Below are 113629 nucleotides of genomic sequence, written 5' to 3' on the forward strand. Positions count from 1 at the left end.
GCATTAGAGCATACTTGAACTCCACATGTGTTGTCTCAAAATTGCAAGAGCTGCAGAACTAACCATCTACTGTTTAGGTAACCTTTTTGCCACATTACCATCCATTCACGAGATTGATGCACTGTAATAAAACTCATTTGTCTTCATTTCCTTCACAGTGGCTATCACTCTATAAATAAAGGAGCTTTCCAACACCTTTAGCTGTAATTTTGATATCTTTGACAAAGTTATAGTGTAGTTAATAGTCTGTCTTGATAATGATGTGCTCAAATATATGAATTTAGTGACATTGTAGTACAATGACTTCCACTCTCGCAAATCAATCACTACTTCCATTTCCAATTCAATGAGAATAGTGCTAACACCAATTGCTAAAAGTGATTTACCATTACACATATAATTGGGTGAACCCCACTTTCTATCCTCTCCTATATGTATGGGGATATCCTTCTGTGTCTACTTTTAGATCCATAGGCACAAGTCAACACTATGGCCTGATTCATCACATAGCATAGTGTTCTCTTTTTCACAAAAAATCCACTATCATGCAATGTCACAATAATTGTGCCAATGCATATTACAATGTCAATCACGTCAACAAAAGAGTTTTTTTCCACCTGACACATCTCTAAGATGCTTTTTCTAGCAAGGACAATTTTTGGGAATGATGTATCCTCATCCAGTATAGTAAACTCTATACCTTTGTTAACTTGAATCTCCCAGGTCGCTTTAAATGGTGTGTATGCCTGATTAAAACATTGTATTCCACCACTCCCAGAAAATGAATACACAGTGGTTTGGAAAATCTTATCAGACAAAGCCACCACACAGTCATCGGAATTGACAATTCTGTTCTCTGTTCCTTGGACATCAACAACATTAAATGACATTATGGATCCTGACCTTTTCATGTTGAAATGTTGACTCTTACACCAAATGACCATCTGTAAGAATGGTCACTGATTTCTTTGATGTATACCTCTTTTATAGCAGCCTTTTTTGAGCTCTCTCTCTATAACAACTGAAACAATCTGGAGATCATGTATCCAGAATGATGGGCCACTAAACTGTTTGTAACATGTGAACTTTTTTTTATTGTATTTTGGGGACTGGCTCGGAGTAAGGGATTAAAGTAACTTTTCCGTAGACACTTGAACACGTTTTTGTCCCTGGCAAGTTCAAATGTTATATAATAGTTATTTAGAATGAAAAGCCAGAAAAGGTTTTACCACTTTCATGTCTTGAAGGACAAGGTTTGTGTGTGTGCACTTCCATACTCCACCATCCAAGAAGCATGCATCTGATACAATTAATGACCTGCATAATCATTTGTGTTTATTCTGCTTTGTAAATAAGAAAACACATTTACTGTTTCCCATTTATCTCGAGGAAAGTGTAGTTCAGGAATTTCACAAATGAATTCAGACAGATACCCCACAAATCTATTAAACCTGAAACTCGATGTGATGCAATGGCCTCGAGTGTTTTATTGTCATCTGCAACAGAAATTTTTTTTGTCAATCTATGTTCGTAACACATAACACCAGTTCCTCATTTGAATTTTCTTTCACTTTTCTGTTCCCATCATCTGTACACTTCATGGTTGCTCATGACAGTTGCTGGCTGCTAGGATATAAAAAGTCATCTATTGAAAAGCATTCTCTAAACTGCCATAGTTTGCGTACATATTGATCAAACCATTGGCAACCATGTTATTTCTACCTTGATATATAGGGAAACAAATAAAAAAGTGTTGATCACAAATCATTGTCAAAGTTTATATGGAAAGAAAGAGATGCAACTTATATCTATAACTCTTGGGAACAAGCCACAAGCACTCAAGGTCAACATTTGCATGTCACATGTCACATGTCACACTGGTCTATCACTAAACCTTAACTAAAAAAACAGAATGACACCTTAAATACTGACTGACTCACTCCTGACAGCTTAAAGCCTGTTGCAAGAGATTGAACAGGTGTTTGGAAAATTTAGGAGGATGCAACAGGAAGAATTCCAGGCCGTTGGTACCAAAAGAGAGCCTTACCCCGTCTTATCTATTTCACATCCTTCAATAGTCTAGCCCATATTCAGGCAAACATAGATACATTGTCTTTTAAAGGTCGCTTGGCTTGCTATCCAGTTCTCCCTACATTGTAATTTCCTGCTTTCCAAAACAGGGAACATCTTCTTGGCTGCAGTGTATGAACAACTGCCTCATTGTTCTGTGGAGCATCCTTCTGATTTGGCAGAAAATCAGGTAAGTCAGTAGGCATGCACTTGATCTTTAGCTTCTTATACTGGTTGCTGTCACACCAACTTTTCTCTTTTCAGCCTTTCTTAGGATCTATCCTTGTTAGTCATATTTATTTCTTTTAGCATCTGGTTTTATAAACGATTTTATTGCTATTTATGCTACTAGTTTAGATCTTCTTCATGAGAAAACTCATTATCATCTTTCTCGTGTTCAAGCTTCTCAATCATTCTGCAATTGATCATTTTTATCACTCTAATCTTTCTTTTTTAGTTGGATCAAAGGTTTAGCTTCTTCATTATTATTAAAACCTTGTAACAAGTTAGATTAACATGGTTCACTGTTAGGGTAAAAGATTTATACACAGAACTTTAACACGTAACTAAATATTCATAAGATAAGTTTACTAGAGATGAAGATTAAATGCTATTTTTTTTATAGTGTATTAAGCATTTATGGAGAGAGCTCTTTGAACTCGTGATATAATTTTATAAACACCTTTGCAGGTCCATAGAAGATATAAGAATACTTGATGTATACAATCCATGACACAAGCAAAGTGTATACTATATTTTTGCTCTAAGCTGTTGATAGAAAAGACATCAAGGATATATCCAAACCATTTCCTCTAATATGGAAGTTGAATCTTTCCAGTGTTAACTCTACAATAAAGATAATTAACTTTTTTCTTATTTATATTGTTTTTTTTTTCTACATTACAGGATCTCAGCAATATTCAAAAGTGGGCACATCAAGAGGGACTCAATCTAAACAAGTAATAATTACTTCATTTGGACCTAACAATGGAGTGTGTGATGGCTGATGTCACAGTCCCATGTTATATTGAGAGTGCTATGCTTACAACAATATCAATCAAGTAATGATTCTGAACACTAGAAATTTTTTATAAAATAAATATTTATAGTAATATAGCTTTGATATTATTGAAGTATCATATAAATTAATTTGCCCTCTTTAAAAAGTTTTGGATTTAGAAAATAATCAATAGTAAAACACCACCACTTAAAAGTTACAAACACTCAATGTTGATGTTGGAAAACTATTTAATAGTATAGATAGTTCATCTCTTGGCAATATATTTATAGTTATAAAAATAGATTGATCTTGGAAAATAACTTCTCCACCAAAGCCACGAGATATGCAATTACTAATAATAAAATTAAAAGCTTCAGAAATATCATCTTTAGTAATATTTATATTTTGATCATGAGCTTTCCATGTTTGTACTTTCATCAAAATTCTATAACTCTTCCTTGTGTTACATAAGTAATACGATAAGGTGATCTTGCCCATTGTAAAGTTAATTGACGTATAGAATTACATACAGAACCCATGGAAACTTCTCTATGTGGCTCTCTATCATAACATCTTTCTAAAGCTGGACTTGAATAACCAAGGCATTGTAGAACAAAAATATATAAAATTATAATACTAATTAAGAGTTTCATTTAGAAATAGCCCTTAAAAGAAAATATTTAATATTTATAGAAATTCCCATTACATTGAGCATGTCTTCTATAATATCCAAATGGCACAGAAATAAATTAATAGGCTCTGTTATTAGGGGTGGGCTCTATTCTTAAGTGGATGATTCTTGTGAAGAAGCACACAAGCACTGGTCCCAGGAATTCACATCAATTAATGCATCTCTTCCTTCTAGCTGTACACTCCCAACACTTGTCTGAAACAAAGGAGAAAAAGGAAAAGTACAATTTTATCCTTGACACCATATGCACTACTTTACCTCTTTTTTTTCCTCTAGAGGAAGAAGTAGGATTAGTGTGATTTGATAGTATATTAGCTCCTACTTAATTAATCAATCCAATTTTGTTCTCCAAGCAAAATGGATTGTTAAAGCATAGTGCCTATGAGAGATTTTTGTTGGCTAAATTTGTAATTTAAGTAGTTAGCTAGCAGCTTTTTGGTTCCAACAACTTCAAATATGCTGCTCAATAGATTTTTTTCTTCTATTATCTCAATGAGAGATTGTTGTTGGCTAAATTTGTAATTTAAGTAGTTAGCTAGCAACTTTTTGGTTCCAACAACTTCAAATATGCTGCTCAATAGCTTTTTTTCTTCTATTATCTCATTCTTTAATCCCATTCCTCTCAAACGAAAGTAATAAAAAAGGTGGTGTGAATTAAGGAGAGCTCCCAATTAATTGTGTTGCTTGCTAAGCTAGGAACCTAAGATGTTCTGTCAAAATTGATAGCTTCCTCCAATCAAAATAAAGACTATCAATCCATCTAAATTTCATTGGAATAATGCCAATTTGATAATTTTTAGATTTAAAAATATGAGAGAAAGAGATATTATACAAGAATAGAAATTAAATTGCTTCCATAAGTTTTTGCTAATGTAAGATTCTTTTTCATGCCTAAATGAACCCACTACAAGGCAAAAGAAAGTTAAAACATTATAGCGGGCAAGGGTCCCCCTTTGAAGGGTTATTTACCTATCTAATGTTCCTTTTATGTATTTTTGTGTGACCAAAAAATAAAAGAAAGATAAATAAATAAATAAAATTCTCACCACTATGAACAATAGACAATAAAAAAACAATGTTCTCACAATATAGAATGCTTGAAAAAAATACTTAGCAATCCAACTTCTCTAAGTTAAGAAAATAATTTCCCTAAAAAAAAAAGGAAGCAATCCCTTTAACCATTTTTGCCAAATATCCTGATCTTAACCATCCTTATTAGATCTAAAGGAAATCAATTATCTATGATTTCTAAAAATGTTATTGTAAATGTACTCCTTCCACATATACTTTCATTAGTTCTTACAAGCTATAAAATCCTCTATCAAAGTTTGGATAAACACTCATAAGCCTAATAAAAAATTTAACCCAAATATGTACTCCATGTTTTTAAGGCTTTTAAGTTTATTTTCATCTCAAATTTAATATAAACTAGCTATAACACTCAATGGTCCTTCAATTTAAGTCTATTTCATTCTTTTATCTTTCACTTCTTTTTTCAATTCTTTTTACATCACTTTTCTTTTCCTTTTTTGCTTCTTCTTCTTTATAGTTGAATACTTTGAAGTTGGATAGCTTGGAGTTAGATGGGTTGGAATTAATTTGCTTAAAATTTAAAAACTCTTAGTTGAATAATTTAGAGTTTAATGCCATAGTTTGTTGGCATGGCTATGAAAGAGGCATTTAATATAAAAAGAAGATGAATAAATATAAAAATATTGAATATTTAAGAGAATGATGCTCAATTGAATAGAAAAACTTACTTAGGATGAAATTAGAATATAGGATAAAACATATCTTGTGAAGACAATTCTATAACATTTTGATCTTCTTGAAATATCCCAACTAAACCAAAATATAAACCAAACTATAATCATATGATAGGTTCTACATAGAACCAATTGGTAAACCAATCAAATGGTAAACCAATCAAATACGTGTAAGGAAGAAACTTTAACCTGCAAGTTAATGCCTGCCACCCTACACTGCATGAAACACCTCTCCATGTTTGGAAAAAAACTTTGGTATCACCCTGGCTATATATAGAGATGTCTTTCCAGCACCTTGTAGTGCCACTTGATTAATAACATAAGTGAACAGAATAAAATACTATGTGATTTACCTATGCAATGGAAAACGCCAGACATGTAGAATTGCAAACCAGTTTTGCTGCACCACTTACGCTGTCACCAAAACTTTCCACAGCCAAGTCGAAGTGTGAGTCTCCAAGGCTAGAGGATCCCCTTGCAACTGAAGTGGTCCCTCATTGCATTTATGCCAGGCTGCCAATGGCTCCATAGACAGTAGCTCGAAGCCACATGATGTGTGCATGCCAGAAGAGAGTTCACATGTGTGAATCCATGGTGAAGTTGTAGAGGAACAATTAGCTTCTCTTGAGAGGACATTGCATGACATAGCCGGGGCATCGAACCAGGGCTTCCTAAATTGCCAGATTCCATATTGTGATAGAACATCAAATCACAGAATGTTTTAGAACTTTTGAGACTGCTCATCACCAATGGATCGACATCTTGTCAATGTTCATTACTGTGATAAGAAGCCTATCACTGTCATTGGCACAGATTGTTGTTCCTGGGAGCTCGCCATTGATAGTAATAATGTTCTTTGTTCTTCCCACCCTCCTAACCATCAATCTTAGTGGCAATCAATGTGCTCCGTCCCGAGGCGCAGCAAGCTCTTCTCCACACTTTCTTTCACGTTTGCTGCGTCGACTCTCACAGTCTTTCCACTGTCGCGGAGGTAAGATGATGCATATTTAAGCAAACTGACCTAGAAGTGGTAGACTTTGGTTATTTCATTCTGAACAACTAGATCATAGCTCCAGGAAGTGAGGAAAGACAAGATTAAAACTGCAAGGCAAGCACTTGAGATCACGCTTGTCACTCCTTGTCCACGCTTTGTGGGATGCTAATCTTGTGCTGCAAAGATGCCAGGCTCCACAAGCTCCTGGAAAATCTAGTTGCGTAGCTTGTGTCATTGAAGAAGGGCTGGATCGGAGTGTTCTTTTCTCTTTTCTCAAATGCATCAATAGTGTCAGAATTGAACCAGGACCAGCACCTTACAGTGGGACTAAATGTGCACTCATGAAAGAACCAAAGATTAAATACAAACCAAAAGACTATTAAATAGCCACAAAAGAAAATGAATACTTTGATCATAAGCATGTTATGTCTTACATGTCTTTCGTTTCAACACTGATTGAGACTTTCTTTGCCAAAAAGATTTTGGTCTTTCATTGCATTCTAGTGTTATCAAATGTGTGTGACAACTTATCAATTCACTAGATTTGGATTTAAGTGGAATTTATGCCCAGAAAATGGCAAATGGCTTAATTCACTTGTCAAACAAGTTCTGAGTTTCTTTTCATATAAAGTGGAAAAAAATTGCATACCCAATATACCAAATGACTCACTATGCTCAATCTTTCCCATGCCCAGCATGTTGCTTGAATCACCTAATTTTCCATCACCTTCTAGAAATGGTACTATGAAAAAAAGGGGAAAGATAGTGTCATATGAAAGAAAAAAATGAAAACAAACATGTAAAGTTTACCTATCAATAGAAATGTACTGATCAGAACATTTAAAAGGAAAGTCCTCAATGTCCCTTAATCCTTGAGCCTCATTCAATTAACCCAGTTAGTTTACAAAGCACAAAGCTAAAGAAAATATGAAAAAAATACACACCTTGTATTGCCGGAGGCTAGGATGGCATAGAAGAGATCCCATTCATCATGGTTCTTTTGGATTTGCAGTAGCTCTGACCTAGCTGCTATAATGACTGGTGGCTTTAATAAGAAGTGTCAAGAGGGACATAGTTCAGCTATAAAAACTTACCCAGAGGCTTACTACCATGATGTTTGTCTCTACTAATAGCCTCAACTGCCAAAGAAGAGGGCTCCTGGAAAGAGAGCAAAAAAAAAGCACACATGGAAAATTTGACTATGATCAAGATTTTTCCGGGACTCTCATTTGCTGCATTCTAATGGCAAACTTTTTGTTTTTTTGAAGCCCAAATACAAAATAGCAACCATGCACCTTAGCCAAACACAGATTTTGTCCCCTGGATATGTGTCTATGAGAGTGAGAAAAGAGCGTGCAGGGGGGGGGGGGAGGGGAATTGAGATCAGTAGCTTCCAACCAAAATAAATTCCAGCTTTTCTACCATTCAAGGTGATGATCCGGGAATAAGAAGGGAGACTTGCAATACGAAAAACAGGCAACACACAAGCACCTACAAGCTCACTCATGGGCAGAATAAGAATCCAGAAGTTCGACATATTGAACTTGCTGAGATAACGCATGAATATTCGTGCATAATAGGGCTAAGCATCATAAAGCGTTGTCATGTGTTTAAATCTAGGCTGTTGTTTCAAAGTCTTTACATATCAACCGTTAGATTATAAGTATATTCATAAATAATATTCTAAAAATGGAATTAAAAACTCCAAATGCTATATGCCAAAAATAAGGGAGTATGATAACAGATAACATCACGCAGGTCAGAGATGAACAGAGCAAAATGGGTCAAACCAATGCACTTTTTCTCAATTCGAGGAACTCCTTTTTACAAGGCCGTTTTGTTATTGCTCGCTCTGTTCTTGGTGGTCTTGGAGCCCGTCGTGGAGAATGCAGGGCTGCTCTTGGCAATCGAGAGGAAGCTGTCCTAGTCATAGTCACCACCAAAGGCCGGTATCAAATGTTATCGACCTGGATGACAAGCCGGACTTTCTTCTCGGCCTGCGCTTTGAAAATCTGGCCATGTCTACTTTAGGACCACAAAAGACACGTGTCCAGCATTTCAGCTGAATTGTCCAGTGAAATGGTCGTTGCGTAGGAAATGCAGCGGAACATCAACCAGCAGGAGCAGGAGTTCGCGGCGGTTCTTCGATTTTGCAGCAAAACCAGGGATCTGTCTCGGGGAAAAGAGATTTACAGTCAAGTTCGGCGGAGTGGTGACTGTGCAGCGAGCAGCTATCTCGCGAATTTGACAATCCAGATGTTTGGAAGATGCGGGAGCTTGCAAGAAGCAAGAGAGATTTTTGATCGCATGGGCTCTGCGAGGAATCGCTTCTCTTGGAACAACATGATCGCCGCTTATGCCCAAAACGGCTATGCGGATCAAGCAAACGAACTGTTTGACAAAATGGCAGACAAGAACATTGTAGCCTGGAACACAATGATCCAGGCTTACAATCAGGTGAGAGATATTAAAAAAGCGAAAGAAGTGTTCGATGCAATGCCAGAAAAGAACGGAGTTTCATGGACTGCCATCCTTACGGCATATGCCCAATGCGGGCATTTGCTAAAAGCAAAGCTGATCTTTGACTCGATGCCTAGTAGGGACATCTTCCCCTGGAATTCAATGATCCAAGCGTACGGACAAAGAGGGCATCTCCAGGAATTTCGCGACCTTTATGAAAGAATGCCCGAGCACGACATTGTGACGTGGAATTGTATGCTTGACGTCTACACTAAGCATCGGCACCTCATTCAAGCCGACGCCATGTTCCACACCATGCTGGAGCGCAACGAGATCTCTTGGACGATAATGACCGTCGGCCACGCGCAAATCGGGCGGCTCCAGAACGCGAAAGCCATCTTCGAAAGGATGCCGGAATGGAATGTGGTGTCATGGACGGCCATGATCGCTGGATACGCTCAGAACGGGCACATGGCCGAGGCACGAGGGCTGTTCGATGCTATTCCGGAACGCAACGTCATCTCCTGGAACGCGTTCATCGACGGCTGGATCAACGCCGGAGATCTAGAGGAGGCCGAGCGCTTGTTTCGACGAATGCCAGGCTGGGACATGGCCACAATGGCGACAATGATCCGCGCCTACGATCTAAGCTCCAACCTTAAGTCTGCCGTATTGCTCTTTCACGTTGGTATGAGCGAGCACAATTTGATCTCTTGCACGGCGATGATCTCCACCTACGTCGCTTCTGGAGATCTTGGGGCCGCGATCACGGTCCTGGATGGAATGCACGAGACGAACCTCGTTGCTCTGGACGTGATCCTCCAGGGCTACGCCGCCACCGGCCAGCTCGAGGAGGCCAAGTATATGTTTGACAATGTGATGCCGGAGCACGATACAATGTCGTGGAATGTTATGTTCCAGGGGTATGCCCGGCGGGGGCATATGGAGGAGGCCAAAGCTCTGTACGAGAGAATGCCCGAGAAAGACCTCGTTTCGTCCACCTCCATGCTCCAAGCTCTCGGCGAAAACGCATGCTTGCAAGAGGCAAAGCACGTCTTCGACGCTACTCCTCACTGTGATATCGTGCTGTGCAATGCGCTTCTCCAGGCCTTCGCGCAGCACGGCTACCTTCCAAACGCCAAAGCTCTCTTTGATTCCATGGCAGAGAGAGACGTTGTTTCGTGGACTACCATCGTCGGAGCCTATGCCCGGAGCGGGCATACGATCAAAGCCAAGTGGATGTTTGCTGCCATGCCCGGGAAGAAAGATCTCATCGCCTGGAACACACTGATCACGGCCTTGTCACAGTGTCAGGATCACGGACGAGACACCATCGATGTCTTCACGGCGATGCTCCTCGAGGCGTTTGATCCCGACCATTCAGCGTTTGTGAGCGTTCTCGGTGCTTGCGGCCAGCTCGGGCTGTTTGAGCAGGGATGGAACTATTTTCGAAACATGGCCGACGATCATCGTGTCCGAGCATTGGGAGCGCATTACTGCTGCCTTGTGGATCTTTGTGCTCGATCGGGTCAGCTAGCCGAGGCCGAGGATCTCATCTCCAGCATGCCTTACGTCCCAGATGGAGTCACTTGGATGGCGTTTCTCGCTGCTTGTAGGCTCCAAGAGGATTCACAACGAGCAACAGCGGCTGCTTGCAGTGCCTCCACCCTCGGCAGCACCATGTCGTCACCGTATGCTCTCCTGTCCAGCACCTACATCATGACGTCGAGCCCAGCTAGGCCATAGAGCTAAGCCATAGAGTATTTTTAAAATATTCTTGTGATTTGTGTCCCAAGAACACCTCAGGTAGCCGTAACTGCTAGATGATAGTGGAGATTTTGCAATAGCAACTGGGACAAATGGCTAATAGCTTGCTAAAACCCTTTTTTTATTTTTAAAAAAATAGAAGAGCTAGAATTTAATTGTCTTGTAAATATTTGGTAGAACTTCATTCATCTGCAGTAGTTTGTTTTTAGCATCATGATTCACAAAATCATGAATTTTACACTCATGTAAAATTTCATTGAACATTTCTTTAAAGTTATATATAATCTTTCTGTTTTCATAATGTGTTTTTATTCTATATGAATCTCAAATCAATTACACAAAAAAGAGAAATAAAATTATTTCAAGTTCATTCTTTATACCAAAAAACAGAAAAAAAAAATATTAGTGAATTTGATTGTTGAGGCAAAGTCTTTCTTGTAAACTTTGTTATTACTGTAACATAACAATTTATACTTTAATCATTAGTTTTTGCCCATGATATCATTCTTTGTGCTGGCATTTTTCCTTTAGTGTAAAATAATAAATAATGAAACAATAATATCATATATAATGAAACACTTTGTAAAAAAAATTTAATTTAATTTTCTTTCACAAAAATAAAAAATAAAATTCAAAGATCACTAAAAATCAGGAGTTAACTTACAATATTTGTAAAATAACACTTAATTAGGTGAAGTTTAGAGGGCTGTGAATTTTTTAAAACAAAATATTAAAAGTAAAATTAATATAAATAAAATCAAGTGAAAGTAAAATTGAAAGTTTAAAAATATTTCTGTATTAAATAATGTTGCAATTAATTAATTTTTATAGGAGTAAGAAATTTACCTAGAATATCCAAGTATAATCTAGAATACTCCTCAATCCAACGGTTAAGATTTTCCGCTATTATACTTTTCTCTAATTCATTATTAATTAAGGTTTAATGCTATTTTTCTTAATACAGAGCAAAATAAAAACTCTGAGTTCCATGGGGAGCTTATTACCATGGCTCTTCAAAATATTAATGAACATCCGCCTCTTTCACATCCCTCAAGTAGCTAACAAGGCAGCCTCTTTCTTAGTAAATCATAAATTCGTTTGTTGCCCAACCCTGGGATAAAAACTGTGACAAAGCTTACCATGTGACTTTAAAAGTTGAGGAGATTGAATAGCTTATATGAACGTATAAGGCTGGGTTGCAATTGTAAGACTTGCTCCACCTTAAAAGTTGACAAATGCCTTGGTCTAAAATAAATAGCAAATGGGACGACTCATATGAAGATTACACAGACCTAATGTAGCCAGCCCAACATGTCCCCAACATATCGGAGTAGATCATGTGTGTGTACTGCATACCACGTGTGTCAGAGTGCTGATGAAGCACCTAAAGAGCATATTGTGTCATGTATTTGCCACCTAAGGCAAAAGAATACTTGAATGGAACAGGATATTTGTTAAAAATTCTAGAAGTTGTCTTTGAGAAGCTGAATGATCATTATCACTGAGATTACAGCATTCACCTTGGACCAAAACAAAACCAAACGATCACTAGTTCCAGATCCAAAACCAAATGTTAAAAGGACTTCTAGATGCTCAAATGCTTGCGTTGAGAGACACCATATCTCGGGCTGTTGTCAAAGTGCAAAATCCTATCATCGTGTATCCTCGCCACCTGGAGCATTGTCGAGTCTATACACAAGTTCCACGAAACCACTCTCTTTCCTTGCATCAAGTTGAAGATCTGGTGAGCGGACTGGATGTCGCCATTCTGTGCGTCTGCCGAGAGGAGGATGTCGCTTGAGAATTGATTGGGCTGCTTGATCTGATAAAAAACTAGGTGAGCTTCAGACAATCTCCCACAGTGTGCTTGGTGTGACGGATATTCTCAGCGAGTGCAAGCTAAGTGCATGGTGTCAAAAGGAGTCTTTCCAGTATTAATTACTTGAAAAATATTCGGTTTATGAATGGATTGGGATCAAAGGAATGTGACTGGAGCAAACCAAGCTTGCTTGCAAGTTCTTGGTGCCAGTCCGTTCTACTTCAGTGCAAAGCTTGCTGAGAACCTGAACCACCTAATGCATAAGAGCCCAAGCTGGTGAAGCCATCTAGATATCATCATTCATTATCATATATATCATGATGATGATAATGATATATTGTTTATTGCATGAGACCAACAAATCTAGAAGTGCTATTTTGAAGAAGGTATCAAAGCAATGGACTTGTTAAGCTGATTTTTTGTAATCATAGTTATCCCCAAACCCAGCTATATTTCCAATTATTTAAATATTTAAAATAATAGTATATTCAAACAAACTTTCATAATCACATGTTATTGATTAAGATAGTAAAAAAAAAAATCTTTTACTTTTGGTCTACTTGCCTTTTGAAGTTAACTTCAAGTGGAACAAAGTGAAAGTTTATTGAGTTATGGAAACACAGTCAAAAACATTGATTATTATTATTAAAATAAATTTAGTTTAGAAAAAACATAAAACTTAATTTAGTAGTGTGATATGGAAAGGGAATATAGAAAATGTACATATTAATTAGCCCAGAAACCCTAATTTATATATAAAAGTGAGTGGTTTAGATTAAAACCAATCTGATGGCTACCAAAATCCCATTACGCTAATATTAGTATACAACATTGTAGCCATACACTTGGACCTCATATTACCCCCTCTTCTCAGAATAATGGAAGACTATCAGGGTTCTCTTGTAGATGGGTCGAAATCTGAAGGAACGTTAGGAAGAGGCATCGGTAGATCTGTAGGTGGTATTAATTGTTCTTGATCCCTTTGTATGAAACATTTTAATTGCTACACATGCACAATTTCTAGAGGATTGATGTACTGAATGTCATGCCGAACCTCATAAACTTACAGTCCAACTTGCCACAACACCTGATATAGTCCTTTCCACTGAGCAAATAGCCCCTTAGATAAACCATGTACCGTAAGATGGGGAAAATAGACTAACACCAAGTCATCCATTTTGTACTTTGTAGGTGAACGATGATGGGAGTTGTAGCGCCATTATTGTCACACTTGTATATGGCTTAAGTGTTTAGTAGATTCTGCTCGGACAAGTGGAAGAATATTTATCAAATACTGATCCTATGACTTAACATCGGTAACTCGTGACAATTGCGAAGGTAAACCCAACTCCATTAGTAATATTGGATCATAACCATATAAAAATTTATATTGTGAAGCACTAACAGAACTTTGCACCTTTGTGACATATGCATACTAAAGAGACGGCAAATAACCATTTCAATCCAAATGCTAAAAGTTCATGTACTTCATGATCATTCATTTGAATGTCTGAACGAGCCGTTTCACCAAACCGTCTCACTGTGGATGATAAGCACTCGTGAAATTGTGGCATATTTTCAACCGAGACGTCAAAACATGAAATGCCTCAACCATAAATGCAAGACCATTATCCGAAAGAATTTGCTCCAGACAAGAATGTTGAAACACCACTTGATTGAGGAGGAAGTACCCAACAGCCATTGCAAAGGCACTAGCATGAGCACCAACTTCCACCCAACGAATCAAATAGTCTGAAGCAATAATAACATATTCATTACCAACAGTCGATCGTGGAAAAGATCCCATAAAATCAAATGTTACCAACTCAAATAAATAAAAAATTGCATAAGGGGGATATTACGATTTTGGCACCAAACGCAACTACGCACATACTGGATAACATCACATTGCATCTCCGGTCAATAAAAAGACCTATGCAACTTCTCAATCACACAATGATGTCCCAACAAAAGAATCATGGTAGACATGAAGAAACTATGGAATAAAGACAGAAGGCACCACCAACTGTAAAAGATCATTAGGATATGTCCCTACAAAATAAAGAACAAGGAAAGAACAAAAGAAAGGAAATAGAAAAAGCTAAATTTAGATGATGTAAAAGTTAGATTTAAACCAAAATAACCAAATCCAAGCATTCCTCAAAGACAATGAAAGGTGCCTCTCATCTTCAACAATGTGAGTACTTGGAATATAAAAGGGGAATACAGAAAATGTTCATATTAATTGGCCCAAAAACCATAGTTTATATACAGAAGTGAGTGGTCTGGATTGAAACCAATTTGATGACTACCAAAATCCCACTACGTTAATATTAGTAAACGGCATCGTAGCTGTACACTTAGACCTCATAATAGAATATAATAATAAAGGTTATTACTATATATATCCTATGAAACATGATGCTGTAACAAGTAAATTGCAAAATATAAGTGAAAAATTAAAATCCTTAAATAGTATTTCAGAAGCTATAATAAAGTAATTACATAAATTTTCATTAACTACTATATTGTATGTAAATTTGAATCAATATACTCAAAATTAAATTAAAAATATGTTTAAATTATTTCAACATTATAATAGCTTACTTACTAAAAGATAAATTTATTTTATAAAATTATTTAATTTTTCCTATTAAATCCATTATCACTTATAAGATAATAAAATTGAAAAGTGTAAGTAAACCTTCTTGAAACTTCATTTACAAATTAAGTAAATTAAGCAAAATATAAAGAAAGATTATTTTGTTAAATACAACATAAAACTATTATCATTTCTTTAGAACCTTAATTATTATTAATTATTTATGTTGAGGAGATATTATAGTTTACTTTGATTAGAGGAATTTAACAGTTAAATTTAGAAAAAGAATGAATTAGAGTTTTATGAGGAATATCTATGATTACTAAGTAAATCTTACATAAAAATTTATTATTTACACTTTGTGATTCATATAAATATGTGTGATAAATATTTTTTTTGCTGTAATAAATTTAATATTTCAAAAAATGTAAAGTTTTATTTGATAATTAATTTTTAATAAAGTATTTTTATTTTTTATTAATTTTATTTTTGCTTAAGAAAACCTGTGATGAACAGCAGTGGTAGTCAATCTCTTAAAAAAACTTTGATATTCTCATATATTCTAATATCTAACTATATTTATGATTTATAAACATTTTTATAATTTATAAAATTTCCTAAATATTTCTAATTTATTCTAGTTTATTCTACCATTTAATGGTTAATAGGAAATAAGACTAATCATGTGTTTATAAATAATGAACATATTTATAATTTTAATTCTTTATTAAATCAATTAGATTAATAAATAGGAATAACATTATAATTGAGCAAACCAAGCACTGCTATATGCAATACATAGTAAATTATTTCTTTATATAAACTATTATCTTTAATATAATATTTTTAGTTTTAATTTAGAATCCTCTTTAATATTAAGGTTTTCTTAGAGTTTTATTTTAAAAAATAGAGGGTACTACTGTTTTCCAGTTTTATGTTTACTCTACTTGTACAAGATGGTCATTAAACCTAAATATTATTCTTTTTAGAATTTGAAATATAAATAAAGCTCACTACTTATTTACATATATAACTTTAGTAAGAAACACATAACAAATAATTAATATGAATAAAATATTAGAGACTTTTTTTTCAAAAGACTTTGTTGTATAGATCAAAGAAAGTTTCATGAAAAAATAGGTATTCTTACACTAGCTTTAGTCTTGTCTAATTGCTCTTTTACAATTATATTCACAAAAGTGAAGGTTTTGGTATAGACTTTGAAGCCAAAAACTTTCACAAGCCTAATGTTGAATATTATTTTGTTATAACACACTATCCATATACTAAATCACCTCAAATGCCTGATGAAGATAGTGCATTATAAAGTTGAAATTGTTTAAATAGTGTGGAGCCAAGGCATTGAGTAATTTGTCAAGTGTTAACAAAATTTAATATAAAATGTGTAAGGATGCTTACTAAAAGCAAATACTAAACCTGACTCTGTGGTGATAAATGTACTTTTGTTCCTACCCCTATGTTCTATCGCGAATGAAAGCAAGAAGGATTTTTAGATGGTGTTAACTATATTGTTAGAACATTGATTTGAACCATATGAGGCAGCTTAAAGACACTATAGTGATGAACATAATGCAATATCTAAAAAGTGGTCAATTATTAATAAGGTTACACTCACCTCAGATAAAATTGAAAATCTCAAGAAATTTGTTTTTAATATTGAGGGGATGAAAGTTAGAAACAAGAGCAACATAATTAATATTGTTCCTACGTAAATGTATAAAAGGCCATTAAAGAAGGTAAGGTGATTAAATTTATTAGTACCATCTCTAAGTAGAAGTAAAATAAGATAAGTTTAACTCAAATGTTTGAGTGAAATTCTCTATAAAATACATCACTGCACTTCTAAAGGAGTACAGTATTAGAATAAAAGGTGAATAATACATAATTACCATTCAAAATTAAAAGGTAAAGAGTATATAATTGCTATTCAAAAATAAAAGATGAAAAGTTATTGTTGAATTGTAAAAGACTTTTGACATTTGCTAAAACTATTATTGTTTATTCTTTATTAATAATATAAATTTTTTATATGAAAGATTTAACTAGATTAGCATATATAATCATTAAATGAGATTTGGATATAGTGTTATTATATATCTTTAGAACCTTAGGAGATAAATAGGGATAAAATAACCACTAAAGGTTCTTTTATTAAACAATTATTTTTTCCCAGTTAGTTTAAGAGGAGAAAGATAAAGATGCTATATATGGTATTAGAAGAAATGACATGGGTTTAATTCCCATTGATTAATGGTTACTTAAAATAAAATATACCCTTAGTATATTCTTACCTCTAAATTGAAATCATATATAAAATGGAGATGCTGTTACATTGATCAATGAGATAAGATTTAGATATACTATCATTGGACCATTTAAATTTAGCTTAAAGGGAGAGAAATAATATTCACTTTGCAATAATAATTCTATTTTTATATTTACTATTCTCAAAAATATTTTATGGTGGTCTTTCAAGGGTGTGATTATATTACAGTTTGTCATAAGAGTGTATAGGTAATTATTCAAAGTTAAGTATTATAATTTTTTTAGGCAAGTAAAAGGATGATCTTCTCCACTCAATTTATTGCATCTTTTGTTATTACATTATCTCAAACTCATACTCATTATCCTTATTATATTTGTTTATATTTTTTATATGATTTATTTATACTGTGCAATTGGATGGCTATTACAACTTGTAATCCTTGAATTACTACTATGAGAAGAAAAATTTAAAAATTTAAAATTACTATAACAATAAAAACTATAGACATTTCTGTGTATTTTCCTCTCTTTTTTTAATAACAATATTAATGAAGATCCATAAATTCTAGATATTATGTTATGTTAAACCTTTATATATATATATATATATATATATTCTAGAGAAGAACTAAGAATTTCTTTTATATGCAATAAATTTATATCGATAGCTGTTTTTTACCCTTCTAACTAATATATGGCAAATTTAATGATATTTAAAAGCTAGAAAGCATATATAAATCTTATTTTATTTAATTTTTTTACAAAGGCACCTAATAAATATTAAATTCTTGGATATAAGTCTCTTCTAAACAGCTCGAGAGCTCCACCTCTTAAGCTGAATATAACAATGGAACTTGCCTTACTGTTCCTACAAACTCTTCTTTAACTATTTATATGTCCCCATCAGTTACATGCTCCCATGGAAGCCTCTCAGGAACTTGTTGAACTGGCTATGTATCTTGTAAAGAAAAAGCAAGGCAAGATGCAGTGCCCAAGAATAAAACTTTTCATCGCCTGGAAAGCAATTGGCAGGTGAGAAGAGCTTCACAAACACGAAAAAATCAGTCACCTATCAACACAAACCATAAGCAAGCCAGTTCCCATAGGATCAAGAGTCCCAGCATCTGTCATAAAGTCGAGGTTTGAAGCTTCTGCTGCTGATGCGTCTTCTTTAGAGAAAGATTCTGACGTCGAAGAAACTTCTCCAACTCGTCCAGCTCCTGGTTCCATTGAATTTTCTCCCGATGATTGGGAGCCCGAAACAAGTTCTTTGATCTTACGCAGAGGCTGTTTGTGATGAGACGCCAAATAAGAAAGTGGCCGATACTTTGACTCCAAAACCATATGTGATAACTCGGAGCATGAAAATGCCGGAAGAATGGGACGGACCTGGAATTGTTGTTTTTGATAGACAAGCCTCACGGTATGCGTATTCTTTACAAGGATCAATCACTCATGTCGTGTTTTTGTGTTTTTCTTTATGCTGTCAAAAAATCTTCTTTTCTTTTTCTTCTTCCGTGTATGGTCGGGAGACGGAAGTTTTTTCTCCTAGCTTTGGGCTCCTTGTCAAGCGGTGGAACCAACGCATCAATGTGATCCTCTGGGAAATACTTCCTCTCCAACTTATCCCCGAACCGCTCAAACGCTCCTTTCTCCCACGGAAATGCCAAGAGATTGTAGAAGTAGAGTGCATGCTGCTTGGCAAACTCACTCTCGTACGTGCATAGCTCGGGATGCCACCCTTTGTCCGACTCCTCCTCTTCGAGCTTCTTCGAGAAATACCTCCTCTTTCTTTCTCGCTTGGGGAAAGTCACCCGGAGATATAGTCGAAAGGATGATTGATACGTCGTATTCCTCGCAGCAATAAACCACCACCTGGAATTTATCTACAATCCCTGCGCCTAGAAATCCCTTCCTGGATCCTGGCAAGTCGCCATAAAACCCCACATTCCTTCTCTCGCACCTCCAGGGCGGATTGAATCGCATCGTGCATTGCTCTCGAGGTAGAAGGCGCTGCTGTTGCGATCGATCGCCGACGATAGCGCGCTCCTCCAAAAACCCTAGCACAGTGTTTGAGCAAATGCCCCGATCGCGCTGCATGAATAGCCCGTCTTTCGCCTCCGCTACTGTGACCTTCATGGTGGCTCGAGCGCTCCCTTTGCTATCTCTGCGAGGAGGGCAGGCGATTGCACGCGCAGCTGATCGAGATCGGTCTCGACTGGTAATTTGCTCGTCCAGATGTATGCCAAATGTGGGAGTGTAGAGGACGCGCGATCGGCCGAATCTCTACATGATTGCAGCGCTCGTCCACAACGGAAGAACACCGGAGGCCAGGGTGATCTTCAATGCGGCACCGCGGAGGAATCTTGTGTCGTGGAACTCGATGATCGCGGCGTATGCCCGGAATGGGCAGATGCTAGAGGCCAGGGAAATGATTGATCGACTACCACAGCAGGATGTGGTCTCTTGCAATCTCGTGATGCACGGGATCGAAGAGGCGAATGAGATCTTCGGTCGGTCGGATCGACGCGGCCAAGGCGATGTACGTTCTATGCTGGAACGCAATAATCCTAGAAATTTTCCAGTCTGGGCATTTGGATAAAGCCAAGAGCGTGTTTGATAGAATGCCGCAGAGAAACATGGTCGCCTGGACTTTGATCATGGTAGCCCGGGACTTTGATCCTGCGTGATTTTTCTCTTTGGATCGATGCGGGAGCGAAATTACATTCCGTGGACAGTTCTTACAGCATTTTCCGCGGATGGAAATCTTTCGCGGGGCGCCCGGTGCTGGATCGAGTGCCCCACAACGGCACCGTGGCGTGGAACTCGCTGATCCAGGGGGTGATCTGGCACCGGTCGATCGGCTGCCCGAGCGAGACATTGCGAGCCACAAGTTTAGGCCTCGCCCTTGCGGATCTTCTCGCGAATGCTCCTCGCGGGCTTCTCCCAGTCCTGCCAGATCGATCGCATGCCCGAGCGAAGCCCCGGGTCGTGGAACACGATGATCAACGCGCTCGGCCCCGGGTCGCGGAGATGGATCTCGAGGGCGCGCGCCCCGATTGGCTGGGCTTCTCGGAGGCGCTCGACTCGTGCTCGAGCGTGGCGGGGACGGCTCATGCGGCGGCGGTGGAGATGCGGTTGCTGCCAAGGGAAGTTGCAGAATGTGGAGCTAAAGCATCCGTGTCTTTGCGGCAGATTCCTCGATCCGAGAAAGCAGCCAGAGTTTGAGTTTGCGTGACTCTATATTTGCTTTCCAGTTTGGAATACGCTTATGAACCAGCAAACGACTTTTACGAGCTCGTTCTTGGGAGCTCTTTCAATGCAGAGGAGGTGGCAGCATCTGCTAGCGAATGCTCATATGCAACTCTTGCTTCTGCATCCCAGGTATCACATTACAAGGCTCAGCTTTTACCTCTCCGACTTCTACATTTCTTTGCAAGGTACGCACTGCCTACAGGAGGACCGCCAAGAACCATCCAAGTAAAGACGGAACGACAAACCTAGCTCAGTGTTTGTTTGTAACGTCTTGTATCATTTTTTGACAGATTGTGAGTGCCTACGAACGTATCAGAGTGACGGGCTTTACGGTGAGCAAAGATTATGGGTACGCTGCAATAGGTGGCAACGTCAAGCATTCAGTACTCCAGTAGTAATTGAGAGCTCTAACGTTCCCAGGGAGGTGTTAGACAGATTGACCCTGAAATTGACTCGCTTTTCCCTGCACGAACAGCCGGGAAAGGTGAGTGCTAGGGTATTTGGATCAACTCCCACTGGACCTGGGTGACGAGATGGTGCAAGAACACGCGAAGGAGCATCTTGGCGAGCTCAATTGCGAGGGCCCACGCCAAATGGAACGTAAATGTATGGGATCAAACCGGAGCTCGAATAGTCGAATCGCTCTGGATCAAACTTGTCCGGATCCACGAAGAACGCGCTCCTCTTGTTGCTCTGGAAGACGCTCCAATGGAACTGGATAAACAAAACAAGGTGTAAAATCTTCGCGAGATCAAGTAAATGGAGGAACTTACTCGCCAATCTTTTCAAACTGTGAAGTGTCTTGTCACCATAGACAATGTTAAAAGCTTACCACTAACTACAATCTTTGTTCCAAAAGAAGTATAAAATATATCAAACAATTCAATGTAATCCCTTTAGGAGTCAAAGATTAGCTTTGCTTTCAGAACTTGTCTGGCATTGCTAAGTAGTTAGCAAAAACACACATTCTCGGAAAGTCAATGTGTTTAAGGTTCTTTTAGTTAATAAATTATTCTGAAATTCAATATAGATTATATTAATTGTGTAGAAGTTGTGTAGAAGTGTTGGTCAATTGGAATAAGATAACCTTGACTGTGAGAAGAAAGTATTTGCACACAAAGTTATTCAGATGATATATATCTTGATAAAGCAGTATATAGTTAACCATATGTAAAAATATATTTTGACAAGTCTAACACGATCAAAAGTTTGACCTTGAGCTTTTGAAATGGTCAAAAAATATCTAAGATGAATTATAAATTCTATTTTAAAATTTTTAAAAAGCATCTGAGCATCAGAAGATCTGAGGGTGATCTGTGGAATAAAAACTAGAACCTTTAAATTGTCAATATTTTGGGATGCTTGCCTGATAATAATACATATGTCATTGCATAAACCCTGTTAGTAATGACATTTCTAAGCAAAATCAAAATAATATTTTATTTGAGGATCAGTTTGTGTGGGGTAGTTCAGATGGAGTGGTTAAATTTAGAAATTCAATTTGAAACTCTTTAAGGTAGTCTCAACAGAATCAATCCTCAATAAATATATGGTTCACCTAGCAATCTTTGAAAGATATTATCATTTATTCTGAAAATGTCATCATTGAGTAGAGTGAAAATGACCTTTGATACTATTATGTATGTAGAATAATATCTTTAATATTTAGAAAAAAAAAGTCAATAATAGATGTTAAACTACATAGTGCAGAGCATATTTTAATTATATCTCATAGACTTGAATCACTGTTTCCAACTTTAAAAAGCCATTTTACAAAAGTAATATATTTTGTAACCTACCTTACACACTCAATGGAAGAACTATATTTTCTATAAAGGAAAGTGTTTTGAAAAGTGATTATAATCTATTCATTTTGACTGAGCTTGACACAATATAGTTCTATGGTTGAGGAATGACTGAAAGTGTTTGACTAAAGTCATCACTTACAATAACTGTAATACCTCCAAAAAGGTCTAGAATTTAATTTGAGATATTTTATATATATGTTGATAATTGAGAAGGTATGTGTATGTACCATATTAATTTCATCCTATATGATAACATTAAATTTTTTTATATTAAATATTATCAATTATTAAAAAAATATAGGAGTTTTATTTGAAGGAATAGAAAGTTTAAATATTGTATGTAATGTTTGACTATATTTTAATAAAATACTTGCAATGGTGCCCTTAATAAGGGTAGATACCCCAAGTGTACCTCCAGAAATTTCGTGACTCACAGGAATCATTTTTATCAGAGTCTAGCGAGACTAACTTGGTTGAATCTCACTTTTCGGAGTGAAATTTGGTGTTGTATTTTTATTCCTCTAGCATTAAGGGCTGCCAAAGCAACACGGATGCTGTAATCCCACTTCTTCCAAACATGGATTGCCAAATTCGCGAGTTAGCTGCTCCGTCACTCCGCCGAATTTGACTTTCCCCGCCCTGGTCGTGCTGCAAAATCGGAGGGCTCAGCTGATAAAATCTAGGTCGTGGACACCTCATTCGTACAAGTGTACGAATGAAGGGCGATGGCGATGGCGATCGCTTAGGTATGGCCAATGTAGATCGATCGAATCCAATGAGTAGATCGGAGCTCTTGGCTGCAGGCGCAACGATCAAGAGGCCGCTGAGAGATGAAGCAGTCACACCTGTGGCGGTTTTGTCAGTGAAAGCGCGATCGGTGGCAAGCGATAGTAAATGCTATGCTAGGCGCCGCAGAATCCTTCGCGATGACAACAAGAGCGAAGAATGGATGCCTTCGACATGTCCGTCGAAGAGGTTTACGTGAGGTTTTCTCCGTCTTTTTACATGGATTTTTTTTGCTTCCAGGTCCAAGAAGCGACGGCATTCGAGCACCAGTTTGGAGGACGATTTTCAAGATCAAGACCATGATTCCACCGAGTTGAAAACTCGTCACGTAGGTGTCACTCTCCACGCTTTCTTCTCTTGGTTACTGATTCCGTCTCTATTATTCTACAGAGATCTAAGAAAAGTCGTCGAGGTAGAGCAAGGACACAGAAGCCAGCCAAGGTTCCAAAGAACTTCGTCCAGGAGCAGCAAAAGTACTTCGCGGAAGTGGATGCATTCGAGCTCCAGGAGGAGGAATCTGCGGAAGAAAGCTCCTCTCACGAGCTGGATCAAAAACTCCAATCGGAGGACGAGAGCTCCTCAGACGACGAGGTCCCACAGGAAGCAGGACCCGCCCAAGAACTACAACCAGAGTCAACGAAGGACTCTTTCTCGGAGCCGGAGGAGTCGGAGTCGGCGTCGGGATCTGGATCGGAGGAGAGATCGGACTAAACTCCATCGCGTGTAAGTTTTCTCATATTTTGTCGCTATTGCAGAGTTGTAAAAAAACACGCTGATCGTGTTGTGTTTCGTTTAGATCTCCTTTCGGCGCAAATGCTGCAGGTTGGTCCCGGGTTCTTTCGAGCTATGTCACAACGAAGATTCTCCATAGACGCGGCCAAAAGAGAGAAAACATATACTTCCGTGAACGTTATTGGCCGCCACGTGGACGACACCGATTGGCGAATGGGAGCTACTAACTGACACGTGTACACTAGACAAATTATTGTAGCCGGAAGTATGGTATCTATAGTTTTGTGGAGGCGCGTATACAAGTGGCCACATTGGTGTGTTCCTCTGATTTGCTAGGGTTTGGGGGGCGCGGTTGATGTGAAATTTCGAAAGTTTCTTTCTTGGATCGAGCACGATGATGAGCGCTGCGAAGCTGGCCGCTGCTGATCGGAGGTATGGAGTGTGAATGTCTGGGAAAATCTTGCCAAAATCGAAATGCCTGTGCTTGATTACTTCAGTATGGCGCGTGAGCTAGCGATCGCGGAGGCGCCGCCGTGCAGGAGGTGCTTCCCACCGCCGAGAAATCTCCATTCGATCATCTCTTGCAGCTTGTCGGTGCGACGGCGCCAGAGATCAGCGGCGCTGGTCGTCTCTTCCTCTCAATTCTCTCATGAATCCAGGCACAGGAACAGGAGGAAAGACAGCCAGATTGCAGAGGTCAATGCTAGCTATGCCGATTCTCATTTGATAGACGAGGAGGAGATTCTCATGGCCGGGCGATCCATTTCCAGGAGAAGCTTTAAGATCATCACTGCTGGCATTCTCACCGTGGTTCTGGCCGTGAGTAACAAGGTCCTCTACAAGATGGCTCTAATTCCGCTTAGGGAGTACCCATTCTTCTTGGCACAAGTGAACACGTTTGGGTACGTACGCAGCCTATCTAGATCACTCTCTTTTGCAAACTTTGTTCTCACTTTGTCACGGATGTCTCAGGTACGTGCTAGTTTATTCGTCGATACTACTCGCCCGATATCGCTCGGGAGCTGTGACAGCCAAAATGCTGGCTCTCCCAAAGTCTTGGTTTATAGTTTTGGGAGCGCTGGAAGCACTTGGCCTTGCGACAGGGATGGCGGCCGCAGGTGAGGTGTTGTCGCAGGAAATTGTTCACAGGTTTTTGACATATGTGTGTATGCAGCCGTGCTTTCTGGAGCGATTATTCCAGTCTTGGCGCAGGTATTCGTTCCATTACGTGTTTATTGCTTATGCAAAGATTGGATTGCTCTTGATGCAGGCTTATTTAGTTTGGCAACTTCTACTGTCTTCCGCGTTTTTAAAGAAGAAGTACACATTCGGTCAAATTTTTGGCTGTCTTCTCGTGCTTGCTGGTGTTATTCTTGTCGTTTCAAGGTAGAGTTTCACATACTCGCACTCAACAGCGATATTTAAATAGCTGGCGATCTTTCGTTTTCTTTTGCAGTGGAGCAGGAAGCGAATCGGCAGTGCAAAGTGCCGGATACTTTTGGCCTCTCGTGATGGTCGTATCATCTGGATTTTCTGCCGGTGGTTCTATCATCAAGGTGAGGAAATTCTTAGCCAACTCTAGTTTTGTTTGACGAGATTAAACCGTTTGTGCATAGGAATTTTTGTTTCGGAACGCTGCGCACCATTCAGAAGGAAGATCCGTGGATTTGTTTGTTGTGAACACTTTGGGCTCAAGCTTCCAGGTGCGCTTTACGTTTTCATTGAGGGATGTCCTCATTAAGCTCTTTTGTTTACAGGCACTGTTCGTGTTTCTGCTGCTCCCGGTGCTTTCGAACATGCGGGGAATTCCTTTCAGCCAACTTCCACAATACTTGCTTGATGGATCGGCTTGTTTCTTCAACATTGGCGGCAGTGGTATCATTTTGTTGATCTGTTTTGTCGTTGCTTATACTGTGCCTTACAGGTTGCCATGGCGCACCTTTGATACCTTTGCTCTATGTCGCTGTCAACCTGGCTTTCAACATTTCGGCTCTCAATCTTCTAAAACTGTCGTCGGCCGTGGTTTCATCTTTGTGCACAACTCTCGCAGGTAAAACTAGTTCTTCTAGAGCTACATTCTGCTCGCTTCGCTTCTTAGACTGAAAATCGTGAAAACTCTGCAGTGCCAGCGTCGATTTGGATGTTCACGCTACCACTTCCGTTGCTGGGTCACCCGGTTTCAATCACTCCAGGCCTGTATAGAGGAGCTACAACTCTGGTGCTGGGCTTGGTTGTATATAATTTTTTTGCGGTAGACAGGAAGAATAAAGAGCAGTAACAGAAGTTGCGCTCCCTCTCAAAGTCGTTTCAATTTAGAACTTCGTTTCTAGGGCTCTTTCTCATTCCGGCTCATTCCGTGGCTATGGCGAGCGGCGGCTCCACTGCGCGCAAGGGCGTGGTAAAGCTCTTGAGCGCCACCAAGAGCAGCGTGTCAGCGCTCTCCAAAGGCATTTCTAAAGCTCGCAAGGACTACGCCAACAAGCACGAAGACGATGTGTTGGCGGACATCCGCCAAACAGGCGTCAGTGTTGTGGATCTCGTCTTTCAAGGTACTACTAACGATCTCTTGAGAAGTTCTATATATCAGATCTTTGTTTTGCTTCTCCAGCGCTGCGAAGGATCTACTTCCTCTACATGGCTGGATACAAGAGCGAGCTCGTTGCTGCGGCAGTGGAAGCTGGAAAGCGGCTGGTTAGTTTTAAGTTGTAGCTAGAAACTGTTTGACGCAAGCAGCACTAGACCGAAGCGGACAGTAGCAGCGTCCCTCTCGATGCGGTGATGGTCTTCGAGAACACGCTGCGTGAGGAGGCTCGGAAGTATGGAAACTTTGACAAGGAGAACTCCATCTCCATCCAGAGTTTCGTCAACCGGAGCCGGGCAGGCAAAGAGCACAGTGACAGGACTTCGGTTGCTCACGACATTTACTACGCTGTTCTAGCAACAGCACGGGTACAAACGAAGCTAGTCTGCCTTCTCACGAATCAAACATTTCATGACTGCAGGCTTATGGATCGGAGTGGGACAAAGTGGAGCAAGTTTTTAGAGATGCTAGCTCTCGCGTGATTGGAAATGCAATTCATGCCACAGACGATACCAAAGACGCGAGGTCTGGGCTTTGTTTTTCTTGTGTAACTTAACGCTTGCTTTCTCTCTTTTGGGCGCGAAGGTCCAAGGCTGCAAAGGCTCTCTTCATTTTTGGGTGTGAGATCAAAGCTAAAGTCGAGGAGGCATCGTCGAGGCGGCAGAAGGTTGTCCGAGACGCCGAAAACGTTCTCCGAAAGGAGCAAGAAAGGCTGCAAAAGCTCTCCGTTTAAATTCGAAAGAAAGTGGTATATTCCTAGCCAGTGGCATATGCTTGAGCATGTTTTTTCGATTCGCGGAATCATTTTCTGGTTCGTTTTCTTCTAGGGCTTAGCTATGTTGGAATGAAGCAGCGATCGCTTGGCATCGCTGTGTTGTGGCGCAGATGGCGGGCTGGATGGGGGCGATCCACCGGCAGCTGGATTCATGGCAGCGCCTGCAATCCCAATGGCAGCAGTGGCCGCCATGGCCGCTCCAGTTCACCTGGAAATGGCCGTGGCAAGATGGGGAGCGCGAGAGGAAGCGGCTCAAGGAGGAGTGTGAGCGGCGGCGTGCCCAAGTGGAGACGCTGTGCAAGACTGTCAAGGCGGATACCCTAGCCGAGTTGCAGGAGCTGCTGGGAGCCATGGTGCTCTCGGAATGCGTCTACAAGGTGCTTTTTTTTTGCTCTCCTTTTCTGAGATAGATTTTTCTTTCGTGTCCTTGTGATCTAGAAACCTGATCACGACGTGGTACGAGCAGTGAACAAGTTCAAGGCTGATTTTGGTGGGCAATTGGTGTCGCTGGATGGAGTCCAAGCTTCTTTGGATCACGTCCCTCACCGGTTAGCAAGAACAAGCTTATTCTTTATTTTTTTCTTTTCGTACTGCTGGCTACAACTTCTCTCGGCCATTATCTTACAGGTATTTATTGGCGGAAGGAAAGGACACGCTCTACGCTTCTTTCGTGGGAACCAACCATTACAAGTGAGCATGCTTCAAGTACTATACACTAGCTTTGATGTTTCTCATACAACAAATAATCTGTTGATAAGGAACTTATGTATACAGGGATGTCATTGCCGATGCAAATGTGTTGCAGGGAGCAATCTTTCATGAAGAAGATCTGGCGAGTTTGACTGGCGATGAGGAAGCGAATGAAGCGGAGCCTGTTGTTAAAGGACTTGGGGCGGACGCATCACCGTTGGTGAAGCAACAAAAGTTCAGCCCAAAGCCAGCTGCGCACAAGGTTAGCAAGTTTCGCGTTTCTCTTTTCCGTAGCATAGGCGAACATTCAACCTTGCAGGGATTTTTAGGCCGTGCGAAAGGGATCCCGGCTGTAGAAATCTACCGACTTGCCCAGGAGAAAGATAAAAAACTTGTTTTGTGTGGCCATTCATTAGGAGGAGCTGTAAGTTCTCTGTCTTTCTTTTGTTACAACTAATGTGTTACGTTTCATTTAGGTCGCTGTCTTAACCACGCTTGCGATTTTGAGAGTATTTTCATCGCGAAATGGTGGAAAGCTTAATGTTAAATGTATAACTTTTTCCCAACCTCCAGTTGGGAATCGTGCACTTCGAGAGTGAGTCTCTAGCTGTAGCTTCAATTTGGTGTCTGATCTTTCTTGTGTTTCGTTTCAGCTATGTTCATCGAAGTGGATGGCAACAACATTTTCACACTTATTGCATTCCTGAAGATGTTGTCCCTCGTATACTGTCACCAGCGTATTTCCAGCATTACCATGAAGCTGGTCAAGAACAAGTTCCCGTAAGAGCTGAACCGGATTTGAAAAAGTCCGCTGGCAACGAACGTATGGCACTGGGCTTAGGACCAGTTCAAACGTCACTTTGGCGGTTGTCAAGGCTGGTTCCCCTGGTTAGCGCTCAAAATACGTTGCAGTGGCTGAAGGGCAAGAAAAAAAGCGTAGCCCTTGCTGCTGCACCACCCTCTATGGAGACGAAAGCAGGAGATGATTCACGACTTGTAGAGCCGCTTGAAATTCGAGAAGGGACAGAAGGCGTCTCTCTTGTTCCTCTTCGTCCAGACGATTCTCCTTCTACTGAAGGAAAATCTGCTGCCAGCAAGCAGCCCGATTGGCGGAAACGAGTACTTCCTCTGCCATCATACATACCGTTTGGGCAGGTTTTTTTGTTGTTCCTTTCTACTTTCTCTTTTGGCTGAACTTTTGGAGTTTTTGCAGCTTTATTTGTTGCAGAAGCTATCTGTGGAACCCTTATCTGCTTCTGAATACACACGTCTGACTTCGGTATGTTACTCGCTTTTCCTTCTTGACAATGCCTTTAAACAGTATCGACTTTTAGGTGCAATCGGTGCTATTGGAATTGCGAGATCGTTTTCAGTCACATACCATGAAGTCATACCGCACCCGGTTCCAAAAGTACGCCATTCCGATGCATGATCGTACGAGCTTACATGCAATTCTGTTACAGAATCTTCGAACATTGTCTGGGTCCAGAAGCACCATCTCCAGTCTTTATGATGGAGCACCTTCCTCACTTGCCTCACTTGCGGCAATGGCTAGGTGTTGATGGAGCTGGCATGGCAGAGCTAAGAAAAATCGCAGGACCTTTAATCATCCGGACAGCTACTTCTCTTGTTCCTCTCGGTTGGCGGGGATCTCCGGGGGAGAAAGGATGTGAACCTCTAAAAGTGGATGTGCAAGGATATGGTTTACATCTTTGCACTCTTGTGCGTGCACAAGTGAATGGCCGCTGGTAATTATCTTCGTCTTCAGTTCTCTTCGGGTAATGGTTTTCTGTGCAGGTGTGCTACAAAAATTGAAAGCTCACCTGTTCCACCAACACCATTTCCGGTGGTCGAGGAAACAGGATTGCAGACAATGAGAATACGCATTGGTGCACCACTCTCCGCAAAACCTGATGTAGAAGAGGCTGCCGTGGACAGTGAGGGTGTGAAGACCGTCAATATTCCTGTGGAAGGTCTAAGTCAAGTTACTATACAATGTAGCACTGACTTTGTGACGTCTTCGAAGAGCGTGTCTATGAAACTAAGACGGGTACGACTTTTGGGATTGGAGGTAAATCACGTAGTTTTCGATTCTGTTCACTTGTGTTATTAATCAAGTGGCACGACAGGGTGCTGGAAAGACATCTCTATATTATGCACTGATGGGCCAGGGTGGTGGTGTTAGCATGAACACTGATACCGACGGCTTTTTTCCAGACATGGAGTGGCGTGAAGGCGTTTCATGCGGTGTAGGATATGTAGATGCGGCAGGCGTTAACTTGCAGGTAAAAGTTTCTTCCTTGCTTGGCTTTGATTGGTTTACCGATTGGTTCCATGCAGGACCTGTCATACGAATCAGAACAGCTGAAGAATGAGTTGTCGAGAGCGGATCCGTATAAAAGCCTTGACTTGGTAGTTCTTGTGCACAATCTGGCTCACAAGATTCCCAGGCTGCGACAACAGGCTGTCGATCACTCTCGACCAGCTCTCGGCACCCTCCTGGACGAGATCACTACTGCTGATGTCCCTTTCGTTTTAGCTCTCACGAACAAGTTCGCTGTGAGTGCCGACCGGCGTCAGCTTGCAAGCGTTGCAGCCATGGATGCGTACAAGTCCACTCCCGACTTGACAGTGGTTGTCAACTCGTGCCCCTACACTGTTCACGGCCGTGGTGGAACGTCCGAGAGCCTATTGCAAAGCAACTCTGGTGGTGACAAAGTCCCAGGAACGGCGCAGAGAATAATCTCCGCTCCCATAAACCTCGTCCAGATGCCATTTCGAAGGAAGGAGGAGGTCCTTCCAGTTGAAGGCGTGAAGAACTTACGAGCTCTCGTGCATCGTGTCTTGCTGACGAGAGAAGAAGCCGCTTTCGAGGTTTGTAGCTTCTTCGTTTTTGGTTTTCTAACTTCGCCGCGGCTGTGTTTACCTCTCAGGAGCTTCAAAGAGCGACGCTGGAAGAGCAAGTGAGAAGAGAAGTTCCTCAGCAAAGGATTGGTTTTGTTCATGGAAAATCTGGGAATGGCACTGCCGCAGCGCTGGGAGCTGCGCTCGGCGCTGGATTTGGAGTTGTAGTGGCGATCGTCGTGGGAGCATCCGCAGCGCTTGGCAAACCATAAAGGATTTGACGAACAAACAACAAACTCTCTTTGTTGTTTGAAAGTCACCAATCGTTGATTTATAAACAAGGTTACATAATATTTCTAGCTCTATTTGGATGTGAGCTCAGAGCTTAGGGCTTGTTGGAGCCATGGAAGCGCTATCGTGTCTTCCAGCTTCATCTTCCTCTCGCGGCAGATGTGGAGCCGCTTGCTCCAGCGCCAATCCGGTAAGCGATTGAATCGATCATCGAGTGAATGCCAATAGATTGAGAATTGTGGCAACATACAGAGAATACGATCGCAGTGGCAGATGTCTCTGGGGAGGAGACCCCGGCATCAAGTAAATTTTGCTCGATCCTTGTGTCTAGATGAGGTAGAGAGCCCGCATTTTTGGATATTTTGCTCCAATTTTGTTGTGTGTGTAGGAAATCGGTGCCGAGTATGGCGAGGGCTTTTCCGGCTATAGGCCGCGGGCACCTCTTCATGTGGATGTGGTTAGGAGCTCCCTCTTGAGTTTTTTCTTTGTGATGTTTCTTCAGCAGCTCTTTCGTGAGCTTTGTGCAGGATTATTTGAATGATAGGATGCAAGAGAGAGGTCTCCAAAGGATAAAGTACGCATTAAAACCAGACCAGGCATTCGGACTTATATATTCCTGGGACAATGTTTTGGTATGTATGATTTTGTTTCCATTTTTTTTTTCACGTTACTTTTCTGTTTTTACAGGCAGATACGAGAAGTGTTAGACTAAGAGCTTGGGAAAGACTTGCGCAGGAGGAAGGTCTCTTTTTTCATATCGATTTTTTGTTTTCACCACAACGGCTTTTTTGCAGGAAAAATTATTGGAGATGATCCGGAGAAGCGGCGATTGATTGTTTGTAATAGCGCCAAGCGTGTCCTGGAAAGGGTGGGTTAAAGGAAAAATGTCTGACGAGGTGAAATGTAACTTTGTTTTCCCAGCTAGCTTGGGCGGCGCATGGCGATGATATATGGCGATTGATGAATCGGCTATCAGAAATATACTGTGAAGAGCTATCCAAGGTTCGCAGTTTGTCATGAAACGGAATGAGAACACCGTGCTTGTTTGCAGGTTGAGGCAATGGCTGGCCTACGAGAATGGCTGGCAGCTCTTTATTCAGCGGGAGTTCCTTGTGCTGTTGCGTCCACATTGGATCGGATTAGCTTGTTGGATGCACTCGTCAGAATGGGTCTCGACAAGTACTTCCAGGTGAGTGAGGCCTTTTAGACAAGACGTGCATGGTTTTAATACAATCGTTGTTGAGTCCAGGCAGTTGTCACAGAAGAGGATGGAATGGACTCCATCGCGCACAAGTTTCTGTCGGCTGCTGTGAAGGTACTTAAAACCGCTTCAGTTTCCATATTATGAAGTTATTTCTTTGCAGCTGGACAGGCCCCCAGCAAAATGTGTTGTTTTTGAAGACGATCCAAGGGGAATCACCGCTGCTCATAACTGTACCATGAAAGCTGTCGCACTGATTGGTCCGCATCCCGCGTAAGTTGAAAGTTCTTATTTCCTTGCATACATGTATCTCACTGGTCGACTCGTGTAAATCAGCTACGAGCTGACTCAAGCAGATCTTGCAGTGAGCAGCTTCAACGAACTGTCAATTATCAACCTCCGCAGGCTGTTTGCAAACAAGGGATCTGAATTCATGGACTTGCAAAAACAAAACGTGGGAAAGAATGTCCAGCGGAGGAGGGTCACCGTAGACACGTTCTGAAATCTAGACTAACCTCGCCCCTGCTTTTGTGCATGACGAGATGAGTGTATACTAATGTAATCTTTGTTTAACTGCTTTGTACCTATCTCGCTAGGAAAGCGGCTATGGCGAGCTTGGGCCTGCCTTCTTCATCATCGTTTACGGTTGGGTCCTCGCGATCGCTTCCAGGTACTTTGGGTTTTCAAATGCTGAGCTTTGCTAATTGAAGACTTTCTCAGGTAGACGAGTGTTGATTGAATTCGGAGGAGCCTGGACGAGACAAGGGGTCGGGCTTCGTCTGCGTTCCAAAGGGTCATTTGTTGTCTACTCGGTTGCGGCTACAAAGGAAGTGGTCCCTGCAAACCTGGAGAAAGAACCACACAAGTATTTCGACCAAGTAACTATCATCGTGCGTTCCGGTGATGGAGGTGATGGAGCCATCCTCAGCATGCCAAAGCCTCCCGCGGATAAGGAGGAGGCGAAGAAGAGAAAGAAGCTCAACTGGGGACCTCTTCGCAAGGCTCCAGACGGCTCGATTTTACTCCCAATGGGTGGTCATGGTGGTGACGTCGTGATTGCTGCCGACGAGACTGCGGACTCGCTCCTTGAGTTTCATAAGAAGAAGAGATACAATGCGAGGCGGGGCTCCGATGTGGGTGCAGTGAAAATCTTGACTCCCAGACTCCGCGATGCTGGTGCTGCTCCAACTCTTAAGCTCTACGTGCCTGTTGGTAAGGAAAGCTATCTATGGTTTTCTAGTGTTCATTTTTTTCTTTTTTATTTTTCAGGGACTGTTGTGAAGCAGAAAACAGGCTCCAAGCTCTTGGCCGACTTAACCAAACCAGGAGACAAAATTCTTGTAGCTCGTGGAGGCCGTGGAGGAGTGAGTTTTTCCATTTTCTCATCTTTCTTATGTTTACGTGCACCTTTAGATGAGCATGTTGAACAACCCGGTCAGCAGGAAAGTACCACAAAAGTTAATAGCACCAATCGTGACTGATCCAAGGGACAAGGTCTGTCATTCTATGCAATCTCCAGCTTGAGCTAACTATCGTGCAGACGCTGATAAAAGGTGTCCCAGGTGAAGAGCTTGTTCTGGAGCTGACACTACGAGTCGTTGCTGATATTGGACTAGTGGTAATAAATTTCATGGTTTACGAGCACTGTTTTTAAGTCGGAATTTCCTTTCCAAGGGACTGCCAAACGCAGGGAAGTCTTCACTACTAGCTGCAGTGTCGCAAGCTAGGCCAGACATTGCAGCATATCCATTTACAACTTTGATGCCAAACCTTGGAAGACTTCAAGGCGATCCCGAGACACCTGATGGAGGTTTGTGCGGTGGAGCAACGATGGCGGACCTTCCGGGGCTGATTAAAGATGCACACCTTGGTAAAGTACGAAGCTCAAAACATCTCTTTCCTTGGGTTGTTTCACCGAGTGATGTGCAAACAGGGACTTGGACGCATGTTTTTACGCCACTTACGAAGGACAAGGTTGATTCTTCATGTGGTGGACGCTTCAGCTGACAATCCCGTGGAGGACTACAAAGTCCTCTGTGAGGTACACGAGTGGTGCTTGCTAGCAACTTGACGAGCAATACTTTTTCATTGCAGGAGCTTCGCATGTATAATCCGGAGTACTTGGACAGACCTCACATTGTTGTGCTGAACAAGCTCGACTTGATACAAGTAACTCCTTTCTATTCTCTTGTTCCAGCCGTAAAAACACATGCTGGCTCTACAGGAAAAGGGACGTGTAGAAGCGATCAAGCAACGAATTCTGGAAGTACCAGATGTCCCAAGCATGCAAGATGATGATCAAACTGCCAGAAGTTATCCTCGAGCAGCGGCTGTTGTTGGCATCAGTGCACTGTAAGCAAGAATGAACTGCTCAAAGACGTGCTCAAAGTTTTTATTTTTCTTTTTTCAGGAAACGAGAAGGCATCAGTAATGTGCTCAAACAAGTCCGGCGTATACTAAAAATTTTGGAACAAGCCGAGGAAGGAGATCAAGCATAGAGATCGATCCCCCAGAACCTTGCAGGCTGGTTGCTTCGGAGCTTCTTGTCCACCTGACTGATCTTCTTTATTTCTTCGTCAGAGAGCTGGAAATCAAAGATGTCGATGTTCTCTTCCAAACGCTTGGCCTTGCTCGACTTCGGTATCACGCTTGTGTTCCTCTGAAGACCCCATCGCAGCATAACTTGGGCCGGAGTCTTTTCATACTTCTTTGCCAGTTCCTGAAACACACAAAGTTTGTAACTTGGAAGAAAGAATGGAACAAAGGTTTGCTTTTTTTTCACATACCAGGAAGAGCGGATCTTCCAGAGGACTTTTGTATCCAAACCACTCCTCGTTTGCAGCGCCGCCACCAAGAGGAGTGTGGGCAGTGACAACAATGCCGTGCTTCTGGCAAAATTTGACAAGATCGTGCCTCTGGAAGTAAGGATGGGTCTCGATCTGGTTCACTGCCGGCTTGATCTTGGAGTAGGCCAGACAGTCCGCCGTCAAAAATATGTCATAGTTGCTGCAAAATGATCCAGCGTGAGTTACTCATGGCGCAAGGATCACACACCTTATCCCAATGCTGCGAACGATACCAGCTTCCACAAGCTCCTCCATGGCGTGCCAGGTAGATTGCAAAGAAATGGTCACGTCGATTTCCAGCATGCCATCCTCGCCTACTGCACTGCCCGTCGTCCCAACACCTACATACATACACGATTCGCATACGGAAATTCACGCAAAGCATCCATCTTGCCTGTGTGCTTTGTCGCCACCGGGAAATGTATGAGGTAAAGATCCAAATAGTCCAGCTGCAGCTTCTTCAAGCTATCCAGACACGCTTCTTTCACATGCCCGTGATCGGAGTTCCACAGCTGCGGCAAACAAAGAGAGTTAAGAAATACAGCGCTCGAGCTCTTCCTTCCCACCTTGGTTGTGATGAAAACATCCTCCCGCTTGACAAGCCCCTGCTTGAACGCGAGCGCCAGAGCTTCGCCAACCTCGGCCTCGTTCTTGTAGTCGGCTGCCAGGGCGAGACATTTGAGAAACAGGCCTAGCTTCTTCCACAAAGAGAAAATGACTGACCAGCGCAATCGAAATGGCGATACCCCAGCTCCAGCGCCCGCGGGATGATCTCCTTGAGCACCTCCGGCTCCGCTCGCCACACGCCCAACCCCAATGCCGGCATCTTGTGGCCGCTGCTCAGCTCCATCACCGCTCCAGCCATCACTCGAGCCCTACAAACAAACACCGCAGCTTTATAGTGGTGTTTTGTTTATATCGCCGGCTAACTATTGAGGAGGCACAAACCCACATTTCTTTGTCCGCCACCCTGTGTGTGCCTTGCGACACTCTTTTATATATTTCCCGTCAGCTAGTATACAAGGAGGAGATCACAGCTCCCAAGAATCTCTTTCTTCCAGCGAATGAATGGGAGAGTAAAACAATGACAAATCGACGAACTCCACGATCAGAGGAAGAAACATTACCTCGCATGTGTAAAAAAGTTGGCGACTTGTTTCCTTTTGTGTGTTGTGTGTTCTTCACGCTCTGGCGTGACCCGTGTTGCGCTTGTGCCTGCTAAAGTCGGACACGAATCTAAACGTCTTGTCACACTCGGGGCACGAATACGGCCTCTCGCCGGTATGGACTCGTATGTGCTCCGTCCTCGCCCACGCCCACTTGAAGGACATTGTGCATCCCTGCCACGGGCACTTGAGCGGCCTCTCGTCCATATGAACCCGCCGGTGCTGCACCAAGTACTTGTGCGAGAAGAAGCGCTTGCCGCACCCCTTGAACGTGCACTTGTTCTTCTTGTGCTGCGCCAGCTCTTGCTCCGAGTTGAAGCTCATCGTGCACCCCTCTACGTCGCACGGGAACGGGTTGTTTGCGTCGTCCATCTCGTCCGCCGCCACCACACCCACGTTCCCACCACCACCATTTCCTGCTGCTGCTGTCGTCGTCGCCGCCGCTGCTCCTGCTGCCTTTGCTCTCTTCCCGCCACCTCCCCTTTTCTTACCACCCTGCGGCGTTTCAGATTTCTTGCTCCGGTAAGTACCACCTGCATGCTCACCATCAGTCATGCAAATCCCACAACAATATGTGCTACTTACACTCGATTCCTTCCCAGCCCGTTTCCGTGACACACGAGAGAGGGAACGAGTCCTGGTTCTGGATCAGCGCCACTTCTTCGGCTGGCGCAGCGAGCCTGTTAAGCAGATTCTCCCACGTTGCACGCTTCACCCGCGACTTGCTGGAAGACCGCTTCCTGCTTGCAGCAAAGCACGGCAGCGCCTTGGGAGGAGAGGTGTCGGAAGCACTTCCGCTCCTCAGAAAGTACTCGTCAATGTCACTAGCACTCTCGTCCACCACAACCTCATCGTCCTTGCCGTCCTCTTCAGACTCGTCGGCATACGCGTCAGTGGCAATTAGCCCCGAGACGCTGTCCGGAATGTCCTCCATGAGACTGTTAAGCTCGTCTGAGTTTTCTACGCACTCTATCCTGGCTTTCTTCGACAACACCAGCATTTGACTGTCGCCACTCCTCCTCTTCAAACGAGCAACCAGCTTTCTAGCTCGATCGGCTGGCCTCTGATCCCACTCTTGCATCTCGTCAAAACCGGTGTCCTGTTGAGATGTGCTGCATATGCCATTCGGAGATATGTCACTCGACCATTCATAGGCTTGCATGGGAGGGCCTAACGACGGAGAACACGATACTGGAACATCGTGCCACTTAACCAGCTCGGCCGAGTCAAAATCTGAGTTTCTTTGGCACCCTGTCGAGGAACTAGCCGGATTAAACGAGGTCTCACAAGTAGTAAGTAGCCACCCTTGTACGTTCGTTCCTCCGTGATTCTTCGTCGAATCTAGAGAAATAAAATGAAAAAAAAACCTTCAGAAAGCCCGCAACTATCAAAAAGAAAATGCGTACCTTGGTCATTTTGCTGGTTTTCACTAGAGTTGCATTCTAGCGAAAACACAGCCTGCTTGCAAACGCCATGCTGAGCTTGTTGTAGCCGGGCTTGTAAACCATCAAACTTTAGTCTTTTCTTTCTTCCTTCCCGGGCGACAGCATTTCGTTTTGACTTCCGCAAAATAGCTGCTGTCATTACTCTTTCCTGCTGCTCCCAACCGTCTTTCCTCAACTTCTTCAATGGTTGACTAGATAGTCCAGGAAAACTATTTCTAATCTTCATAGCCGGCTGCAAACGTTTCTGGATTCGTAAGACTTGGCTCAGTAAATGTGCAGCACTTTTTCCACCCCCTAACAGTGGATGCACCTGACTTGCTTTCCACTGCCTTCCGCACCAAATCATTTTCTTTTCCGCTTCGGGTTTCGTTGTTAAAGGTATTTCCGATTCAGCCTCAGCTTCTGTTTTTCGATCCTCCTGTTCTAATCTCACTTCCGAGCTCACTATACCAGCAGTACCTTTCCTATTTCTTCTGCTTCCAATCCCCATCTTCGCACACCAGTTCCAGCCAAGGCTGTTGTCTATCTTCAAATGGATTGCCTTGTTTACTATCTCGACTTCTGCTTCAGATGCCTCGCGCAAAGGTATCTGCTGCCAGTTGAAAATGGCGTGCATTCCTTGACCCAGCTCTTCTGCTTTTCTTTGAATGGAACCATAATCTGAAAGACAGACTTGAAACAAAAGTTAAAAAAATACAGTAACGTACTTGGATGGCAGATAACAAGAACAGTTGCTCCACCAAGGGGTTGTAGCTTCGTCACAGCCTCCACCGCATGCTCAAGGCATAAGACATAAGGTCGGGCAGAGCCCCTATAGAACTTCCATGCTCCAATTGTCTTATCCACATCTGCCTCGTTGTTTGAGCAAGAAAGGATCGGATTTGCAGCGTCGACCTCGACCGCGGAACAATCTTCGTCTAGTTCGTTGGTGGAGAAAATGTTGTTGGATTCACAGTTGAAGCTACAGACTGGAGCTTGAACAACAGGAATTTCCGTTTCTCTGTGACTATCACATTCTGTCACGTTCGTAGCAGTGGCCGACGCGTTATCCAATATATCAAGATCCTTCGTTGGCTCTTCTCCGAACCACAAGCCTTTCGAAACAAATATTGCCGACAGCGACCGGCCTGCTCCAGCTTCCACCACTGCCTGGTTTTGAAGTTCCTGGTCCGAGTCTGCGACACATGGCTCATCTCGAAGGACCAGCCACGGTGCGTCGACAGATGTTCCCACCTCATCCGTACTTATGACCGCATCAGGAGGAACATCGGGTCCACACTGCTCGATGTCTTCCTTCAGATCATCCTTGTACATCTCTGCTAATAGCTCGAGAGAAGGCCGAGTCAAACGGGTTCTAACTTTCAGGAGTTTCTGGAGCGCTTCACTATCTGGGATGTTGTCATCGGAGAGGGAGCTCAGTTCGGGTAGCATGTCGCAGTCCCCGGCATCGGGTTCTTCGTGCGCACTGTTTAGTTGGCATATTCCTGCAACACAAAAGATATGAATTTCACAAAGGACTTGAACATCGGGCTTACCTGAAAAATGAGACAGTTTTTTCTGAATTGACCCCGTGTCTACCTTCGGAATGTCGGAAACGTCCACGAGGCTGGAAGGTGGCAAAACTCCTGCCTGACTCGTACGGCACTTTTGCGGCTGCTTGCGCTGGCGATAAGAAAAAGTTGGAGTTGCCGTCGGTTGCACCAAAGCCATGCTTGCAAAGCATAAGATTCCACAGGCTGCACAAGGTAGTGCACCCCACGGAGTAGGCAAAGGAGCTATCCGAGATGCTTCGTTCGCATTTCCGTATCTATCTGGCGAGAAAGATTTACTTTCCACGGAGAAAGGCTTGTCGTTGTTTTTCTCTGCGTGGAGCGAGCCAGTGTCAGAATGACTTGTCTGTTGCGTTTCAGTTTCGCAAGCCTGAGACGCGATCATTGTTTCAGCTGCCGTTGCCTGTGGACGAGTGCCAGGTGTTTTGCATTCTCTCAAAAAGACGCATCCTTCCACTCCAAATTCCAGCAGCTTGGCAATGACCGTGTTGTTCTGCTTAACTTCGTTCACAAAAGCCGTCTTTACCGCGCTTTCAACCTTAAATGTCGATAGTTGAAGCTGCGGGCTGCTTGGACTCCTGTCAAGCCACTACGCATTTAGAGGCAAAGGGATAAGAAACGGACACCACCACGTACTTCGCAAGCGACATTGTAAATAAGTAGAGAAGTTGTTCGTGTGAGAGCATTGGGAGATGACTCATAGATGCTCGTCTTGCTGCTGCTTCGCGCGCAACCTCCAGCCACGCAGGTGTAGCAAAGTTCGCAGCCTCTCCACAGTTGAAACCTGAAAGTCAAACGTACGAGATATTCACGTCATGTACAGAAACTTTTACAAACAGACAAACCATGACTGAAGCCCAGATGGTAAGCTCTTGGAAACGTAATGACGTACTCTCCCGGATTTTGCACGAGCCTAACATTACAAAAGAAACGTTGGCATCTGGGTAGCGATCGACAATCATTGACTACCTGCAACATGGTACTCCCGCGGCAACCAAGACTTCGGGCGAGAGTACAGTCGTCTTCTCTCCCAAAAGAGTGAACGCGGCTGCCAAAAAGAAAGAAAGTGATCGTCAGCCTGAAACAATTTTATAGAGAGACAGACCTCGGGGCTTCAAGCGGCTGCCATAGCCATACAAACGAATGACTTCCTCCAGAGCACAGGCTGCATCCGATGGCACCGCATACCACGTTTTCCGAGCACCCGTGTGCAGATAGTTGAGACTGTGGAGCTCGTGGTCCTCGACGTGCCAAGCAAACCAGCTGAAGAGCATACCAAGGTACACCATTGGAGTGGTGACGCCAGGGACTTCATCCGGCATGCACTTGAGTAACGAGCCGTGGGAGCGGGCAATGTTGCGGATGTTCCACCCACTGCCGGCCAGCTCTCGGCCATCTTCTCCTTGGAAAGCTCCAGCACCCGAGTCTAGAAACGCAGAGCCTGGAATATCGTTTGCGTACTCGATGGATATAGGCTTGGAGAACTCGGCATTCCAAAAGAGTGTTTCCACTGCCAGCGGGCTCAAGTCGTCGCAGCCAGGGCCGAGAGTGGTAGAGGAGAAGGCCTTGGCCTTGTCCTCAAACTGTTCCAGTGTGTAGTATTCGCCACTCTCCCAGACCTGCTTTTGCGCTCTGTACTGCGATCCCCCGCGCGGTCTCCTCGGGTTCCATCCCAGCTGCTGCCTCCTCGTCGTGAATTTCGCCGTCGAATCCACACTCTGCGGCATGACAACCCGAGCGTCTCCTTCTCCCCCGACGGCGCTACACATGCTACGCGCCAGAGGAGTGGCGGCGTGGATGGAGCAAGATCCCGGAGCCGTGGCGGCGGCAGTGGTAGCGTCTTGGGTGGCCGCGAGAGACGCATTGAGGTTGGACAGCACCGTGTTCTCGGGGGCCCGGCTGTATGGGGGAACGATTTTGCAGATACCATAGTGACTGGCCTCCTGCTCAATCTTGAGAATGTAGGCAATGGGATCCACAAACTCCTCCTCGCTGGGGTGGAACTCGGGCGCCAGGGGCAGCGACGCCAGCCAAGGTGCTACATCTACGCCTACCATGTCTGGCTTGTCTAGGCAGCCTCTCCTACGCGCCCCCAATCGATCCAACCCTGCGCCCCATCAAACCCTGATTTCACCCGCTGTGCTTGCTGCCCCAGGGATGAGCGCCTCCAACGCCGCCGCGCCCACTGCCATGGACGCTCCAGCTCCGCCCACTCCAGCTCACCCCCAGCCCTAGCGGCCTCCTCTGCTTTCCTCTGCTCGTGACGGCCGCGACGGCCTGTGAAGGGCAGTTTGAGATATTTCTTTTCTCCAGGGCTTGAGCTGGACAGGAGTCGAACCCGTGGTCTAGGGCTTTTAGGGGTCTGCCAGTGGCAGCCATGGGGAAGGCGCCGAAGCCGCCCAAATTCGCACAGATGAAATCTATGGTCAAGCCGAAAGCGATTCGCAAGTAAGTGAGATCCTGGAACTCGCAGCTCGCCTGAGAGGATTGAGCTTACACATTTCTTCCTCACAGGTACAAGGAAGAAGTGCTCAATCCATTCAAGAAGGACAAGGACAAGGCGAAGGAGAAACTCGTCAAAAATGTGTAAGCTCTCACTTCTTTCACGACTCGAGGATTTCTACTCGTTTTTTTTCCTCTTTGCTATCGCTGCAGTCCAAATGTGTCGTCCGCTCTGTTTTTTAAATACAATACAGCGCTTGGACCACCTTACCATGTGCTTGTCGACACAAATTTTATAAACTTCTCTATCCAGAACAAGGTAGTCCCGCATTCTTCCTTTGCTCACTTCACATTTGTTCCTGTGTTTGTTGTTCCTTCGCAGCTGGACCTTGAAAAGGCGATGATGGACTGCCTATACGCAAAATGTGAGACTGGATCATGCATACTTTAGCCTGTTCTCCAAACTCATGGTTTTAACTCCAAGGTACTCCGTGCATTACCGACTGTGTCATGGCAGAACTTGAGAAGCTTGGCACTAAATACCGCGTGGCGCTCAAGTAAGTGGAACTTAACTTTGTAGTATTTTCCAGCTGAGGCTTGATTTGTAGGATTGCCAAGGATCCAAAGTTCAAAAGGATACCTTGTACGCATCCAGGAACTTATGCCGACGACTGTTTGGTTGAGCGTGTGACTCAGGTATGCGGACTCCTTTTTATCTTTTTTTTTTTGTGTCCAAGGCCCGACGGTTGCTTTTTTGGTGGTGAATGACAGCACAAATGCTACATTGTAGCGACATGCGATCGTGATCTCAAGCGGCGTATTCGGAAGGTGAGGCATTGCAATCGAAAATGCTTTACTAAACGTAAACGCTGTAGATTCCTGGCGTGCCTATAATGTTCATCACTCAGCATAAGTACTCAATAGAGAGATTGCCCGAGGCCACCATTGGAGGAGGTAACGAGAAAGCCTTTTCTATTCTATTCTCATCTCACGTACTTTGTGCAGCTCCGAGAACGTAATAATGGCCATCATCGGCTTTTCCTTGCGGATGTTTCATCGTCAGAATTTTGTATCCGGGTTCCAGTTTTTCTTTACTGCGTTGTGTTAGGTTACCATCCATGACAATGTGTAAGATGTCGCGGGAGCTGAACCGAAAGCAGATCAAGCAGTCATTGCTCAAGTGATCACTTTTTTTGTTCAAGTTGAGCTAGGTGTGTGTGATCGTGATCGGAATAATAGAACATGAGAAAGATTGATGGCCCGCAGCTAGACGCTCCAGGAGAATGTCAAACGTTTGGCTTGGTCAGAGATAAGTTTTCGTATTCGTTTTCTCATTCGACTTTTTTGTTACCATTTTTCAAGGGGATCATCGCTCCGGCTGCTCCAGTTGCGTTCCATTGACAGCTGAAATTGCTCAAGAGTTTCAACGAGCTGCTCAAAGTCAGGGCGCGCGTGCGGATCCAGAGACCAGCACCTTTGCATGAGCTGACTTAAAACAGATGGACAATCACGCGGCACCTCCGGTCTTGCGTTCTGCAAGAAAGTAAATGAGATATGGCTCTCGACAAGGAAAGCAAGACACCAGCAATGTACCTTGTTGACAACTGCAAAGGCAGCTTGAACTGGAGTCATGTCTTGGAAAGGAGTCTGGCGTGTGAGCAGCTCCCACAGCACAATGGCGAAGCTGTAGGCATCCACCTTGCGCGAGTGGGCCTTTCCGTTGACGAGCTCGGGGGCCATCCATCGGAAGGTGCCAACATCGGAGGTGACGCTGTCGCCACACTCGGACTCGAGGGCCGCGACGCCAAAGTCCGTTATCTTGACGTTGAATTCGTCGTCGAGTATCAGATTCGCGGATTTGAGATCCCGGTGGACCACCCCTTGCGAGTGCAAGTATCGGATCCCCCGCGCGATGTCCAGGGCCATGTCCACCACCATCCGGAGCGGCAGCGCCGCGCCTCCGTTGGAGCGGAGGAAGTCCTTGAGCGAGCCTCCAGCCAGGTACTCGGTCACGACGCAACACACGGGCGGCCTCTTCCATGCGCCTACGAGCTGCGTTCTAGTGTAAGAATGGAGAATGGAGAGAGAGGCATCATACAAACTCCAAGGCCTCTCACCTGGACAACGTTTGGATGGCGGAGCCTCGAGAGTAGGGAAACCTCCCGCGCGAAGAGCTTGTCCAGGGTCGTGGTACCAATGGTGGCGGACTCGCAGCCTTGTGGGTGCCGGGTGACTTTAACAGCCACGGCCTTGCCTTGGTAGATGCCATGGTAGAGGCGGCTGTGCGCGCCGGATGCAAACCTCGGACCCAGCAGCAGCTTGGACAGATCAATCATCCACTCCTCAGCGGCCTCCACGGCCTGCTCGTCGCCCCGGGGCTCCAGGTAGCGCGACCACGACACGAGGCGCCGGAGCTCTCGCTTGGGCTGATGCTCGCCGCATGGCAATGCAGCCGACGGCGATGAACACTTACCGTCGTCGCTGCCCAGCACAGGCAGTGGACCCGAGAGGGACTTGGCATAGCTCGCTTTTGGGAGACTGTGCCGACGATCTGATTGGGTGCGCACCGGAGGTGGAGTCCCTGGCGCTGGAGCTGGAGGGGCTGGAGCTGCTGCCACGGAGCTCATCTTTGACTTGCTCCTGGGGCTCTCCTCCCCGTGGCCTTCCTCCTCGTCCCTGGACAAGCTCAGCAGATCCATGCGGTGGCAAACGGAGCGAGAGAATCTGTAGCGGCTCAATTCACCCATCTGGATGGCTAATCGCTGATCGCCCCCAACCAATGCGGCTTCTTCTTGCTTCTTGCTTAAGACGCTCCAAAGAACCAGAGGCTCCTACAGCCTTTCTTTAGCTGTGACACAAACACACACACACACACTGTGCCTAGGAGGCTAGCCAAAACAACAAACAAGTATAAATATACCAGTGCCTTCTGCCCTCTTTATCTATCTTGTTAACTGCTACTTTGTTCCTCCCTGTCGTACACCCCAGGCACGGAACACGGAAGGGTACGACACCGTAACACCACAGCTGGATGGGAAATCCCTCATTTCCCGCTACTCTACTGCCACACCCCTCCAACAACACACATGGCCTCTTTGATTGCGAGCAAAGCTTTGACTCTAGTCAAATATCGGTCAACGTCAGCTTTTTTCGTGTAGAAGCGAAAGAATCAGCGCTAAACAAAGATCCAAACATGCATGTGCACCGCCCGCAAATGCTATTTACAAATCACTCGGACTAGACCTAGATTGGCGCTGGCTGCTCGTGCTCGAGATGATTGTTGAGGAAGTGAAGCAGCGACAAACTGGACGCCAAAACGTCATCGTCACTCACACTCTCCGCCGGGGAATGGCTGATCCCGCCTTTGCACCTCACAAACAGCATCCCAATCTGCCACAAATGAGGCGAATTCTCTAAGCCACCATGACAATTTCTAAAGCGTTTAGCTACCTTGGTTAGATGGGACATTGCCATTGCGTCGTGGCCAGCTCCGCTCATTAGGCTGGGCACTAGGTCGTCCGCGGCCGGTGCATCCACACCACCTCCTCCAGGAACCTCCAAAACTGTGGATTCAGCAGCTGCTTTTAAGCTAGCCATCAAATCCTTGTCACAGCCAACAGCCTTGGCCTCATGCTACGTACCACCACTAAAGAATATTAGCCGAGGACCGACATGCGACTGTTAGACGACGCAAGAACTTTACCATTTTGTCGATGGTGCAGGACAGTCCCCGCCCCCTGCAGATGCTGCGAATAGATTCTTCAACTTCCCCCACAATTTCCTCCCGAAGGGAATCGTCCGTCGCTCGGAGATCGATCGTGAACGCAACCTGCTTGGCGGGTCCAGCAAATCCATTAAATCAAGCTTTTTCTTTCTTTTCTGGCGGTGTTTCTCTTGTTCATTACCTCCCCAGGTATGACGTTGCTGGCACCGGGCCATGAAAATATCTCGCCCACCGTGCACACAAGCCGGCCTCCACCGGGAACTCGAGCCAGCGTGGGGCTGTCCCTGCACAACTTTTCCACCGAAACTATGGCTTGCGCTGCTCCCGGCATGGGATCCTTCCTCATTGCCATTGGCACCGTGCCGGCGTGGCCTTGTGCTCCATGCAGCCGCACCTGATACATGTGATCAAAATGGATGGACTAAATACACTGAAAGCGCTGTCTACGTACTTTGAGCCGGGTCTGGCCCGCGATTGCCTCCACAAGTCCGAGTGGGATCCCACGGGCCTCCAACACCGGACCTTGCTCGATGTGCACCTAAAGCAGCAGCGACGAAAGTTACTCAAGCCACTCTCTGTCACTTTGTCTCGCTTAATTTACCTCCACGTAGCCCCACACCGATTCCGGAGAATATCTGAGCTGCACAAGGCTGTCTCTGGTCCCCTTGAAGGAGCGTGTTTTGAGAGACGTCTCCAAAGTGACACCACTGCAAGCAATGAACGAATGACGCTCAAAGTCAGAACCACAAACAACATCGTATACGTAGCAAAAGAGGAAGGGAGAGCAGAGCACCTTCGATCTCGAATGGACAAGATGTCGGGTCGGAGCACCCCAGCAACGGCAGCGCTTCCCAGGAATGTGGACTGGAAACGAACGCCCTCCTCGTCACAAAACGCGATTATCTGCAAGCAAAAAGCCAGGAGGAATGATTTAGAAGTGACAAATTGCATGGTACCTCAATCGGACGCACGTAGCTCCGGAGCTTGCCATTGCTATTGAGCATCTTGACGGCGGCGATGGCCGAGACTATCCCCAAGGCTCCATCATACTTGCCGGCGTCGATGACGGTATCCTGCACGAGAATCTCATCAGAATCCCTTAGGAATCTAGTGGAATCCCCAAGTATCTGTACCAAATGAGACCCCATCAAAAGGGCTGGCGCCGACGCATTAGCACCGTCGGCCCGACCGTGAATGTTGCCGATGTCGTCCATCCATCTACACACAAACAAGGCAAAAAACAAAGGGACCATTGCAAAACATGTCCGGAAAAGTCGATTACGTGTCGAGGCCCGCATCTTGCATCCATTCTTGCACAAGCTTTCCTGCTCGTATCGCGGCGGGGCTCAGAAAGGTTCGCTCCAAAAACTCCTTGGAATCACTTGTCTGGAATTGTAGAGCGCGATTAGGATCCAAACGAGACACCGAAAAAGATGATAGGCAAGGGCGCAACCTTGCCGAGCTGGTTGAGCCTGGCAACGGCTTCGTCCCTGAGAGTTTTGATGGCATCTAGAGAGTCCTCGGATGTGGCGATTTCTGTCAGCACGACGCAAAGCAGGGGCAAAACATTAGAGGGGCGATTTGCATGCAAGCGGAGATTCCACTTACTGGCCAAGAGAAGCAAGACGAGTAGCAGACCGCATGGAGCGGCAGCCATCGCCACAAGAAAGAGCTTCCCTACAAGCGAGAGAGAAAGGAGAGAGCGAGTTAAATAAAAAGGCCCGACGCCTACCACTTGGGGGCGATCAACGCCGTTGGGGGCCCAACGGGGAAGATCCGTGCTCCGGCGAGCTGGGAGAGTAGTCACTCACTGCTGTCAGCCTTTCTTCGTTTTTGTCAATATTTTGTGGCCGCAGGAAAGATGCTTATGTCAGAGTGCGTGTGTCTCGTAGCATCCTCCGCTAGGTGGTGCGTTTCATTCGGCTTTCCTTTTCGTCTCTAAGCCAAGGTTTTAACATAACAAATTAAACGCGTTCGTTACAAAAAAGTTTCTTCAGTATGAACATTCTTCATTCTCGCTTATCTTGCTGCTCACTGTCTTCGTCCAGCCGAAACACGTCGCTACTCACTATCTTCTTCTCCTTTCTTTCGGGTTTGATGTTAGCACCCACAGCCTCCGGCGGGATTGTCATCTTCGACGCTGTGAGAGGAATGGACTCTTCATCGCCGTCGTCGCTAATCTCTTCCGAGTAGGCATACCTGCATCAGTAGCAAACATAGTCAAGCGCCGCTTGGCATCGATAGATAGATAGATAGATAGCTCACTCACCTCGTAGAGTTATGTGAAGGAGCCCAAAGCGCACAGATGACGCACAGGATGCAAAACGTGAGCACGTTCCAGAAAGCTGAGATTATCCACGCGCTCGACCAGTGCTTCCCATCCGAATCCGAGGCCTTGAAATACAGCTGCGCACGCAAAGAAGCGGTCATCACTCCCGTGATTACAAAGAGACACTCACCTCGAATCCTATCCAAGCTACAGCCACAAGCACCGCAATGGCCAGAGAGTTTGTAAACTTTCGGTACAGGTCCAGCTTCGCCGATTGTTTCTTCACCTGGAGCGCATCAATAAACACATGTGAGATGGAAAGAAAGAATCAAACGTTGGTTTTAACCTGCAGCTTCTCCAGCGTCCTTGACAGCGATGTGAAGATCCACAGGATGAAGAAGGCATCCAGGACAGCCACCGGCAAGACGAGCAGCAGCTTCACCCGGTAGGAGATCTCGTCGATCCGTCCAACGTGCTCAACCACATCCAAGCACTCTGACGCCACGAAGAAAGTTCCACCCAGGAACAGCACCTTGGACGTGAGACCCCCCAGCGTAGGCTGCACCACACCATAGCCCATGGAGACGATGAGCACCAGGATGCGGGACAGCGTCTTCTTGACAGCGCCAATGGTGACTGCCCACAGCGTTATGCCCACCGGCCGCTTCCCGGTGGCGTTAAAGTTGACGTAGTCGAAGTACCAGGTTGCCATCTCGGCCATGCCCAGGCCGATGACGAGCGTGATGCAGTTTTGGAGCTGGAGAATGTCTCGCCAGAACCGCGTGTACTGGACGAGCCACACCAATCCCAGCGCCAGGTACGCCACCGACATCAAGGCGTAGAATGGAACCAGCGGCGTCATCCTCCCGGGCAAGTAACCCGACGGATTCTTCCACACCGTCTTGCCGGTCACCTCGGCGGCCTCGAGCGCGGGATCGCAGTGCACGAAGTAGAGCAGATACATGCCCGTCTTGGTGATGACAATCTCCTCGACCGGCATCCGAGCCTGGGTGCTGGACTCGTCGAATTCCACCCGGACAACGCGCGGAGAGCTCGGGTTGTCGGTGGAGTTCCGGTAGATGATCTCACCTTCCTTGCAGCCAACTTCCCTGGCAAGGTCCGCGCTGCAGCACAGATCCAGGCGACCGACGTAGGCCGATCCGCCCAGATCGTCCCTGTCCGCCACATCGAACGCGAGAGCCTGGATGAAGTGCCCACTCCCGCCGGCTGCCTTGCGCCGGAACACAAGCGATTGATCAAACCTGTGCAAGCAAGCAAGCACGCAAGCACGCTCACTCAGAATTTCCACGGAGAGAATTCCACTTCTCTACCTGATGTACGATCGGCCATTGGCGAGCCCGGATTTGGCAGATCGCGGCGCCGATGCGTAGAGCCCCTCGCTGCCGCCGAAGTAGACAAAAGCATTACCCTGCGCTTCAAACCGGCCGTGGGAGTAGTCGTGGACCGACGCATCCACGAGGAGGAGGAAGAATGCCGCGCCACACAGCGCGGCGGCAGCCAGCAGCCGCAGCTGCTTCTCCATGGATCACCAAGCCCTAGCCAAGCCCTTGGCACAAATTTTCATACTTAGTAGGTCGGCCCACTTAAGATTATATAGCCAAAATGCATATCCAGCGACATCTCAGTCGAATGGGTCGATCCGGGGGTCGTGCTCGCTGGCCAGAGCCATTCCCGTGCACAGGCAAGTCGGGCACATCACCTGTATCCCCGCTTAAGTCACGAAAACACACAACAAAAGAAAAAGGTCCATCACCTTGGCTGCTCCCGAGCAATTGGGACACCTCTGCGTGGTCGTCCGGCGGATTTTCGATTTTCCTCTCGCTGCTGCTGCTGCTGCTGCTGCTGCTGCTCCTCCTCCTCCTCCTCCTCCTGCTGCTGCTGGCACTTCTGGCGAAGCTGTGTCGGGCAGGATCAAGACGGTTCCAGTTCCAGAGCAGCGCGCACAGGCGAGGTAGCCGGTCCCTACGCAGTACTTGCACCGCTTGTAGTCCTGCTGCTTCACGTTGTTGATCTCCACCACCATTAGAGCCGAGATCACGCCCACCGCGCCACCCGAGAAGGAAGCCACAATTGGATCCACCTGGCTGGATTTGCAAAAACACCACCTTTTGAGTTTACTGCCGCAGCTAAGTACCTGAGCTGGAGCGGAAGATGCAGCATCTGGATAAAATCCTTGTACGAAGAACCGCCCAGTCCCAGCTTGAGTTCCAACTGGAGATCAAGAGCTCAGGGTGAAAAAGCCACGTAATAGAAGAAGAGAGAACTCACGGAAGGGGCGAGAAGGCCTCCAAAAAGCATGATGCTTGCGATGAGGCCGAAGCAAATTGCGTAGTAGAGCTTCAAGGTCTCCGTTTTCTGGAAGAAAAGAGACACGAGTTTGGATTTGATTCCATGCGACGAAACTTACGAGTGGAGGAAAGAAGGGAATGGACGATGGATACTCGGGCGTATCCCTGTCATCTTCCACTCCTTGCTCTGCGTTCTTGATTCGCAGCTGGATCCGCAGCCTTCTCACCTGCGGAAACACACGGGTTTGCTCAACATCGTACCCATTAGAATCGAATCCCACACTCGCCTCCTCCATGAGCAGAAAGATTTTGTTGCGGCGGCTCATGATGTTGTCACGAATTTCCTGCAGCTCCATGGCTGCAAAATCCTGCACTGTGTTTGGCCCTTCGATGATGCAGAAACCCGCCACGCCGGCATTCTCCGCATCTGCTCTAGAGAAGAAAGGAGGAGCTCACAAATTCGTCCATACGCTGGCTTACCTGGAACTGGGGGGAGGAGGAGGATCCCCAGCAGCAGCAGCAGCTATGACACCCTTCGGGCCTCTCAAGGCAAGCCTGGAACAACAGTAGGCATGGCGGCGGAGGTGGTGGCCACGCGCGGTGAAGAACAAGGACGGATTCAATTTCGTGAGGCTAGCCATTCCTCGCTAGCTACGAACACGGATGAAAGGTCATACCTTGGGTTTATTCCCTTCCTAGTTCACTGTTTTAACTCGCTCGCTCACCTCCCTCTCCTCAAACTCAAAACGCTTTACTTATTTGCTTTGTTTGTGCCTCGAGAACTCTCGTCACGGCTCAAGCCCCGCACTAGTGGCAAAGCTGCTCAGGCAGATTGCAAACGCCTGGAACGCCGACAGCGGGTAGCAAAAATCCATGGTATAGACGTTCTTGTCGATCTTGCCCAGCTGCAAGATTATCGTGTTGTTGTTGTTGTTGTTGTTGTTGCTGTTGCTGCTGCTGTCGGCGCTAATCAGCTGAAAGTTGTGCATGGATGGCATCGTTGCTCGGCCCTTGAAGTCGAGCGACCAGCACTGCTGCTGGGCATCCCATGCAGGAACTTTGCTCCGGAGCTCCAGGTGATGGCAGCCCTCCGACTCCACCTCACTCTCGTCTCCCTCGGCTTGCATCATCACCGGCATCAAAGCAGCAGCAGCCGGAGGGAGAGCCACCGCCGCCGCAGCCGATCGGCTTGTGGCAGCAATCTCCAGCATCGACGACCGTCTACTCCTCCGCCTGATCCTGTTGCTGCTGCTGCTACCGCAGCTCTTGAAGCTAGCATATGGGGAAGCACAGCTCCACGTGAGCAGCCACGACCTGACCGACGCAGGCATCAGCCTGCGCTCGTTCCTCAGCCTCCGCCTCTCGAGAACAAAACTGAGGCCGCCGCCAGCTTTGCATGGCTGCGGGAGAGCGCACTGGATGCGTCTCTGCCGGATCCCGTTCACTATATGCTCTACAAATCTCAAGCTTACCACCGGAATGCTGCTGGTCTTGCCGTCGTCGTCATCCGCGTCGTCTTGCTTCTCCCACAGCACAAACTCGGACGCCCAAAAGTTGGACTTGAGCTTGCCAAGAGTGTCCGGGCCCTGCTTGTCCATGAGATCTTGCGGGTCCTTCCCGACGATGTACGAGAATCCAGTCGGGAGCCATCTCCGGCGGGCAGCCAAGAGGAAGTGCTTGTGGTCGCCATGAGCACCCGCATCCGACGCGTCCACACCACTGCTCATGAGGGTCTGGTACAGAAGAAAGTGGTTCCCCTTGCGCGTGAGCAAGCACTGGATCGGAGGATGATGACCCCGAGGCCCCGGCTGCATCAGTCTCCACGGGAACTCGATCACTGGGCATGAAGGCGGGGCGGAAGCGGCCCAATCCCCAACCTTGCTACCCTGCCGCTGGACGAAGCCAAGGATCTGGCTCCTCCACGATCGGCAAACCCCGGCCATTGCAACCACGCGCCTCGCTTGGCCTTTGCTCTGCTGCACCCTCTCCACCACGTTGGTCAGAAGCTCGGGAGCCAAATCCCCCCATGTCTCCAGGTCCTCGTCCTCCTGATCCAGGTCCTCGATCATCGTCGTCGTCGCCTCCATTCCTGCGCACCCTCTTGGATGGACCCAACCGGAGGAGAGCCCCGTCACTCTCCGCCGTTTAGGTGCCAACCAATGAATCCATCCCTACATTTGAGCCGCACCACCGGATCCCCTGACGGCCCCCTCCCACCAGATGAAGGGATGGCGAGCGCCGCAGTCCACCAGAAAACAAATGACTGCCCATCCTATATGAGGCCGAGCCCGTCTGTATGACATGAGCATGAGTTAAAAAAGTTGCAAAAAAGAATATATTTCCCCCCTGCCGGATCGCCTGGCCTTGAAGCTAGCAGACCTTTCACCGGCTATTGCCGTAATGTGAAACGTGGCCAGACACACCCCGGAAAAAGCCAGCCGACCATAGCAAGAGCATGACACCACCACTGCAACTGAGGAGGAGATGATCACCCCCTTGTTTTTTATATTTGGTAGTGGAGCCCCGTCTCTGTCACTCGAATGGAAATCCTAACGAACACTGACGAGAGAGCAAGTCGAGAGCTCCTCGCTCCTCCTCCATCACAGCTGCTGCAACTGGGCTGGCAGCCGACAAAGTGGCTTGCCCCCACGCTTCCGTCGGCAGGCAAGTGAATCGAAGAGACAAGTGATCGACTTATCAATCACTCGAGCCGATTCCTCGAGTTGAGCCCCCACCAGCGCCATCTCTCTGCGGGAGCTTAGCTCGCGCAGCAGTTGACTCGCGGCGGCTGCTGTGCAAGTTTTCTCAGTGGACGGCTGGGGCCTGCCAGTGCTTGCGCTTTAGCTGTGGAAACAAATCGACACTGCGGAGCTTTTACCTCAGTGCATGCATTGCCGAGGGCAGAAGTGGCTCTAAAGTCACGCAAGGGACCGCATCGTTCCATGCTCGATTGGCGCGAATCTGGGAAGGGACAGGTGCTCAAAGCAAAAGAGAAAAGATATGCTTACGTTGATGCGACTGAGCATAGCCTTGGAGTTGGTCCAAGTTCCATCCATCAAAATGAAGTGAAGTGCACACGCAGCCTCCTCCTATAAAGCATTTCGAGTTATGCCCCCTCGACGTATCCTTCAGCTTTACCTCCGACCGCTTTGATGCCTCCTCCACAAACACGTCTGCAATTGGAATCTCGTCGACCCGGTATCCAGTTTCATCCCGTCCCGGATAGACACACCACACATTCTCGTGGCCTGTACACACAAGGCAAAGCTCAATAAGTGAGTGATACTTGTCTGGTCCATCTATCCACAAACCAGCCTGCTGAAGAGCGCTCCACATGGCATTCTCTTGCTGCTCCACGCCAAATATGCACAGCCTCACCGCCTCAAACCCAAAGGTTTGCCAGAGCAGCTTCCCGGTATTGTTCTTCCTCAGGAAATCCTGCACAGGAGAAGCACGAGTCACTTGAATCACGCCAAGTCAGCAGGCAGGCTCATACCAAATAGCACAGCATGCCCCACACTCAAAGCTGAATCCTTTAACGAAGAGCGCGGAGAGAGTAAAAAGAAACGACACGAAAGGAGCGACACTACCTTGGGATGCATGTAGAGCCAAAGCTTGATACCGCGCCACAGCGATGCCTTGAGGATCTTGTTGCAGATGCAATCTTCCAGACGAGGCAGCCAGCACTAGAAATAGACAAAGCACCAAGAAAAAAAAAAATTACGGGCGAGAGAAAGATCGCATACCCCGTCACACAGGTAGCCATCGGCGCTCAGCAGCCGGCACGCAATCTGCCGGGAAGAGAAAAACTGCAGCTTCTGCTCCGAATCCGCAATGCTTCTATAAACAGCACGATGCCTTTTGTCCTCTTCGAGCTGCAAAATTCCAGTATTACTCGTCCACTCCACTCAAACCACTCAAACCACCTCGACTTTGAGAGGAGGGCCGAGAGACTCAATCTTGGTAGCCGTCTCCTCGACGAGCTTGACGAGCATGGCAGGCGGCGGCTCGCAATCCCCGGTGAGAGACTGCCATCTCCTGAGCAATGCCTCCTTGTGGCTGTGCATACCTCGAGCTGCGGCGACGCTCCTCCGCATAGCACATACAACCAGCTCTGTGTAACCCTAAAAATGCGAGCGTATCATACTTAGTAAAAGCTGTATCATGCAGTTTGGAAGTGTGAGTGTTGCTTAATTTGACATGGCATCTTAACAAAGCAACATATAAACATGCAAAGGGGTGGCAGCAAGCGTCAGATTTGGGACGGATTTCGGGCGGGTATGCGGCACTTCGTGTGTCGCTGAAGGTAAGCGGCATCACCCAGTTGGAGATAGATTCTCGAGTTGGATTGAGAGAGATCATAGGGCCTTTTCTCCGTTTGTAGGAGGGGCGGCGACGATGACGGACGCGGGGAGTCCCGCGAGCACAGACAGCCGCAACTCGGACGATGCCAACTGCAGCAGCATCCGGGAGCAGGACCGCTTCATGCCCATCGCCAACGTCATCCGGATCATGCGCAAGGTGCTGCCGGCGCACGCCAAGATCTCCGACGACGCCAAGGAGACGATCCAAGAGTGCGTGTCCGAGTTCATCAGCTTCATCACCAGCGAGGCCAACGACAAATGCCAGCGCGAGCAGCGCAAGACCATCACCGCCGAGGACCTCCTCTGGGCCATGAGCAAGCTCGGATTCGACGATTACGCCGACCCGCTCTCGCTCTTCCTCCACAAGTACCGGGAGATTGAAGGCGACCACAGGGGCTCCATACGAGGCGAGCCATCCTTGCTCGTCTCCACCAAGAAACCATCGTCGTCTTCATCCTCGCCCGCTCCCTCGGATCATCTCTACGCCGCCGGCCTCGGCTACTACAAAGACTCTTCCGCGGCACCACTATCTTTCGTCCCGGATCCTTACGGCTACAAGTAGGAGTAGAAGAGAGCCCAAGTTTTCCAGAGAGCCAAGTTTTCCATCGGCCAAAAAACGCTTTAGGACTCCACCCGATCAAGTATTGTATGATGGTGATGACGACGATTTTATGATACATACAACCCCTCAAACCTCAAATGCTCGCCTCCGGTCGCCACATCTTCTTCTGAGCGGCCACAAACTGTTGCTGCTCCTCCTGGTCCTCCACCTCCTGTGACGACTTTCGTGAGGAGGAGAGCACCTTCACCTCCCAGTGCAACGACTTGACGATCGGTTCTAGTTCCTTCAAAACTTCTGGCTTGTCTCTGATTAGAGCCCAGCCTTCCGGCCTCAAAATTCTATCCATCTCCAACAAAACATGACTGGCGTTACAGCTGCAAGAAGAAGCCACACTGCTGTTAGAAGGAAGAAAGCCAAAAGAGGAAGAAAACGAAAGAACGAGGAACTTGCAAGAAGAAACGAAACGGATTACCTTGTTCCCAGCTGCGAGAACAAACCGTCCGCGTGGAGGAGGTCGTAGGTTCTCGGATACGTGCTGAAGGACTCACACCAATCGTGGTAAATCCCGAAAAGACCTCGATCAAAAACAATCGGTAGCGTATCCTCGCCATTTGCAGGAACCACGTTCATCACCCACACTGGCAGAGTAGCCAAGGCAGCTGCAAACCTGCAGGAGAGAAACTTAAAAACGCTTACAAAGGAAGAGAGAAAGGTGGAAGGAGACTATACCCGCCATAACCCGCTCTCATATCCATTACGTTCCTTATCCCATCCCAGTCGATTCCAACGTTCTTCTCGTACGAGTTGCGAACAACACCCTTCCAATGCTCGGTCTCGGAAGCAAACTCCTCTGCAGACGGACCGTGGAGAGATTTTGGAGTGGCTTCCAGCCGCCCTGGCCACGCGTCAGGCCAGTCTACACGAGCTTTTCCAATTTCATGCATGCACCCTCCAAGAGGATTATACCTGTCATGGTGCAGTTCGGATAAGGTTACTACCAGGAGTAGCAGGAAATAGAAAAGAGCATACCATGCAGCATCAGGGGAGTCCTCCTTCTCACAGATTGGAGGCTCACTGGCAGATCGTTGACGGTAGCATGTATCATCCCACGGCTTTTGAAATACTGCTACCCCGATACCAGTCAAAGGATCTTTGGTTCTAGCCAGCCTCTTCCAGCACATTTTCGATGCCGCCCTAGTCGTCTCTGTAATACTCGCAGCCACGGGTTAGAAGAAGCGAGAGTCGCACAGAAACAAGCACCTTTCCATATCTGAACGTCCTCAGGCTCGTGTTGATAGACAGGGGTGGCGGACCAGATGAAATACCCTCCGGGGCGAAGAACCCTGTTGAGCTCCAACAACAGCTTGGCGCCTGAAATGCCGAGTTGGATTTCATGCCCGAGAGTCAAGACGTGCTCACCTTCAACATGCCATGGTACTCTGCAGCGAGCACAGTGTACTGCATCGTAAACATTGCTAGGAAAAGGAAGCCGCGTTGTTCCCATCACCGCTGAGATTGCGGGGATTCCACGCTCCAGCGCAAACTGGACCTGCGCTTCGTGCTCGTCCTTGGGAGCGAAAGACATGGTAAGCACGTCCTTGTCAAACAGGTAACCCCCAAAGCTAGCCACACCGCAACCAACATCCAGAACAACACGAGTGTGCGTTCCCCAGGCAATGGCTGGCAGAGTCTGCAGACAATCATCTTCAGCTGGCACCGTCAGCAAGATATATCGAGCGTACCTTCTCCACAAACTCGATATATCGCGTCGCGCCCTTCTTGAACTGTGTCCCTCCGCCGGGGAAGACAAGCACGTCATCCTTGCGCATCACCCACTGCTGGTCAGCTTTGTACGAGACTAGACCCGTGTGTGGAACATTGTAATACCAGATCTGCAACCAAACAACTCTATAAGATTGTAGAGGTAGCGTAAGAAACAAAGAGCTGGTTACCTCGCTTCTGCTCCTGGGCCAAGGAATGCGAGGCCGGTAGCCGTCCGGAAGCGGCACTAGACACAAGCGGCTCCCCTCGTCAAGGGGGCAGTGCCTCTCCCTGTGCTCGTAGTGCTTGGTGCTCTTGAGGCTCTTGATGGCCCTGACGTTGTCCAGGCATGGGATGTAGTCGGATCCAGCAGCGGACGAGCACAGCTTCCAGTCGTAGTGTGGGACTTCCAAGGAGCCACTGTCTAGCCTCTGGTTTTCTTCCTTCTCCTCCTGTGATTCCTCGGCTTGAGTGGCCAAGTTGCCGTCGATCTCCTTGTTCTCCACTGTGAGCTCGGCATCCCCGTCGGAGTGAGCTGCCTCCTCAGCTTCCCTGTCCGACCCCCTGGATTCCGGATCTGACGCTTCCGAGTCGCCATCAATCCTGGAATCCTCAAAGACTTGTGTGTCAATTTTCGCCCCCGAAACGGCCACCTTGTTGAGGAGAGGTGGTCCAGATCTAAGCGTGGCTACGCGCTGGGGCGTGGCGGGAGCAAGCAGCATCCAGGCGGCCACGAGCGCGAAGCTGACGCCAATGCAGATCGCCGCTGGGACGACGGCGGAGCGCTTGTCGGCGCGCTGCTGCTTGGCCATGTCGCGCGCATATCAATCTGTGTAGCCCAGCGTACCTCTTTCTCAGCTGCGCAGAGCAAATCTAGGGCAGTGCCTCAGTGGGATCACTGCTTAAATACATCGCATTGCTTAATGTGCCACACTTATTAATCTGTGAAGTTTGGAGCAACGGACTGCCCTTGACGGGCCGAGGGGGATGGCTCGACGTGCTTGGCCGGAGCAACGTGAGGCTTGGTCAGCTGCGCCGGAAGCTTGGCGATGCCCTCCAAGTAGAAGGTGTAGAAGAGCTTGGTCGGGAAGATGATCTGCTGCAGCTTCACCTGGCCGCGAGCCCCGTTGAAGATGCCACTCCCGCCGGTGATCGCCATGTACGTATCCTGGTACGTGATGTAGGCCCCCTGATTCCAGCTCTCCATCACAACCCATATTCATCCGGAAGAGGGATCTATACCTGAACGGAGATGTGGCCGTAGTCCCCGAAGTAGAAGCTGTAGGTGGCCTCGTATCGATCTCCTTTGCCAGGAACGTGTTTGATGAGCACACACAGGCCAGCAGTGATCCCCAGCCGCGTCTCCAAGCAACCATCGTAGAGCTGCCATGGACATCATCAAGAGCGAGGCAAAGTTCGTGTAGCGGGCTTACTTTGTTGGAGAAAGGAACCAGGTCGCCCAGCGCATTGGTTGGCTTGGCTTTGTCCCCCTTGAGAAGCACGGGGCTGCCCCTGTCCAGCTCGTTGATCTCGTACACGGACAGGGTTTGCACCTCACGCGGCTGCTGCGCTGCGGCCAATCCATCCGACACACAGACATATTCGGACAAGAGAGCTTCAGTTCTTACCTTTGTCCCCAGAGAAGATCCCAAAGAAGCACTTGGGTGAGGGGACAATGGCAGCTGATCTCGCCGTCAAGGGAACCAAGCGGATCCAAGAGGATGCAAGGCGATTGGGCGTGCAGAAAGACGAGCGGAGCAAGGTGGCCTTGCAAGCATTCGCGTTGTGGTCCCCTGTTGCCGCTCCCAGCCCCAATGGCGCCAGGGAACTTGCCATGCTGCTAGCTAGTGCTGTGATGCGGGCAAACTCCAAATGGATTGGAACTCTTTGGGCCAACAACAGTGATGGTGCTTGGCCAACAACAGTGATCGTGCTTGCCAGACAGGACCACGTGTTACTAGTGGTCGTCCAGCTCATCCATCCAGTAGGGCTAGCTCAGTACGCTAGGGCGATAGAATGATCCACCAGCTCGCCCTCCTCGTTGGTGTGCTCTCCTTCTTCCACAGCTCCGAGTTCGCCCTCGCGTTGCTCATCCATGGCCGCCATCACGTCTCCTGGAAGTGTAAGATTCCCTTGTTTCGCAAGCACGTTGACTTAGTAGACAGGCAGCGTTCCTCTTTAGCCGCGACTACCTCGTGGCCATGGCTGCGGGCGTTCTGGAGCATCTTGCGGAGAGCTTGGTGGTTCCAGGAATCAAGGAGCACCCGTGGATGAGCAACGCGGGCCTCGCTCTCGTGGTCGCGGGGGAGATGATTCGCAAGGCGGGAATTCTAACCGCGTGGAATGGCTTCACTCACGACATCAAGACTCGCCGCCATGACAATCACATCCTCGTCACGCACGGGATTTACAGGTGCGTGATCGAAGAATTCATGCCGCCGCGCCCGTCTCACTGACCTGTGCTCCAGCTTCCTTCGCCATCCTGGCTATGCCGGCTTCTTTCTGTGGTCCGTGGGAACACAGGTGATGATGCTCAACCCCTTGTGCACCATCGCCTACGCGATTGTCACCTGGAGATTCTTTCACTCTCGCATTGCGTATGTTGCCTCCTTGTTACTCTTTTCCTTCATAACACTACCTGTCGTCAGCTGCGAGGAGTACTTTCTCCGCCGCTTCTTTGGATCCCAGTACGAAGATTACGCTCGGCGTGTTCCATCGGGAATCCCCTTCATCAAATAGCTACGAGATCGATTGGCTTCTAGTTACCGCAGACAGAACATCCAGCCACCCCTCGAGAATTCTGGGAACTTCGCACGGACTTTCTGTGGGTCTGGCATAACAGCAAACTAATATCAGTACGGGCAAGAGACTTGAGCTACTCGTAGGTTCGTCGTCACCTTGGAAGAAACTCCCGTCCAGCAACCAGGACGACGTCACAGACTTGTTCCACAAAATCCTCCAAAGACGGGACTGCAGTATTGACCATAAGCAAGCTTTCGACTGCACCCTGGCTCACGCAAGAGAGGGAATATCAGCGGTGGAAGCATATCAAGCGGAGTGCTCTCACCGCCAACTGAGTGGCACTCCCAACCTGCAGCTTGTAGCAAAGCTGCTCTAACAAGTGATTTTTCCCACCGCAACGGTCCGTAATCTGCACGAGGTGGAACTTTGAGTGTTTGAAGCAATGCATCGGGCATACATACATCGTGCTGTCGGGTGGCGGCAGCGTTGTTCTCCTTGTGCTGGAGCTCGTGACACAGCGAAGTCACTTGGGAGCGCAAGGCGCCCAGCTCCCAGGCCATTGTCGCCTTTTGCTTCTCATAAATGCCCACCTGTGGTCTCATCAGCAAGCAGGGAGAGTCGGACCACAAAAACTGAAAGTCGACTTTACCAGCTGTAACGGCTTCAGGTCTCGGGACAGGAGATTCCAGTCGAGACCACCGCTTGCTCCTCGTGCCTGGCGTGCTCGCATGACCTTGTTCTTAAGGTTCCTGTAGCACTCGACATCCTTTGACCGCTGGCTCTCCTCCTGCTTGCATGACCGCCGACCATGGATTTAATCAATGTCTCCGGATCCATGACATAGAGAGAAAGCTATGGCCACCTTTTCAATCGATTCCAGCAGCCTCGTCTGGTACTTGCGAGCGTCCCGTTCTTTAGACCGGCAGTTGTGTTCCAGTTGGCTGCTCCAAAGGAAAGAAACTATCGAGTTGATAAACGCACCATGACATACCTACAGCGCTGTTGGAGGTTTGAGTTGGTGGCCTCGAGGGACTGGACCTCCCTCCGAAACCTTGAGGCAGCCTTGGCGGCTGCAGACAGAGCTGCCTGCGACCGTTGCTCCGATGACGCCAACTTCTTCTTCCACAGTTGCAGTTCGCCATCCTGCCGTACCAAGAGAAGGTTGCTCTGCTCCTCTTGTCTGCGACTCCTCTCCGCCTCCTCTAAAAGCTCCTGCAAGGAAACGCTAAGGGACATGCGGGAAACATTTTGTGAACCTGAATAAAGCTCTCTCTTCGTACGTATTCCCGGGCGAGGTCTACTACAGTTCCCAGCAGCTGCTCCCCGGAAAGCGGTTTTGTGATTGGAGGGAAACCCGCATCCGCGAGTAGAGTGTTGGCGACGGGGAGCAGATTACAATCCGACGATTGGCCGCGGTTGAAGGGGACGTCTGTGGCAGCGCTGCTGTCGCTGCTACTACATGTGTGGGCAGCCGCTAGCACGGAAGTTGGCGAGGCTGGCCTATTATATGAAACATCTGCGACTGGGCTACTGGTGTTGCGCTCGAGGCGCGAGACAGCAGCAGCCGGGCCTGGGGAAAGAATCTTGTGTGTACGGCTGGCAAAGGTAGCAGTGATACCTTGGGCCGCAGCCGATTCCTGGCAATCATTATATCCTTCGGTCGTACTGCTGGTACTGCATTCAAGAACGCAGGGCAGCACAGGATCTTGGCTCGGGGCCATGCCAGCATCATCCCGAACGTAGCGGTCGTCGTCGTCGTGCTGCTTCTTGACGGAGGAGGTTACCCAACGATGTTCTTGATCCTCTTGACTCTCGGACTGGCTCTGCTGCTGTTGCAATCCATACCTCTCTGCGAGCGAACGAACAAAGGTCTCCCATTCCTCCATGGCTGCTTCGCTTCGCTGCCGACCTAGCTGACCTGAGCTGATGAGCTACCACTTTCTTGCTTCCATTCTTGTTGCAAAGAAGCGGGAAAGAGCATGCCACGTGGCGCGGGGACCGGTGGACAACGTCATAGTAGAGGACGTGCAAAGTGTTTAATGCAATGCTTCCTCTTCTTCTATCCACCGTTGTGATGGAGAGGAACAATTCTCGATTTTTTAAAGGATTTGCAAGTCGAGCAGCAGCAGCAGCAGCACCACCACCACCGCCACACGAATGAAGAGCAATTGCGTTGAGAGCTATGTGGCGCCGTCGCCGTAGCAAGGATTGAGGTAGCGTTCACGACTCACGAGTCCCGGCTGAAGAGAAGTTTTCCATTTTGTGCGAATAATCCCGTCGCTCTCGGTTGCAATTGCGATTCCGTGTTTCCGTGGCCGCCCCTTCTCAATCTCCGCGCCCTCATTGATGCTGATGGTGTTTCCGCAGATTCTTTCCAGGAAGAAAGAGGCGTAGGTAATCAGCATCCGAATCAAAAGCGACACTTGACACACACGCGCTTGATGCTTCCCATCTCACCTGGACGTTCTGTGGTTTAAATTCACCTGCCTAGAAGACTTGAGAGACGCGCGCGAGAGGCTGGACGAGGGTTGCTGCTTGTTCTTTTAGACTATCTATTTCCTAGTAGCTGCTCCTCCTTCCATTCTTCTTTTTGGTTGTGGAGCAAGGGCGTCTTGTCTTGCTGTTGGTCCTAGCCTAGCATCCCCTAGCAGGAGTGACTACATAGCTCTCTCCCTTCTCTCCCTTCAAGCTCCTCTTCACCTTTCTTGAAACAAGAAACGTTTAGACTTTGCTTTCTCTTTCTTTCTTTTTTGCTGCGGGCCAAACACGTATATCGATCGATCAGTTTTGCCGGCTTTGAGATTGCGTGTGTGCGCAGCGTGAGCAACATATAACATCATGTCGGGCGTGTGGGTGTTCAAGAATGGAGTGGCGAGATTAGTCTCCAATCCGCTCATGGAGCCGATCGACAGCGGCGAGCGCGGAATTCTTCGCAAGAAAGTGCTGGTGCATGTCCCCAGCAACCAGATCATCTCCTCCTACGCGCACCTCGAGGCCAAACTCTTGGATCTTGGGTGGGAGCGCTACCCCTACGAAGAGCCCGATCTTATCCAGTTCCACAAGATCTCCTCGGTCGACCTCATCTCTCTGCCCGCAGACTTCACCAGGTTCAAGACCATCCACATGTACGACATTGTTGTCAAGAACAGATCCTTCTTTGAAGTACGGGACTTCTCATGTACTTAAAAATTCGCTCCCTTCCCCCACCAAGACAAAGAAGAAAAATACAAACCATGATAATAAAATGTTGCTCCCATTCTGTTTAGATGGTAGCTTTCTGAGACAGGTAGTGTTCTAGCATGTCGTCCTCGTCCAAGTCTAGAGCCAAAACAGCCAGCCATTTAAAAACCAAATCTGAAAATCTCGAGCGAATTCCCCGTACCTTCGTCATCGTAATCGGCATCGAAGTCAATGTCCTCTTCTGCCTCCTCTTCGCTCGATTCAGCCACGGGTTTGCCAACTCTCTGCATCTCAAAGGCACTGTCACTGAGCCACCCTCCCAAGCCCAAGGAGGAGAATACGTTTACCACAGCTGAAGCTCGACCACTTTCAAACCAGGCCCTCCCGCTCAGCCGCTTGTCCTTGGTGGTGGTGAGAGCCGACTCGGGCATCAACCTGGGACATGAAAAGTGATTCTAGACACAGGAAACGAGTACAGACAACCAATACCTGGCTCTCTCAAGGGCTAGCTCGGCCTCAAATCTTTCTCTCCATGCCACAAACGTTTCGACAGTTACCACCTCCCCATGCGGCTCCACGACCTTCAAAGAATCATGCTGGTGTTAGAATTCAGCTGATAAGATCTATTCAACCTCGTCTATTCCAGGTGCCTCTTCTTCATCTTCCCCGCTCCCTTCGTCTTCTTGAGCAAACCTTAGAGACAGCCATTCCTTTGCTGAAGTAGCCAGTGTGTACATCATGGCCATTCCGAGGCTCTCCGTGGCCTGCAAAACCCGGATTGTCAAGCCAGCGATTCCAGACTCTGGATGACAGCATGCAAACCTCTGCTTGGAGCTTTTGTTTGAGCTCTTTAGCTTCGCTGTCCCTGACGCCCTTGCCACTGCCACAAAAGTGTCGTTACACAGTAATTGGAGAACTCAGTATGCAGCTCACCTACGGACATCCAAAAGGGGTGGCTCGTCAGGATAGTTTGGTGTATGTGCAAAGATTAGATTTACCTGAGCTGCACCACAAAAGTTAAAAAAGGAAAAATCTCATTTATTGATTCAAGAACTGACCAGCCTCCCCCTCATCCTGCACAGAGATTCATATATCTAAAAATCAAGAGCCTAAACGAGCAGGAAAGCGCACCCATACCTCCGATGTTATTTTGATCTGGTACGACGGACTTTGAGTGTCCTCTAACACTGCAATTGTACTAAGTAGTGAACATAAAAGAACATGCTCATCCTCGAAAAGGATACCTTGAATATCATCCATGAGAATGGCTTGCAGCGCCTCAACCTCCATTTCCTGTTCTTGAGCGTAATCTGCACAGATCAAAGCTGCTGGGTGAGCTCCAACCTACTCCCATCGCCTTACCCATCGATCGCTAGCTCTAGGGTAGCCAAAACAAATTAGGGTTTTTGGTATTCATGGTTTTTGAAGAAATCACTCGATCCGCTTCTTGGCGAAAGGATACGTGTAGGGCATGAGGCGCACTAGCACAATCAACGGGATGATGAGGTAGGGCACGTAAATGCTGAAGAGCTGGAACTTCGTTGGGACTTGAGAGCACAGAATATCGAACAAGATTGGTATCTGTCGACCAATGAGCCAAATTACATAGCCAAAGTGGATCCAAACTTACCATCGTTGTGGCTGTGTGAACTCCATAGATAATGCCGGTGGTTCTCCCCCAAGGCTTTCCTGGAGGCCATGGTGAGAGAGAGAGAGAGAGAGATGAATGCTCGATTTACCGTAGTAGAAGGCAATGGCGTTGGCAATGTAGAGTGGGAGCTGCACGAAGATCTCGCAGAACACAAGGCCAAGGAAGAATGGGGGCTTGTCGCGCATGAGGTAGTCACCGGACGTACGGATGTGCCACCGGACGAGCGCCTGGATCGCGGCCGGGAAGCAAGACATGGGCAGTACGGCCGTGGAGTCCACAAACAAGACGAGGGGCACGTTGAGCGCGAAGAAGATCGCCAACCCGACATCCAGCCCCCGGCTTCCTCTACACTTCCTCATCTCGCGCGACTCACAGCCACAGACCTAAAAATCTCCTGCACGTTGTTGTTTATAAAAGTCAATTTCATCTCGTCATCTCGAAATCCGAGGTTGCGTTTGATCCTGGAACATGGCTTGTTCTATTGCTCACAATGCGCAAACCAAGGGGGGAGGGCAATCTGTTGGTGCCGGCGCCCAGATTCCATCACCGACGTGTGGAACAGATCCATTCCTTCCGAATCAAGCCGACGGATCTTTTGTGGGGGAGGAAGACAAGAGAATGTCAAGATAGAACGGAGGTGGTGGATTAGATCGCGGGTTTTGTGATTGCTGAGTTGACTTTGTTGTTAAAGCTTACAACTAACCTTCCCTTCCGGCGTCAAGCTAGGTAGCGAAGCTGCGCCACGCGTCCCCGTTGTGCATCGTGGCCGTTGAGAACGAAATAAAGTCAAAATACATTCTCTTGTACGTTATAAATAAGATCGATTCGAGCTGTACGAAATCACACAGAGACCTTATACGCAATTTTGCAACACCTTGGCATTTCAATTCTGCTCTTTCTTTCAGCATATTACATCTATCTATTCCCACTTGTGCCAGTTGCAATGGCCGACTGCAACAAGGTACTTACAACATCCATATCTTTGTCTTCCCTCCTTCTAACGAGATTCGATTCGTCTATTTGTATCAGTCATCAATTGAAGCCTGGGAGTATAATCCCGGGGACGAAGAGAACTCCAAGCTTCCTCACAAGTTCTCGCCCAATCGTCCAGTGCCGCTTTCTCACGTTCACAGTCAGTAGACAAATCCTTCTTTTGTTCTTAGCTTTAAACTTGTCATACACACACAGGTCTTGGCGTTTTAACATGGAAGCTAGACGCCGACAACTGGGAGAGCGACCCCAAACTAGAAGAGATTAAAGTCGAGCGAGGATATAACTACTGGGTGAGATGACAGACGCTCAAGTGGAAGGATGAAATCGTTTCTCATAATTTCCTGCCGTCCTGGGACAGGAAAAGATCACTGTATCTCGGGAAGCTATGGCTGATTTTGATGCTCGAGTCGGGGGATTCTTTCAAGAACACATGCATTCTCAAGAGGAGATACGGCTCATCCTTGACGGAAGTGGTACATGCCCGATTTAAACATTTTTTGAAGTTTTGAATTGCTTAAATGCCGCTGCCTCAGGCTACTGGGACATTCGGGACTATGATGACAAATGGGTGCGTTTCCGTGTCCAGAAAGGAGATCTGGTAGTGCTACCGCCAGGCATGTATCACCGCTTCACGCTCGACACAGGCGATTACATTGAGGTTCGTACGTTGGGGTTCTGTTTCACCAACACTTAACAACGAATGTTCTTTTCAATGAGCCAGGCCCTGCTCCTCTACACTGAGGTGCCAGAGAGAACTCAGCACCAACGAGCGGAGGACAGCATTGCCCGCAAGAATTACGTCAAGCAATTCCTCGACGTCCATACGTTGCAAATCAAAGCGCAGTGATCGTGGAACATGGAGAATTTTGCTTGGAGCTGGAGATGATTTGGAGTATATAATTGTTTCCGCTTGCTTGTTACTTGTAAAACGGGGAGAAGAGCTCTGTGAATACTTTGTGTGCTCCCCCGTCACTGCCATTAATCTTCGAAAGTAAACTATTTTCCGCTGAAATTCCTCGTCGTGTAGCGCGTTGTGCCCGAGTCTCCGTCGATGTAATGTTACGAACGTGGAGATTTCCAAAAGTCAACCCCACGCTCACAACAAAATGATATCAAGAGGTCCAAAGTCCACGGCGAGGAACAGTAGCTTGGATGGCCCAGTCAAAGCTAAGGTTGTAATGAATCACTGAACGGAGTCGTGAGCGTTATGTACAAATTCCACCTTCAAACTCAAGTTGAGGCAGCATGCAGCTTCTCCCTCCTCTTTTCCCTACGAGAGACTATCTCCGCTGCCCACGCTTTGCCAATATCGGTCTGAAACTTGCCTGCGCCCCACAAGGTTTTAGAAGAACTCGTCGACAATGATCTCGGACGCTATAGCACACTCACCAGCAGTTGACATAAAAAAGTCATCCAACTCCTTGTCTTGAGCTGCGAGTGACAGGGAAGGCAATTGAATCATCACTTACGACTGATTCCTAACGCTTACGTACCGCTCTCGTATTCCAAAGCTTGGAGAATCATCTCGACCTGCTTCGTGTTATAACCCAGGAAGGTAATAGTAGTGGATCACGTGAGACGAGATAAACTCACCTTGTCTAGATCCTTGACAAGCTTCGCCTCAGGCGACAGGTTAGATTCGTATTCGTTCCAGAGCTCTCTGATCTCACTGGCTGCCATAAACAATGAGCCGGGGGTTAGTTAGCCATGGCTAGCGTGAGCACGAACATACCAGCACGGCCATTCTCGAGAATGTCACACATTTCATCTATGGCTGCTCTCTCTCGCCTGCTTTTCTCGTCCTTGGGAATGCCATCAGCTGGGGTGATATCACCCACAATAGCTGGAACAAGAGACATTGTAAGCATCGTGAGCACCGGAAGCAAACGAAGTACTTGCCTTCAGCAATGTCATGCACCACCGCCATCTTGACGCACCTGCGTGTGGGGGTTTAGTGGAGGCACTGGGCTGGTGCACAGAGAAAGACGCACCTATCCTTGTCAATGCCTGGAATATCAGCGGCTATAAGAGCCATGATCGCCATACGATGCATATGATCCGCAATGGACTCGGCGTTCTTCACGTCGCGATTGAGCCATCCCGCCCTCTTGGTCGTCTGTGCTGTCCGGGCGAGATTCGCCAAGCTGGTGGAGTACGCAAGAAAACAAGCGCTTACCTTGAGGCGCTGGCAGAGCGTAAGGAAGTGAATGACAGACGAGGGAGCCGGAGGAGCCGCCGAGCCGCCATTGTCACCCAGCGCCATCCTTGCTGTGGATGTGGTGGCCGAGAGGCGGAGGCCTTTCCGACAACAATGCGCAACACCTAATGCTACTGGCAACCGCTGCAGGGCGATGAAACCCATGGAGCTCGCGTGTGCCCTAAAAGCAAGCAGGCAATCAAGCCCTACATGGGCTGGGCACTGCTCCTGGCCAAGAGGGCCGCCATTGGAGCCATGATCGGCATTGCAGTGTCGGATGAGCTAGTGAGTTTGGCGCGCATGCAGGGGAGCTCCATGGAGCCAACGCTGGTAGCCGGGAAGTCTCTCATGGAGGGCGATGTGTTGCTCCTTGACAAGTTCCCGGGCCATGATTTTGGATTCTCTCGAGGGGATGTTGTGGTTCTCAGGTAACAAAAAACGGAGAGGCAAATCAAGTATAACACGCTCTTGGTAAGGTCTCCCCACGAGCCGCAGTACTGGATGGTGAAGAGGCTGATTGCCGTGGAAGGCGACATGCTCAGGGTTCCAGGCAAGCGCGAGCTAGTTCAAGTGCCCAAGGGGCGCTGCTGGGTGGAAGGGGACAATGCCAATGTGAGCTTGGACTCGAGAAACATGGGGCCGGTACGTAAGTTTTGCATCATCCACGGCAGATCACCTTCCTTGATCACACTCGTTTGCAGATCCCAATGGCACTGCTCAAAGCGAGGGTGACTCGTGTCGTGTGGCCGCCAGAGAGATTTGGTAGAGTTGAAAGCATCCTTCCCACCGGACGCATCGTTGCTCACGGTGAACGCCCCATAAGATAGCCTAGCAGCCCGAGAAGAGAAAAAGAAAACGTATGGTTATCTTCAAGCTATGGTTTTGTCTATATACACCAAACATGTTCTTTCGTGTGTAGGAGACGAGATGAGACGAGACGAGAGGCAGTCCAACACTAGGCAACATCCACTTTGAAACTCGTCTCTTGGCTTGTCACGACAATGCCTTCGAGGGTTACGGGGAGTAGAAGACGAGGCCATTGGCACCCCGTGGACACCGCATCCGGGGGTGGGATTATCATGACAACGTTGTCGTTCCGCTGTACCACCCCCATCACCGTCACACTGCTACCCTCCTTGATATATCTGTCCGCACAAGAGAGAAATGGATGAGTCTTATCAGAGTCGGGGCTGGCCAAGTCACTCACCCCTCGGTCAATCGCATCCTCCGGTCGTCCCTCGACAAGTTGCGCTCCGTGAGCCATTGTGTGAAGTCGGATGGCACGCTGTGGTTCCCCGCTGGTACCTCGACAATCTTGCTCTCCTCCACGTATGGCGACACGCGCGCACTGTAGCCGGCTTTCACCAAGGCTCTAAACCCGGAGTTGAAGTCGGAGATGTAGAAGTCGACAATGTGTCTCTGTTTGGGAACGCCGGCTGAGAGAATGCGATGCCTGGTAAGCTAAAAGCCTTACCTCGAGGTGGCGCAATCCCCAGGTGAAACGCTGGTGCTTGTCGTTGGCAGGCTTGGAGTGCCACGCTCTGTACTCGTGAAGGCTCGCAGACGTGTAGATGCAACGGTTGACCTTCTGAAATGGAGACTCGAGGTGAACACTTCCGCAGGTGACCACCTGCAATACAACAACAAGTCTCAATTCATGTTCGGATGAGATGAGAACTTACTCCTGTGACTTTGACGTACTGGCCGTCTTTTGCGGTTGCGAGCTGCGCGTCTGGATGCTTGTCTGCAAAGGAAAGAACGGCCTTTTTACCCCACAGGGTGTTCCACAGCAGCAGGAGCAGCACTGCCACGAAGAGGCAGGTTATGATAATAAGCAGGACCGGGTTCTTGACAGCCGCGAGGATGAAAGCTCCAGCGATGAATCCCATGACAAAGAGTGGAATGACGGTCCACAGGATGGCCCTGGGGATGTTCTTGCTGTACGAGTAGTGCTTGTCGTGGCTGAGGTTGTTGACGGCCTGGCTGCCAGTATTTGCTGCCAACTTGAAGGATGCACCAGCGTCTCCTCCAAGGGGCCCCGACACCTTTCGTGGAGCGCCAGTGGACGTGATGAGGCCTGTGGCGGGAAGATTGATCGGGCCGGATGTTTTCAGAGGGTTGGGGATGGGACCCGAGGTCTTGAGGTTAGGCGTGGACGACAGGTTGCCGGATCTGGAGCCGGTGCCGCCGGTGAGAGGACCCGAGTTGGACTTTTGAGAGTTTTGCCTGGGCATGCCAGCGGAATTGAGCGGGCCGGAGGTGGAGAATGCAGATCTGGGAGGCCCTGTAGGGGTGCCGCCAGTAGCGGTGCTGCTCCCCCGGAACGATCCACCGGAGGCTATCGGGCCAGATTTTTTGGATTTGGAGGCCTCGACAGCAATGTCAAACATTTTGCCGAGCTCGCCAGATTTTTTGACATCGCCTCCAGTGTACGGCATTGCCGAGGACGTCATGGTTGGGGCCTTCTCCTTGTGCTGGTCGGGACGACCTGAGACGTAGAGGCCATTGCTGAGCTGATGAGAGGGGAAGTTGGTTACTGGTATGTTGGCCATGAAGACACTGGGACAAGATGGAATTCGGGGAGTGGGAATCGAGAAGCGCTACAAACCCCAGCTCTCTATCTATGCTCTAGTGCTGCTGCTACCTGCATTTGGCTGCCCCTTTGTCTTGTTGAGCCACCAGATTCGTATTTGGTTGCGACAGTGCATGCAATGTGGCCTCGGCAACGCATGCTGCTCTCCTGATCCGGATGACCTAAGCCCCAGCGTACCTGGGAATTGGGCACGCGAGCTCTGGATCTGGTGGACAAGCTTGCCCTTCTTGAAGACCCTTTGTGCTGTGCCAAGCGCGCTCTCGCTTTTGTCACCACCTCTCACTGTTGCTCTTTCCCAACAAAAGGCGTGAGAGACAGCACACCAGCCCAACAGCAACAAGTGACTACTAGAGAGGTGAAAAAGAGAGAGGAATATGCCCAGTCAAAGCCAAACCCCCTTGGGCGCTAGGGCTTTTGAGCGCCAATGTCGGCTACTGCTGCTGGCGCCGCGAGCCTGGGTGCCGCCGCCGTCGACAAGCCATGGAGGAGGCAAGCGGCGGTTGTGTGTGCGTGTGGGAGCAAGGCCGATGTAGCCACTCTGGGCAACCTGTGTGTGGACATCGTCCTCGATGTGCCCTGCCTTCCGCCATCCAACCCAGCTGCCAAGCTCAAATTCCTGCGTCACCTCGAGTCCTGCCCGCCCGACGAGGTTTGTGCTTGTATTGGCTTTGATCACATCACAGCATGCGTGACATAGCGAGCAGAGTGCGTGGGAGGCCGGTGGCATTTGCAACTTCACCATTGCGGCAGCCAGGTTGGGCCTCGAGTGCGTGAGCATCGGCCACATTGGAAGCGAGCCCTTTGGCAAGTTTTTGAGCAGGATCCTGGACAAGGAGGGCGTGGACGTGGCCAGGATCAGCGCAGACGTGACCTCCGACTTTGATGGCAGCACGCTAGTCTGTTGGGTGCTCGTGGACCCCGAGCACCAGCACGCGTTTTGTAGGTGAGCCTCTATTCTAGTTGCTCTTTGTTGTCACTCGCTAAAGTGTAATCGCCAGCCGTTTCGACTTCAACAAGGCTCCAGTGCTGGACAAGATGCACAAGCTGCCCCCCAAAGCGGAGTCCGTCATACAAAACTCGAAAGCGCTCCATTTCAATGGCTTCGCCTTCGACGAGCTGCTGCCTTCCGCTATCCTCTCGGCGGTGGACTGCGCTCACGCGGCGGGCAACGCCGTCTTTTTCGATCCGGGCCCGAGAGGCGAGTCGCTGTTTAGACAGGATCGGAGCACGCTGGAACGAATCCTTACACTCAGCGATGTGCTGCTTCTGACAGCCGACGAGGTGGTAACGTGATATTTGTATCATGTTGGAGGTGACGCAACCCGTCCTCTTGATGGTTTCAGGCTGCGACGCTGACCGGAATAGACGATCCCTACGCTGCTGCCACAGCTCTCCTGGACAATGGAATGCACACCAAATGGGTGATTGTGAAAATGGGAGCTCAAGGGTCGCTCATGGCGGATCGTCAAGGCTGCCACCACGTCCCAGGATTCAAGGTAGCTGCTCTGTATCCTTGCGCGCACCTTTGACATGCTGGTTTTGCATGCACAGGTTGACGTGATCGACACAGTGGGCTGTGGTGATAGCTTTGCGGCGGCGGCGGTGTTGGGCTACAATTGCGGCTTGCCTGCCACCACCACCCTGACGCTTGCAAATGCCGTGGGTGGCGCCACCGCCATGGGTGTCGGAGCTGGTCGCAATGTGGCCACCGTCTCAAAGGTTCACAGGGTGCTATCTGGCTCCGACTTTGATGGTGACAATAATTCCCTGGCTAATCTTCTCCTCAGAAAGGACACGGCGTCTTTCCTGGACAAGCTTGTTACGTGCTCCTGTAAACTTACCAAGTGAAGCTGCCACTCGTCTCGTGCGCGCAACAGTTTAGGTCTTTTGGAATTAGGGAGGGGCGATGGCGATGGCGATGGCGATGGCGATGGCGGTGCCTGCAGCGGTGGTTTTAATGGCCTTGGTGGTGGCTGCAGCAGCTGACAAAGCCGATTCTGGTGGCCTCTGCTCCATTTTCTCTCCTTCCCTCTTTTGTTAACGGATTGTTCTTTCCCAATTGGCAAGGTTTGTTTTGCAAGGAGTGCTTGGACGTTGCCACCGACGCACAAGATTTCCTGGCGAGCCCTCACAATTTGGAGACTGTCGTCGACTTCGTCCAGGCTCATGGCTGTGCAAAGGTTCCCCTGGCATACAAAGACAAGGCAATGTTGTGCTTCATCTCTTGGCTTTCAATTATCTCAAAAGATTTGCTGTTGACAGTGCGACGAGATGTCTCAAGAGTATGTCTCGGTTCTCTTCTCCACTTTACAAGACTACATGACTCCGCAAAAGATGTGTCTGGACACGGGCATATGCGCTGGGGCCAAACACCTGGAAATGTCTGCAACCAGTTGTTCCGCATGCCACTTCTTGGCAACAAAGGCTCTTGCCGCAGGTAACAGGCTGAGTCCAGAGGCCATCCGTGAAGAGCTCACGGCTGCATGCTCCAGCCATAAGTGGATCCAAGACAGGGTAAAGTTCCTCGTCTCGTCTTGTAGCAACATAACCTGAATGTCTTGTGGCAGTGCATGTCTGTGCTGGATCGTTTCGGTCCAGGGCTGCTCGGGTCCCCAGCTCATTTTTGCATGGAATCAGAGGTGTGCAAGGCGAATGGCGTGAAAGGTGTGGGACGCAACAACTGTGCGCTTTGTCGCTACCTAGCTCTGGAGATGAAGACGAAGCTGCAGGACCCCGAGACACAGGTAGTAACGAGCGTTTCCAGGCTATCGTCTTAAATGCTTTTGTGCTTTGATCGATCACCAACCAGGAGAAGCTGATTGAATTCCTGCTTGCCAACTGCCAGAAATTGCACAACCATGAGGATGAGGTAATGGCAGTTCGAGCTGGTTTTTAAAGGAGGCGAGTGTGACATGGTTGGTTTCTGTGCAGTGCAAGCTGCTGGTGCTGGAGTATGGGCCACAGGTGTTGGCAAATCTGGAGGCCGTGCTCGATGACGACGAGATCTGCGCCAAGATTGGAATGTGCCCGTCGACCTTGAGCTTGTCGTCGGCGATTTAACTTGATAAACTACTCGAGCGCGCCCCCCACGCACACGACTGTACATGGTTATATTTTAATTTTAGCTATCAATGGTTGGATCAACGAACGGCTCTCTTCCCGCTCACCACAATATTTCCAAGGGCTTTTCTTTTTCCCTGCTGCTTATATATCCCTCCCACACCAAAAGGGGCGGCGCCTCGCGCTTCGTAACGCTCCTCCCTCGGCCCTCCTCCTTGACTCGATGCGCTGACAATGGTGCGGCGCCATGGCTGGCAGCTCCCTGCCCATGCGTTCCAGGTATGTGGCTTGTGGCGGCTGGAGATCTGCTCATGGCATCCTTTGCATTCCAGGTGGTTGCCATCACGCTCTTTTTCCTCCTCGCGATTGCATTCTATGTGTTTGTGGCTCCTTTCCTGGGCAGTAGCAGCCTGGAATACGCTTCAATCGCGCTCTACACCCCCGTGGTATGTGTATCCCCCTCGCACCTCTTGTGCTCGCCCGCTAACGCTCTTGCATCTAGGCCTTGGCGGTGTTTCTGCTCTACATTCGCTGCTCGGCCATCGATCCGTCCGACTCCGGGATCTTCACTGGTCACAAGGGCTTCCGCACATACGAGAAGAAGCACGTCTTGTCAGCGCTGCCCCTCTCCTCGCCCGGAGACAAGTTTTCGAGCGCTGAGGCAGGAGGTGGAGGGTGGATCCCCGAGCAGCCTGCGCCGCACTTCCTGGTGTGTGCATGCTTCGCTGCCGACGACGGCTGCAGGAGCAGCCCAAGCCCCGACCCCGTGACCGACGAGGACATGCTCTTTTGCACCCTGTGCAATGCCGAGGTAATCGTCAGGACTTAGCTATGTGTGCATGGCATTTACCATTGTTTCTACCTAGGTGCGCAAGTTCAGCAAGCATTGCAGGAGCTGTGACAAGTGCGTTGACGGCTTCGACCACCACTGTCGCGTAAGTAGGGTCGCTTGAGATTTAGAAAGGACTCAGACAAACGGTGGTTTCCTCGTCTCAGTGGCTTAACAACTGCGTGGGGAAGAAGAACTACGTGACTTTTGTTTCGCTCATGGCTACCAGCCTCACCCTGGTTGGTACATGCATCCTTACACTCCGCATCCTGCCATCTCAAGCTCAATCGTTTGTGCAGCTTATGCTTGAGTGGGGCATGGGGACGGCCGTCTTAGTCCAGTGCTTTGTTAACAAGAGAGCCACTCAAGAGGAGATTGCAAGAAAGCTAGGCGACAGCTTCACCAGGGCCCCGTTTGCAACTGTTGTGGTAACGTAGTGCACGTACCTGAGTCCATCTCTTTTGACTCTCTTTTTGCAAATGCAGCTCTGTTGCACACTTGTCTCTTTGCTAGCGTCTTTACCGCTCGGGGAGCTCTTCTTCTTCCATGTTATTTTAATCCGAAAGGTACTCCCCGTTGTTTACTCTCGGTCGTTTGGCTTTCCCTGAAACTTGTGGTTGGATCTTGCCAGGGAATTTCGACGTACGAGTATGTGGTAGCAATGAGGGCCCAAAGCGAGGGCCAAGGTGCTTCAAACGACGGTGACGGTGCCAGTGCTCCTTCATCTCCCACCAGCTCAAACGCAACCGGCTTAAGCGTATCCAGCTCGTTGAATTTGGGCCTGCAATACAGGGGTGCCTGGTGTACACCTCCCAGAATATTTGTGGACGAGGTATTTGATGACTTGCCGTTTGCACTCTGGACTGACGGGATACTCTTTACCTTGTCAGGATGAGATTGTCCCACATTTGGGGCCTGGTAAGTTGTCCTCGACGCAAGATCCCGACACCGTCAGCTCCATTAGCAGGCGAGAGTCGAGGTCACAAAAACGCACTGTCAAGATCAGTGCGTGGAGGCTGGCCAAGCTAAACCCGGACGAGGCTGCCAAGGCGGTGCTGAAGGCGAGAGCAAGCTCGTCTACCTTACGCCCAGTAGCGGCAGCTGGTTCTCACAAAGACGTGAAGATATCAGAGACGGAGTATGGTACCAGCAGCAACGTGAGCACGAGAAGCAGCCTGAGCAACATTGAGATGTATGGGAAGAGGTATGCCCCGGGGCTTCCCCCGTCCTCCAAGTTGAAGCTTGCTAAAGGCATAGGGAGCGGTTATAGCAGCCCGAGCTGTTCAATGAGTGGCTCGGGGCGGCTGAGCCCGCTCGTTAACGAGAAGAAGTGCAGCAGCAGAGAGAGGCAGTGGCTAACAAGCGACGGGTATGAAGCATCGGGTGGCGAGAGCGTGGATCGGACGAGTCACAACGCGACGATTCCCAGCATTGCGGCAACGGGCGCGGCAAGAGGAGTAGCCGACACCCTCAGGCCTGCATCCGACAAGCTCTTGTACAGCGGGTCATCGATATTCTACGGGGGCCCAATGGTGACGCCAACCACAGACAGGGCTAGAGAAGATGCGAGTGCTCCCACTTCCTTGGTTCAGCAGCAGCAGGATACAAGGCTGTTAACTCGGAGCAGCGTTGCACGCTCGCAGCAATCCCCAGTATTTGTTCCACGGCACTGATCAAAAGAACAATTATTTTGTTTTAGGTAATGCTCCTTCTATGTGAAACGAAGCAGAGGATATGGGGGGATGCTCCTTGGCCGTCTGGGAAAGCACAGGGTTGCGGGCTTGAGAGGAGCAGAAGGTAGATGTTGGGCTTCGTTTAGCTCTGGCACAGGCATTGCTGAGATCGGCGAGATCACAAACATTCTGTGTAATGGCGGCTTGAGTGTGGAAGACAAGCGGGCTGCACTAGGTAGCCTCAACTTGAGCCTTTCCAAGGGACTCGTTGCTCACATTGTCAAGAAGATCAAGGACGACGCCGGCGCCGCCTTCCTGTTTCTCAGATGGGCTGCAACTGCACAGGCAGAGGTGAGCTACAGCAGCTACGCCCGGGTGATTGTGGGCCTGGCCAAGGCTTGGCAGTTCGAGCAAATGTGGGATCTTATGGAGGAGATGGACAAGCGTGCTCATCTTCACATACCCGCAGGCATCTTCTCCACCGTGATCAAGTGCTATGGCCGAGCCGGCGATGTGAAAGGTGCAGTGGCCACCTTGAAGAGGATGAGCGATGACTTCTCGTGCACCCCAGTGGCGAGGACTTACGAGGCTCTCATCCGAGTTGTCATGGACGCAGGTCAATGCGACACCGCGCTGTCCGTTTACCGAGCTATGGTTGACACGACGCGACTGTTTCCCACACATCGCATTTGCAAGGCCATTCTTGGTGGATTGGGCCTTGCTGGTGAGGTTGAATCGGCCACCACGTTCCTGGCCAGCCTCGACTGCATGGGCCTCATGCATGACGACAACACGAGCGCGAGGCTCCACAACGCGCTCATCCGAGGCTTTGTCGAGGCAGGGGAGGTGGAGGCCGCTCTTGGGACTTTCCTGACCATACGCGCCCAGGCCGACCGCGTCACCTACAACCTTGTGGCTCTGGGCTGCTGCAGATCAGGGAGGCTGGATACGTGTGTGGAGATCTACCAGGAGATGAGGAGCAGAGGCTTCCGTGTCAGCCACCTCGCCTTCAACTCTCTGGTGTGCGGCCTGTGCAAAGCCGGGAGAACGGACGAGGCATGGGACGTACTGGGCAAGAGCAGGCCTTCAGCTTGCGCGGATGCTGTCACCTTGTCCACTGTTATCCACGCGTTGTGCTCAAGCGATTGCGACCGGGCGCTGGAGCTGATGCGGGCCATGCAAGCGCAGCGGGTTCCCCCGAACGTGGTCACCTACACCAGTGTCATTGACGGGCTTTGCAAGGCGGGCAGGCGTGATGCCGCCATGGTGCTGCTCCAGCAAATGCAGGCAGCCGGCTGCAGCCCCAACACCGTCACATACAACTGCCTCATCCATAGCCTGTGCAAGGCCGGCAAGCTGGAAGACGCGTTCGCGCTCTTGAGAGGCATGCCCAGCAAAGGGTGCACACCCTCCATCAACAACAAGAATACGCTCGTGAGTGGGATATGCAAGCATGCAATCATGGAGCGGCAGCGCCGGGAGTTTGGAAAGCTTGGCCAGGCGCTCTTCTCCGAGGCCATGCAAGAGTCATACTCGGTGGAGGAGGACACTCTGGCTCTGTTCTACACCTGCCTGGAGCACATGTTTGGGAGCAACGGGGATCGTCCAGACAAGCGCACCTACAGCATTGTCATCCACTTTCTGTGCAAGGCGGACAAAGTGCTGGAAGCCGCCCGGGTGTGGAGGGCGATGGTGAAGAGGCTTGGTCAGGTGGATGCGGTCACGTACAACAGCTTCCTCTATGGCCTGCTCAAGCTCAACGACCTGAGTGAAGCTGCAAGGCTGTTTAGCGAGATCGACAAGCCCACCCTTGTGAGCTACTCTCTCCTCGTACACGCCTACTTCAAGGCCGGAGACCTGAGCAAGGTCGAAGAAGTGTACCAAGCAGCAACAGGCCAGGGGCTGAGGCCGGATCTCGCCCTCTACAACATCGTGCTCCACGGCTTGTCCGGGGCCAAGCAGGAAGCTGGGGTGGCGCACTTGTGGGCCGAGATGTTAAACAACGGCGTCTCCCCTTCAGTGGCCACTTACACCATCCTCATTCACGCCCTCTGCCGTGACAATCGCCTGCAAGCAGCCCGGCAGATTATTGACAAGATGAAGGGCCAAGGCGTCCTGCCCGACGCCATTACGTACAACACGCTCCTTCACTGCTTGTGCAAGAACGAGCTCCTGGATGAAGCACGCTTGCTTCTCCGCGAGATGAAGCAGCATTGCAGCTACACACCCGCAACCTGGAATATTGTCATTGACGGAATACTGGAGCAACGGGACCCGGGAGTTGCCCAACGCATTTTCTCACAACTCATCAGAGACGGCTTCTTCCCAGCGCATTTGACTTATGACGCGTTCGTTGCCCGCGTGTTGCGTGGACAAGATGAAGTCCCTCCAGTAGCAACGAAGGGCCCAGAGGTGAAAAGGTCGGATGTCATCCTGTCCTTCGGGTATAGCCGCATAGTGGGGTTCTTCCTGGAATGAAACCACTCGCAGACTTGTGCCGGCTTGTAAGATTGTCTTTCTTACCGCGACCTCAATTGGACCATCACTTTATGCTAGCAATGAAGCTCTTCAACTGCCTCACTCGTGCTTGGTGCTTTAAGTCGTCGTCATCGTTATCTGAGGCTTCAACGAGATGAATGCCCTTGCCCAGCGGGGTCGTGAGATCAATCACCTCCAGCCTACTAGCGTCATTCTGCTTGATGTGGTGGAAGGCGTCGATGATGGAAGGCGTCTCCCCGTCGTCTTTCACTTCCATCATTGTCTTCCAGTCGTCTTTTACCGCCATCTTGTTCATGCTTGTCTTCCCGTCTTCCACCGTCATCTTATTCAGCCTTCCACACAGGTCGCTGGTCACCAAATCATTTGGACGCCTTGTGCTCTTGCCGCCTTTGAGGGCCAACTTGGCCATGAACTCTGCGACCTTGGAGGGGTAGGCTCTGGGATGCAGCGCAGTGTTAGGTGCTGATGAACAAACAAAACGGTGGCATACCTCTGTACGAGTTCGGCACGAACAGCGCTACTAGGAATGTCAGGATTTCCAACCCATTTCACTTCGTAGTGATCCACGCCCCGAAGCTGCCGCTTCTTGACAATTTCTGAGATTTTGAATTGAAGTCCCGCCAAGTTTACCCCGGAACTGGCTGCTTGCATGGATGCCATCCTATGCACGTCTCGCTCAGCCAGTTTTGGAAGAATGTAATCGTCTGCATCAAAGTTAGCAATACTAGACTGTCCTGTAAAGGAAGGATATCGTGGCTGACCTGTTTTCTCAAAAGACCATTCGAATTCTTGCATGCATATTCTTCTGATGGTATCCATTTGGAGAGGTCCACCCAGTAGCACGCTGCAACAGAAACCCGGCTCTCGTCTTTGTTTATCAGCATATTTACTTGCCTGTGTACAGCCTCAGATGTTTGGGCGTGGCATTTTGGATGGGTATAAGCAAATATGGCCTTGCAAGCCATGTTGTCGTCTTCAGAAAAACCATGAGCTGCTACACACGTCCAATGTCAAAGGCCACAAAGCAGTGCCTTGTTAGTTACTTTTACCGTCGCTAGATACCGTCGAGTTTTCTTTATCTTTGCATTTTAACGTCCTCTTAGCCAACGTTACGGGACCTTGACGGAGCATCTCTTCGAGAATTTTGTCTTCGCCAAACTTTTTGACTATCTGCTGGGCTTTCTCCTGTAAAATGAAACGAGTGGCATTCTAGACACTCTTAGGAAAACGGCTGCGTACCGGTCCCAACCCGTGCACGCCAGGAAAATAGTCGCATCCCAGCAGGATTCCGAGAGCAATCTGTGCGATGATCAGTTAGAAAAGAAATTAGCGTGGCATACCAGAGAGTTCCTGCCGTATCCAAATGCATTTCGGATCTTTGTCATGTCATATGCTACAACGTGGCTTTCACCTGCATAGAAAGTGAAGACTATCATTTTGAATGGAGCACCACCTGACCTGGCTTGAGACTTATATCCTTATACACGACTTTGGCACCAAAGAGGAGCGCGTCCGAGTCCGCGGTGAAACAAGCGTCCTGCGGGAGCGCGCATGTTTGTTTATACATTTTGGGAAGAACAAGACGGAGCAGCTTACGGCAAAGCCCATAGCATTGAGTGCCGCGCACTGAGCTTCAGCTTCCTCGAGGCTAGATAGGTGTTTGGAAGAATGAGCAACATATTTTCGAGAGTGAAAGAAGTACCTGACGAGGCATGGGATACCAAATGCGGTGGCTAGCGCCGTGGCGTCCTCCACCATGCGACCAAACTGTGAGCCCTTGTTACGCTTGAGCGGTAGGCCGGCAACCTGGTTGGGCATTTGCGTGACATACGACAGCAAGAGATGAAGGGACGCACAGACCTGTCTTTGCGGACGAAGAGGCTGGCGCGCCCTGGCGAGACGCTGCACATAGGTGCCAGCTTTGGCGGCGGGGACAGCTCCATCTGTGCCCGTGACTGTGAGGTTTAAAAGAAGTGTAGCCTGGGCAAGAGGCAGAGGCGCACACCAGTAACGAAGATGAGATGGCAGTTGAGGGCGAGGAGCGCCCGAATCCTGTGAAACAGGCCCCGTAGATGCGGCTTGTCCTTGACAGCGCCGCCATTCACCTTGTTGAGCTGGATGATCCAATATGACAGATCAATGCAGACGCCTTGTCCCCTGGGCAAGCATTTGGCGGCGGTGAGTAGAGCAACACAATCAGGGAGGGAGGGAGCAAGGGCCTACACGAGCAAGTCGAGCGGGACCCGCTCCTTGGCGGGCTCCAATATCTCCCACAACTTGTGCACACCCATGGGTCAAAGCCCTAGGCTAGGTTGCGCGTTGTTCGTCATAGGGCAGAGCGGTAGAGCGGCATGGACATGGATGTGGAGGAGATGCAGTTCCTGGGCTTCTTTGGCTTCTTCAAGGAATCGTTCAAGCTGCTGGTGCGCCATGCCCGATTGATGGCCTGGTTTGCGCTGATTCTGGTACTGCCGCTGTCTTTTGCGCTGCTGGGGCACACGCTCGTCACAGATCCGCTGCTCAACCGGATACGGCTCAACGAGGAGATGCTTGCGGTGGAGAGGAGCGATGGCCACAGCGCCGCCGCCGTCCACACGCGGAGGGAGCTCTACTCGGAGTTTGGCAGGCTCGGCACCCTCCTGCTCGCCTACCTCGTCTTCGTGCTCGCCTTCTCGCTGCTGTCCACGGCGGCGGTGGTGTACAGCGTAGCATGCATATACGTGGACAAGAGCGTGACGGTGGCCAAGGTACTAGGCGTGGTGCCCCGGGTGTGGAAGCGGCTCATGGTAACCTTCTTGTGGGTGTTCCTCATCATGTTTGCGTACCACGTCACCTTCATCGTCTCCGTTGGGCTGCTGCTGGTGGCGCTGGGCAGCGTGCCCGCCCTCTTGCTCCCGCTGCTGCTGCTGCTGGCGCTCGCCTTCTTCGCCCTCCAGGTCTACCTCAACGTCATCTGGCACCTGGCCAGCGTCATCACGGTGCTGGAGGAGCACTATGGCATCGCGGCGCTCAAGAAAAGCGCCCGGGTGGTGAAGGGCAAGCGGATGGTCGGCTCATGCCTCGTCTTCACCCACATGGTCGCCTCGGGAATCATTGCGGCCCTGTTCCACGCCAGGGTGGTGAGCGCCAACTCGAGGCTGCCGTCGGCTGGGCCTCGCTTGTCGCTGGCGGCGCTGCTGGTGGCGCTGCTCACGCTCGTCAACCTGCTGGGGATGCTGCTGCAGAGCCTCTTTTACTTCTCCGTCAAGTCGTTCCACCACGAGAGCATTGACCGGATGGTGTTGTCGGATCACCTGGACGCTTACATGGGGGAGTATGTGCCGCTCAAGGACCCCGACATCCAGATGGAGGTGATGGAGCCCTGAACCGAATTTGTGTTGTGTCTCTCGTGCTGTCGCTCAATTGAGTATACATACGTATAAAGACTTGATCCACTCGCGGATGACCTAGGGTTTGCCCAAGTGGCTGTGTTGCGTTGCGCGCCATGGACGATGATTTCGAGAAGCAGCTGGAACAGGTGTGTGCTTCCCCTGCCCGGCCGGCGGCCGCCCACTCTCACTTGCTGCTGCTGGCTGCTGCAGGTGAATCGTCTGCTGGCCAAGGAGCCACACAATGTGGAGTACCAGGAAATGGCCAAGCAACTGAGAGAGGTAAGCCGTTTGCCCTATAGCTTTGTGCGCCTGCGTGAGCGTGTGCGTGAGGTGTGGTAAACCCGCCTTGCTGGTGGCCTAAAGGAATCACCGGTATCTTGTTCAGGCACTACAGTTTTGGAGGAGAAGAAGGGAAGGAGATTGCTGAATTTATCTGTGGCACCAAACAAAAGGGGTATTGTTGGTCCGTTAACTTAGTACCAGGGTTTATAACCTCCTATCTCATCTGGACTGCGATTTCCCTCGCCTGCCAATTACTGTCGTAGTTACCGTCTTGTGTGTTGCCAGGTGATCCAATTGGCAAAACAAGTGGACGTGGACCTTGATGATGCAGAGGACCAGGATCAGCAGCAGCATCTTCAGCAACATGTTTTGTTTTCCCTTCTTCCTTTTCTCCTCTCGTGCACTCACTCTTATGGGCAGGAGGAGCAAGGAGAGCAGCAACACGAGGAGGACGAGGAGGACGAGGAGGAAGAGGCACATGAAACTATGGCGATTGGAACCAAGGTGCAGGCGGTATGGAGCGAAGACGGTGAATGGTATCGATAGCCTTTGTTTCTGTTTCTGAACCTCACGGACACTTCCTGTCAGGTACAACGGCACAATTCGCGCCGTCACACCAAATGGATACCTGGTGATGTACGACGGGTGGAACAATGAAGAGGAGGCAAGTGAACTTAGCGTTACGGGTTACACTTCACTCACGTTCTTTCGTGCATGCATGCTCAGGTAGATGCCGCCAACATTAGGCAAGTAAACCTTGACGACGACAAGCTTGTGGAGGCGGAAAGGGAAGCCGAGGCAACCAGGCAAGCCATAAAGCGAAAGATTGCATTGGCAGCCGACGTTGGAGTTGTTCCTAGAGATCTGCCGCAGAAGTTGAAGATAAAACCTGACGACCCTGAGGAAATTGTACGTCTCTGGTTCCTCGTCTGTTTCCCCGTACTAACACACCAGCGTGTGCCTCTTCCAGCGACAAGTCAAGAAGAAGAAGATTCATGCCTTCAAATCCAAGCTTCGGCTGGAGCAGATGGAAGTCGCCCAGAACAAGCGGCAGAATGCTTGGCAGCAGTTCCAGACAGCCAAAGGCAAATCAAAAAAGGTGAGCTTTGCATTGCTAGGAAGTGGACTGAAGCTACTTGCAGGTCGGCTTCTTTACAGGGCGCAAGAAGGAGAGTATATTCAAGTCTCCCGACGATCCCAGGGGGAAAGTGGGCGTTACGGGCAGCGGTAAGGGGATTACGGAGTTTCAAAAGCGTGAGAAACACCTACATCTCAAATTGGGTGTTGAAGGAGAGGTCGATGAGTGAAGCACGAGTAGAAAATTTTCTGAAAGATTTCCTTCTCATGGTCGGCAAATTCTAGTTCCTTAGAGAGACGCGATGTAAGATCAAACTTAAAACTATGTGACTCACGCGCTCGACAACTTTCTTTTGCGCCTTTTCTTCTCTACAAATGATGTCAAGCGAGTGCAAGCAACCTGCAGGTGCTCCGGTGGCATGGACGCATAGCAGACGCGGAAGAATCCTGGCTCAGCATAGTGGCATGCCTCTCCTGTTGTTTTTGTGAAAATATTTGAGAGGGAAAACTGTGCATATTAGACTTACCTGGAGTCAAGAGCACCTTACAGTCCTCGAGAATCTCCTTCCATAATGCTCGCTCGGCTTCAAACGTGCACTGGCTCAAGTGACCAAGTCAGGAACAAAAAAGAAGCTGCTGTGAAGCCTTACCTCGGTTAACAGACTTCGTAGGTCCAGCCAACAAAACATTGCTGCGCATGCAGGCATGTAGTTTAGCTTGACAGAAGTGAACGCACTTGTGAGAAGATTGTAGGAATTCTTCAAACGCCTGCAGACAAGTTGCTTGAGCTTTGGCAACTACAAGGAAGAACTTACCTCTTGTTTTCCTCCACGTAAAAGTCAACAAAGGTATCGTCTTGGAGCATGACTGCCAGAGCATGCTGTGTGTCGTTGGACACGGCTGCAAACATTCCCATGTTTTGCCATAGCTGCAAAAGAGAAGCGAGACGCTCGTTACAGACGGGGATTATCTTTTATATGGTAAGGTTACTCACATTCAAAAGGTCTCCGTTTTTCGTGTGAAGGCACCCCACCCGGAACCCGTTCATCCCGAAATCTTTGCTCATGCCATATGCTGTATGGACAAACTCGGCAACCATCTCGGGTGACAGAAGCTTTTCCTCCACGGCGTTTTGCGCCACCTTCTCCAAGCTCACAAACTCGTCCTCTGATGTGCTTTAGAAGAGCAAACAACAAGGTGAGCCAAAGTAAACGAAACGCATACCCAAACTTGGAATTGGCGTAGATTTCATCCGAAAGGACATGCATTTCCCTTCGAACAGCCCATAGCAAAAGCTCCTGCCACCGGTGTCACACTTGAAATGTCATGGCAGAACAGCAAGTGTACCTTGAGTGTAGCTTCGGGATACAGTGTCCCCAGCGGGTTGCCAGGATTGGTGATGAGCAAAACTCTGGCGCGGACGTTTCTCTTTGCAGCCTCGTCAACAGCTGCATCCATCTCAGCAATGGTAGGAATGTACGTATGTGTGTCTTTAGGTTGCACCGGCAGCGGCGCTACCTCGTTCTGCATCGCAACGCAAGCATGAAAACGGTCCCAGACAGCGCTTGTAAAGTTACTCGAATGTTCATGTCATTGTCAAACGCTGGGAAGTAAGGGGCAGGAATCAAACAGCCATCTCCTGGGTCGCAGGTTGCAAAGAAGAAAAGATCGAGCACACTGTTAAAAGGCACAGCGGTGTGTGAGGGTGTTAGCCAGGCTCTTTGACAAGCTTACGCTGTGACACCACTTGAGATGCAAATGTGCGAGGGGTCGATCTGCAAGCAACGGAGGAGAGCGTGTTAGAGATTGTTGGACGACGACACAGGCCACCACCTCAACACCCATGAACGTCCTTTGCATCATCTTGGCGAGCGCATTTCTCAGTGCTTGTCCACCTCTAAAGTTGCTGTACAGCCCAGCTGTGGGTGGGATCTCCCTGCAGCTCCTGGGTGGGAATAAAACGAGGAATACAAGTGTAAGACTGGATTGAAAAGAAGTGCGCCAACCTGATCTTGTCGTGGATTAAGTCGAAGGAGAGAACACTTTCTGCCGTTGCCATCTGCAAGCAGTGAGTGGAGCGGAGTAAGGCGAGGTGCCGGCCAGCGAGCGGGATGCCTACATACAGACCAGGAAGTAGCCATGGGGATTGGTAGGAGACCAGGCGAAGCTCTTGGCCTCGTTCATTGCTTGGATGTAGGGCGAGAAGGGGAGGAGTGCCTTGGTGCCCCTGGCCGACAGGCTCCTCGGCTGCCGATCCCCGCCTGTGCAACACGACGCCCCGCAGCTGCAGGAGCATCGGTGCTGCTCCATTGTCCCCCTTTGCTGCGCTGCGCAAACTTGCAGTACCTAGGTCATACAAGGTAGATGGGCGGGCATGGCGGCCTCAATATCCTGCCCCAGAAGCGCTGGAACGTCTACAACTGGGACAACAGGGAGCGAGTGCGAAGGGACGAGCAGGAGGCGGAGCGGCAGCAGCAAGAGGAGCAGCAGCAGCAGCGGGATCGCGATGCCGAGTCGCGGCTGGACAAGCTTCGCACCAGCGCGCGCACCGGCCGCACCCAACCCTCTGCCCCTGACGAGACAGCCGCAGCCGCCGCGCCCGCGCCCGCACCCGCGCCCGCCCCCGCGGCGCCGCTCACCACCCACGACCAGCTCCTGGATCTCTTCGACGACGACAAGGGTGTGGCGCTGGTGCCCAGGAACAGGCACAAGGAACACAAGGAGAGGGAGCACAAGAGGGACAAGGAATTGGAGAGGGAGCGGAGGCGAGAGATCCGGCAGGCCAAGAAGAAGCAAGAGGAACTTGGTGAGGCGGAGGAGAGGTACAGGCTGGGCGGCGCCCGCTCCACGGCGCAGCCTTGGTACATGCAGTCGAGGCCGGAGGAACACGATCACGCTGCTGCAACAGGTTGGTATTGTGCGGCAGTGTGTACATGAAAGAAATTAACTCCGTGCCTTGCAAGGTGGTGGTGGTGGTGGTGCTGCTGCTGCTGCTGGTGACAAGAAGAGGAAGAAGAGCTTGGAGGAGCTGCGAGCTGAAAGGTTGCAGAGAGAGGAGAGGGAGCGAGCCAAGGCACGCAAGCTGCTGCCCTGCACCAGCAGCAGCAGCAGCAGGAAGCACTACAACTCGAGCTTTGGGTTTGGCACGAGATAAAGCTAGGTTTTGCTTGTTTTAGGGCTCTTGTTACATCCGCAATGGAAGAGAGCGTTGCTCCGCTAGTCACCCTTGACACCTCCATGGGCTCTTTCACTCTGGAGCTCTACCACAAGCACGCTCCCAAGACATGTCGAAATTTCAGCGAGCTGGCCAGGCAGGGATACTACGACCAGGTCAAGTTCCACCGCGTCATCAAGGTAACTCTTATCGCTGCTCTCTCACCTCAGTCCATCCGAGCCGCCGCCAGGATTTCATGATCCAAGGAGGCGACCCCAGTGGCACCGGCAGAGGAGGAGAGTCAATTTACGGGTATGTTTCGCCTTCTCTGTTGTCAATCAAGCATTCCCATTCCTTGGTTTTGTATGCAGCCGGCAGTTCGAGGACGAGCTAACCCGGGAGCTCAAGCACACTGGAGCGGGTGTTTTATCCATGGCCAACTCCGGCCCAAACACCAACGGGAGCCAGTTCTTCATAACGCTCGCCCCCACGCCGTGGCTCGATGGTTGGTATCTATTCAGATTCCCGGCCTGACCTGCTCTCTCTCCTCTCGCTCACGCAGGCAAGCACACCATATTCGGGAGAGTATGCAAAGGGATGGATGTTATCAAGCGACTGGGAAACGTGCACACTGACAAGAGCGACAGGTTTGGCTTGAGCTTGTCAAGTCTTGCGTTTTCTCATGCTCGTGCTTACAGGCCTGTTCACGACGTCAAGATTCTCAAGGCCACCGTCGTGGACTGAAGTGCTCACTCAGAATGCTGCCCAACCCGCGCCCTTGCTGCTGGTGCCGCCGCTGCTGCTCTTGTTGTTATTGCTAGCCAAGGAAGGCAATCCGGCCTGGAGCGCGAGCTCGTTTCCTTAGTTACCACCAGTTTAAAGTTTCAAGGCAAAGACACTTACTTGGAGCTGGGACAGATCTGCAAGCGGATCCGGGGGCAATGCAGGAGATTGATGGAGCTTTATTTTTGTGTCGTTTGCAGGAGATGGTGGTGGTGGAAGAGGCGAGCGAATGCGCCCGCCCCCCGGTGGGGGTGCCAGAGGCGCCGCCATCCGCCCCGTGCTGGCCATGGAGGAGGACGTTGCATTCTTGATGCCGCCGCTTTGAGCTGTGCGCGTCTTGACATTGATCTTGATCGTTTCTCCCTCCTGAAACAAGAGGATGCGTCAGTTGTGCATGGGTGAGGTACGAGGGAGGCACCTTGAGACGGAGGTCGAGGCTGGTATCGGAGGGGGAATGCTGGGAATGCTGCTCTCCTCCTCCTCGCCTTGCAGCATGCTTGTCGAAGTCGGAGAGAGCAACATTGAAGTCAAAGGCGTCGCTCCTCTCGCTGAAGCCCAGGCCCAGAAACGCGTGCCTGCCCCTGCCGTCGTCCACTTTCAGCACAAAGTAGCGCGACGAGTCCAGCACGCTCTCCACCGTCGCGTCTCTCTTACCGGCCTCCACGGGGCATGCGGCGAAGAGCTCCCCGGTGTTGGAATCCTCGAGGCGCACCTCGCATTTGCCCCCAGTGGACACGAGGCGCAGCCTGCCCGACCAGATCTTGTCCGATTGGAGCCACTCGCCGCACTTGTAGCCGGCGCTGGTGGTCCGCGGCGGGATCTTGTACACGGACACCTCGCGCACCACCAAGAGCGTCGTCGCCTCCGGATCTACATCCTCCTCCTCGCCCTCCACCATAGCTCCACCCTAGGGCAACGTGGCGGTCCCGGGATAGGGCTAGCTTAGCTAGGGTTGTGGGTGCGATGAAGGAAATGGTGGATTTGCCGCCCCGGCTGCTGGGCGACACCACCAAGTGCGTAGACGGCGAGCTCCCGGTGATCATGCCCACTGTGCTGCTGCCCCCGGCTCCCAAATTCAAATGGGGGGACTTCGAGGAGGAGGAGGAGGAGGCGGCGGCGGCGGTGGAGGAGGAGGCACCGTCACTCCCTGCTGGCGGCGACAAGGATGAATCCACTACCAGGGCAGCGGAGGAGGAGGAAGAAGCTGTTGCTACATCAGTTGCGGAGGAGGATCAGCGTGTTTCGTCACCCAGTGCGCACAATGTTGGTGAAGCTCCTGTGGACATGGACAACAGCGTGGTCATGGAAACATTCAGGATTTGTGCCCGAGGAGCCCCCGCCGCCCCCGCCCCTGCCGAGTCGGGCGGAGAGAAGAAGGAAAGGTTTCGGCACCGCCTGTGGTGCTATCTGTTTGAGAACTTGAATCGCGCCATCGACGAGCTCTACTTCCTGTGCGAGCTGGAATGTGACATGGAGCAGATCCACGAGGCTCTCCTGGTTTTCAACGAAGCTGGCCTGGACTTCAGCGAGCTCAAGGCTAGAGTTGGAAACTTCGAAACGCTCAAGAAGAAGAAAGCCGGTTCTGGACAAGCCATGGACAGCAGTGATGCCACAAAGGTGGAGCAACGACCGCATGCTATCGCTTGGGAGGTACGGGCTTGATTGAGCCTCTTGTTGTCTGTTGGTTGCTCAGACGCACGGTTGCATTGCCTCAGGTGCGTAGAATGGCATCCTCTCCTCGTCGTGCCGACATCCTTTCCCTGTCGCTTGAGGCTTTCAAGAAAGTGCACAATGGAACAAGCAGCAAGCAGCACGAGAGCACGCATCACACAAGTCGCAGGAGTGCCGTCCGGTTTCTGTCCTTTGAGCAAGACACCATGCCCGTGGTGAACGATAATGCTGCTGCTACAGAGGAGCGGGAGGAGAAACAGGCACTAGCGCCGCATGGCAAGGGGCAGGAGCTGCACAAGGACGTCGACAAAGTGGCGGCGGCGGCAATCGACGTGAAGAAGCTGGACTGTCCTCCATGCAAGGAGGACGTTAAGCCTTCTCAGGCCGGCGACCATGATGCAAGTCCAAGGCCTTTGCGCTGCGATGGAAAAGTCAGTTCGAACCCGGCGGCTTTGGAAGCATGGAAGGAGAAGAGAAACTGGGAGGATATCCTATCCTCCCCTCTGGGAAACGTACCCAAGGCATCTGCTTCTCCTGGAGGTGGTGGAAGGAAAAGTACCGAGCGTGGTCGCGTTCTGCATGACAAGCTCATGTCACCGGAACGCAAGAAGAAGTCCCCCATGGAGATGAAGAAAGAAGTTGACGAGAAGCAAGCACGGGCCACAAGAATCAGAAGAGAACTTGAAAATGAACGAGCTCTTCGTCTCCAGCGCACAACCGAGAAGCTCAATCGTGTCAGTGAATGGCAAGCTGTCCGAAGCACGAAGTTGAGAGAAGGAATGCATGCACGCCAACAGCGGGGAGAGTCGCGGCATGAGGCGCACCTCGCACAGATCGCAAGGAGGGCCAGTGACGAGAGCAGCAAAGTGAGTGAGGTGCGGTTCATCACGTCACTCAACGAGGAAAACAAAAAGTTGTCCCTCCAGCAAAAGCTTCAAGACTCAGAGGTAAGGCGGGCGGAGCGGCTCCAGAGCCTCAGAATCAAGCAGAAGGAAGATGTTGCCAGAGAAGAGGCTGCAATGGAGCGCAGGAAGCTTCTCGAGGCTGAAAGGCTGCAGCGTATTGCAGACACGCAGCGGAAAAAGGAAGAAGCCCAGGCTAGGAGGGAGGAGGAGCGCAAGGCTGCTAGTGCTGCCCGGGAGGCACGCGCCGTGGAACAAGTCCGGAAGAAGGAAGTAAGGGCCAAAGCGCAGGAAGAGGAGGTGGAGCTGCTGAGGCAAAAGTTGGCCGAGCGTCTGCGCGAGAGTGCTCTCCGTCGGAAAATATACCTGGAGCAGATCCGGGAGAGGGCTGTTATGGACACGCGGGAGCAGGGTTCACCACTGTCGAGGCGGCCTTCTAGCAGAGAGGGTGGACAGGCCGGCCGCGCTCCAGCCCCTTTAGCCAACGACGCTCCTCCTGAGGTTTGTGAGATGCGGCTTGTTGGACCGGTCAAGTTCTCTCCAAATGCGAATGCAGCATCGACTACCACGGCTAGTTCCGATGGCCATCACCTCAAGAAGCGGATAAAGAAAATACGACAGAGGCTGACCACCAGGAGATTTGACTTTGTTGAGACGCCCGCTCCCGGGGTGGAGAGCTCCAGCAGGTCTAAGCTAGGACGCTGGGTACAGGAGTTGCAAAGGCTCCAGCAAGCAAGGAAAGCTGGGGCTTCGGCAACTGTCCAGATTATTGCGGAAATCATCAAGGTATACCAACTCTTCACATAATTCTTCATATAACCTGACTTACTCTAATTTTCTGTCCATAGCACCTCGACGGGAAAGAGGCTGAGCTGCATGTTGCCCGCCACACGGGCCTTGTTGACTTCATTGCTACAGCACTTCCTGCCTCTCATACCTCGAAACCGGAGGCCTCGCAGACTACAGTCGCCCTTCTCAAACTATTGGTGGTCTTGCTCACGCTTCCTGCAAACCGAAGCTATTTCTTGGCGCGAAACTTGCTGCCGCCTCTGGTACCCATTCTATCCACTGCGCTCGAGAATTACAGCAGTGTGGGCTGCTCGGCCAGCAGCAGCACGGGTGACAAGCTGGTTGTGGACGACAAGTTCAATGCGGTTGGGGAGGTCCTGGAAGACCTGCTCAAGTGCGTCACCCACGTCATGGGACATAGCTCTTTGGATGAGCGGCAGCTGCAAATGCAGGACGACCTGGTGGAGCTCATTGTAGCCTGTGACATCATTCATCGCCTCCGCAACTTGTTTGCACTCTTTGACAGGCCACAGGTTGAAGGGGCGCCCTTCCCACCACCCGTACTTCTCGGCCTCAAGCTACTCGACACACTGACGCGAGGAAAGACGCTGACGGCGGCACAGTCTCCGTCCAGTATGGCAGCTCAATTCTTCTACTTTCAAAAGTTGATGGGAATGAAGAGGCCGGCCGAAGTACAGGAGTTGCCGTTTGACGAGCTCGAGAGCAACCGCCATCCATCAGACTGCGCTTCTAGCTGCAGCGAACCTGCCGAGGACCAGCTAGTCGAGGCTGACCGCACTTCCAAATTGGATGCAGGAACGAGCAACAGGGACGAACTGAGGAGACCATCGTACGCGAGTAAATCTGTCGGCTTTCTTCTCGTGGCCATTGCCGAGACTGGAATGGTCGGCCTTCCCTCACTGCTTACCGCCGTTCTGTTGCAGTCTAATCCAAGAGCTGCTTCCACTGACCAGGCAAGCAAATTTCCTTTCCACTGCTTTTTGTTTGACTGACTTTGTCTGGCTCTAGGCCTTGCCGTTGAACTTTGAAGAGGTTGCTACCAGTGTTCTCAGGGTTCTTAACAACACCGCATGCCTAGACCTCTCTCTAGTGCAGAACATGTTGGCAATGCCAGATTTGAAGATGGAATTTTTCCATCTGGTTAGCTTCTTGTTATCGTACTGCACTGGCAAGTGGAGAACTACGACGGATCAGGTTTTACAACTTGCCTCTTAAATTACCTAGTAACGTTCTTTGTAGGTGGCATCACTGCTACTCGAAACGCTTCTACTTCTTGGCTATTTTGCTCTCTTGCACACTGGGAACCAAGCAGTACTTAGGTGGGGTAAAAGCCCGACGATTCTGCACAAGGTCTGTTGTCTTACTTCGGCTTCCGAGCCTGTTTTTGACGTGCTTCGTTCTTTACAGATATGTGATTTGCCATTTGCGTTCTTTAGTGATGCCGAGCTCACACCGATTCTAGTCGGCACGCTTCTGGCCGCATGCTACGGGAGTGAGCGCAACAGGGATGTCATCCAGCAAGAACTGAGCATGGAGCTGGTGCTTTCCGTGTTGAGATCCTCTAGAGGACAAACTGAGAGCAGCAAGGCAGGCATTCAGAGTGCGGAAGCCATGCTAAATGCAGCTGCCGTCCAGCAGCAGGTGGTGAGACGCATGGATGTCATTACTGAGGAATGCGACGAGGAAATGCAACACAAACAGCAGCAGCTACCAGGGGCTACTGCTAGTACTGAAGACCGAAACCTCGACGACTTCTCAGAGGTAACATCGGGTCGGCGGTCAGTAGTAGCAAGCAAGAATGGCATCAAGGCAAAGAAGGTACAAAGGCCTAGGTGTCAAGAGTGCAACCGGGATTCTCTTGTGTTTCTGTTAGAGAACCGGTTTCCATCTAGCTTGTGGGACAACGCAATTGATTTCTTCTCAATAAGATAGGTAGGACACCCTGGACAAAAAAGAAATAACCAGAAAAGAGTGTCTTCGTCCATGTCGTACCGTGTGTGCCTCTCATTCCTCCATGTCTTCGTCATCGTCATCCAACGTCTCCTCTATTCTCATCTTCTTGACACGGGCGTCTGTGCTAGACGCCGTTGACGACGGAACACTTATTAACACGTCCTTGTCCGTGCCTCTTCCATTCTTGTCTACCCGGCACACTAACTCTGTTCCTCCGGGCCTTATGTCAATGTAGACTGTGGAATTCTCGTCGATTTCTCCATTGATGAGCATTCGTGAAAGCTGCGTCACCACCTTTTTCTCGAGCCATCTGCGAATAGGACGGGCGCCGTAAACCTGAAACAACGATACTCGGAAGGATAAACAAGAGAGAATGAAAGAGTTCATACCGGATCGTAGGCCTCCGATAGGACGTGATCGAGAGCTGCGTCCGACACACCAAGGGCCACTCCTCTTTGAGCCAGGCGCATTGCCACCTCCTTCATCTGTATCCGGGCAACCTTGCGAAGCTGCTCGTGAGACAATGGATGAAATACGACGATGTCGTCCAGCCGATTAAGCAGCTCCGGCCTGAAGTGCCTTCTCACCTGGAGCAACAACAGTTGGTCAAAGAGGCTTGAACTGGTAATAGACCACTCACCTCCATCATCACTTTTTCCTTCGCCGCCTTCATGGTTGTCTGCCCAATCATTCCAGACAACAGATGCTCGGCTCCCAGGTTGGATGTCATGATGATTACGCACTCTGCAAAGTTTACCGTACGACCCTGGCCATCGGTAAGGCGACCGTCATCTAGAAGTTGCAATAGCGTGTTGAAAATTGAACTATGCGCTTTCTCGACTTCATCAAACAGAATCACACTGTATGGACGCCGCCTCACAGCTTCAGTTAGCTGGCCACCTTCTTCGTAGCCGACATACCTGGAAAGCATTCGTTTCGTTTAGTTCGGCACAACTAAGTAGAAAGCACACAACATACCCCGGCGGTGCACCGATCAGCCTTGCGACGGCATGCTGCTCCATGTACTCCGACATGTCTAGGCGGATGAGCTGATTCTCGTCGTCAAACAACTGCTCGGCCAACGCCTTCGCCAGCTCAGTCTTTCCAACGCCAGTTGGTCCAAGAAACATGAAGGATCCGGTGGGCTGCCGTGGCCTACCCAGCCCCGCACGAGATCTGAGCACAGCCTCCGCGACGGCCTCAACCGCTTCATCTTGCCCAACCACCCTTTCATGGAGTCGCTTACCAAGCCCAACCAGCCTTTCCTTGTCGTCTTGACCCAACCTCTTCACAGGCACTCCTGTCCATCGGCTGACTACCTGCGGTAACGTATTGAGGACATGACAAACAAGAGAATCCGGCGTACCTCCGCGATTTGTTCGGGGCCTACTGCTTCGGTTAGCATGTTATTCTCCTCAGCTTCCTTCTCGATCCTCGCAATAGCAGCATCTATCTCTTGTAAGCCCCCGTAACGTATATCGGCTGCGCGGGCCAAATCCATTCTTCTCTCCGCTTCTTGCAAACTGATTTGCAACTCCTCACGCTTTTTCTTCAGCCTACGCAGCTGGTCGACGCGCTCCTTCTCCTTCTGGTATCTCATCTTCAGAGGCTGCAACTTCTCCTTAAGATTGTCCAGCTCCTGATGGACCTGATGCAACACCATCAGTAAGAATCACCAGGACCCAGAGCCTACATACCTCCACAAGCCGATCTTTGCTGGCTTTATCCTTTTCCTTTTCAAGCGCGTGCATCTCAATTTCGAGCTGAATGCGTTGCCTCTCCAGTTTGTCAATCTCTTCCGGCTGGCTGTCCAGCTGCACGCGGACATTAGCACAAGCCTCATCCACGAGATCAATCGCCTTGTCGGGCAAGTGCCGTCCTGAGCCAAACATTGTGTTAGCAACGCTGGGCATTCCGGTGTGTTACGTACCCGCGATATAGCGACTAGAGAGCTGCGCCGCAACAACGAGTGCCCGGTCCATGATCCTAACTCCGTGATGCCCTTCGTACCTCTCCTTGAGGCCACGCAGAATACTGATTGTCTCGGGCACCGACGGCTCCTTGACCAAGACCTGCTGAAATCGCCGCTCGAAAGCTGCGTCCTTCTCCACGTACTTGCGGTACTCAGCGAGCGTAGTGGCACCAATGCAGCGGAGAGTTCCCCTGGCCAGCATGGGCTTGAAGAGGTTGGCAGCGTCCATGGAGCCTTCGGTACGACCTGCATGCATGGTGTATGAGCAACATGTGCGACAAACAAGTGTCCATTGCACGCACCGGCTCCGAGGACAAGATGCACCTCATCGATAAAGAGGATGACTTTGCCCTGCGCGTCTTCCACCTCCTTGAGCACGGCTTTGAGCCGCTCCTCAAACTCACCCCGGTATTTGGCACCGGCAATGAGCGCACCCATGTCCAGCGCAATGACGCGCACGTCCGACAGGTTGCTGCCATCCATCCAAGTCAGTCAAAACAGAGACAAACATATACATCCACACGCACCTGGGGATGTCGCCCCGCACGATCCTCTGCGCCAGGCCTTCCACCACGGCAGTCTTGCCCACCCCGGGCTCCCCAATGAGCACGGGGTTGTTCTTGGTCCTCCGGGACAGGATGCGTACCACCCTCCTGATCTCCTCGTCCCTCCCAATGACGGGGTCCAGCTTGCCAGCCTCCTCAACCAGGTCCTTGCCATACTTTTTGAGCGCATCGAAGTTGGTGTCCCCGCCCGCGCTCTCCACCTTCTTGCCGGACCCCCTCAGCTTTTCCAGCTCCGACTTCACCTTGGACGGCGAGATGCCCGCCTCCGTCAGGCAGTCGGACAGCTGCGAGTCTTCCAGCAGCGCCAGAATGAGCTGATCCACCGCCAGGTACGTGTCGCCTTTGCTCTTCTGCGCCGAATGTGCCTTGCGCACGATCTTGCTCAATGCGCTGTTGACGGGCACCTCCTCCGGGGGGGGGTTCTGGCAGGGGATCTTGCTGAGGTAGCGGCGGAGCACCCTCTCCAGGGACGCCGCGGATTCGTCGCCCACCGCCTGCTTGAGCAGCCCCTCGGGATCGGTGAGCAGCACCAGCGCCAGGTGCAAGGGCGTGAACTGCGCATGCCCCATGGACTGCGCCATCTCCTGCCCGGCCGCCAGGGCCTCGCGCGTCTTGTGCGTGAAACGATCCGGATTCATCCTTTTCCCTTGTGCGATCACAATCGGAGCTGCCCAGTAGCCCTAGGTAAATGTTTTGTAGGAGCTGGAGAGAGAGCTCTAGAAGCCTCGAGAGCGCCAGCCACGTGTCGCCCGAATATACCGGACAAATGTTTTAGGGTTCTTGTGAGGGCAACCGACGTGCCAATGGATCTGCTCAAGCCCAAGAAGAACGACTTTATAATGTCGCTCGAGGACCGTGGTGCCGAGTTTGATGCCGAAGAACAGCAGGCAAGCCATGGAAAATGCATGTAGAGAAACCTGATTGACGGGCTAGCTCTCTCTTGGGCAGATAATGAAGGGCATGGAGCTGCTTTACTCGGACAAGTTGAACGAGGGCGAGGACTTTTTCGATGAACTGAGGCTGCACCACCCCCGCTTCAGCCTGCACCATGCCTGGGTGGCGGCCTACGTCGCCCTCATGTCATCGGACGAAGACGATGTGGAGCGCGCAATCACCCTCCTCTCGGAAACGGAAGCGCTGGCCAGCCAGCAAGCTCAAAAGTAAGGTGCCCAGCATGGAAAGAGGGACGGGCTGAGCGATACAATGTATATTCAATTGCCAGGTTCAGCACCCACAGCAACATCAAGAAGGTGAACGAGGCGGTGTCGTCGCTCAAGTCGTGGGCGCTGGGAAAGATGGCCAAGAAAGGCATCGCGGTTGGGGCTGCCAAGGCAGCAGCTGAAGAACAAGAGACCAAAGCCGAGGGTGCGCTCGCGGAGATGGTCCACCTCCACCGTGCGAGACGAGCACGGCTGTGGGCGATCCAGATCCAGGGCGAGTGCTACCTTCTCACGTCGCTGCTGCAGGTCTGAACTGGATTGGGGATGGCTGGGAACAATGCGTGCTTGGCTCACTCGCAGATTGTTGGGGCTGGGGAGAGCTGGACAAGCATGGTCAAGCTTGGCTACAACCTCAAGAAGACAGCCAGCATCTACCAGCATTGCGAGAAGAAGCTCCGCAAGCTGACCAAAGAGTGGATAAAGATGGGGGGCAGCTTCAAGGTGCCCGAGAGCATGCACGGGTCCGACGAGGACAGTGATTCGGGCAGCGAAGACGACGACAACGACGATCGAGGCTCCTCGGTAAGGGAGTTATAACACCTATATCTACATAGGCTGTGTGAAAGCAAGCTCTCTATCTAGTACGTTGTTGATATATAGAAAGGAAAGAGCAGCAACCTGTCCAAGAGCCGCAGCCTGGCGGAGAGGCTGGCAGACCTGGACATGAGCAGCAGCTCTGGCGACAGGATCGACAACGCCCGGCTGGACATAAAGCAGCTGGACGCTCTAGGGAATGACCAGCGGATGGTCCTGGACACGAGGAAAGGGATCCAAGAGGACTACGAGCTGTCATCCCTGCGGATAGGCCTCGAGTTCGGGATCGGGGCCTTCAACCTCGTTGTCTCGCTCATTCCCGCTTCGTTCCAAAAGGCCACGGAGGTGATGGGCCTGCCGGGTGACAGGAACAAAGGCCTCAGGTTGTTGCAAAAGGCTGCCGCCACAAACCATCCCAGAGCGCCGATCTCCTTCGTCATGCTACTGCAATGTAAGCGTAAAAGCAGATGGACCATGGCTTTACACTCGTGAGCTTGTGTTGGCAGACCACACGGTTATCATGGGCCTCTTGCCATATGGAGACCAGCATGGAAAGGAGGCCAAGCAGCTGCTGGACAAGGTGCAGGCCCAGTGGAAGAACGGGTCCATCTTCAGGATAATGCTGTCCCGCTACGAGCGATATGAGGGAATGCTTTCCAAGTCACTCGACACCCTCGTCCGAAACTCCAAGACGGATCCCTACGACATAAGCAACCGTGGCTGCAACCAGAGGCTGAGGAACTTTATGATAGACGAGCTGGGTTGGTGCTACCTTCTGCAAGGGGAATTCGACAAGGCCGCGGAGCAATTTGGCAAACTGTTCAAGGTAACACGCTCATGAACTGAACGTGTCGACTATCAAGTCTCTGGCAGGACACCGTGTGGTTCAAGCCATTCTACGCCTGCCTGCAGGCGGCCTGCCTGTGGGAGGCCGGCGACAAGCAGCACGAGGCCGCAAGCAGCGTCCTCCGTGAGCTCCCGCAGCTTGTGGCGGGCAAGAAGCAGACGGGGCCGCTCGAGCAGTACGGCCTCCGGATGGCTAACGAGTTTGTGGCCAGCAGCCAGGTACGTCCCCAGGGAGGGCTTGCAATCCTGATAAGAGTGTTGCTGGTTTTGGTTGGCGTCTAGGCTCCCCTCTTCCCAGCACTGGAGCTGGCAGCCGTGTACAATGGGTTCCAACACATGGACAAACCATCGCTTGAGCGGCACATGGACGCCATTGAAGACGTTCAGAAGAAGCCACAGGTACCAGTTGGTGGCTGGAAGGGAACTCACGTATGCCTGATTGCGTTTGCTGTCTAGTAGCAGAGTGGGGAGGGGACGTCCAAGGCTGGCGGCCATGGCACGTTCGAAATCCGGTGGAACAATACAAGCAAGCTGCTGTGCAGGTATGTAATGCTTGGAACCAAACAGCCTCTGTTACCTGTGGTTACCTTGCTCTTGTTAAAGGTTCTTGCTGGGCCACTGCCACAAGGCCCTGGGGGACAAGCACAAAGCGCAGGACTGCTTCCGCCACGTAGTGAAGAACTCTGAAAACGTTCCCGGGTAAGCAGGGGGCTTGTTCGTTTCCCGCCTGCTCACCCGCCCCCACGCTGTGCGTGCGCAGCAACTTTGTTCCCTACAGCTGCTACGAGCTGGCTGCCCTGCTGCTGCAAGACGACATCAACTCCCAGGAGGGGCTGAGCCTGCTGGACAAGGCGGTGGCGTTTCCCCCTCATGAGTTCCAGCCCAGGCTCAAGTTCGTGGTGAGCGAGATGACCAAAATCTACCGGCCTCTTAACAAATGAGATGTGTATCCCCGAGTGTGATATAAAGGCCATGCGCCACGTGGCCGCTGGTGGTGCCCTAGCCAGGAGGGTTCATACATTCTCGTGGTTTTGAGATCCTATGGGGCACACGCCACCCCAGCTGTCTGGAAGTGGTGATGCCGGCATGATCCAGGGCCACGGCGTGCCATTGCCACTCTAGGAGCGGTGCCTACCATGGTCTACAAGGAACAGCAGCACGACAGGAGTGGGGTATGTGAGGTCATCAAAGGAAAGGTCTACTTCGCAGCGCTGCAGAGGCCCGACGACCTCAAAGGCTCGTGGCTCCCTCGCCCCGCACTGTGTTTCAGCGTCGACAATGAACTGGTGGGCCTCTCAACTTGTCCAGCGAGTGAGCAGCGAGCTCACTTCCCGCTGTTGCCTACCCTGCAGATTTATGAGCCGTTCTTCCAGGACTTTGGGCCCCTCAACATGGCATGCACCTACAGGTTCTGCTGGAAGCTTCACGGCTTGCTTCAGGTCACCTCGACGCAAACCACGCCCATCTGGAATGACTTACAGCTTGCTTGTGCTCTCAGGATGCCAGGGCACACGGGAGGTGTGTATGCTTCTGCACCAGCATTGAAACCAAGACCAAGTCCAACGCCGCAGTTTTGGTTCGTTCCGGTGCCCACCTCACTTTGCAACCGGGCGGCTCAAGCAACCAGTTTGTGTGCAGCTTGGAGCGTATCTCGTGCTGTTTGAGTCGTGGGAGCCCGATGCGGCGTATTCGCCCCTGGCACTCTTTGAACCGTACTTCCCGTTTCGAGACCCCACATGTGGCATATCCACATACCACCTCACAGTTCTCGACTGCATTCAGGTATGCAAGCTTTTGCTTATGCTAGTTACGTCCGTAAGCCATCTTTGTGGGTGAATGGGGATCCTTCAGGCAGTTGCAAAAGGCAAAAAAGTTGGGTGGATTGACTTCAGCACTTTCAACCTGGAAGAGTACGAGTATTTCGAACAAGTGCGTGCCCCTGCTTCTGGCTACCAACATTTTTAACACTCTGAGGGGATCCTGCGTGTCAGGTGGAGAATGGAGACCTCAACTGGATTGTCCCTAACAAACTGGTTGCCTTTAGTGGCCCTGCACCAAGGCGTTCCCAGGTTTACCCATCGCTCTTGTTTCCAGAATGTTGTCAAGTTGTACGCTGGCAGATGTATGGGTATAGAAGCCTTGTGCCCGAGGACTACATTGAGTACTTCAAGAGGGTACGCTGAGCCGGCAATAGCCCTCTCGTCCCTCACCCCGCATTTGTCTCACTGCTGACTGCCGCAGGTGGGCGTTGTTGCTGTTGTTAGACTAAACAAGCGGCTGTATGACAGGCGACGCTTCACAGACCACGGCATTAATCACTACGACCTCTACTTCCCGGATGGCAGGTTGGCTGGATTGTGTTGAGCGTCTTTTCTTGTGACGTGTCTAAAGTTGTTGCTCCTGCCTGTGTTCAAAGTGGGCTTCTTCAGCTGTCCTCCTGAGCGGATTGTCCAAAGATTTATGGAGATTGTAGAGGAAACTGCCGGGGCCATAGCCGTCCACTGCAAGGTATGTTGACTGCCCCGCCCTTTTGATGCTCCGAGCCTACAGGCGTTTAATGGTTTTCTTGCTCGGCTGGCTGGATTCATCCAGGCAGGGCTGGGTAGAACTGGAGTCCTGATTGGGTGCTACATAATGAAGCACTTTAGATTCACGTGCAATGAGGTAGGCGCCTTCCAAAGGCTGTGGTGGCTGCCCCGCACCACTGTTCATTGTTCTGCAGGTGTTGGGCTACTTGCGATTAACGAGGCCAGGGAGTGTCATTGGGCCTCAGCAACATTTTCTCAGAGACATGCAAGCTCGCATGTGGAAGGCTGTGAGTTGAAGTTTACATGTGGCCACGCGAGTCACTCTCTTGGTCTCCTTGTCCTTCAGGGTGATGGATTACGACGTCACAGATCTGATGGGAGCAGCAGGAGCAAGACTAGCAGCGGGAGCTCTCCTCTTGTGACCCTCTGGAACAATGCCTCGGCATGGAGCCAAGGGAAAGGAAGCCTGTTTCCCACCAAAACATCGCCAACCAGTCCCGCGCTGAAGAGAGTAACGACCGAGAGCATTGTAAGCTCACGGCAGCTACCCGAGCGACTGAGAATTGTGTGTGCTCTTCTTGTAGGAAACGACTAGCTCGGGTGGGCGGCAACTGGTATGGGAACAGTCCAAGCACAGGGCGTCGACCGAGTCAACCAAGAGTAGCCGGAGGAGCAGCCACCAGCACGAGGTATATAGAGCACCGTCCACCCGACTCCAGGATGTATCCACTGGATCATACCGGTCGCCAAACAAGGCCAGGACAGGGAAGGGTAGCGGAGGCATTGAAACTGCAATCGGGGGCCTCTCAATGGCAGACCCTCTGAGTCAAATGAGGAAGGCTTGCGTCAACGAGGATAGTGACAACGCGTGCGAGTCCGCGTCCACGGCCAGCAACGAGCCTCCCGTCATGATAGGCCTCGCTGACAGCGTGGGAGGCATACTCAGGAACGCGGCAAACTTCTCGGCGCGCAGCCAAACAGCTGCAGACCCGGTTTGCACACACCGCACCCTCAATGCTGCAGGCCAGCCCAGAAAGGTGGTGGTTCCGCTGGGACAACAGAGCAGCAGCACCAAGTCACGGGAATCGTCACCGCTGCGAAGGAAATCGCCACTGCGGCAGAGCAAGAGCGCATATGACCATCTGTCATACGGCTAGCGGCTAGCAGCTCCGAATGTAACACGCAAACAGAAGTGTGAATAAAAGCCTTCCCACGTCACACATGTACACGTCGGTCAAGAGACACCGGCCGCGCAGGCGCACCAAAATGCCAAGTTGGTGAGGAGCTGCGAGGGAGTGTGTGTCTCAGCGATTTGTCCATTCTGGAGTCAGCAGACGCCAGCAAGGGTCGCTGGAGGCCGCGAGAGGTAGCGGAGAGAGAAGAGAAGCAGCGTAGGGACGTGCCTCCAAGGCCCGAGTGGACGGACCCCCAGAGCATACCCGTCAATCGCATCAAACGCAGGCAGCACAGTACAAAAGCCAAGGCCACTGCCACCGCATTCGAAAGGGCCTGCAACTTCATGCTGGACTGCACAATCGACTACAGGGAATCCATCTTCGTGGACCCCACCGAACTCCAAAAGGTTCGTGCCTATACACCAAAGACACTTCATTGCGTCCTGTGCTACAGACCGCTCGGCAAGGAAGAGAGCCACAGTACTCAATGGCGAGCACTTCTGTCGACGTCAAGGAGCTCCCTGCTTCCTACGTATTTGTGGCTGATGTTCCCGGGATCAAAAACAGCGAGGTCAAGGTTGGGTTGGCATACACTGCACTCTATTTTTGCGACTGAATCACATCTTGGCCTCTAGGTACAAATCGAGAACGACAGCATCCTTAAAATCAGCGGTGAGAGGAGGCGCGACGACAACCCAACCTTCGATGTCAAATATGTAAGAGCGGAGCGCCCGGCAGGGAAGTTCATGAGAAAATTCAATCTTCCATCAAATGCCAACCTCGAAGGGGTGTCCGCCGCCTGCCAGGACGGGCAGCTGACCGTAGTGGTGCCCAAGATCCCACCGCCCGCCCCTTACAAGCCCAGGACTTTCGACATTCCCATCGGGACGCTAGTCTACACGAATCCCAAGTAGCTCTAGACAAATCGATAAATGTTCCCGCCTATAGCTAAAGGCTGACATACAGCAGTCCATTGTAATCAGTAGAACTGGAACTGTATTTGCAAATGAATGTATTGGCGCATAGACGCCCAAAATGCTGATTCCTCTGAAAGTCTTCCGGATGGCTAGCCTCTGAGAGCCGCCCTCAACGAGGGGGCAGGCGGACAGCATGAGATTGACATCCAGGGACGACAGGCTCACGCTTTTCAATGTCAGCGACTGCAGCAACGGGAACCTGTGGATGCCGAGGTCGACCTTGGGTATGGTTATATGGCCCAGAGCAAGAGCCTCGAGCCTGTCCCGCCCATGTTGACGCTCGGATCTGCGTAGATCATGAAAGTTAAGCTCTGCAGCGTCTCCTTGGTGAAGATTAGCCACGCGATAACCGGGGCCGCCGAGAACTCGTGATCGCCTCCAATGCACAGGGAGAGATGGCTGAGACAGGACGTCTGCAGGACCGTCTGAGTGATAAGAACCTCAATATCTGTGGTGCTGAGTGCCCCGTTGGAAAATGCATCCCAGTCCATACTTGAGAAGCGAAGCTTGTGGAGGTGGCACTGGGCTGCGTTGCGCCATTTGTTGCACACGGTCGACGCTACAACAACATCTCTAGCTGCCGCTACGTTGGACAAAATGTTTCCTATGACCTCCACCTGTTTCCATCTTTTGTCTTACCCAAGCTTCGAACAGATGGGGCACATCTGCTTGCCACGCGGCAGAGGCACACGTGGACTTTTCCGGGTTAAAAAGGAACAAAACTACTTTACTCTCCGCGCGCGCAACAGAAAGTTTCAGGACAGACAAGACGAAAGAAAAAAAGCGGTGGATGCCATGGGCCAATCCGAGGACACCGTCGTTGAGAGCGGGAGCCACATAGAGTATTCGCCTCCTCACCCCAGCATCCACAATGCACTGGCTCTACTCCAGCAGCAACAGCAGGCAAGCCCGGCCTGCTCACTGACCAGCGCTTGCTCCTCGCTGAGCAAGGCAGTCAACCACAAAGCGGAAGCAATCGCGGAGGCCTACCGGACTCGAGTCGAAGCCGAAGCACAAGCTTATCTCGAAGCAGCCACACGCAAGGCGGAGGCTAAGTCACAGCGGCTTCAGGTGCATGCTCTGTTCTGCCAGTCCCAGGGGAGTTGCCCTGGAACTAGCTTTTTTACGCGCTGTGATCTCAGGCTGAAGCGGAGCGGTCTCGAATGCACGACGAATCCAAGGCTATTGATTTGCGAAAGCGCGAAGAGCAAAGAGCAGAGCAACTGATCCATAATGCTGAAGTGGGTCAAAGCTTCGTTATAACACATTTTCCTGAAAGTGGTGCCAGGTCAAGGCTGATAGGCTGCTGGCCAGAGCCCGTGAAGAAGCTCATACGATAAAGGCTCTGGCCACTGAGGAGTCTGAGAAAGTTCTTGCAGATGCGCTGACGCGAACAGAGAGAGTAAGAATGTTTCCCTTCCATTCTGTCCGGGACAAGACCCGTGCTTTGTGTACATGCACCAGCTGAAAGCAGAGATTGAAGCGGCTAAGAAGAAGGAGATTGCTGAAATAATCGATCACGTGCAACAAATGCTTGTAATTGGGGAGATTCCACGAAGTGAGCACAAGAGCGTAATGAGGAGGGTGAAAGAAAGTTTTTCTTGCTACATTTAGAAAGAGGGACAAAATTACGTCGTTCCCGTAACCTATGCTTTTATTGTGATTTTATTCGTTTGAAGCAATTAAGCCTGTTCAGGTAGCATTAGAAATCCACCGTAATGATCAGTATTTGTAATTCTTCACGTAAAGGCTCTCTGATGCACTTGCACCACCTGCCCCTCCAACATACCTCCCGAGTGTGGCATCAGAGTTGGCCTTGCAACGCCCGAGAAGTACTTTCTGCGCATTTGGAATGTTCTCCTTCTTTCCGGACCAGGCCTTCAGAGTGCTCTGCTGCAATGCTCGTCCATACGAGAAACTAAGCGTCCACGGCTTCATGGTGTTGAACTTGTTCATGGCGTTGAGGTTGAGCGTTGCCTCCTCCTCGCTCTGGCCACCAGACAGGAACATGATTCCTGGCACAGCAACAGGAACCGTCCTTTGAAGTGCAAGAATGGTGTAGCGCGCAATATCTTCATTGCTCGACTTTGGTCCGTCCGAGCCACCAGTAACCATGTTTGGCTTGAGCAGCGTTCCCTCGAGAAGGACATGGTTGTTAATGAGGTGCTTGTAGCAGGCAATGAGGACTCTCTCGGTTACTTCCGCACACTTTTTTATGTCGTGTGAACCGTCAGATAGAATCTCGGGCTCAACTATGGGTACCAGTCCGTTCTCTTGACAGATGATGGAGTACCTTGCTAAACCATGTGCGTTTTCATCTATTGCCAGGTCAGTTGGTTCCTTCTCACCGATTTTCAGGACTGCTCTCCATTTGGCAAAGCGGGCACCGGCCTTGTAGTATGCTGCACATCTTTCTCCAAGTCCATCTAAACCCGTTGTAGCGGTTTCACCGTCGGTACCAGGGAGTTCAACAATTCCTTTGTCGACTTTGATTCCCGGGAGAACGCCACCTTCTTTCATTAGTTCAACAAACGGCTTCCCGGAGTTGGTCTTTTGATACAGGGCTTCTTCGTATAGGATCACGCCGCTCAGGTATTTCATCACGCCTGGTGCCGTAAAGAGAAGCTCTCTGTAATCCTTTCTGGTCTGCTCTACATTTTCCACATTTATGTTCTGGAAACGCTTTCCAATTGTCGAGGTACTTTCATCTGCTGCAAGAATTCCTTTCCCAGGGCTGGCAATGTACCTCGCGTTGATGATAAGCTCGTCTGCAGGGCAGGAAAAAAGTCAATGCAAAACAGCCGCAGGTGGAATGAAAAGACATTACCAGCATATTTTCCCATATAGGCCGACATCTTGACTTCTCTCTCATGCACGCGAGACCTGGGTAAGAATTTAAAACGCTAGACCAACAGACACAATAGAGCGGTTATTAGGTTTCAGCATTCATTTTAATGACTAGACATGCTCACGTGGCAAGGCGGGTCCACGTGCGAATGGATTTCTACCGCGGTGTTGTCGGCACCTGTGAAAACTATCACCTTTCGTTCTGTCCTTCATTAAGGTAAATGCTGACTGAGAGTTTTTAAAAGGTTAAATTCACCTTTTATGACACTTCTTTTATGAACTTGTTTTATTTGCAACTCAGTATCCTGATGGAAGCTGGTGCATGTACTTCTAGTACTTGTAGTCTTGCCTTGCTGCTAGTCTTGCAAGCCCTTGTGATCCAGGGCTGCTCACGTGAGATTCATTAAACTATTTCAAAGATCTGCCTTCCGACGTTGCATAAATTATGAAGGAAAGTGCCATGGATATGTGCTCCACAGCTTCGTGGTGGCGCACAATCAGTTAACACAATGACAGAAAGATGCTGTAGAACTCGATCTGCTTTGCAGCAAGTGATTGAAATCCTTTGTTGTTCGTCTGTGAGCTGCAGTTGCGACATAGAGCACGAGATGAATGCAATCGCTGGAGTCCCATGGCTGAACAACACCAAATATCTGCTCCCTACGTGAGAAAGTGAATGGCTATGAAGGAGGAAGCTTCCATCCGCTGCCAAATCATCCCGGTCCTATAATCCAAGAGCATTTGAGTAAACCCACTCACGCTTTGGTTCTTTTGCTAGTGGATTGGAATAGTTTTCTCACCTAGAGTTATTTGTCACTCATGCATGTTTAATCGCGATTTTCTTATGTCATCCATCCATGCCAGGTTGAGTGAGTGATCAGCCTTGAAACTATGGAGGAATGAAGGAAAACAACAATGACAGCATCAATGAAAAAGAAAGGAAAGGAATATGGGGTGGGGGAGGGGCAGGGGGATGCTTGCTTAGAGACGGGAAGGAGACCTTAGATGGATGCTATGGTGACTCTTTACTTTGGCTGGCCTTCAGGAAACTCTGAGAGGGATGTTAACGAACGCCAAGAAACTGCAAATTCCACTGATGCTGGAGAGACTTATGGTAAGTTCGTGAAATCTATTATTTACACAGCCTCAAGTTAGATTAACAATGCCTAGAGCAATTTAGCACCAAGTGAAAGGAGGAGGGAGCCCTCCCAAATTTAACAAACAAATAAATACATATGTGAGGTCTAGATATATAGTTATGATGCCATATATTATTATTTGCCTATCTTTATTCTTTTATGACTGTCTATGTTATGACTTTACAATTCTTGAAAAAATAAAAACCAAAACAAAGAAAAAGAGATGAGATTAGACAGCTAAGGTGCAGTGGAATGTGTACAGACAGTGATTGAACTGTGATATAGCTCAGGTACCCTTTCCAATTCCTATGACCTCCTGGCTTGAACAGAAAAGATAATGGAAATTGCTGTATGAGCTTCTTATGAAAAGAAAAACTTCTACAGAGATACATCATACATGATACCATTCGCTACACGTTGACAGTGTTAAGTCCCATTGGATGAGTCTTTTCCTCCTCTGAAACATCAAGAACTTTCAGCAACCCTCTTTTGAGCTAACAAGCTAGAGATATCTAGAGAAGCACTCATTACTTCATACCAGAGGCTATGAAGTTCAAAAAGTATCTTTTGAAAACCTTACTGTCTGCTCAAAGACCCTCGAATGGCTTTGGAACAAAAGTAATAATGCCGCTCCACCCTATGCCTAGCCTGCAGCCAGTGCCTCGTTTTTATTGTGCCTCGTCTTTACATCCTTCTTGCTTACAACAGACAAGCAAGAAATTTCTGGGCAAAATGCAGCTCCTTCCTGAGTCTTGAAATGTTTTAGTTGATGCCTTCATACTGGTTACGTCTTGTAAGAGAGCAGTTTGGCTCTCTTCTAACTGTGGCTCAGATCATTATCAGCACATGATAAATACCCTAACTCCCTAAACAGTTTCCAAACTACAGCATGGTATTCTCTATTGCTTGAGAGAATACTCGGTGTTATTCGTTCGGTTTCCTCGTGTGCTTGATCCTTCTTGAATTTTGTCGTGTTTGAATCTATTGAAATTGCATATTTTCGATTCAAGCAAAAGGCATCGTGCTCCTTTTTTTGTAGCAAGTGATATACAAATCTTAATCCCAGGCTCTTCCTGGCAATGCCTTCTCATGAGCAGCCAATTCATTCATTCATTCATTAGCTGTTTCCAGGGTCTCTCCCAACAACGCATGAGAAGCATGCACCATCTAAAATCTACACGTCTAAGACAATATAGATCTAAACTTAATTCCTGGAAAACAAAAACCAGCAGGGTATGTTTTTGTTTTTCTATGCTCTTTTTTGGTTCATTCAGATTTAGTGAGTTTGGGACTCTCAGGAAAATACTCAAGGGTTAGCGCCCTTTTCTCACATGAGGCAGTGTTAATCTTGCCAGAGGTGGTGTTAGAATGTTTTAGGTGGTTATTTAGATAGGAATTGACATCCAAATACCTCTTTCTCCCTTGAAATCTGTGCTATGTTGCAGTTGGAATTTGTACTAGGGTTTCATGAGGAAGACCTGCATTTTCACTTTATAGTTAGCCTCTTTTATAGGATTTCACTGCCCATGAATTTGAAATATCATTTTAAATATCTGTGAAAACACAATGTTGATTCATGATGTGGCAAGTTGTACTGATGTGTTTGTATACTTGGTAGAAGAGACTAACAGGACATTACACAGAGCACAAGTTCTAAGTTTGTTGATTGATCAAGAAGATATAAAGAGAACCAGCACAAGTGGTGGAAGATCCAAGAACCAATGGCCCCATGGATAGTCAATTTATATAGTTTGGGCCAATTTCACTATTTTTCTATCATGACTTTCCTCAGCTGAAGAGTGCATCCTTTTGGGATAAAAAAAAAGGTACAAAGAGAAACTTCATACCACTTTGACCCCTTGTTTGATAAGATGTGAAGTTCAAAGAAATAAAACTCATTCCCAAGCTTTAATGCTGTCTGATAGATAAAGAAAAAGAAAAAGAAACCTTTAGTGCAAGAGAAAGATTTTGCTACCTTGAATAGGAATAAGAGATATTGACTAAAATAATGTGGCCACATTGATAGTTTGCTCTAAATCATAAGAAGATATGTAGATGTGTGTGATGTGAATTCGGAGGACATTTGATGTCCGATTGATCTTGGTGTTGACATTGTTGGTGAATTCTGTAGATCATGATCCAAAATCTATAGTAGCAGATAGTAGTCAAGATCAAGGTGGAGCCATAGAAGATCATGATGGAAAGCTACAGATATAGCATTAGATTTTGATCCAGAATTTTAATCCAAATCCTTCAAGTGATTGTTAGTCAAGATGTTCTAGTTTAGGACATTACTAGTAGCATCTAAAAAACCATCAGGCCATCCCCTTGCAATTGCCTATAGATCTTCTGACAAAAGTGTTCCCACTTTTTCAGGACAACTATATCCTTTTTAAAAGATGTTATCAATAAAGTTCCAACTTCACCATGGGATGCCACCAGAGTAATAGGGTGAATTGGGGGGGGGCGAAGAGGAAGGTAAGGAGGAGATCAAGTAATTTCCATAGAGTCATGTGGTGTGTTGTAGATATGAGTTTTTCCATATCCTCTTTTTATGCATTAAGATGAGCTAGAATGAAGTTACTCTTAATGATTTTTGTTGCAACCATTTATAAAAGACCAAGAATAGAAAAGATTAAAAGAAATGTACCTCAAGAAGTTCTTTGGTTACATGCATGTTTTGGACAATCATTATCACTATTGACTAATTCCTCAAGACTTGGCAACAAACCTTTATTATGGTTGAGCTTTTTGCATGTTCTAATTCTTTTGTCCTAGAGGAACTTGCTCCAGTTCCTCTTCCTCCCGTTATGGAGGAACTTGTTGCAAGTTATTCTCACTACCATCGTCACTCTTGTTGCTATTAACACTAATACCATAGACATTCTTATGCCTACCACTTTTGTTATTCAACACATCTTTGTTATTGCCTTTAGTAGCCTCTTTTCTAGTGTATAGTCTTGGATCTCCAATTCCAAAAGCAAATTCACTTTATCATTGCTAGAAACTTCATTGTTGTCAAATATATACCTCCATCCATTATGCCATGCCTCAAAAGTGGATTGCATACCAGTGCTTCAAGAGGAATGCCTTTATGTTAAAGATACTTGAAATGCAATATGAAGAAATTGAGTAATGTTGAGAAATTATATATCACTTGAAAGCTACTTGTTGTATGAAGTAAAGTTGGTCAAATTGTTTATTTTGAATGGAGTTATGTTTGTGGCCTTGTTTAGCAACTAATCATCTCCAAGCTTTGTAAGTTTAGTAGTGATGAAGTCCTTCCATGAAAACTACTCAAGATCATCCCCAATGAAAAGTGTCAAAAACTTTTCTCTTTGCAAAATGTAGACAATCCTCCTCATCATATTTTCTATTGTGATGTCTAAGTCTTTTTCTCCTTCCCTAAACCTACTATTGAGATCCTTTAGAATGTCTATCTATTCCTTAGAATAGTCCTATTTAGACTATAAAATAACCTTTATGAGTAACCTTTAAGTAAGTATGCATAAGACTTACTTTCATGACAGACAATCTTTTTTATAATATTAAACCACACCTTTAGCTATTGATGAGGGACTTTGGACTTCATTTTTCCAATGAAACACTTTAGATGGTTTTCTTCATGATTCATGCTTTGTACTATGCTGGGTGCTCTCTAGGACTTATTGGTGCTTTTTACATGATCATCAGTCATTATGCACCCATAAATATGCACCCATAAAAATCCTTGTTGTGCAATTCATAGGAGGGTTTTATAAAGTGGCAACATGAGTGAGAGTAGATCTTTTGGTGATTAGGATTTCAATAATTCTTTAGTCTCTTTTTGTGCCATTATAAGGTTATTACATTTGAAGCTTGTGGCTAGAAATGCACCATCTTTGCATTCCTTGTGCCTTGAGAGAAAGAAAGAGGAGAGGGATTTCCATTTGCATCTAATTTTTTGTATTTTTCAAGAAAGTAAGAACATTGAAAAATGAGAAGAGAAAACTTATACTAGAATTACACTTTGTGTTGTGAGGGGCTCCTCCTCATATAATCCTTGGATCATAATCTATATTTATTAGTGTAGGAAAAGTAGCAAACTTAGATGACCATTGTTGAATGCATATATTATAGAAGGAAATATTTTTGAATGGTGGCATAAAGTTTTGCTAAGGTTGGAGTTATATAGCAAGTCATTTTATAATCTTTGGAAGGTAGTGAGAGTTATATAACAAATAATTTTATAAAGATGGTGGAACATAAAGTTTGTGATAGAGTAGGGTGGATGGATAATAGGACTAATATAAGATATAGAAAGAAAAGAGTAGTTGTGAAGGGATTTAGTTTGATTTTTCTTTAACTTTAACATCAAATATTAAGTCATAGAAAAAAGGTGGTAGTAGAATAGTAAAGTAGTATAGGGGGGTTGGAGCACAAGAAATCAATTTTGCATTTAGAAACATTATTTTGAGTCTCAAGACTCAAACTTTTAAATTCAAAAACAGAAAGAACTGGTGATTGCCACTATATAAGACTAGATAAGGGGGTGAGTTAGCATTCAAACCCTATCTCTATTTCTTTTGTATTTCAGCCTTCCATCATCAATACATATCCACAAGATCTAGAGCACTTAAGTGATGCTAAACCTATCTTTGCTCACAATCTTGACAAAAGCCTTATTGGGGATCGATAAATATATATGTATATTCCCTACGTCCCAATGGGACTAATACAAAAACTGGGCGTGCTGCCCTCTCAATAAGCTACTCTATGTGATCCTCTTGTGTCACAATTGGACCTAGTGCTAAAGTAGAAGTGGACATGGTCATCTCATTCGAATCATGTTGATGTCTAAGTCTCCCTCTCAAGTTGAACATAGAATAGAGTCCAGGGGGTGCCGCTGCCAGTGAATTTCACCACCTATCATTCCACTGAAGCATGAGAGCCACCTAGACCTCCACTCCTCTAGCTGCTTCAATTTCACCCACTCTTTCAGGATGGTGTAATGAAGACGCACTACTGCAAGAGTGAATCTCCACCATGATGCCACTACTACTGATATCTTTGCTTGTTGCCCATTGAAGTGACAATAGTTCCGTGCCTCTTAAAGTGCTTGCAATCCTGTCGCTCTCCAGATGGACCAGCGCTCATGGCCCATCGCCTCCCAAACCGATATCTTAACTTCAGCCCCTATTGCATCCCACCAGACTTGCATGTTCTATCTGTGTCATCTATGACAGCGAATGCACCTCCAAGCTAGATCAATGGCTGGACCTCTAGCTCCCTCAAACCAGTAGAGGATATTCTCCACTTTGAGCCTTGAACTTTGGAATGTCTCCTAATTCCTGTGTTACCTTGAAGATCTATCGCTATACCTCTCTCACCACATCACATTCCCATAGTGCATGTCGTGCCGTCTCTAGCTCGCCACACTTCTTGCATCGTCAGCATGCTTTGTCTTGGAATTGTTGTCCTACTGGCAGCCCATTATTTGCCACCAACCAAGAGGTGGGCTTGACTTTCTCCTGTACCAGTAATTTCCAAAACGCAAGTGTGTTGTCCACCACCTGATTTGCTTCAACTCTTTGCTCGATCCATTTCTTCTAGAGCTTGGGGATCTCCCCTTGGGCCTCTTCCTTGTTAGTCAAGAGACCATCTCGTGCTTCCTTGACTTCAAACAAGAAGAAGCTCCCCACTCCTCATTTCCATGCTACTGGGTCCTAATCCAGATCCTCGATGAACTGCTGTCATCACCATTTGAGAATGCCATCCCCCTCTAGTGTGGCCATCGATTGAACCACCACCAACTGCTTCAAAGCCTATTGTACTACTCAATTTTTGCCCTTGACTTTGTTATCCATCGCCATTGGCATGACTTGTTTGTCTCCTGCTGGCAGCAGCATATTGCCTCTTATAACCCAAAAAGAATGCCTAACATTTTGTTCAGGAGACACAACGAACCACACCTCCACATCGCCATCCTCCCAAGTTGGTGTTGGGGCCGTAAATGCCTGAGTCTAGGCCCCCAAGCTGACTTGTTGTAGTGCACTTTATCTCTTTCCCTTTAAGCCAATTGGAAAAGGGGCAATTGTTTGATAAGAGAGCCCTTAGTGGCTATTTTATCCCCATTTATCCCCCAAGGTTTCAAGGATCCATGATGAGAGTATATCCAAATCTTATCCCATGATCACATGCACTACACTTGTTCCCTGTTTAGCTCCACATCCTGTTGTAAAGCCACAAAGTCTCCAAGTTTGAGACAGCGCCTAGGCCAAAGCTACCCCTTCTTTGCCTTGCTCACCACTTTGATGATGCAAAGAAGATTGAGGTGGACTTTCCTCCACCATCCGAGGTTAAAAATCTACATATGCCTTGTAGTCTTCCTTCTATCCTTGTCCAAAACTCCCACTAGTTGCTTGAGAGTTCGGAAGCCTTGTGCCTTGTAGCTTTCTCCAGATTGTGTAGTGGTCTTCCTTGCCCAATGTCCTGTCATCCACTTTGAAAAGGTCATTGAAGAATAGGGCTGGTTTAGCTAGTCCTCTACTCGCCCTACTGATTGGAGACTTGCTCCACAACCTGAGAAACCCTTGAACCAATGTGTTGCCCTTGACTACTTACTTTGGCTGTTCAGAAAAAAACCAATGTGGATCCTTCTCCCATAGTCTTGTAGAGTTGAGCCTAGGCCAAATTGCCAATAAACTCTGCCTAAACATGAGTCTCCAAGGTTGGTTACCTGGTTGAAAGCCCATAAGAAGGATTTTGTACCATAGTGCCTTTGCCATGTCGCTTGGATAGATAACTCCAAGTCCTAGGACTCATGGATGTGCTGTGGATTGCCACGTGACCTTGGCCATGATCTTCCCTATGACAAGCGTGCCCCGCCACATATACTTACGAACCATCGTGCATATCTTTCTGAGAGTACATTGAAGAATAGGGCATATAGAGAGGTGGTACCAAATGCTAGGCAAGATGATGCTCCTGCCTACAACCACTCTTGCTGGCAAACTGAGTTTCTGAGGAGCCCACTTCTAGATTGACATTCGTATCTTTCAGAGCAAGGTGTCATCTTGAAGTGTTGCACTAAACCGAGTACCAACCTGAATCCCCAAGCACCTAGTGTCCTCTCTTGGTTTGAGCCATTGAAAGCCAATGTCTTGGCCTTAGGACTCGATGCCTGGCTGCCCCTAGTTGATGTCCATTGATTTGTTCCAGTTGATTGCTGTGCCAGCTGTGAGGTTGAAAGTCTCTAGCACTTTCTTCGCTGCGTGCAGGTTCTCCTTGGTTGCAAGTAGGAACAAGGCTGTGTCATCTGCAAATGCTCTATCCAGAAGTTTTGGAGTCACCCTTGCCATTCCCGAGAGTTCAGCTGGCAGGGTGAGTCCTTTGATGCACCCACCTTCTGCTAGAAATGTGCCCAAAGCCTCAGCCACAATCAGAAAAAGATAGGGCACCAGCAAACACCCTTGGTGTACCGAGCATCCCAGCTAAAAACTTGGTCCCATCTCACTGTTGATTGTGACTCTACTTGCAGCTCCATAGTATAGTAACGAAATCCTAGCAA

General features: G+C 48.9%; 48 protein-coding genes across 67 annotated transcripts; 27 read left to right on the plus strand and 21 right to left on the minus strand.

The window, feature by feature from the left end:
- The first annotated feature begins 8255 nt into the window (after positions 1 to 8255).
- Positions 8256 to 10727, plus strand: LOC112346173 (pentatricopeptide repeat-containing protein At2g35030, mitochondrial-like). Its single transcript, XM_024674460.1, has 2 exons — positions 8256 to 8441; positions 8616 to 10727. Exons 1-2 carry the CDS (start codon positions 8256 to 8258, stop codon positions 10725 to 10727), a joined length of 2298 nt encoding a protein of 765 aa, XP_024530228.1.
- An 8865-nt stretch (positions 10728 to 19592) lies between these two features.
- Positions 19593 to 21239, plus strand: LOC9659521 (pentatricopeptide repeat-containing protein At4g02750). The gene is made up of 6 exons (XM_024674461.1): positions 19593 to 19676; positions 19719 to 19997; positions 20123 to 20592; positions 20713 to 20839; positions 21001 to 21093; positions 21186 to 21239. The coding sequence occupies exons 1-6, from the start codon at positions 19593 to 19595 to the stop codon at positions 21237 to 21239; spliced, it is 1107 nt and encodes a 368-aa protein (XP_024530229.1).
- A 1977-nt stretch (positions 21240 to 23216) lies between these two features.
- LOC9659522 lies at positions 23217 to 24335 on the plus strand. Its single transcript, XM_002969248.2, has 5 exons — positions 23217 to 23264; positions 23322 to 23493; positions 23545 to 23632; positions 23695 to 24027; positions 24101 to 24335. Exons 1-4 carry the CDS (start codon positions 23234 to 23236, stop codon positions 24013 to 24015), a joined length of 612 nt encoding a protein of 203 aa, XP_002969294.2. The 5' UTR covers positions 23217 to 23233; the 3' UTR covers positions 24016 to 24027; positions 24101 to 24335.
- A 28-nt stretch (positions 24336 to 24363) lies between these two features.
- LOC9659523 (protein CLT2, chloroplastic) lies at positions 24364 to 26370 on the plus strand. Its single transcript, XM_002969249.2, has 10 exons — positions 24364 to 24468; positions 24534 to 24938; positions 25009 to 25154; positions 25211 to 25248; positions 25307 to 25422; positions 25493 to 25592; positions 25653 to 25739; positions 25794 to 25911; positions 25961 to 26086; positions 26160 to 26370. The coding sequence occupies exons 1-10, from the start codon at positions 24431 to 24433 to the stop codon at positions 26312 to 26314; spliced, it is 1329 nt and encodes a 442-aa protein (XP_002969295.2). The 5' UTR covers positions 24364 to 24430; the 3' UTR covers positions 26315 to 26370.
- A 23-nt stretch (positions 26371 to 26393) lies between these two features.
- On the plus strand, positions 26394 to 27380 carry LOC112346144. Its single transcript, XM_024674381.1, has 5 exons — positions 26394 to 26585; positions 26645 to 26727; positions 26776 to 26985; positions 27039 to 27142; positions 27203 to 27380. Exons 1-5 carry the CDS (start codon positions 26399 to 26401, stop codon positions 27348 to 27350), a joined length of 732 nt encoding a protein of 243 aa, XP_024530149.1. The 5' UTR covers positions 26394 to 26398; the 3' UTR covers positions 27351 to 27380.
- Positions 27381 to 27404: 24 nt separating this feature from the next.
- LOC9659524 lies at positions 27405 to 31291 on the plus strand. Of its 3 annotated transcripts, none has more exons than XM_002969250.3 (14): positions 27405 to 27769; positions 27831 to 27940; positions 28020 to 28082; positions 28167 to 28344; positions 28402 to 28506; positions 28559 to 28677; positions 28736 to 29237; positions 29296 to 29361; positions 29417 to 29493; positions 29546 to 29830; positions 29880 to 30153; positions 30212 to 30367; positions 30423 to 30956; positions 31016 to 31291. In XM_002969250.3, exons 1-14 carry the CDS (start codon positions 27503 to 27505, stop codon positions 31196 to 31198), a joined length of 2919 nt encoding a protein of 972 aa, XP_002969296.2. In that variant the 5' UTR covers positions 27405 to 27502; the 3' UTR covers positions 31199 to 31291. The 3 variants fall into 3 exon arrangements, with proteins under 3 accessions (XP_002969296.2, XP_024530144.1, XP_024530146.1); XM_024674376.1 differs by having other exon boundaries at positions 27657 to 27769; positions 28020 to 28097; positions 28151 to 28344; XM_024674378.1 differs by having other exon boundaries at positions 27657 to 27769; positions 28151 to 28344.
- On the plus strand, positions 31280 to 32996 carry LOC9659525 (5-amino-6-(5-phospho-D-ribitylamino)uracil phosphatase, chloroplastic). The gene is made up of 11 exons (XM_024674380.1): positions 31280 to 31407; positions 31470 to 31553; positions 31606 to 31674; positions 31745 to 31849; positions 31905 to 31959; positions 32012 to 32085; positions 32139 to 32219; positions 32269 to 32406; positions 32467 to 32532; positions 32582 to 32691; positions 32755 to 32996. Exons 1-11 carry the CDS (start codon positions 31330 to 31332, stop codon positions 32918 to 32920), a joined length of 1026 nt encoding a protein of 341 aa, XP_024530148.1. The 5' UTR covers positions 31280 to 31329; the 3' UTR covers positions 32921 to 32996.
- LOC112346143 (probable GTP-binding protein OBGC2) lies at positions 32929 to 35199 on the plus strand. The gene is made up of 10 exons (XM_024674379.1): positions 32929 to 33088; positions 33139 to 33630; positions 33688 to 33782; positions 33832 to 33912; positions 33959 to 34036; positions 34093 to 34293; positions 34352 to 34459; positions 34513 to 34587; positions 34643 to 34770; positions 34829 to 35199. Exons 1-10 carry the CDS (start codon positions 33025 to 33027, stop codon positions 34914 to 34916), a joined length of 1410 nt encoding a protein of 469 aa, XP_024530147.1. The 5' UTR covers positions 32929 to 33024; the 3' UTR covers positions 34917 to 35199.
- Positions 34784 to 36156, minus strand: LOC9659526 (NADP-dependent D-sorbitol-6-phosphate dehydrogenase). The gene is made up of 6 exons (XM_002969471.2): positions 35988 to 36156; positions 35831 to 35925; positions 35659 to 35776; positions 35473 to 35605; positions 35205 to 35424; positions 34784 to 35137 (listed from the first exon to the last, which is right to left on the minus strand). Exons 1-6 carry the CDS (start codon positions 36127 to 36129, stop codon positions 34907 to 34909), a joined length of 939 nt encoding a protein of 312 aa, XP_002969517.1. The 5' UTR covers positions 36130 to 36156; the 3' UTR covers positions 34784 to 34906.
- Positions 36157 to 36221: 65 nt separating this feature from the next.
- On the minus strand, positions 36222 to 41661 carry LOC9660308 (lysine-specific demethylase JMJ705). Its single transcript, XM_002969472.2, has 9 exons — positions 40531 to 41661; positions 40395 to 40473; positions 40271 to 40338; positions 40062 to 40209; positions 39411 to 40003; positions 38583 to 39359; positions 37837 to 38535; positions 37016 to 37771; positions 36222 to 36963 (listed from the first exon to the last, which is right to left on the minus strand). Exons 1-9 carry the CDS (start codon positions 41480 to 41482, stop codon positions 36446 to 36448), a joined length of 4590 nt encoding a protein of 1529 aa, XP_002969518.1. The 5' UTR covers positions 41483 to 41661; the 3' UTR covers positions 36222 to 36445.
- Positions 41662 to 41743: 82 nt separating this feature from the next.
- On the plus strand, positions 41744 to 43065 carry LOC9660309 (rRNA-processing protein FCF1 homolog). Its single transcript, XM_002969252.2, has 9 exons — positions 41744 to 41873; positions 41940 to 42011; positions 42081 to 42186; positions 42250 to 42292; positions 42352 to 42424; positions 42476 to 42563; positions 42639 to 42695; positions 42743 to 42821; positions 42873 to 43065. The coding sequence occupies exons 1-9, from the start codon at positions 41803 to 41805 to the stop codon at positions 42884 to 42886; spliced, it is 603 nt and encodes a 200-aa protein (XP_002969298.2). The 5' UTR covers positions 41744 to 41802; the 3' UTR covers positions 42887 to 43065.
- Positions 43066 to 43160: 95 nt separating this feature from the next.
- On the minus strand, positions 43161 to 44798 carry LOC9659527 (serine/threonine-protein kinase HT1). Its single transcript, XM_002969473.2, has 3 exons — positions 43985 to 44798; positions 43461 to 43919; positions 43161 to 43400 (listed from the first exon to the last, which is right to left on the minus strand). Exons 1-3 carry the CDS (start codon positions 44612 to 44614, stop codon positions 43215 to 43217), a joined length of 1275 nt encoding a protein of 424 aa, XP_002969519.2. The 5' UTR covers positions 44615 to 44798; the 3' UTR covers positions 43161 to 43214.
- Positions 44799 to 44995: 197 nt separating this feature from the next.
- On the minus strand, positions 44996 to 47439 carry LOC9660310 (allantoate deiminase 2). 2 transcript variants are annotated; one of them, XM_024674347.1, is made up of 13 exons: positions 47324 to 47439; positions 47200 to 47268; positions 47045 to 47127; positions 46874 to 46977; positions 46725 to 46809; positions 46548 to 46664; positions 46385 to 46494; positions 46193 to 46298; positions 46043 to 46129; positions 45773 to 45985; positions 45571 to 45696; positions 45318 to 45500; positions 44996 to 45257 (listed from the first exon to the last, which is right to left on the minus strand). In XM_024674347.1, the coding sequence occupies exons 2-13, from the start codon at positions 47246 to 47248 to the stop codon at positions 45111 to 45113; spliced, it is 1410 nt and encodes a 469-aa protein (XP_024530115.1). In that variant the 5' UTR covers positions 47249 to 47268; positions 47324 to 47439; the 3' UTR covers positions 44996 to 45110. The 2 variants fall into 2 exon arrangements, with proteins under 2 accessions (XP_024530115.1, XP_024530116.1); XM_024674348.1 differs by lacking the exon at positions 44996 to 45257 and having other exon boundaries at positions 45406 to 45513; positions 47200 to 47439.
- Positions 47440 to 47530: 91 nt separating this feature from the next.
- On the minus strand, positions 47531 to 49447 carry LOC9660311 (transmembrane protein 87B). Its single transcript, XM_002969475.2, has 5 exons — positions 49192 to 49447; positions 48207 to 49122; positions 48051 to 48146; positions 47861 to 47997; positions 47531 to 47790 (listed from the first exon to the last, which is right to left on the minus strand). The coding sequence occupies exons 1-5, from the start codon at positions 49401 to 49403 to the stop codon at positions 47601 to 47603; spliced, it is 1551 nt and encodes a 516-aa protein (XP_002969521.1). The 5' UTR covers positions 49404 to 49447; the 3' UTR covers positions 47531 to 47600.
- Positions 49429 to 50838, minus strand: LOC9660312 (protein ORANGE, chloroplastic). Of its 2 annotated transcripts, none has more exons than XM_024674350.1 (7): positions 50650 to 50838; positions 50457 to 50601; positions 50289 to 50396; positions 50150 to 50236; positions 50016 to 50092; positions 49635 to 49965; positions 49429 to 49580 (listed from the first exon to the last, which is right to left on the minus strand). In XM_024674350.1, the coding sequence occupies exons 1-7, from the start codon at positions 50808 to 50810 to the stop codon at positions 49503 to 49505; spliced, it is 987 nt and encodes a 328-aa protein (XP_024530118.1). In that variant the 5' UTR covers positions 50811 to 50838; the 3' UTR covers positions 49429 to 49502. The 2 variants fall into 2 exon arrangements, with proteins under 2 accessions (XP_024530118.1, XP_024530119.1); XM_024674351.1 differs by having other exon boundaries at positions 50457 to 50596; positions 50650 to 50764.
- Positions 50839 to 50901: 63 nt separating this feature from the next.
- On the minus strand, positions 50902 to 52419 carry LOC9660313 (tubby-like F-box protein 1). Its single transcript, XM_024674349.1, has one exon. It carries the CDS (start codon positions 52254 to 52256, stop codon positions 50958 to 50960), a length of 1299 nt encoding a protein of 432 aa, XP_024530117.1. The 5' UTR covers positions 52257 to 52419; the 3' UTR covers positions 50902 to 50957.
- Positions 52420 to 52637: 218 nt separating this feature from the next.
- LOC9660314 lies at positions 52638 to 54282 on the minus strand. Its single transcript, XM_002969478.2, has 8 exons — positions 54096 to 54282; positions 53916 to 54044; positions 53760 to 53855; positions 53481 to 53607; positions 53308 to 53417; positions 53178 to 53258; positions 53048 to 53130; positions 52638 to 52992 (listed from the first exon to the last, which is right to left on the minus strand). Exons 1-8 carry the CDS (start codon positions 54264 to 54266, stop codon positions 52770 to 52772), a joined length of 1020 nt encoding a protein of 339 aa, XP_002969524.1. The 5' UTR covers positions 54267 to 54282; the 3' UTR covers positions 52638 to 52769.
- Positions 54283 to 54342: 60 nt separating this feature from the next.
- LOC9660315 (nuclear transcription factor Y subunit B-9) lies at positions 54343 to 55120 on the plus strand. The gene is made up of 2 exons (XM_002969253.2): positions 54343 to 54475; positions 54554 to 55120. Exon 2 carries the CDS (start codon positions 54568 to 54570, stop codon positions 55093 to 55095), a length of 528 nt encoding a protein of 175 aa, XP_002969299.1. The 5' UTR covers positions 54343 to 54475; positions 54554 to 54567; the 3' UTR covers positions 55096 to 55120.
- On the minus strand, positions 55115 to 57692 carry LOC9659528 (probable methyltransferase PMT26). Its single transcript, XM_002969479.2, has 8 exons — positions 57048 to 57692; positions 56838 to 56987; positions 56515 to 56785; positions 56356 to 56466; positions 56125 to 56299; positions 55825 to 56061; positions 55568 to 55762; positions 55115 to 55469 (listed from the first exon to the last, which is right to left on the minus strand). Exons 1-8 carry the CDS (start codon positions 57666 to 57668, stop codon positions 55229 to 55231), a joined length of 2001 nt encoding a protein of 666 aa, XP_002969525.2. The 5' UTR covers positions 57669 to 57692; the 3' UTR covers positions 55115 to 55228.
- A 34-nt stretch (positions 57693 to 57726) lies between these two features.
- LOC9660316 (allene oxide cyclase 4, chloroplastic) lies at positions 57727 to 58855 on the minus strand. The gene is made up of 4 exons (XM_002969480.2): positions 58485 to 58855; positions 58290 to 58426; positions 58099 to 58239; positions 57727 to 58045 (listed from the first exon to the last, which is right to left on the minus strand). The coding sequence occupies exons 1-4, from the start codon at positions 58831 to 58833 to the stop codon at positions 57794 to 57796; spliced, it is 879 nt and encodes a 292-aa protein (XP_002969526.2). The 5' UTR covers positions 58834 to 58855; the 3' UTR covers positions 57727 to 57793.
- Positions 58856 to 58860: 5 nt separating this feature from the next.
- LOC9660317 (protein-S-isoprenylcysteine O-methyltransferase B) lies at positions 58861 to 59734 on the plus strand. 2 transcript variants are annotated; one of them, XM_002969254.2, is made up of 4 exons: positions 58861 to 58978; positions 59026 to 59269; positions 59325 to 59453; positions 59505 to 59734. In XM_002969254.2, exons 1-4 carry the CDS (start codon positions 58873 to 58875, stop codon positions 59593 to 59595), a joined length of 570 nt encoding a protein of 189 aa, XP_002969300.1. In that variant the 5' UTR covers positions 58861 to 58872; the 3' UTR covers positions 59596 to 59734. The 2 variants fall into 2 exon arrangements, with proteins under 2 accessions (XP_002969300.1, XP_024530123.1); XM_024674355.1 differs by having other exon boundaries at positions 59325 to 59734.
- Positions 59181 to 60083, minus strand: LOC112346137. Its single transcript, XM_024674357.1, has 3 exons — positions 59924 to 60083; positions 59754 to 59863; positions 59181 to 59686 (listed from the first exon to the last, which is right to left on the minus strand). Exons 1-3 carry the CDS (start codon positions 60059 to 60061, stop codon positions 59596 to 59598), a joined length of 339 nt encoding a protein of 112 aa, XP_024530125.1. The 5' UTR covers positions 60062 to 60083; the 3' UTR covers positions 59181 to 59595.
- LOC112346175 lies at positions 59584 to 61484 on the minus strand. Its single transcript, XM_024674463.1, has 4 exons — positions 60855 to 61484; positions 60590 to 60810; positions 60461 to 60539; positions 59584 to 60385 (listed from the first exon to the last, which is right to left on the minus strand). Exons 1-4 carry the CDS (start codon positions 61482 to 61484, stop codon positions 60200 to 60202), a joined length of 1116 nt encoding a protein of 371 aa, XP_024530231.1. The 3' UTR covers positions 59584 to 60199.
- Positions 61485 to 61568: 84 nt separating this feature from the next.
- Positions 61569 to 62863, plus strand: LOC9659529 (flowering-promoting factor 1-like protein 1). Its single transcript, XM_024674356.1, has 2 exons — positions 61569 to 61811; positions 61966 to 62863. Exon 2 carries the CDS (start codon positions 62437 to 62439, stop codon positions 62782 to 62784), a length of 348 nt encoding a protein of 115 aa, XP_024530124.1. The 5' UTR covers positions 61569 to 61811; positions 61966 to 62436; the 3' UTR covers positions 62785 to 62863.
- On the minus strand, positions 62817 to 64256 carry LOC112346136 (RWD domain-containing protein 1-like). 3 transcript variants are annotated; one of them, XM_024674352.1, is made up of 11 exons: positions 64141 to 64256; positions 64023 to 64088; positions 63916 to 63965; positions 63837 to 63852; positions 63712 to 63781; positions 63601 to 63658; positions 63411 to 63542; positions 63268 to 63359; positions 63120 to 63213; positions 62981 to 63062; positions 62817 to 62916 (listed from the first exon to the last, which is right to left on the minus strand). In XM_024674352.1, exons 1-11 carry the CDS (start codon positions 64142 to 64144, stop codon positions 62861 to 62863), a joined length of 720 nt encoding a protein of 239 aa, XP_024530120.1. In that variant the 5' UTR covers positions 64145 to 64256; the 3' UTR covers positions 62817 to 62860. The 3 variants fall into 3 exon arrangements, with proteins under 3 accessions (XP_024530120.1, XP_024530121.1, XP_024530122.1); XM_024674353.1 differs by having other exon boundaries at positions 63126 to 63213; positions 64141 to 64248; XM_024674354.1 differs by lacking the exons at positions 64023 to 64088; positions 64141 to 64256 and having other exon boundaries at positions 63712 to 63776.
- LOC9659530 (sigma intracellular receptor 2) lies at positions 64165 to 64818 on the minus strand. Its single transcript, XM_002969481.2, has 3 exons — positions 64518 to 64818; positions 64409 to 64467; positions 64165 to 64359 (listed from the first exon to the last, which is right to left on the minus strand). The coding sequence occupies exons 1-3, from the start codon at positions 64786 to 64788 to the stop codon at positions 64210 to 64212; spliced, it is 480 nt and encodes a 159-aa protein (XP_002969527.1). The 5' UTR covers positions 64789 to 64818; the 3' UTR covers positions 64165 to 64209.
- Positions 64819 to 65287: 469 nt separating this feature from the next.
- Positions 65288 to 66357, plus strand: LOC9660318 (1,2-dihydroxy-3-keto-5-methylthiopentene dioxygenase). Its single transcript, XM_002969256.2, has 6 exons — positions 65288 to 65390; positions 65459 to 65561; positions 65618 to 65712; positions 65781 to 65895; positions 65956 to 66080; positions 66144 to 66357. Exons 1-6 carry the CDS (start codon positions 65373 to 65375, stop codon positions 66267 to 66269), a joined length of 582 nt encoding a protein of 193 aa, XP_002969302.1. The 5' UTR covers positions 65288 to 65372; the 3' UTR covers positions 66270 to 66357.
- A 218-nt stretch (positions 66358 to 66575) lies between these two features.
- Positions 66576 to 67807, minus strand: LOC9659531 (HD domain-containing protein 2). The gene is made up of 8 exons (XM_024674159.1): positions 67599 to 67807; positions 67414 to 67538; positions 67322 to 67359; positions 67155 to 67265; positions 67016 to 67095; positions 66916 to 66952; positions 66812 to 66853; positions 66576 to 66747 (listed from the first exon to the last, which is right to left on the minus strand). The coding sequence occupies exons 1-8, from the start codon at positions 67782 to 67784 to the stop codon at positions 66653 to 66655; spliced, it is 714 nt and encodes a 237-aa protein (XP_024529927.1). The 5' UTR covers positions 67785 to 67807; the 3' UTR covers positions 66576 to 66652.
- Positions 67807 to 68526, plus strand: LOC9660319 (mitochondrial inner membrane protease subunit 2). The gene is made up of 3 exons (XM_002969257.2): positions 67807 to 68047; positions 68096 to 68261; positions 68321 to 68526. Exons 1-3 carry the CDS (start codon positions 67830 to 67832, stop codon positions 68444 to 68446), a joined length of 510 nt encoding a protein of 169 aa, XP_002969303.1. The 5' UTR covers positions 67807 to 67829; the 3' UTR covers positions 68447 to 68526.
- On the minus strand, positions 68465 to 70590 carry LOC9659532 (uncharacterized membrane protein At1g16860). The gene is made up of 4 exons (XM_024674148.1): positions 69302 to 70590; positions 69094 to 69249; positions 68827 to 69038; positions 68465 to 68764 (listed from the first exon to the last, which is right to left on the minus strand). Exons 1-4 carry the CDS (start codon positions 70169 to 70171, stop codon positions 68575 to 68577), a joined length of 1428 nt encoding a protein of 475 aa, XP_024529916.1. The 5' UTR covers positions 70172 to 70590; the 3' UTR covers positions 68465 to 68574.
- Positions 70591 to 70601: 11 nt separating this feature from the next.
- On the plus strand, positions 70602 to 72072 carry LOC9660320 (probable fructokinase-4). 2 transcript variants are annotated; one of them, XM_002969258.2, is made up of 5 exons: positions 70602 to 70861; positions 70917 to 71155; positions 71211 to 71493; positions 71556 to 71708; positions 71764 to 72072. In XM_002969258.2, exons 1-5 carry the CDS (start codon positions 70637 to 70639, stop codon positions 72058 to 72060), a joined length of 1197 nt encoding a protein of 398 aa, XP_002969304.2. In that variant the 5' UTR covers positions 70602 to 70636; the 3' UTR covers positions 72061 to 72072. The 2 variants fall into 2 exon arrangements, with proteins under 2 accessions (XP_002969304.2, XP_024529918.1); XM_024674150.1 differs by having other exon boundaries at positions 70679 to 70861; positions 70910 to 71155.
- Positions 72028 to 73356, plus strand: LOC112346083. The gene is made up of 6 exons (XM_024674157.1): positions 72028 to 72212; positions 72280 to 72416; positions 72475 to 72726; positions 72780 to 72956; positions 73022 to 73081; positions 73144 to 73356. The coding sequence occupies exons 1-6, from the start codon at positions 72119 to 72121 to the stop codon at positions 73270 to 73272; spliced, it is 849 nt and encodes a 282-aa protein (XP_024529925.1). The 5' UTR covers positions 72028 to 72118; the 3' UTR covers positions 73273 to 73356.
- Positions 73357 to 73397: 41 nt separating this feature from the next.
- Positions 73398 to 75799, plus strand: LOC9659533 (protein S-acyltransferase 21). Its single transcript, XM_002969259.2, has 9 exons — positions 73398 to 73551; positions 73605 to 73718; positions 73775 to 74083; positions 74139 to 74207; positions 74269 to 74340; positions 74401 to 74529; positions 74587 to 74667; positions 74733 to 74933; positions 74992 to 75799. Exons 1-9 carry the CDS (start codon positions 73507 to 73509, stop codon positions 75772 to 75774), a joined length of 1803 nt encoding a protein of 600 aa, XP_002969305.2. The 5' UTR covers positions 73398 to 73506; the 3' UTR covers positions 75775 to 75799.
- Positions 75800 to 75843: 44 nt separating this feature from the next.
- Positions 75844 to 78252, plus strand: LOC9659534 (pentatricopeptide repeat-containing protein At1g12300, mitochondrial). The gene has a single exon (XM_024674464.1). It carries the CDS (start codon positions 75844 to 75846, stop codon positions 78250 to 78252), a length of 2409 nt encoding a protein of 802 aa, XP_024530232.1.
- Positions 77971 to 80590, minus strand: LOC9659535 (flap endonuclease GEN-like 2). Of its 5 annotated transcripts, XM_024674144.1 has the most exons (14): positions 80497 to 80590; positions 80279 to 80430; positions 80134 to 80216; positions 79976 to 80079; positions 79870 to 79921; positions 79732 to 79810; positions 79614 to 79684; positions 79513 to 79572; positions 79317 to 79458; positions 79168 to 79267; positions 79035 to 79117; positions 78764 to 78977; positions 78298 to 78710; positions 78161 to 78243 (listed from the first exon to the last, which is right to left on the minus strand). In XM_024674144.1, exons 1-13 carry the CDS (start codon positions 80562 to 80564, stop codon positions 78317 to 78319), a joined length of 1602 nt encoding a protein of 533 aa, XP_024529912.1. In that variant the 5' UTR covers positions 80565 to 80590; the 3' UTR covers positions 78161 to 78243; positions 78298 to 78316. The 5 variants fall into 5 exon arrangements, with proteins under 5 accessions (XP_024529915.1, XP_024529914.1, XP_024529913.1 ...); XM_024674147.1 differs by having other exon boundaries at positions 77971 to 78710; positions 79168 to 79264; positions 79323 to 79458; XM_024674146.1 differs by having other exon boundaries at positions 77971 to 78710; positions 79323 to 79458.
- Positions 80506 to 81715, plus strand: LOC9660321. The gene has a single exon (XM_024674151.1). The coding sequence runs from the start codon at positions 80625 to 80627 to the stop codon at positions 81636 to 81638; it is 1014 nt and encodes a 337-aa protein (XP_024529919.1). The 5' UTR covers positions 80506 to 80624; the 3' UTR covers positions 81639 to 81715.
- Positions 81647 to 83371, plus strand: LOC9659536 (survival of motor neuron-related-splicing factor 30). Of its 4 annotated transcripts, none has more exons than XM_024674155.1 (8): positions 81647 to 81790; positions 81855 to 81923; positions 82212 to 82292; positions 82347 to 82462; positions 82515 to 82590; positions 82653 to 82835; positions 82897 to 83025; positions 83085 to 83353. In XM_024674155.1, the coding sequence occupies exons 1-8, from the start codon at positions 81758 to 81760 to the stop codon at positions 83286 to 83288; spliced, it is 891 nt and encodes a 296-aa protein (XP_024529923.1). In that variant the 5' UTR covers positions 81647 to 81757; the 3' UTR covers positions 83289 to 83353. The 4 variants fall into 4 exon arrangements, with proteins under 4 accessions (XP_024529923.1, XP_024529922.1, XP_024529920.1 ...); XM_024674156.1 differs by having other exon boundaries at positions 81649 to 81790; positions 83069 to 83363; XM_024674154.1 differs by having other exon boundaries at positions 82212 to 82462; positions 83069 to 83371.
- On the minus strand, positions 83300 to 85334 carry LOC9659537 (1-aminocyclopropane-1-carboxylate synthase). Its single transcript, XM_024674149.1, has 12 exons — positions 85131 to 85334; positions 85010 to 85062; positions 84837 to 84948; positions 84738 to 84778; positions 84581 to 84680; positions 84351 to 84527; positions 84228 to 84301; positions 83998 to 84178; positions 83819 to 83931; positions 83654 to 83771; positions 83531 to 83600; positions 83300 to 83477 (listed from the first exon to the last, which is right to left on the minus strand). The coding sequence occupies exons 1-12, from the start codon at positions 85311 to 85313 to the stop codon at positions 83335 to 83337; spliced, it is 1365 nt and encodes a 454-aa protein (XP_024529917.1). The 5' UTR covers positions 85314 to 85334; the 3' UTR covers positions 83300 to 83334.
- A 2-nt stretch (positions 85335 to 85336) lies between these two features.
- On the plus strand, positions 85337 to 86222 carry LOC112346084 (leukocyte receptor cluster member 1 homolog). Its single transcript, XM_024674158.1, has 2 exons — positions 85337 to 85911; positions 85967 to 86222. Exons 1-2 carry the CDS (start codon positions 85368 to 85370, stop codon positions 86155 to 86157), a joined length of 735 nt encoding a protein of 244 aa, XP_024529926.1. The 5' UTR covers positions 85337 to 85367; the 3' UTR covers positions 86158 to 86222.
- Positions 85751 to 87065, plus strand: LOC9660322 (peptidyl-prolyl cis-trans isomerase CYP18-2). 2 transcript variants are annotated; one of them, XM_002969263.2, is made up of 5 exons: positions 85751 to 86357; positions 86408 to 86469; positions 86529 to 86662; positions 86720 to 86804; positions 86856 to 87065. In XM_002969263.2, the coding sequence occupies exons 1-5, from the start codon at positions 86199 to 86201 to the stop codon at positions 86899 to 86901; spliced, it is 486 nt and encodes a 161-aa protein (XP_002969309.1). In that variant the 5' UTR covers positions 85751 to 86198; the 3' UTR covers positions 86902 to 87065. The 2 variants fall into 2 exon arrangements, with proteins under 2 accessions (XP_002969309.1, XP_024529928.1); XM_024674160.1 differs by having other exon boundaries at positions 86720 to 87065.
- LOC9659538 (uncharacterized protein At1g03900) lies at positions 86800 to 87867 on the minus strand. Its single transcript, XM_002969486.2, has 3 exons — positions 87359 to 87867; positions 87061 to 87306; positions 86800 to 86997 (listed from the first exon to the last, which is right to left on the minus strand). Exons 1-3 carry the CDS (start codon positions 87836 to 87838, stop codon positions 86911 to 86913), a joined length of 813 nt encoding a protein of 270 aa, XP_002969532.2. The 5' UTR covers positions 87839 to 87867; the 3' UTR covers positions 86800 to 86910.
- Positions 87868 to 87890: 23 nt separating this feature from the next.
- Positions 87891 to 92258, plus strand: LOC9660323. The gene is made up of 6 exons (XM_024674141.1): positions 87891 to 88590; positions 88656 to 90299; positions 90362 to 91276; positions 91332 to 91517; positions 91563 to 91673; positions 91731 to 92258. Exons 1-6 carry the CDS (start codon positions 87904 to 87906, stop codon positions 92253 to 92255), a joined length of 4068 nt encoding a protein of 1355 aa, XP_024529909.1. The 5' UTR covers positions 87891 to 87903; the 3' UTR covers positions 92256 to 92258.
- Positions 92217 to 95565, minus strand: LOC9659539 (chaperone protein ClpB1). The gene is made up of 9 exons (XM_002969487.2): positions 94776 to 95565; positions 94551 to 94720; positions 94207 to 94494; positions 93974 to 94155; positions 93643 to 93924; positions 93255 to 93595; positions 92917 to 93196; positions 92666 to 92863; positions 92217 to 92612 (listed from the first exon to the last, which is right to left on the minus strand). Exons 1-9 carry the CDS (start codon positions 95450 to 95452, stop codon positions 92328 to 92330), a joined length of 2703 nt encoding a protein of 900 aa, XP_002969533.1. The 5' UTR covers positions 95453 to 95565; the 3' UTR covers positions 92217 to 92327.
- Positions 95566 to 96327: 762 nt separating this feature from the next.
- LOC112346168 (tetratricopeptide repeat protein 39C-like) lies at positions 96328 to 98416 on the plus strand. Its single transcript, XM_024674452.1, has 7 exons — positions 96328 to 97019; positions 97075 to 97394; positions 97442 to 97633; positions 97697 to 97813; positions 97874 to 97956; positions 98018 to 98113; positions 98175 to 98416. Exons 1-7 carry the CDS (start codon positions 96698 to 96700, stop codon positions 98353 to 98355), a joined length of 1311 nt encoding a protein of 436 aa, XP_024530220.1. The 5' UTR covers positions 96328 to 96697; the 3' UTR covers positions 98356 to 98416.
- LOC9660324 (dual specificity protein phosphatase CDC14C) lies at positions 98405 to 101162 on the plus strand. Of its 4 annotated transcripts, XM_002969265.2 has the most exons (13): positions 98406 to 98700; positions 98767 to 98853; positions 98913 to 98990; positions 99053 to 99196; positions 99266 to 99343; positions 99406 to 99483; positions 99535 to 99588; positions 99656 to 99759; positions 99844 to 99922; positions 100007 to 100078; positions 100137 to 100229; positions 100289 to 100471; positions 100527 to 101162. In XM_002969265.2, the coding sequence occupies exons 1-13, from the start codon at positions 98551 to 98553 to the stop codon at positions 101097 to 101099; spliced, it is 1773 nt and encodes a 590-aa protein (XP_002969311.2). In that variant the 5' UTR covers positions 98406 to 98550; the 3' UTR covers positions 101100 to 101162. The 4 variants fall into 4 exon arrangements, with proteins under 4 accessions (XP_024530218.1, XP_002969311.2, XP_024530217.1 ...); XM_024674450.1 differs by having other exon boundaries at positions 98405 to 98700; positions 99406 to 99588; positions 100289 to 100453; XM_024674449.1 differs by having other exon boundaries at positions 99406 to 99588.
- A 308-nt stretch (positions 101163 to 101470) lies between these two features.
- Positions 101471 to 102156, plus strand: LOC9659690 (17.3 kDa class II heat shock protein). Its single transcript, XM_002969266.2, has 3 exons — positions 101471 to 101524; positions 101572 to 101694; positions 101753 to 102156. The coding sequence occupies exons 2-3, from the start codon at positions 101605 to 101607 to the stop codon at positions 102029 to 102031; spliced, it is 369 nt and encodes a 122-aa protein (XP_002969312.1). The 5' UTR covers positions 101471 to 101524; positions 101572 to 101604; the 3' UTR covers positions 102032 to 102156.
- Positions 102157 to 102748: 592 nt separating this feature from the next.
- On the plus strand, positions 102749 to 103746 carry LOC9659691 (tol-Pal system protein TolA). Its single transcript, XM_002969267.2, has 4 exons — positions 102749 to 103165; positions 103237 to 103335; positions 103383 to 103496; positions 103559 to 103746. The coding sequence occupies exons 1-4, from the start codon at positions 102749 to 102751 to the stop codon at positions 103706 to 103708; spliced, it is 780 nt and encodes a 259-aa protein (XP_002969313.2). The 3' UTR covers positions 103709 to 103746.
- Positions 103747 to 103816: 70 nt separating this feature from the next.
- On the minus strand, positions 103817 to 104949 carry LOC9659692 (fructose-bisphosphate aldolase, cytoplasmic isozyme). The gene is made up of 2 exons (XM_002969488.1): positions 104922 to 104949; positions 103817 to 104862 (listed from the first exon to the last, which is right to left on the minus strand). The coding sequence occupies exons 1-2, from the start codon at positions 104947 to 104949 to the stop codon at positions 103817 to 103819; spliced, it is 1074 nt and encodes a 357-aa protein (XP_002969534.1).
- Between the last annotated feature and the right edge of the window lie 8680 nt (positions 104950 to 113629).

The sequence above is a fragment of the Selaginella moellendorffii genome, unplaced genomic scaffold (genome assembly GCF_000143415.4).
Source record: "Selaginella moellendorffii unplaced genomic scaffold, v1.0 SELMOscaffold_12, whole genome shotgun sequence".
Taxonomy (NCBI): domain Eukaryota; kingdom Viridiplantae; phylum Streptophyta; class Lycopodiopsida; order Selaginellales; family Selaginellaceae; genus Selaginella; species Selaginella moellendorffii.

What these genes read in the sequence shown, in the direction of transcription:
- LOC112346173 (XM_024674460.1), top strand. Translation starts at nt 8,256, where the DNA reads ATGATAACAGATAACATCACGCAGGTCAGAGATGAACAGAGCAAAATG. An exon ending in TTGGCAATCGAGAGGAAGCT is followed by an intron (nt 8,442 to 8,615) that starts GTCCTAGTCATA and finishes GTCGTTGCGTAG; the next exon opens with GAAATGCAGCGGAACATCAA.
- LOC9659521 (XM_024674461.1), top strand. Translation starts at nt 19,593, where the DNA reads ATGGTGGCTCGAGCGCTCCCTTTGCTATCTCTGCGAGGAGGGCAGGCG. An exon ending in GCGGCGGCGGTGGAGATGCG is followed by an intron (nt 20,593 to 20,712) that starts GTTGCTGCCAAG and finishes TTTGCTTTCCAG; the next exon opens with TTTGGAATACGCTTATGAAC. An exon ending in GTGGCAACGTCAAGCATTCA is followed by an intron (nt 21,094 to 21,185) that starts GTACTCCAGTAG and finishes CTGCACGAACAG; the next exon opens with CCGGGAAAGGTGAGTGCTAG.
- LOC9659522 (XM_002969248.2), top strand. Translation starts at nt 23,234, where the DNA reads ATGAAGGGCGATGGCGATGGCGATCGCTTAG. An exon ending in TCGACATGTCCGTCGAAGAG is followed by an intron (nt 23,494 to 23,544) that starts GTTTACGTGAGG and finishes TTTTGCTTCCAG; the next exon opens with GTCCAAGAAGCGACGGCATT. An exon ending in CCGAGTTGAAAACTCGTCAC is followed by an intron (nt 23,633 to 23,694) that starts GTAGGTGTCACT and finishes ATTATTCTACAG; the next exon opens with AGATCTAAGAAAAGTCGTCG.
- LOC9659523 (XM_002969249.2), top strand. Translation starts at nt 24,431, where the DNA reads ATGATGAGCGCTGCGAAGCTGGCCGCTGCTGATCGGAG. An exon ending in CTGGCCGCTGCTGATCGGAG is followed by an intron (nt 24,469 to 24,533) that starts GTATGGAGTGTG and finishes TGATTACTTCAG; the next exon opens with TATGGCGCGTGAGCTAGCGA. An exon ending in CTTTGGGCTCAAGCTTCCAG is followed by an intron (nt 25,740 to 25,793) that starts GTGCGCTTTACG and finishes TTTTGTTTACAG; the next exon opens with GCACTGTTCGTGTTTCTGCT.
- LOC112346144 (XM_024674381.1), top strand. Translation starts at nt 26,399, where the DNA reads ATGGCGAGCGGCGGCTCCACTGCGCGCAAGGGCGTGGTAAAGCTCTTG. An exon ending in CTGTTCTAGCAACAGCACGG is followed by an intron (nt 26,986 to 27,038) that starts GTACAAACGAAG and finishes TCATGACTGCAG; the next exon opens with GCTTATGGATCGGAGTGGGA. An exon ending in GACGATACCAAAGACGCGAG is followed by an intron (nt 27,143 to 27,202) that starts GTCTGGGCTTTG and finishes TTGGGCGCGAAG; the next exon opens with GTCCAAGGCTGCAAAGGCTC.
- LOC9659524 (XM_002969250.3), top strand. Translation starts at nt 27,503, where the DNA reads ATGGCGGGCTGGATGGGGGCGATCCACCGGCAGCTGGATTCATGGCAG. An exon ending in GCCATTCATTAGGAGGAGCT is followed by an intron (nt 28,507 to 28,558) that starts GTAAGTTCTCTG and finishes CGTTTCATTTAG; the next exon opens with GTCGCTGTCTTAACCACGCT. An exon ending in GCACAAGTGAATGGCCGCTG is followed by an intron (nt 29,831 to 29,879) that starts GTAATTATCTTC and finishes TTTTCTGTGCAG; the next exon opens with GTGTGCTACAAAAATTGAAA.
- LOC9659525 (XM_024674380.1), top strand. Translation starts at nt 31,330, where the DNA reads ATGGAAGCGCTATCGTGTCTTCCAGCTTCATCTTCCTCTCGCGGCAGA. An exon ending in AAGACTTGCGCAGGAGGAAG is followed by an intron (nt 31,960 to 32,011) that starts GTCTCTTTTTTC and finishes GCTTTTTTGCAG; the next exon opens with GAAAAATTATTGGAGATGAT. An exon ending in ACTGTGAAGAGCTATCCAAG is followed by an intron (nt 32,220 to 32,268) that starts GTTCGCAGTTTG and finishes GCTTGTTTGCAG; the next exon opens with GTTGAGGCAATGGCTGGCCT.
- LOC112346143 (XM_024674379.1), top strand. Translation starts at nt 33,025, where the DNA reads ATGGCGAGCTTGGGCCTGCCTTCTTCATCATCGTTTACGGTTGGGTCC. An exon ending in TAAGCTCTACGTGCCTGTTG is followed by an intron (nt 33,631 to 33,687) that starts GTAAGGAAAGCT and finishes TTTATTTTTCAG; the next exon opens with GGACTGTTGTGAAGCAGAAA. An exon ending in GTTGTTGGCATCAGTGCACT is followed by an intron (nt 34,771 to 34,828) that starts GTAAGCAAGAAT and finishes TTCTTTTTTCAG; the next exon opens with GAAACGAGAAGGCATCAGTA.
- LOC9659526 (XM_002969471.2), bottom strand. Translation starts at nt 36,129, where the DNA reads ATGGCTGGAGCGGTGATGGAGCTGAGCAGCGGCCACAAGATGCCGGCA. An exon ending in GGTGGCGACAAAGCACACAG is followed by an intron (nt 35,606 to 35,658) that starts GCAAGATGGATG and finishes GTATGTATGTAG; the next exon opens with GTGTTGGGACGACGGGCAGT. An exon ending in GTTCGCAGCATTGGGATAAG is followed by an intron (nt 35,425 to 35,472) that starts GTGTGTGATCCT and finishes ATCATTTTGCAG; the next exon opens with CAACTATGACATATTTTTGA.
- LOC9660308 (XM_002969472.2), bottom strand. Translation starts at nt 41,482, where the DNA reads ATGGTAGGCGTAGATGTAGCACCTTGGCTGGCGTCGCTGCCCCTGGCG. An exon ending in GCGGGAGTACCATGTTGCAG is followed by an intron (nt 40,339 to 40,394) that starts GTAGTCAATGAT and finishes TTGTAATGTTAG; the next exon opens with GCTCGTGCAAAATCCGGGAG. An exon ending in GGGCTGGGAAGGAATCGAGT is followed by an intron (nt 36,964 to 37,015) that starts GTAAGTAGCACA and finishes GTGAGCATGCAG; the next exon opens with GTGGTACTTACCGGAGCAAG.
- LOC9660309 (XM_002969252.2), top strand. Translation starts at nt 41,803, where the DNA reads ATGGGGAAGGCGCCGAAGCCGCCCAAATTCGCACAGATGAAATCTATG. An exon ending in GAGAAACTCGTCAAAAATGT is followed by an intron (nt 42,012 to 42,080) that starts GTAAGCTCTCAC and finishes CTATCGCTGCAG; the next exon opens with TCCAAATGTGTCGTCCGCTC. An exon ending in GGACTGCCTATACGCAAAAT is followed by an intron (nt 42,293 to 42,351) that starts GTGAGACTGGAT and finishes TTTAACTCCAAG; the next exon opens with GTACTCCGTGCATTACCGAC.
- LOC9659527 (XM_002969473.2), bottom strand. Translation starts at nt 44,614, where the DNA reads ATGGGTGAATTGAGCCGCTACAGATTCTCTCGCTCCGTTTGCCACCGC. An exon ending in GCCATCCAAACGTTGTCCAG is followed by an intron (nt 43,920 to 43,984) that starts GTGAGAGGCCTT and finishes ACTAGAACGCAG; the next exon opens with CTCGTAGGCGCATGGAAGAG. An exon ending in CCTTTGCAGTTGTCAACAAG is followed by an intron (nt 43,401 to 43,460) that starts GTACATTGCTGG and finishes ACTTTCTTGCAG; the next exon opens with AACGCAAGACCGGAGGTGCC.
- LOC9660310 (XM_024674347.1), bottom strand. Translation starts at nt 47,248, where the DNA reads ATGGCTGCCGCTCCATGCGGTCTGCTACTCGTCTTGCTTCTCTTGGCC. An exon ending in CAAGATGCGGGCCTCGACAC is followed by an intron (nt 46,810 to 46,873) that starts GTAATCGACTTT and finishes GTTTGTGTGTAG; the next exon opens with ATGGATGGACGACATCGGCA. An exon ending in CGGGCCAGACCCGGCTCAAA is followed by an intron (nt 45,986 to 46,042) that starts GTACGTAGACAG and finishes CACATGTATCAG; the next exon opens with GTGCGGCTGCATGGAGCACA.
- LOC9660311 (XM_002969475.2), bottom strand. Translation starts at nt 49,403, where the DNA reads ATGGAGAAGCAGCTGCGGCTGCTGGCTGCCGCCGCGCTGTGTGGCGCG. An exon ending in GGACGCTGGAGAAGCTGCAG is followed by an intron (nt 48,147 to 48,206) that starts GTTAAAACCAAC and finishes GATGCGCTCCAG; the next exon opens with GTGAAGAAACAATCGGCGAA. An exon ending in CCTTCACATAACTCTACGAG is followed by an intron (nt 47,791 to 47,860) that starts GTGAGTGAGCTA and finishes CTACTGATGCAG; the next exon opens with GTATGCCTACTCGGAAGAGA.
- LOC9660312 (XM_024674350.1), bottom strand. Translation starts at nt 50,810, where the DNA reads ATGGCTAGCCTCACGAAATTGAATCCGTCCTTGTTCTTCACCGCGCGT. An exon ending in CCTCCTCCCCCCAGTTCCAG is followed by an intron (nt 50,602 to 50,649) that starts GTAAGCCAGCGT and finishes TTTCTTCTCTAG; the next exon opens with AGCAGATGCGGAGAATGCCG. An exon ending in TCTTTCTGCTCATGGAGGAG is followed by an intron (nt 50,397 to 50,456) that starts GCGAGTGTGGGA and finishes GTGTTTCCGCAG; the next exon opens with GTGAGAAGGCTGCGGATCCA.
- LOC9660313 (XM_024674349.1), bottom strand. Translation starts at nt 52,256, where the DNA reads ATGGAGGCGACGACGACGATGATCGAGGACCTGGATCAGGAGGACGAG.
- LOC9660314 (XM_002969478.2), bottom strand. Translation starts at nt 54,266, where the DNA reads ATGCGGAGGAGCGTCGCCGCAGCTCGAGGTATGCACAGCCACAAGGAG. An exon ending in GCCCTCCTCTCAAAGTCGAG is followed by an intron (nt 54,045 to 54,095) that starts GTGGTTTGAGTG and finishes GGAATTTTGCAG; the next exon opens with CTCGAAGAGGACAAAAGGCA. An exon ending in GGCTCTACATGCATCCCAAG is followed by an intron (nt 53,608 to 53,759) that starts GTAGTGTCGCTC and finishes TCTCCTGTGCAG; the next exon opens with GATTTCCTGAGGAAGAACAA.
- LOC9660315 (XM_002969253.2), top strand. Translation starts at nt 54,568, where the DNA reads ATGACGGACGCGGGGAGTCCCGCGAGCACAGACAGCCGCAACTCGGAC.
- LOC9659528 (XM_002969479.2), bottom strand. Translation starts at nt 57,668, where the DNA reads ATGGCCAAGCAGCAGCGCGCCGACAAGCGCTCCGCCGTCGTCCCAGCG. An exon ending in AGTACCATGGCATGTTGAAG is followed by an intron (nt 56,467 to 56,514) that starts GTGAGCACGTCT and finishes TCGGCATTTCAG; the next exon opens with GCGCCAAGCTGTTGTTGGAG. An exon ending in GGACGTTCAGATATGGAAAG is followed by an intron (nt 56,300 to 56,355) that starts GTGCTTGTTTCT and finishes CGAGTATTACAG; the next exon opens with AGACGACTAGGGCGGCATCG.
- LOC9660316 (XM_002969480.2), bottom strand. Translation starts at nt 58,833, where the DNA reads ATGAGCTGGACGACCACTAGTAACACGTGGTCCTGTCTGGCAAGCACG. An exon ending in TGGTTCCTTTCTCCAACAAA is followed by an intron (nt 58,240 to 58,289) that starts GTAAGCCCGCTA and finishes TGTCCATGGCAG; the next exon opens with CTCTACGATGGTTGCTTGGA. An exon ending in ACGGCCACATCTCCGTTCAG is followed by an intron (nt 58,046 to 58,098) that starts GTATAGATCCCT and finishes AGCTGGAATCAG; the next exon opens with GGGGCCTACATCACGTACCA.
- LOC9660317 (XM_024674355.1), top strand. Translation starts at nt 58,873, where the DNA reads ATGATCCACCAGCTCGCCCTCCTCGTTGGTGTGCTCTCCTTCTTCCAC. An exon ending in CCATCACGTCTCCTGGAAGT is followed by an intron (nt 58,979 to 59,025) that starts GTAAGATTCCCT and finishes GTAGACAGGCAG; the next exon opens with CGTTCCTCTTTAGCCGCGAC. An exon ending in GTCACGCACGGGATTTACAG is followed by an intron (nt 59,270 to 59,324) that starts GTGCGTGATCGA and finishes CCTGTGCTCCAG; the next exon opens with CTTCCTTCGCCATCCTGGCT.
- LOC112346137 (XM_024674357.1), bottom strand. Translation starts at nt 60,061, where the DNA reads ATGTATGTATGCCCGATGCATTGCTTCAAACACTCAAAGTTCCACCTC. An exon ending in GGAGTGCCACTCAGTTGGCG is followed by an intron (nt 59,864 to 59,923) that starts GTGAGAGCACTC and finishes TGCGTGAGCCAG; the next exon opens with GGTGCAGTCGAAAGCTTGCT. An exon ending in GGACGGGAGTTTCTTCCAAG is followed by an intron (nt 59,687 to 59,753) that starts GTGACGACGAAC and finishes CTGTTATGCCAG; the next exon opens with ACCCACAGAAAGTCCGTGCG.
- LOC112346175 (XM_024674463.1), bottom strand. Translation starts at nt 61,484, where the DNA reads ATGGAGGAATGGGAGACCTTTGTTCGTTCGCTCGCAGAGAGGTATGGA. An exon ending in GAAGAGAGAGCTTTATTCAG is followed by an intron (nt 60,811 to 60,854) that starts GTTCACAAAATG and finishes GTTTCCTTGCAG; the next exon opens with GAGCTTTTAGAGGAGGCGGA. An exon ending in TGCTGGAATCGATTGAAAAG is followed by an intron (nt 60,386 to 60,460) that starts GTGGCCATAGCT and finishes TCATGCAAGCAG; the next exon opens with GAGGAGAGCCAGCGGTCAAA.
- LOC9659529 (XM_024674356.1), top strand. Translation starts at nt 62,437, where the DNA reads ATGTCGGGCGTGTGGGTGTTCAAGAATGGAGTGGCGAGATTAGTCTCC.
- LOC112346136 (XM_024674352.1), bottom strand. An exon ending in TCTCATGGATGATATTCAAG is followed by an intron (nt 63,966 to 64,022) that starts GTATCCTTTTCG and finishes GTACAATTGCAG; the next exon opens with TGTTAGAGGACACTCAAAGT. An exon ending in GAGCTTCAGCTGTGGTAAAC is followed by an intron (nt 63,063 to 63,119) that starts GTATTCTCCTCC and finishes TTTGAGATGCAG; the next exon opens with AGAGTTGGCAAACCCGTGGC.
- LOC9659530 (XM_002969481.2), bottom strand. Translation starts at nt 64,788, where the DNA reads ATGAGGAAGTGTAGAGGAAGCCGGGGGCTGGATGTCGGGTTGGCGATC. An exon ending in CGCCATTGCCTTCTACTACG is followed by an intron (nt 64,468 to 64,517) that starts GTAAATCGAGCA and finishes CATGGCCTCCAG; the next exon opens with GAAAGCCTTGGGGGAGAACC. An exon ending in TTCACACAGCCACAACGATG is followed by an intron (nt 64,360 to 64,408) that starts GTAAGTTTGGAT and finishes ATTGGTCGACAG; the next exon opens with ATACCAATCTTGTTCGATAT.
- LOC9660318 (XM_002969256.2), top strand. An exon ending in AGCGAGGATATAACTACTGG is followed by an intron (nt 65,713 to 65,780) that starts GTGAGATGACAG and finishes GTCCTGGGACAG; the next exon opens with GAAAAGATCACTGTATCTCG. An exon ending in GCTCATCCTTGACGGAAGTG is followed by an intron (nt 65,896 to 65,955) that starts GTACATGCCCGA and finishes CCGCTGCCTCAG; the next exon opens with GCTACTGGGACATTCGGGAC.
- LOC9659531 (XM_024674159.1), bottom strand. Translation starts at nt 67,784, where the DNA reads ATGGGTTTCATCGCCCTGCAGCGGTTGCCAGTAGCATTAGGTGTTGCG. An exon ending in CGCTCTGCCAGCGCCTCAAG is followed by an intron (nt 67,539 to 67,598) that starts GTAAGCGCTTGT and finishes CGGACAGCACAG; the next exon opens with ACGACCAAGAGGGCGGGATG. An exon ending in TCTCGAGAATGGCCGTGCTG is followed by an intron (nt 67,096 to 67,154) that starts GTATGTTCGTGC and finishes TGTTTATGGCAG; the next exon opens with CCAGTGAGATCAGAGAGCTC.
- LOC9660319 (XM_002969257.2), top strand. Translation starts at nt 67,830, where the DNA reads ATGGGCTGGGCACTGCTCCTGGCCAAGAGGGCCGCCATTGGAGCCATG. An exon ending in GGGGATGTTGTGGTTCTCAG is followed by an intron (nt 68,048 to 68,095) that starts GTAACAAAAAAC and finishes GCTCTTGGTAAG; the next exon opens with GTCTCCCCACGAGCCGCAGT. An exon ending in ACTCGAGAAACATGGGGCCG is followed by an intron (nt 68,262 to 68,320) that starts GTACGTAAGTTT and finishes ACTCGTTTGCAG; the next exon opens with ATCCCAATGGCACTGCTCAA.
- LOC9659532 (XM_024674148.1), bottom strand. Translation starts at nt 70,171, where the DNA reads ATGGCCAACATACCAGTAACCAACTTCCCCTCTCATCAGCTCAGCAAT. An exon ending in GGGGATTGCGCCACCTCGAG is followed by an intron (nt 69,039 to 69,093) that starts GTAAGGCTTTTA and finishes GTTCCCAAACAG; the next exon opens with AGACACATTGTCGACTTCTA. An exon ending in AGGATGCGATTGACCGAGGG is followed by an intron (nt 68,765 to 68,826) that starts GTGAGTGACTTG and finishes TTGTGCGGACAG; the next exon opens with ATATATCAAGGAGGGTAGCA.
- LOC9660320 (XM_002969258.2), top strand. Translation starts at nt 70,637, where the DNA reads ATGTCGGCTACTGCTGCTGGCGCCGCGAGCCTGGGTGCCGCCGCCGTC. An exon ending in CACCAGCACGCGTTTTGTAG is followed by an intron (nt 71,156 to 71,210) that starts GTGAGCCTCTAT and finishes TGTAATCGCCAG; the next exon opens with CCGTTTCGACTTCAACAAGG. An exon ending in TGCTTCTGACAGCCGACGAG is followed by an intron (nt 71,494 to 71,555) that starts GTGGTAACGTGA and finishes TGATGGTTTCAG; the next exon opens with GCTGCGACGCTGACCGGAAT.
- LOC112346083 (XM_024674157.1), top strand. Translation starts at nt 72,119, where the DNA reads ATGGCGATGGCGATGGCGATGGCGATGGCGGTGCCTGCAGCGGTGGTT. An exon ending in AGCTGACAAAGCCGATTCTG is followed by an intron (nt 72,213 to 72,279) that starts GTGGCCTCTGCT and finishes CCAATTGGCAAG; the next exon opens with GTTTGTTTTGCAAGGAGTGC. An exon ending in ATAAGTGGATCCAAGACAGG is followed by an intron (nt 72,727 to 72,779) that starts GTAAAGTTCCTC and finishes GTCTTGTGGCAG; the next exon opens with TGCATGTCTGTGCTGGATCG.
- LOC9659533 (XM_002969259.2), top strand. Translation starts at nt 73,507, where the DNA reads ATGGTGCGGCGCCATGGCTGGCAGCTCCCTGCCCATGCGTTCCAG. An exon ending in TCGCGCTCTACACCCCCGTG is followed by an intron (nt 73,719 to 73,774) that starts GTATGTGTATCC and finishes TCTTGCATCTAG; the next exon opens with GCCTTGGCGGTGTTTCTGCT. An exon ending in CCAGAATATTTGTGGACGAG is followed by an intron (nt 74,934 to 74,991) that starts GTATTTGATGAC and finishes TTACCTTGTCAG; the next exon opens with GATGAGATTGTCCCACATTT.
- LOC9659534 (XM_024674464.1), top strand. Translation starts at nt 75,844, where the DNA reads ATGCTCCTTGGCCGTCTGGGAAAGCACAGGGTTGCGGGCTTGAGAGGA.
- LOC9659535 (XM_024674143.1), bottom strand. Translation starts at nt 80,564, where the DNA reads ATGGGTGTGCACAAGTTGTGGGAGATATTGGAGCCCGCCAAGGAGCGG. An exon ending in GTCCCGCTCGACTTGCTCGT is followed by an intron (nt 80,431 to 80,496) that starts GTAGGCCCTTGC and finishes ATGCTTGCCCAG; the next exon opens with GGGACAAGGCGTCTGCATTG. An exon ending in GCGTGCACGGGTTGGGACCG is followed by an intron (nt 79,459 to 79,512) that starts GTACGCAGCCGT and finishes TTCATTTTACAG; the next exon opens with GAGAAAGCCCAGCAGATAGT.
- LOC9660321 (XM_024674151.1), top strand. Translation starts at nt 80,625, where the DNA reads ATGGACATGGATGTGGAGGAGATGCAGTTCCTGGGCTTCTTTGGCTTC.
- LOC9659536 (XM_024674152.1), top strand. Translation starts at nt 81,758, where the DNA reads ATGGACGATGATTTCGAGAAGCAGCTGGAACAG. An exon ending in TGGAGCGAAGACGGTGAATG is followed by an intron (nt 82,463 to 82,514) that starts GTATCGATAGCC and finishes ACTTCCTGTCAG; the next exon opens with GTACAACGGCACAATTCGCG. An exon ending in GGTGGAACAATGAAGAGGAG is followed by an intron (nt 82,591 to 82,652) that starts GCAAGTGAACTT and finishes ATGCATGCTCAG; the next exon opens with GTAGATGCCGCCAACATTAG.
- LOC9659537 (XM_024674149.1), bottom strand. Translation starts at nt 85,313, where the DNA reads ATGGAGCAGCACCGATGCTCCTGCAGCTGCGGGGCGTCGTGTTGCACA. An exon ending in ATCCCCATGGCTACTTCCTG is followed by an intron (nt 85,063 to 85,130) that starts GTCTGTATGTAG and finishes CACTGCTTGCAG; the next exon opens with ATGGCAACGGCAGAAAGTGT. An exon ending in ATCCCGAAGCTACACTCAAG is followed by an intron (nt 84,302 to 84,350) that starts GTACACTTGCTG and finishes CACCGGTGGCAG; the next exon opens with GAGCTTTTGCTATGGGCTGT.
- LOC112346084 (XM_024674158.1), top strand. Translation starts at nt 85,368, where the DNA reads ATGGGCGGGCATGGCGGCCTCAATATCCTGCCCCAGAAGCGCTGGAAC. An exon ending in CGATCACGCTGCTGCAACAG is followed by an intron (nt 85,912 to 85,966) that starts GTTGGTATTGTG and finishes GTGCCTTGCAAG; the next exon opens with GTGGTGGTGGTGGTGGTGCT.
- LOC9660322 (XM_024674160.1), top strand. Translation starts at nt 86,199, where the DNA reads ATGGAAGAGAGCGTTGCTCCGCTAGTCACCCTTGACACCTCCATGGGC. An exon ending in AGTTCCACCGCGTCATCAAG is followed by an intron (nt 86,358 to 86,407) that starts GTAACTCTTATC and finishes AGCCGCCGCCAG; the next exon opens with GATTTCATGATCCAAGGAGG. An exon ending in CCCCACGCCGTGGCTCGATG is followed by an intron (nt 86,663 to 86,719) that starts GTTGGTATCTAT and finishes TCGCTCACGCAG; the next exon opens with GCAAGCACACCATATTCGGG.
- LOC9659538 (XM_002969486.2), bottom strand. Translation starts at nt 87,838, where the DNA reads ATGGTGGAGGGCGAGGAGGAGGATGTAGATCCGGAGGCGACGACGCTC. An exon ending in GCCTCGACCTCCGTCTCAAG is followed by an intron (nt 87,307 to 87,358) that starts GTGCCTCCCTCG and finishes CTCTTGTTTCAG; the next exon opens with GAGGGAGAAACGATCAAGAT. An exon ending in CAGATCTGTCCCAGCTCCAA is followed by an intron (nt 86,998 to 87,060) that starts GTAAGTGTCTTT and finishes CTCGCGCTCCAG; the next exon opens with GCCGGATTGCCTTCCTTGGC.
- LOC9660323 (XM_024674141.1), top strand. Translation starts at nt 87,904, where the DNA reads ATGAAGGAAATGGTGGATTTGCCGCCCCGGCTGCTGGGCGACACCACC. An exon ending in GAGCTGCTTCCACTGACCAG is followed by an intron (nt 91,277 to 91,331) that starts GCAAGCAAATTT and finishes GTCTGGCTCTAG; the next exon opens with GCCTTGCCGTTGAACTTTGA. An exon ending in GCCCGACGATTCTGCACAAG is followed by an intron (nt 91,674 to 91,730) that starts GTCTGTTGTCTT and finishes CGTTCTTTACAG; the next exon opens with ATATGTGATTTGCCATTTGC.
- LOC9659539 (XM_002969487.2), bottom strand. Translation starts at nt 95,452, where the DNA reads ATGAATCCGGATCGTTTCACGCACAAGACGCGCGAGGCCCTGGCGGCC. An exon ending in CTCTAGTCGCTATATCGCGG is followed by an intron (nt 94,156 to 94,206) that starts GTACGTAACACA and finishes TGTTTGGCTCAG; the next exon opens with GACGGCACTTGCCCGACAAG. An exon ending in CTGATCGGTGCACCGCCGGG is followed by an intron (nt 93,197 to 93,254) that starts GTATGTTGTGTG and finishes AATGCTTTCCAG; the next exon opens with GTATGTCGGCTACGAAGAAG.
- LOC112346168 (XM_024674452.1), top strand. Translation starts at nt 96,698, where the DNA reads ATGAGCAGCAGCTCTGGCGACAGGATCGACAACGCCCGGCTGGACATA. An exon ending in CTTCGTCATGCTACTGCAAT is followed by an intron (nt 97,020 to 97,074) that starts GTAAGCGTAAAA and finishes TTGTGTTGGCAG; the next exon opens with ACCACACGGTTATCATGGGC. An exon ending in ACGTTCAGAAGAAGCCACAG is followed by an intron (nt 97,814 to 97,873) that starts GTACCAGTTGGT and finishes GCTGTCTAGTAG; the next exon opens with CAGAGTGGGGAGGGGACGTC.
- LOC9660324 (XM_024674449.1), top strand. Translation starts at nt 98,551, where the DNA reads ATGGTCTACAAGGAACAGCAGCACGACAGGAGTGGGGTATGTGAGGTC. An exon ending in CAGTTCTCGACTGCATTCAG is followed by an intron (nt 99,197 to 99,265) that starts GTATGCAAGCTT and finishes GGGATCCTTCAG; the next exon opens with GCAGTTGCAAAAGGCAAAAA. An exon ending in CTCTACTTCCCGGATGGCAG is followed by an intron (nt 99,760 to 99,843) that starts GTTGGCTGGATT and finishes GGGCTTCTTCAG; the next exon opens with CTGTCCTCCTGAGCGGATTG.
- LOC9659690 (XM_002969266.2), top strand. Translation starts at nt 101,605, where the DNA reads ATGGCGAGCACTTCTGTCGACGTCAAGGAGCTCCCTGCTTCCTACGTA. An exon ending in TCAAAAACAGCGAGGTCAAG is followed by an intron (nt 101,695 to 101,752) that starts GTTGGGTTGGCA and finishes CTTGGCCTCTAG; the next exon opens with GTACAAATCGAGAACGACAG.
- LOC9659691 (XM_002969267.2), top strand. Translation starts at nt 102,749, where the DNA reads ATGGGGCACATCTGCTTGCCACGCGGCAGAGGCACACGTGGACTTTTC. An exon ending in CTAAGTCACAGCGGCTTCAG is followed by an intron (nt 103,166 to 103,236) that starts GTGCATGCTCTG and finishes CTGTGATCTCAG; the next exon opens with GCTGAAGCGGAGCGGTCTCG. An exon ending in CGCTGACGCGAACAGAGAGA is followed by an intron (nt 103,497 to 103,558) that starts GTAAGAATGTTT and finishes TACATGCACCAG; the next exon opens with CTGAAAGCAGAGATTGAAGC.
- LOC9659692 (XM_002969488.1), bottom strand. Translation starts at nt 104,949, where the DNA reads ATGTCGGCCTATATGGGAAAATATGCTG. An exon ending in CTATATGGGAAAATATGCTG is followed by an intron (nt 104,863 to 104,921) that starts GTAATGTCTTTT and finishes CCTGCCCTGCAG; the next exon opens with ACGAGCTTATCATCAACGCG.